Raw genomic sequence first — 127,216 nt, 5'->3', positions numbered from 1 at the left:
GCCGCATTTGTCTCTCTATTGGCGATGTTTTTACGCACCACACCTGGCAACCATTTGAGGCTGAGTCGACCTAGTGGAGGCCCAGGACCGGTTCAGATAATCGTCACTGGTGTTGGCCGTGAGCGGGAATCGAACCCGTGTCACCGGGTTCATAGCGCAGCACGCTAACCGCTAGACTACCGCTCCCAACACCACAATTACACACCCAGTCACTCACACACTCACTCGCCCAAGCACTCACCCACGAATGCACCCACTCACTCATCCACTCCACCACTCACCTACTCTCGCACACACTTCAGAATCAGAAGTTTACTTCCCTGACGAGAGCCCACTGCGCTACGAGCCGGCCGGCAGATGTGTCGTCGTTGGCTTGGCCCTCCCCAACTCTCTGCCCACCACGAGAGACCCGGGCAACCAAAATAACAAGAAGATGCATTTTTTTCTTTATCGAATTCGATATTTTTTTTAAAAACTCAACATTTAAAGAGCTGCCACAATGAATTTAAATATGAGAGGTGTATATATATTCTTGTTTTTATTTTTTTATTTTTTTATTTTTATTATTATTTCCCTTCTACGTGATGACTTTACCGAAAGAACCAAGAAGATGAATCCATGCAGTCACGAAAGCTTTAAATAGAAAAGTAGGATAAAGTTCGATTGGCCCACGTTTTGGAGCAGCGAGGTGGCCTTGTAGCAGTGCTTGCCACTTCGTTTCTGCGGTTCCACGACTGCAGGTGCTGCCACCGCCACTGCTCTGTCTACTGCACAGTCGACGTTCACCATCCTCGGACGAGTGTCACTTTACAAATTCCAAAAATGACACCGCAAATTTATACTATTTTTTATTTACTAAGTAAATTCCATCTCAGATGCCACGATGACATTAAAGCAAGTTGGTACATTGGGGGAATTACCCGGACATGGAATTACAAGACATCATGAGATATCTACAACGACACAAACTCTTTAGAATTTTACCAGGTAAGGCTCACTGTGCTGTGTGGCTTTTTTTCAGAAGCAACCTGGCTACCACCATGGCGAGATGTTATCTCAATTGTGCAGCTGCAATCATAGCCTGCTGCTGTCAGATTCCTGCACCAGTTTAAGCTTGCAGATGAGACTCATTCTGGTCTCTCCAGTTCTCGACAGGTTAAAATTTGATTGCCTATTCATGTACCCACCTATATTCTTAGTTTTTTTTCGGTAAAGTCACGTAGGTATTACTGAAAGTAATAATATAAATAAAATAAAATAATAAAATAATTTAACATTTTCTTTTATTTCTATAATATAAATAAAATAAAATAATAAAATAATTTCACATGTTATTTTATTTCTATAATATAAATAAAATAAAATAATAAAATAATTTTTTATTTTATTTTATTTCTATTACTACTTTTGGTAATTTTATTTTTTACCTACGTGACTTTACCGAAAAAACCTAAGAGTATGAATCCTTGCAGTCACGAAAGCTTCAAATCTAGAATGTACCCACCTATTGGCGATCAGAAATAAATCAAGGGGGTTACCGAGGCAGAGTTGATGAGGGAGGTTCTAACATCATCCACACCTAGTTTACACAACAAAGGCTCATTCCTAACAGCGTGCTTCAGCCGCACCGAACCTCACAAAAATAATATTCAGGGCCTACCTTGGCTCCTCCCACCCTCAACCAATATATATACAAGGACTGTTTCTTGGAATTTCTCTCACTTGATACAGCTATCGTGCTGTGACGGTTCCACCTGAATACGGAAGCTTGTGTTGCCTCCGAAACGTCGTGATTTTTATTTTATTTAAAAAAATTTACCTACTTGACTTTACCGAAAAAAACCTAATAATATGAGGTTCTAACAATATATTAGGCAGGTGACAGGTGAAGTTGCCTGAATAGTTCCAGATATTATGGGTATAGAGGCTACGAGAAGCCACCAATATCGACTGACGTAGACACCCACACGTGCAGAGACCCATAGAACAGAACGAGTCTCCAAGACCCACTCAGAGGAACCCGTAGACTTGTAGAGACCCTTTAAACTGGTACAAACTGACACCTTTATACAAGGCATCATGTTTGCAATAACCGCAACACAAGCAGTCAAAATATATCATTATCATCATCAGACATTGTTTCTTTTTGTTTGCATTTTGACTGCTTGTGTTGCGGTTATTGCAAACATGATGCCTTGTATAAAGGTGTCAGTTTGTACCAGTTTAAAGGGTAAAAACCTATTACTATATTTTGCCACTGGTAAAGGAAGTCTCAGTGTAAATGCTTACCCCGAGCTCTCAATACTCTGATGGTGCATTGTCTTTGAGTTGTACGCCTTTTGGCGTCATCTGGTCCAACACCAATGGAGACTAGGCTCTAAGGAAAGCTGTCTCGGGTGTGGACCAATCAACTTCAACGACAGTGCATATCATTACCATTATCAGAGTTGTTTATTTTTGTTTGCATTTTGACTGCTTGTGTTGCGGTTATTGCAAACATGATGCCTTGTATTAAGGTGTCAGTTTGTACCAGTTTAAAGGGTAAAAACCTACTACTATATTTTGCCACTGGTAAAGGAGGTCTCATAGTGTAAATGCTTACCCCGAGCTCTCAATGCTCTGATAGTAAAATAATAAAAATAAAACATAATAAAACAATTCTCACGACGTTTCGGCTACAACGCAAGCAGCCGTCTTCAGGTGAAGAATGAGACACTGCCAAGCTAGGAGCTTATATATAAGCTGAGTTGAAGGTGGAAGAAGAAGAGAGCCTTAACAAAAGAATGTGCATATCAAGAGGAATTTAGCATATTCATGGGAAATGCGTAGGAGGTGGGCGGGGGGGTTTCAAAGTCATATTATGCCCATGCATTATGCAGGATCAGCAGCACCAAAGGGAGGGGTGGTAGCATTAACAAAGGGAGGGCATGGTAATAGTATGTAGAAGCAATGAAACATGTGAATGGGAAAACGGTGGCAGGAGATCCGCAGCGGAGCAAATAATGCATTCCCTGTGGAGAACACAAGATACACAGTTAATGCCAGTGAGTGGACTGCGGTCTGAAAGTCACCATAAACGTGAACAACAATCAGTTAAGATCCGAAGTGGTTTATTACGTCCTTCCAATGATTGCTGAGCCAGAAACCATCTTCTCGGTTGAAATTGTCTTTGTGCTTGTATATGTGGATCGCCTCATGAACGAATCTCCATTGGTAGCCAGATGGCTTGCAGAGAACCTCTGTCTTGGAGAAGTCAATGTCATGAGAACCCACTGAATTGTAACAGACAGAGGTTCTCTGCAAGCCATCTGGCTACCATGAGAGATTCGTTCATGAGGCGATCCACATATACAAACACAGAGACAATTTCAACCGAGAAGGTGGATTCTGGCTCAGCAATCATTGGAAGGACGTAATAAACCACTTCGGATCTTAACTGATTGTTGTTCACGTTTATGGTGACTTTCAGACCGCAGTCCACTCACTGGCATTAACTGTGTATCTTGTGTTCTCCACAGGGAATGCATTATTTGCTCCGCTGCGGATCTCCTGCCACCGTTTTCCCATTCACATGTTTCATTGCTTCTACATACTATTAACATGCCCTCCCTTTGTTAATGCTACCCCCCCCTCCCTTTGGTGCTGCTGATTCTGCATAATGCATGGGCATAATATGACTTTGAAACCCCCCCGCCCACCTCCTACGCATTTCCCATGAATATGCTAAATTCCTCTTGATATGCACATTCTTTTGTTAAGGCTCTCTTCTTCTTCCACCTCCAACTCAGCTTATATATAAGCTCCTAGCTTGGCAGTGTCTCATTCTTCACCTGAAGACGGCTGCTTGCGTTGTAGCCGAAACGTCGTGAGAATTGTTTTATTATGCTTTATTTTTATTATTTTATTACTTCCCTTCTACGTGACTTTACCGAAAGAACCAAGAAGATGAATCCCTGCAGTCACGAAAGCTTTAAATCGAGACAGTGCATATCATTACCATTATCAGAGTTGTTTATTTTTGTTTGCATTTTGATTGCTTGTGTTGCGGTTATTGCAAACATGATGCATCGTATAAAGGTGTCAGTTTGTACCAGTTTAAAGGGTAAAAACCTACTACTATATTTTGCCACTGGTAAAGGAGGTCTCATAATGTAAATGCTTACCCCGAGCTCTCAATACTCTGATAGTGCGCTTTCTTTGAGTTGTACGCCTTTTGGCGTCATCTGGCCCAACACCAATGGAGACTAGGCTCTAAGGAAAGCTGTCTCGGGTGTGGACCAATCAACTTCAAGGATAGTGCATATCATTACCATTATCAGAGTAGTTTATTTTTGTTTGCATTTTGATTGCTTGTGTTGCGGTTATTGCAAACATGATGCCTTGTATAAAGGTATCAGTTTGTACCAGTTTAAAGGCTAAAAACCTATTACTATATTTTGCCACTGGTAAAGGAGGTCATAGTGATTGTAGAGACCCATTAACGAACACTGCAATGGAGCAGCAGCGCATGCTGGGAGCAATGAGTTATTGGAGTGGAATGAACAGGCTCAAGGCAAGGGTGGTTGGCTTCACTCGGACAGTTCGCTGTGTTGCTCAGAGAGACGCTTGACCATGACCTTTCTCTTATAGCGACGATAAAGAAGGAAGTTAAAATACTTTTAAAAAATGCATTGTCGTTATTGACATTATGAGGCACTGCCTGGAATGTGAACCTGCATCATATGTGCACAAACACAATGCACACGGCTACTGTACACACATGTTGGGATTTTACTTTAATTAACGTAATATATCAAAGGAAAGTACTCTTTAAAAAAGAACGACATGAAAAGAAAAAAAAACACTTCTAGAAATGCGTTTTTTATTGTTGATATTCACAGAAATCAAAGAGGCTCAGCTGCGAACGCTCAATCGTGAGATGAGTATCGAGAGATAGACTCATCCTTCCACACCTGAGTTCACAAGTCGGTGTCGATGGTAAGACAGAGCAATGGATTGGGTGCCACAGTGGGGAGATGTTATCTCCCTCGCCTGGTGTAAAGCAGGACCTGGGTTCTATCTGACGCTTGCTGTATATTTGGAGTTTGCGTCTCTCTCGGCTTGGTCGCGTGGATTTTTCTCCGGATCCTCCGGTTTTTCCCTTCACATTTGGAATCAACATCACGTGTTTAAGAGTACATATTCTTAGGCTTTTTAGGTAAAGTCACGTAGGTAAAAAATTAAAATTAATAAAAGTAAAATAAAATACAAATAAAAATCACGACGTTTCGGAGGCAACACAAGCTTCCGTCTTCAAATCTAGAATGTTTAAGAGTACTTGGCGACAATACATTTCCACGTGATAAGCCACTTCATTGTGCTACAATTTGTGCCAGGTTGCTTCTGCAAAAGAGCTACATAGCTGAGTGAGTTTTACCTGGTCAAATAAAAGTAGTTGGTGTAGTTGTAGATATCTCATGATGTTCTGTAACTCCATCTCAGTGTAATTACCCCCAACGTGACGGGTTACTTGAATGTTATTGTGGCATCCGATATGGAATTTGCCTCTAGACTCCTGTGACCCATCCTGGAATTTCGATTTAAAGCTTTCGTGACTGCAGGGATTCATCTTCTTGGTTCTTTCGGTAAAGTCATCACGTAGAAGGGAAATAATAAAATAATAATAAAAAAAACATTATAAAATACAATTCTCACGACGTTTCGGCCACAACTCAAGCAGCCGTCCTCAGGTGAAGAACAGGTCTGTCGGAAAGACAGCGTCTGAATGAGCATTTTCCTTGCAGCGTGAATCTCTCACCAACTCTACCTGCCTCCGTCACCCACTGCTGGGGATGTCACCGTCTCTCAACTTTACCGAGACTGGCGATCCCCGTGCCACTCAATCACAGCCCCACCCACTGCTTATTTCACCTGCGTTGTTGTTTCACATTCACACGCACGGTTATTGAACGCGCATAACGTCACCACGCCGCTTGGTGGCGTCACCACGCCGCTTGGTGGCGTCACCACGCCGCTTGGTGGCGTCACCACGCCGCTTGGTGGCGTCACCACGCCGCTTGGTGGCGTCACCACGCCGCTTGGTGGCGTCACCACGCCGCTTGGTGGCGTCACCACGCCGCTTGGTGACGTCACCATTGCTATCCATTTCCCCCACTCACATTAACCCATTTGTGCTGTCATTGTAACGCCATTAATGAGTGAATGGAGTCTTGGTCTCTTCGTCTGGCAGTGCGGCCGCTCTGTGCTAGATAACGGCCCACGGAAGTGGACTTCACAGAGGCACCTCTGAGACACCTTCAACAAAGTGGAGACCTCTGGTCCACCGGCACAGTAGACGCAGCAGTTTTGCCATCCACTCTCCATGGGAGAAGAATGTTCGTTGCACAAAAGCCAACTGGTGTTGGGTTTTTTTAACTTCACAGAAATGGAATTTAGTCAAGTTAAGTGCCGAAATTCAATGTGACGGGTATTTTCTGTGCAGTCATTCGTGACTGTACTGTAGATTTAGCTTCAGATTTACAAACTATTGTTATATTAGAGTATGAAATGGCATCGCGAACACTAAACTCATACAGATGGTAAACATTATTTAACAAAAAAATAGTTCAATCACGTGAATAAGTATTATTGTACTCACGAGTGCATTCTCCTGCTCCTACAAGGCGGCGGTGGGAGGCGAGGCTGGAGGAGCTGACCACTGCCTCCCAGTCCCAGATCTTAGCGATGCCCTCAGTCAACATTTCTGTGATGAGGATTATTTTACTGGTAGGAACCTTCTGGTTACACCAGCCCACAGGGGATTATTGTGTCCGTCCGTTGTGCATCCAAAAATGGGAGGGGTGGGGCTGGGTGGAGAGGGGAGGGTGGGGAGGGGCTGGGTGGAGGGTGGGAGGGGTGGGGCTGGGTGGGGAGGGGCTGGGTGGGGAGAGTGGGGCTGGGTGGGAGGGGTGGGGCTGGGTGGGGAGGGGCTGGGTGGGGAGGGAGGGGCTGGGTGGAGAGGAGAGGTGGGTGGGGAGGGGCTGGGTGGGAAGGGTGGGGAGGGGCTGGGTGGGGAGAGTGGGGCTGGGAGGGGAGGGGCTGGGTGGGGAGGGTGGGGCTGGGTGGTTGGTGGGAGGGGTGGGGCTGGGTGGGGAGGGGCTGGTCACCCCGTGGTGCCCTTATAAAACTCAACGTTTAACCTACTCACGCCGGCTTGTGCCCGCCCTCACAGTTGGCCATATTTGCGGAATACACCACGCCGCCGTTGACCCTGGTGGCCATTGACCGAGCAACCCAACGTGCCTACCAGCTCCCTCCGCAGGAATGTGTTAGGTGGAGCCTGAGAATCGATCATGGTCTTGTGACTAACCTGGCTAAACGCACCCTGATAACATTGAGAGAAAAACATATAAATGATCGATAAAAAAAATGGGGTTTGATGTAACAAGGTAATTGTACATTTACGTGCTTAATTTGTTTCTTTATTTACCTTTAAAAAAATCCTGCCCATGTCTCGCACCCTCAGGGGATGCGCGCACCCGAGGTTAAGAACCACTGTAATAACGGGTCGTGGTGACTGCTTTTCTATATTGTTACTTTTATTCTTCAGAGTCTGGTGCCGTCTGTGTCGCGACTTTTTTTCTGGCCTGGACTTTTTTGCAGCTGTTTTAGACTTATTTCAGGGTGCTAATTCCAAATCTGGTCTCAGATTTGCTCTATCACATCTCATTTTATGCTATCGGCATACCCCATTTTCATTGATTTTACCTGATTCCAAAGAACACAGGATGAGATGTTACTATCCTTTGTGCAAGCACTTCCAAGAGTTCATGAACAGTGAGCCTGGTGAAATTTGGATTGCAAGTTGTTGCGAGTCAGTGACTACTTTATTGTTAAAATATGGTGCTGTATTTTTAGGATAGTGTGTTCATAATATCATTTTATGTAGATATCCACATTTATTTAATATTTTTCTTCTGCAGTTTTTATTTAAATGCAATGTTTGATATCTCAAAAACCTGATGTGATAGAAAAAAAAACTGATGCCAGATTTGGAATCAGCACCCCAAAATTACCTTAAAACCGTTTGAATACCTTATGCCAGAAAAAATATGTTGGCCAGTGTATTTGACGCCATAGCTCTTAATGAGGCGGCCAATAGGAGATGAGTAGGCCGTGAACAGCACAAGGCCGAGGTCAGAATCGTGAGAGCCTCTCCATGGGAGCTCGGTTTCCGCAGACAAAGACTCCCCGCTTTGACCGAGAAACTCCGGCAGCCTGAGCAGTCGGACGTCATCTACCGTGGGGCTGGACCGCTGATAATGAAGTGACATTCCGGGAGGCCAATGAAGGGAGGAGAGTGGCTAACAGTGTCCATGGTCTTCTTTGTTCTTTCGGTAAAGTCACGTGGAAGGGAAGTAATAAAATAATAAAAATAAAACATAATAAAATAATTCTCACGACGTTTCGGCCACAATGCAAGCAGCCGTCCTCAGGTGAAAACCAGGTCTGTCGAGGCGACAGCGTCTGAATGAAACAGCACCATGCTTGGAGCTTATATTTAAGCTGGGTTGGAAGGGGGGGAAAGGGCGCCTTATTATGTTTTATTTTTATTATTTTATTACTTCCCTTCTACGTGACTTTACCGAAAGAACAAAGAAGACGAATCCCTGCAGTCACGAAAGCTTTAAATCGAAACATATTGTATTCATCGCGAGAAATCAATTTTCGTTCATTTTAACGTTCAAGTGGTCACATCCGCTCGTTATCCAAGTGGATTGTCTTCGGTTTGGCTGCGCGTTGAAGAACGCACAGTAGAAGTAACTTTTGTATTTCGTAATGAACGCCTGTAAATGGCCACTTTAGCACCTGGAGAATGCTTGAGAGACGTGATGGTCAACACGCAGCCCAACCCAGACAACCACACGTGGAGTATTTGATGGGGCTTAGTACACCTCATTCACACAGTAGACGATAACAAAAAACATCTGGAAATTCAGGGACATCTGAAAAATGTCAGGCAGACTTCAAAGAATATCAGCAAAGATGCATGCTGAACTTACTATATCTGTGTTTTTAGGCAGTCTAGATTACTTTTGAGACGATAGACCGTACCCTTTTTGTCCCCAAAAAGCCTGAAACATGTTACGTGAATCGGTTGCTTTTGTTAAAAGTGCACAATGGAATGATAACTCGTACTTCAACTATTCGCATTGTCGCTGTTCAAGAGATAAGGCGCTCATGTTTGGAATGCTGCTGAGCGTTGAGCCAGTGTTTGCCTAATCATTCCACTTCTAGTTAGTCTCAACGCAAAACAAACTTCTTATTTAACTTATAGATGTAGATGTTTTATTTAGTGGCACTGCGTTGGCAGTTGTCCAGAAGCAAAGAAAACAAACTCGCAACACATTCGTCAACAATTGCCAGATGATAGAAAATGCGTAACTGGTGATGTTTCAGGCAATGGCGCTTCTTGACAGCATATACATGATGGGTATAAGAAAATGGCAATTGCTATAAACGTCGCGTATTTTGTGTATAGACGCATTTCTTTATATGGCAGTGTTATTGATGTGTTGAGATGTTTTAAAAAACGATAAAGATTTTAATTCGTAAAGCACGGCGCATTGGCAGTAGAACACGCGCACAGACTGAAGAGGCTTCACCACCATCTTGATTAGCATCACTCGGTGGAGCCCACCTGTGTGGAAGCCTTTTGAGGGGGGGGTGGGGTTGGATCACAAATTATTGTGAAACTCAAAAATAGCGGAGGGTGCAAAGTAGCCAGATGTCGTGATTTTTATTTTATTTTACTTTTATAATTTTTTTTAACCTACGTGACTTTACCGAAAAACCTAAGAATATGAATCCTTGCAGTCACGAAAGCTTCAAATCTAGAATTAGCCAGATGTTGTACATGAAGCGGGTTCATTAAACCTTCTGTGTGGCCCTCTATGTGCCTTGCCTCTGTCAATCAGTTACTTTTCGGTTGTTACAGTGAAGGAAAAAAGTATTTGATCCCCTGCTGATTTTGTACAAAATCCATCCTGAGATGTGTGCAAACCTGGTGACAAACTACAAGAAACGTCTGACCTCTGTGATTTCCAACAAGGGTTTTGCCACCAAGTACTAAGTCATGTTTTGCAGAGGGGTCAAATACTTATTTCCCTCATTAAAATGCAAATCAATTTATAACATTTTTGACATGCGTTTTTCTGGATTTTGTTGTTGTTATTCTGTCTTTCACTGTTCAAATAAACCTACCATTAAAATTATAGACTGATCATTTCTTTGTCAGTGGGCAAACGTACAAAATCAGCAGGGGATCAAATACTGTTTCCCTCACTGTAGGTTGGACACCGTTGTAAATTTATGACGGAAGAGCACAACAATCCAATGTTTTACTGCAATTTGTACCTCTGTATAAAGATCCCACGTCTACCACCAACCCGTACTGGCTGGCGTGAAGTATTGGCAAACAACCCCCAGGATCCGCACGGCCTGTGGATATTATAAATTATTTATTCTGAATTACTGCGTACGTTGTAATGGGTGGCTCGTAGATTAATAGCTCCGTCCATAGCAAAAATATCCAAATTTACCCATCTCTTTCAACAACTTACCCCTTTTTACTCCACCAGCGAAAGCCTTCATTATTTATCATTCATAAACTTACTCTTTGGTTCTTTCGGTAAAGTCACGTAGGTGTAATGAGTGGTCTCCGACACGGTAAGTAACTGTGAGTGTACACCATTGGAACCAATCAACTTCAAGGACAGTGCACATTATCAGAGTTGTGTTTTTCGTTTGCATTATGACTGCAGGCATTGTGGACTATGCAAACATGTCTCCTTGTAAAAAGGTGTCAGTTTTGTTGCCAGATAGAAGGGTAAAAAAACAATTATAACTGTGAGTTGTTCATTCAATAAAAGCTCGGTACAGCCACGTGTCTCTGTCTCTTCCTCTTTGCGGCCGTCCACTCGTGTGGCTACGCTGCCCAGTGCCACGTGGCGCCCACCCGCTCTCCAACGCACTGCTGGCTGACGGTGCACTAGGGAGCGGCTGATGGTGCTGGAGGACGAGCCGCCACGTGGTGGATGGAGATGGCGGGGCAGCAGTGGCATGGCTCCTCTTCAGTTCTTCAGCACCAACCCTTTGCGTTGCTCGGGGTCCCGCTTATATCCCCCTATCCGGGACTAAGCCCTGCCTCTGGCCACACCCCTCCTGGAATCTTCCCGAACATTCCAGAGGCTACCCTGGTGGAACTGTCTCTCACCTTTCACCTAGATGTAAACCCCACTATGGATAAGCATGGACTGTAGAATTAATATATATGCCCCCTGATAATCCAGGCAATGGCGCTCTCATTACATCACCCCCCTTGTGTAAAAAAATGTAGCCGTCCTGGCTAAGGAAGGGCAACACAACAGAGCGCCATCAGCCCCGTGACCCAAACACAACTGGAAAGAGAAATATAACGGAATGTTGGACCCCCCCCAACGCAACACACCACAGCGGACAGAACACGCAACCCGAATCCAAGAACGGCTTTAAAAAATCGCGACGATTTAGAGCGTGTCCGCATAGCCGGTCCATCCGCTAATGGTGAAACAGGAAGATCGGCTGGTGAAGGTAGTGGCCCCCGCAGATGGGCACGGGGAATTGGCGATGTCCTCTGGACCCACCGTCACCTTCAGGGGCGCTGTGGATGGCAAAGGAACAGGCTGCGGAAGATCACCCCTAACAGGGGTGACAGGTCTGTTGGCCACGTCAGGCACCGGGATTCCGGGATTTGGAGATGACGATGGCGGCACAGGAGCAACAAACGGTTTCAACCGCGATGGGTGGACAAACCAGCGTTGGCGACCGTGACGAACACGAACACACTGAGGCCGCAAAACCTCCACAATCGTCACAGGGCCCTGCCATGGCTTGTGAAGTTTAGCAGAGGTGCCCATAGGCACCTGTGGGCAATGAAGCCACGCTTCATCTCCAACCTACCATGGCATGTCCATTTCGACCGCCGTGCACAATGCTCATTCCGAGCTTGAGTCTTGGAGGTATTCACCCTGGCAGCCTCATGCGCCTCCAAGACCCGCCGAAGGGATTGTTGAATGTAATCGGGAAGAGTCGATTTAAGAGGTCCAACTGGGGAGCCCAATTGGACATCCACTAGCGGCGTGCTTTCCCTTCCATACACAAGGAAAAATGGGGAATATCCCATAGAAGCGTGAGGCGCCATCCAGTAGGCACAGAGGACGCTGGGTATCTGGAGATCCCAGTCGGCCTGTCGCTCATTGACTGTCTGGCACAATATAGCGGACAAGGTACGATTTAACCGCTCCACCATACCATCAGTCTGAGGGTGGTAGGGGGACGTAAAAATCTTCCTGGTCCCCAAAGCAGCACACACCTCCCACAACAGTTTAGATGAAAAATTTCAACCCTGATCGGTGAGCAACTTTTCTGGCGCCCCCTTATCCATGATATAGCCGTTCACAAAGGCATCAAGAATGGATACAGCAGATTGATAGGGCAGGGGCCACGCCACAGGCCAACGGGAGAAATATTCAACCCCGACGAGGAGATATTTATTCCCACGAGGCGTGGCAGGGAACGGTCCTAACACATCCAACGCGACCAATTCATTGACACGCGTGACGGAAATTGATTGCAAGGGCGGAACATAACGCTGCCGGGGTGACTTGTGTTGTGCACACTCGGTGCACGACCGAAGCGCCCTAGTGACATCGGATGTCATGCCTGGCCAATAATAATAAGCAAAGTTTTCTGAACGCCGAGATGGAAAAGTTGTTCACAATGCAAGGTGCGGATCAGCCCCGCACGGAGGGAATTTGGCACATCCTCAGATCGCTGTCTCCCCATGGCTGGGGAGACAGCTTTGCGGATTGTACGGTCAGAATATCAATTTATCCTGAGGGCTTGGTGTACGTGCTCCCACTCACTTGTTAGGTGATGCTGGTCGGAGATCCAATGGGCCCTATGGTGTAGTGTTTTGATGAGGGAATTCTTCTGGGCTGGATGGTGGTGGGAGTCAGGCTTTAGATAGGCATCCGTGTGGGTGGCTTTCCCAACGAGCTATCAGGTCTCTTCTCGATCAAAACATCCAGGAATGGTAGCTTGCCATTCTTTTCCACTTCCATGGATAATTTGATAAATGGGTGTATGGAATTGATGTGGTTGAGAAATTAATTCTAGATTTGAAGCTTTCGTGACTGCAAGGATTCATACTCTTAGGTTTTGTCGGTAAAGTCACGTAGGTAAAAATAAATAGTAAAATAAAAAAATAGAAATATGTTTATTATTTTATTTCTATTATTATTATTTCTATTATGTTTATTTTATTATTTATTTTTACCTACGTGACTTTATCGAAAAAACCTAAGAGTTGAGAAATTGGTTCAGTGCTGTCAGGCCTCGTGGCCAGATGACGAACGTGTCATCTCCGTATCTCTTCCACAAGGAAGGACGTAGGGTGGATATCTGGATGGCATCTGTCTCAAATTTCTCTATGAAAACATTCGCTACCACTGGCGATAATGGAAAACCCATTGGGGTACCCTCAATTTGTTTGTAGAATGTACCATTCCAGGTGAAGTAAGTGTTGGTAAGGCAGTGCCTTAATTCAGTCCCTGTTGGATCAAGTTTTCAATGATTACAATGGTATCAGGTACAGGTACCTTGGTGAACAGGGAGACTACATCTAAACTGACAAGTAAATCATCTGGAGACAGTGAGATGTCCTTGATTAGATAAACCAAGTGAGCTGAGTTAAGTAAAGCTGAGGTGGTCTTGGCCGTGAAAGGAAGCAGAGTTTCAGACAGAAATCGGGCCAGTTTGTAGGTGGGTGAGTTAATGGTGGAGACGATAGGACGGAGCGGGGTACCTTCTTTGAGGATCTTTGGAAGGCCATAAAATCTGGGTGGTCTAGCAGCCAAAGGTTTCAGAGAGCGCTGCTTGGTCAAATCGATAAGATAAGTCGAATTAGTGATGATATTGTTGGTTTTTTTACCTAGGCGGTTGGTGGGATCTCTGTTGATTTTGGTGTTGTTGCTATTATTAAGAAGGTCCTGAATGTTGTTGTTCTAAGTGGTTTAGTCCATGATGACAGTGGCATTGACCTTGTCGGCTGAGAGGATGACTATGTCATCTCTGTTTTTTTATTGAGAGAGTTCAAAACGCTTGTCCTTGCTGATGTTGCTAATGGGTTTCTTAATGTTTTTTGAGGATAGCAGCGATTTCAGATCTAGCGACGTCTGCCGGGATGTGTCCCAAGCCTTTGAGGGCTACGTCGACTTGGGCAATGATATCATCCACTGGGATGTGTTTAGGGGTGACTGCGAAATTCAACCCTTTAGCTAGTACCGATTTTAGGCTGTCAGAAATTGGGATGTTACTGATTGATGACAATCTTGTTAACATCTCACTTTTTAGCATGTGGCAGAGGTCGCAACCGGGTACCCGATACCCGTACCCTACCCGATACCCGGCTACCCGTACCCGCCCGGGTATGGGTACGGGTAGCCGTTTGCGACCCTAATGCGGCTGGGTACGGGTAGGCCGTGAGTCACTGGTGAGTAGCCGTTTGTCATTCATTTCGGGTAGGGTACGGGTAGGGTACGGGTAAGGAATCAACACCCGTTTGCGACCTCTGGCATGTGGCTCTGGCTTCTTTTTTGACAGGAGGTTGAATTTAGCAATCAAGTTAACTTTACATTTGGTTGACATTGAAGTAGCTGAAACAACTGTCATGTTATCTACATGGTCCCAATCAGATGTGGATATTTTATCTGTTAATTCTAAGTGTGATTGTAAGATAATCTTGTCTAAATTATCAAGTTCAAATCGGAGCAATCTTATTCTCTCTGAGATTAGAGCTCGGCTGGCCATAAAACACATTCCTGCGGAGGGAGCTGGTAGGAACGTTGGGTTGCTTAGTCAATGGCCAGGGTCAACGGTGGCGTGGTGTATTCCACAAATATGCCCGACTGCGAGGGCGGGCACAAGCCGGCGTGAGTAGGTTTATCGTTGAGTTTTATAAGGGCACCACAGGGTGACCAGCCCCTCCCCACCCAGCCCAAACCCCTCCCACCCCCCACCCAGCCCCTCCCCACCCTCCCCTCTCCATCCAGCCCCTCCCCACCCAGCCCCTCTCCACCCAGCCCCACCCCTCCCATTTTTGGATGCACGACGGACGGACGGACACAATAATCCCCTGTGGGCTGTGTAACCAGGAGGTTCCTATCAGTACAAGATCCGTTTACAGTCAGGAGAAGTGACAGCAGCAGATGTGAGTGTAAAGACGATCGGTATTACCTTGGTGTCGCGGCATCTCTTCAGAAAGGTGAGATACTCGATCAGGTGAGCATTAATTCTAGATTTGAAGCTTTCGTGACTGCAAGGATTCATATTCTTAGGTTTTTTCGGTAAAGTCACGGAGGTAAAACATTAAAATTAATAAAAGTAAAACACAGCTGTCGGGCTGTGACGGTTCCGCCTGAAGACGGAAGCTTGTGTTGCTTCCGAAACGTCGTGATTTTTATTTTATTTTATTAATTTTAATGTTTTACCTACGTGACTTTACCGAAAAAACCTAAGAACAGGTGAGCATTCTTGTCTCGCAGTCTGCCTCCCCCCCCCCCTTCTCTCTCCCTCCCTACTGCCGAGGCCTATATAACCTCGTGCCACGGAAGATCTCTCGCCTACTTCAGCAGTTTTTTTTCTTGCTGTGGTTGTCCCACCTGATGATGATTGCTTGTGTTGCGATCTAAATGTCGTGATCTATTATTTTCTACCTACGTGACTTTACCAAAAGAACCAAAGAGTATGGATTCCTGCAGTCACGAAAGCTTTAAATCAGGGCTGCTGCAACCGCAATTCCCCTTCTCTGGCAGAAACCCCATTCCATGTCACTACACATGAACAGGACAGGTAACGTGTTATGATTTATCACCATCGTCATATACCATCACCCATCATCACCACCACCACCACACCACCGATCATCATCACCACCGATCATCATCACAACCCATCATAATCACCAACCACCATCATTACAACCCATCACCATCATCACACACCATCACCCATCATTAAATACCACCACTCAGCCACCATAACCAGCACCCATCATCATCACCACCGATCACCCATCATCATCACCACCCAGACATCCACCCTACGTCCTTCCTTGTGGAAGAGATATTTGGATGGCACTTTCGTTATTTGGCCACATGGTCTGCCAGCATTGAACCAATTTCTCAACCACATTAATTCCATACACCCATCCATCAAATTCACCATGGAAGTGGAGGATGGCAAGCTACCATTCCTGGATGTTTTTTGTGATAAGAGACCTGATAGGTCCTTGGGACACTCTGTCTACAGGAAAGCCACCCACACAGATTCCTATCTGAAACCTGATTCCCACCACCATCCGGCACAGAAGAATTTTCTCATCAAAACACTACACCATAGGGCCCACTGAATTTCTGACCAACACCACCTAGCCAGTGAAGTGGAACACGTACACCAGGCCCTTAAGATGAATGGGTACTCGGACCGCATTATTTGCAAAGTTGTTTCTCCAACCATGGAGAAACAACCCCCTGAGATGCCGATCAAAACCATCATGTTACCATACATAGCAGGCGTTACCAAAACAATTTCCAAAATCTTAAACAAACACAAGATCCATGTCCGATTCAGTACAGTACACAAAATCCGTGATCTAATCCCATCTGTGAAGGATGTCATTCATGACATGCAATATCCTGGAGTCTACAAACTAAGTTGCACCTGTGGTGATTGTTACATTGGGGAAACGAAACGTCATGTCTCGGACCGTGTTCGCAAGCACAAGGCAGATCTGAAACAAGGCAGAACTAATACCTCTGCCGTGGCTGACCATTGCTATAACGCTGTGGGCTCTCATGATATTGTTTTTTCCGAGACCAAGGTGCTCTACAAACTTTCGGGCTACTATCAAAGGTTTTGTTCATGAAGCCATCCAGATCCATAAACAGAACTTCAACCGGGAAAATGAATACAGATTGAGCAATCATTGGAAGGATGTTATTAACCAGGTAAAACCATAATTGCTTTTGGCCTGCTTTCATATCCGCATCTCCAGTTTCCTAACCCTCCCACTCCCAGCCCCGCCCACTTCCCCACCCCACCCAGGCATTTTTTGCCGTGCTTGTGTCCTCCACTCCCCCTATCCCACACTCCCACCCTCCCTGTCTCTCCTCCCTGGCTCCCTACCCTCCCACTCCCAGCCCCGCCCACTTCACCTCCCCACCCCATCATGTTTTGCCGTGCGTGTGTCTTACTTGTAGCCTCCACTCCCCCTACCCCACACCCCCACCCTCCCTGTCTCTCCTCCCTTGCTCCCCCCCCCCATCTCTTGCCGATATGGCCTCTTGTTGCAGCAGCTCTTTTGCCCACTTCAGCAATTGTTTCTTGCTGTTGGTTGTCCCAACTGATGACGGATGCTTGTGTTGCGCCCGAAACGTCGTGATTTAATATAATTTATTTTATACCTACGTGACTTTACCGAAAGAACCAAAGAGTATGTATCTCTGCAGTCACGAAAACTTCAAATCTAGATTCGAGATGACATAATAATCCTCTCGGCCGACAAGGGCAATGCTACTGTCATCATGGATAACACCACATACGACAAAATCCAGGACCTTCTTAATGATGGCAGTTATACCAAAATCAACAAAGATCCTACTAACAGCCTGACTACAAAAACCAACAATATCATTACCAGTTCGACTTCTCTAATCAAACCAGTCAAACGGCTCTCCCTAAAACCTTCTGCTACTAGACCACCCAGATTCTATGGTCTTCCTAAGATCCATAAAGAAGGTACTCCACTTCGGCCCATCGTTTCCACTATCAACTCACCTACCTACAAACTGGCCCGTTTTCTGTCCGATACCTTGCTTCCATTCACTGACAAGACTACCTCAGCAGTACATAACTCAGCTCACTTGGTCTCTCTAATCAAGGGCATTTCACTGTCCCCAGATGATTTTCACGTCAGCTTTGATGTAGTTTCTCTGCCCACCAAGGTTCCTGTGCCTGACACTTTAGCAATAATTGAAGATTTAGTCCAACATGGACTGAATCTTGATGTTCCTACTCTGGTTAGGCACTGCCTTACCAACACTTACGTCACCTGAAATGGTACTTTCTACAAACAAAATGAAGGTACCCCATGGGTTCCCCCTTATCACCAGTGATAGCGAATGTTTTCATGGAGAAATTTGAAACAGATGCCATCCAGACATCCACCCTACGCCCTTCCTTGTGGAAGAGATATGTAGATTACACTTTCGTCATTTGGCCACATGGCCTGCCAGCATTGGACCAATTTCTCAACCACATTAATTCCATACACCCATCCATCAAATTCACCATGGAAGTGGAGAAGGATGGTAAGCTACCATTCCTGGATGTTTTGTTTGATAAGAGACCTGATGGCGCATTGGGACACTGTCTACAGGAAAGCCACCCACACAGATTCCTATCTGAAACCTGATTCCCACCACCATCCGGCATAGAAGAATTCCCTCATCAAAACACTACACCATAGGGCCCACTGCATTTCTGACCAACACCACCTAGCCAGTGAACTGGAACACATACACCAGGCCCTCAAGATGAATGGGTACTCGAACCGCATTATTTGCAAAGCTGTTTCTACAACCATGGAGAAACAACCTTCTGAGACGCCGATCAAAACCATCACGTTACCATACATATGTAATAATGTTCCAGGAGACTTTGACACCGGGGTTGGAGGCACACGTATTTATTCCGTGTCGGTACAGTACAGCACTGACATACAACACTGGAGGGGGTATCGGCCCCCTCACCCGTCTAACTGGGGATACACTCTCTAGCTACACCTAGCCTACCTCTGGGTCCTCCACTAATGGGCTAGAGGAGGCTAGCTAGCCCGACACTGGTAAGTCGGGCTCACGGTACCCGGAGTCCCAGACCAGCTCTGACAAGAGCACCGGCTCTGGCTCTCGGGACCACGCCACTGGCTCGATCCTGTGCGGCCCTGATAAGGGCGGCGATCCAGGGGAGTCCAGGGCTCTATCTATGACGATCTTCCGTCTTCACTGGTTTAGCTTAACATCTCCCCCTGAGCCCTCCGGCTCATCCCCTTTTATACCAAAACCCCCCGCTCCGAGTCAGCCCCCCAGACTGCCCGATGCGGACGTCGCTGGGAGCACCTGTCCGTGCTCCGACATAGCCACGCCCACTGTGATTCTTTCCCATCTGATCCCATTGTATACAGCCCCTCCGTAACACCCCTACACATAGCAGGCGTTACCAAAAATATTTCAAAAATCTTAAACAAACATAAGATCCAGGTCTGATTCAGTACAGTACACAAAATCCGTGATCTAATCCCATCTGTGAAGGATGTCATTCATGACATGCAATATTCTGAAGTCTACAAACTAAGTTGCACCTGTGGTGGGTGTTACATTGGGGAAACGAAACGATATATCTCGGACCGTGTTCGCGAGCACAAGTCAGATCTGAAACACGGCAGAACCAAGACCATTGCTATAACGCTGTGGGCTCTCATGATATTGTTTTTTCCGAGACCAAGGTGCTCTGCAAACCTTCGGGCTACTTATTCTTAGGTTTTTTTCGGTAAAGTCACGTAGGTAAAACATTTAAATTAATATTAATAAAAGTAAAATAAAAATAAAATAAAAATCACGACGTTTCGGAGGCAACACAAGCTTCCGTCTTCAGGTGGAACCGTCACAGCACGATTGCTGTACTTGAAACATTACCGAAAAAACCTAAGAATATAAATCCTTGCAGTCACGAAAGCTTCAAATCTAGAACTTCGGGCTACTATCAAAGGTTTGTTCGTGAAGCCATCCAGATATATAAACATAGGCATAACTTCAACCGAGAAGATGGATACAAATTGAGCAATCATTGGAAGGATGTCATTAACCAAGTAAAACCTTAACTGCTTTAAGGTGTTGCCTTCATATCCGCATCTCTAGTTTCTTCAGCCTCCTAGTCCCGCTCACTTTTGCCTTGCTCGTTTGCTAATCCCTCTAGTAGCACTCCATTCCCCCTACCCCACACCCCCCTCTCTATCTCTCCTCCCTGGCTCCTCCCCCCTCTCTTACCGACATAGCCTGTCACAGCAGTCCCTTTGTCCACTTCAGAAATTATTTCTTGCTGTGGTTGTCCCACCTGATGCCGGACACTTGTGTTGTGCCAGAAACGTCGTGATTTAATTTAGTTGTTTTCATTCTATTTATATATTTTTTATTTTTTACCTACGTGACTTTACCAAAAAAACCAAAGAGTATGGATCCTGCAGTCACGAAAACTTCAAATCTAGAATTTAATTTATTGTATTTTATACCTACGTGACTTTACCGAAAGTAACCATTAAGGGTTAATTGCACGGATCAATGAGTCGGACATTTCCAGTACTGGAATGAAAATTCCTAGCATAAGAGTTTGCATATTAGAGTGTTTTGTTTTTAGATATTAAAGTTGCTTAACGCAGAAGAGTCTGAATGTCCCTTCCTAAGTTAATGCGTAATAAGCATAATTATAAGAACTGTATCCTGTGGTGAGATCTGAATTTTGAGACCTGACATAAACACACTAAAACATCATCAGTAAAAGTTCAAGCGAGAATCACTGTATTATATTCTTTAGGTCTTTCGGTAAAGTCACGCTGATAGGTTCAAAGAAAATAACAAAAACCTATCAACGTGACTTCACCGGAAGATCCAAAGAATATGAATTCCTGCAGATTCCTGCAGTCACGAAAGCTTTAAGTCAATCAATGTATTATCACGATTGGTAATACACCAGGAGACAATGCAGCAGAGCCTAATTCACATAATTACATACACTTGCATAACTTCATACAATTGTAATAAAGGACTCCGTCACACGATGTTGGTCTCCGTTGGTCCTTTATTGATGTTCTTCTCCTCCTCACCCCGCTGGCCTCCTCCTCGGCCCAGCGTCGTCTCTCCTTGCGCCCCGCGCACTCTGCAGCTACCCTGCTGCTCCGCCCTGCAGCCACACTGCTGCTCCGCTCTGCAGCCACACTGCTGCTCCGCTCTGCAGCCACACTGCTGCTCCGCTCTGCAGCCACACTGCTGCTCCGCTTTGCAGCCACACTGCTGCTCCGCTCTGCAGCCACACTGCTGCTCCGCTCTGCAGCCACACTGCTGCTCCGCTAGCCCTGCAGCTACTCTGCTGCCTGTGCAACCTCGCACCCTCTGCTAGCCCTCCGCTAGCTCTGCAGCTACTCTGCTGCTCCGTGCAACCTCGCACGCCCTGTGCGCCCCGCGCAGCTGGCGCCGTCTGGCGAGCCCTATCAGCCTCGCGACTGAGGGCACGGCGGCCACCCAACGTGGTCTCCCTCTTCACTCCCTCGACTGCTCCAGATGTCTTCCGGTCTCCTTCCTATAACCTCTCCCCCACGTGACCTTGACTCCTCCCTCGCGGATCGTCACATCTGGCCTGCCCATTTACGCTCGCATTACATGATCCCCCCCCTAAAGAAAAATCCAGCCGTTCTCGGCTAAAACAGGACAAAATAATGCGAGCGAAGGCATCACAATCAGGAGTCACCCCAGACACAACGGAGATTATAACAACAACAACACAAGTAACGAAAGGGGAGGGATCAGGATCCGGAACAGAACACCGGCCCGTCCTCCGCACGACAACAACAAGAATAAGAATGGAACAATGCACAACAACGGCAACCGACACGCAAGAACGGTCGACGCGCATAACCCAGGAATGTGGTGTCTTAGAGCGTGTCCGTGTTGCTGTTCCATCCGCTCGGCTCAAGTCCAACGTCAGAGAGCAACTGGTAGAGCAGGAGTGACGAACGGGCGCTCAATTCCTCCTTCAAGTCCACATCCGGTTAGCACACCAGGTAACACCCAGTGTGGCAGGCGCCGAAGATCTGTGACGAGAAGGAGAATCCAACCCCCTGAGGCACAACGCAACAACGCACATCCGCATGTCGTACACGACAGCCACCCGGCCCCAGGGTAGTGGAGATGATGTAAATCCGGCCTGCTAAAGAAAAACCACAATAAATACCCAAAAATAGACGCGATGGATGCCCCAGTATTTACATTTTAACAAAAATATTATTTACACGTGACAACAACAACAACAACAAAAAATAATTTCCTGCTCTTGCCCACCAGCAGTCCTCCCTTGAGGAACAGCACAGACATCTCACGTACACAGCATGTACCCACTGTCACTCTCAACAAAGCCCCCAGCCGCATACCCTCGTGTGGAGAGAGCGCCGGGAGTGAGAGATCACGGGGCGGCGCGGCGTGAGTGGTGAGGCGCGCTGACACTGTGGGAAAACAGGATCGTAGCCAGCGCCCAGTGATTGGTCAAATGGGATGGGTGCTCTCAGCGATGTCCGCAGGAGGTGTATAAAGGGTGACGCGCGAGAGCACTCGGGGTTGTTGTTAACCAGTTGAAGATCGAAGACGGAGTGAAGAGGTAGTGCCCTGAGACCCCTAGTCCCGCTGTCCTTGTTGGGACCGGGGCCCTGTGTGGCTCGGAGGCGAGACTGTGGGACCCGTGGTCCGACGCCCATGTGGGTCGGGACTGTGGGACCCAGAGTCGAGAGGGACACCCCGGCTGGGTGTGTTCCGAGATGCTACGGGGCGTAAGAGCCCGTGTTGGTGTAGCCAGGAGAACCGTGTGGGGTAGGCTGGTGTTAGCCACCCGTGTAGCTAAGTGGGTGTTAGTCACCCGAGTAGCTCAGTGGGTGTTAGTCACCCGTGTAGCTAAGTGGGTGTTAGTCACCCGAGTAGCTCAGTGGGTGTTAGTCACCCGAGTAGCTAAGTGGGTGTTAGTCACCCGAGTAACTAAGTGGGTGTTAGTCACCCGAGTAACCAAGTGGGTTTTAGTCACCCGAGTAACCAAGTGGGTGTTAGTCACCCGAGTAACCAAGTGGGTGTTAGTCACCCGAGTAACCAAGTGGGTGTTAGTCACCCGAGTAACTACAGTGGGTGTTAGTCACCTGTGTAACGAAGTTGGTGAAATAAAGAGTGTGCTACCCGTGAAGTCGTCTCCCGCCGAGTTACTACATTACAACTGGCGTCAGAAGTAAACCTGTCTTCAAGAAGAATGGATACTAGGAAGACTACCCGTACCCACGAGCGAGATCGGGAAGACGACGGCGTACCGGAGACACCAACCTCGGGAGGATAGGACGAGGAGTTGCCGCCGATGCAGCACTTCGCGGCGATGGCCGACGCTCCGCTCGCCTCCGACACCAGCCTACAGGACGCACACTCCCGCCTGGCGGAGTTGCTGCTCGCCGCCGCTGCAGTTTTGGCGGAGATCTCCGTTCCAGCGGACGGAGGGACGGCTGTGGGGTTGGAGGAGGCGGCGCGGCTGGAGGGATCCCGCCAGAAGGCGCTTCGCGCCAAAAGTTTTGAAGTTGGCGCCGTTTTTGAGGGTCCGCCATTAATTGGCGGGAAGCGCGGACACCACGTGGGCGGAGAGCTCCACTTGGAGTGGCCCGCGTCATCGGCGCGCGCCGGAGCCCTCCATTATGCGCCTGCAGACGGAGCCGACATTTTCTACAACCACAGCGGCGCGCGGGAAAATCGTTTCGACGACGACGACGACCGGGTCCTCCAGCAACGATTGCCCTCGCTGTCGGCGTTCAAGGCAGACGGGGGCGACTGGGGAGCCTTCCAACGAAGGTTCCTCGCACATCAAGAAATGTCGGGGTGGTCCGACACCACTGCCCTGCGCGCGCTGCCAGCGATGCTCGACGACGACGCGCTTGCGGCCTTCACATCGGCCCCTAGGTCGTCCCGCTCAACGCTCCAGGCCGCGCTACACCTAATGGCTAAAGTGTTCGGGCCGCCCTCGACCTGTCGCCACCAGTTCTACGATCGGCGAAAGGTGGTTGGAGAAACAACGCTCGCCTATCGCACGGCGCTGCTCGCCCTGGCGGACGCAGCTTTTCCCCGCATGGACAAGGAGGGGAAGGACGCCATGGTGACGGAGCAGCTGTTGGCGTTGGCTCACGGCTTGGGAGTCCCCATCAATACGGCGGACGAAATGGACATCTGCTCCCTGGGGATTGCCACGAGTATTCACGCATACGAGGTCCTCAAGCGCAAGCCAACGGTCATCTGCGCATCGGCGGGGAACGGGGCAGTGGCTGCCACGGTCGCCGAGCCTCAGCCTGCTGCAGCTCGGGAGGAGGCCTTCACTGTATCGAGACCGGGGGAGTGGAGAACGGGAGGTCGTTCGCCCACATGTTCATCCCGCAAGCTGGAGCAACCGAAACCTACGACGTCCCTCGTCGTCTGCTACAACTGCGGCCTTCAGGGTCACGTCGCAGCCGGGTGCCGGGCTCCGCGTCAACGCGCCACGGGACCACGTCCGGACGACGACCGGGGCCACAAGTCATCACAACTAAACCCGGCAAGTCGCGGCACCTCACGCGCTCGGTCCCCATACACGGCACGTTCGGGTCGCCGCTTGGCGGTGCGGGGACCGCATAAGGGTACCGGGGGTTCGGTTCGGCGAGGGGGGTTCGTACACGGCCCTGGAGGAAGTCGAATGGTCCGAATTGGCCCACAGGATGGTGGCTGCGTCGGCCGGGTCGTCCGTGGTAACGGGGTTTATTGACGGGGTTGAGGTCCGGGTGCTTGTGGACACGGGTGCGTCGGCCACTATCATTTCGGACCTTATTTATAACATTCTTCCCGTCCAATGTCGACCCCTTCTGCCGGTGGACGTACCATTTTACGCGGCGAACGGGGGATTCCTGGGAATCATCGGCCAGATTCGGGCGACTATTTGCATTGGCGATATCAAATTGGCGGGTCCTATTTTTGTATCATCATCGCTGGCCGTTCCTTGTTTACTAGGTACGGACTTTCTGTCCAAAATGCCCATCAAAATTCTCATAGATCAAGCCTGCATTGAGCTTCCATCGGGACGGCGGGTTGCGTTTTTGACGAGCCCTACTAAAATACGCACGGTTTGTGCGACGGTGCAGGCGCTGGCAACCCAGAACTCAGACTGTACGGGTGCCCCCGGGATCGCAAATGTTGGTACCCCTTCGGTTGAGAAAACCCCTCGGGGTGAATGCGGGGGCACAGGGAGTTCTGTTGGGGCCGTCTAACAGAGCCAAAGGGGGCCTCGACTTAGCGGTAGCTCAGACCATGGTGAGGGGGGACAGTGAGCCGTTCGTTATGGTCCTGAATACGGGGTCGCGGCCGGACGTAATTACACAGGGTACGGTGCTGGCTCACACCGCGCCGCTACCCGTCGAGGAACAGCTCGTTGCTCACGCGGGATTGAGTGCCGATACGCATCCTCAAAGTAAGGAGGGGACAGAGTGGGTGGACTCGTTGTGTGCCGGGTCTAGTAACCTGTCCAGTGTGCAGTTGGAAGCATTGAGGGGCTTGCTACTCGAATTTGCTGACGTGTTTAGCAGTCACAAGTACGATATTGGCTGCACAGACCTGTTGCGCCACCACATAGCTACGGGGGACGCGGCTCCTATTCCACAGAATCCCTTCCGGCTCAGCCCAGCCGAGAAGGACCATGTGCAGTCGGCGGTTAATGACATGTTGGCGGCCGACATCATTTCGCCCTCCTCCAGTCCGTGGGGTGCTCCTATCGTCCTAGTTAAAAAACAGGACGGGTCCTTGCGGTTCTGTGTCGATTTCCGCCGCCTAAACAAAATCTCTATGGCCGATGCGTATCCGCTCCCCAGGATGGATGAGTCGCTGGATGCCTTGGCGGGAGCACAGTTTTTTTCGAAGCTCGATCTGCTGTCGGGATTTTGGCAATTGCCCCTCGATAACGAATCAAAACCTAAAACCGCTTTCCGGACGCCGGGAGGCCTATTTGAATTCAACCGATTGCCCATGGGCTTACATTCCGCTCCCGCCACATTCCAGAGGCTCATGGAATTGGTTTTGTCGGGCCTCCAATGGGACACCTGTTTGATCTACCTCGATGATATCATCGTTTTCAGCCGGACTTTTGAGGAGCACCTCCAGCGTCTGAGAGCGGTGTTCCTCAGGATGCGTTCCGCTAAGCTTAAATTTAAACCGGCTAAATGTTTTCTGCTTCGGGAATCGGTCAGGTACTTGGGCCATATCGTTAGTCGTTCAGGGATCTCGACAGACCCTGCTAAGACGCACTGCGTCAGCTCATGGCCAACGCCAACCTCGGTCACTGAAGTCCGCAGCTTCATAGGATTCGCCTCCTATTACCGTCGTTTTGTCAAGCAGTTTGCCACCATAGCCAGGCCCCTGCACGCTTTGCCGGCTAAAGGTGTGCGGTTTCACTGGGGGCCGGAAGAGGAGGCTGCGTTCTGCTCCCTTCGTGACGCCTTGGTGCAGGCTCCCCCCTTGTGTTACCCCGATTTCACGCAACCGTTCTTACTCGACACGAATGCCAGTAACACGGGTATCGGGGGAGTGCTCTCACAGGTGGTCGGGGGGGTTGAACGGGTGGTCGCCTACGGTAGCAGGGTTCTGTCCCCTGCGGAACAACGCTACTGTGTGACACGTCGTGAATTGCTGGCGATTGTGTTTTTTATACAGCAATTCAGGCCGTATCTTTACGGCCGTCATTTTACAGTTCGTACGGACCATGCGGCTCTCCAGTACGCTATGCGGGTGGCGCAGCCATCCGGCCAATTGTCCCGTTGGTTGGAGGTCCTTCAGGACTACAATTCACGACGATTTACCGCAAGGGATTGCGCCACTCAAACGCGGATGCCTTGTCGCGGTTGCCGCCGCGCACGGAATGCGATTGTCTGCTGGGATCGGCGCGGTGTAAACCCCCTGTCGCCGTCCCCGCGGAAGTTGTGCTCACCGCCACTGATACTACGGGGGTCGACGCTCCCACGGGGAGGGACTCGCTGTTAGCGTTGCCTCTCATCGAGTGGGGCCGTCTCCAAATGGCCGACAGCTCCCTACTCACGCTACGTCGGAAGGTTGACGCTCCCGAGGGGGGGGAAGCGCGGGTCGGTTCCTGGGTGTGCAGACAGGGCCTCTTGATGAAGTGGGACAACATGTCCCGGCGTCACGCGCTCGTTGTGCCATTTGCTATGCGGGGTAGGGTCGTTTTGGCTGCTCATGAGCGACTCATGCATTTGGGGTTTCACAAAACGCTCGCCCTAATCCAGCGAGACTATTATTGGCCGGGGATGGGCAACGACGTGGCGAACATTCTTAAGGGATGTGTAAGGTGCGCCCAAAGGAAGCCGCCACCGGTAGCGGCTAATCCACCGCTGCAATCCATTCAGGTTTCGCGCACAAACGAATTGGTTGCGTTAGACATCTTGGGGCCCTTTCCCGCTACACCTAGGGGAAATAAGTTCCTACTGGTTGGCATAGAGTACTTCACCCGCTGGCCCATGGCATGGCCACTCGCCAACCAGTCGGCTGGGGCAGTGGCGGACGCCTTTGTCCAAGGTTATGTTTTGGACAAGGGCGCCCCTGAACGCTTGCTGACGGACCAAGGGAAGAATTTTTCGAGCGTTTTGTTGCGCGAGGTGTGCGACCTGTTGGGTACAAAGAAAGTGCGTACCTCCCCGTACCACCCGCAGACTGACGGAATGGTTGAACGTCTGAACAGGACGATTACGTCTATGCTGTGCCAACAGGTCTGCGACGATCAGGTTGATTGGGACTTACAGGTACCGGGGGTGCTCGCGGCCTATCGAATGGCCCCTCATGCGGCGACGGGTTTTCCCCATTTTTTCGTATGTATGGGCGGGAGGCCGATCCGGCCATGGACGTCCAACTGGGGATTTCCCAGCCACGTGCAAAATCAAAATTGGCAGACCACATCAAGTTTAATATCGCCAAATTGGCTGAAGCGCGAGAGGCTGCGAGATTGAATTCGCAGTCTCGGCAGATCGCGAACGAGAGATTGCATGGACGGAGGGTGCATACGCACGATTGGAAACCAGGCGATAAGGCCTGGCTGCATTGTCCACATGCACCGTTGGCTACGTCCCCCAAATTGTTGAGACCATGGAGGGGACCGGTGGAAATTGTGCGGGTTGCACGACCCCAGAGTATACAGATTAAATGGGAAAAACGCCGTTGGTACGTGCACCCCTCCCGTCTGAAACCCTACGCGGCACCGCGTGACCCCGTTTTGTGCCGTAACGACCGAGCGTGTGATGTGACCGTCGACTCGGGGAGGGATGTGTTGCAGGCTGATCCTCACGTGTCTCCACCTGACCCACCCCCAGGTGTCTCGGGCCTGACGGCGGTTGACCGTCGGGAACCGGAACCCCGCGGCACGCGCGGATCCCCGATGCCTGGCCCGGGCCTTCCTGAACTGCCGGCACCACCGGACGGTCAACCGCGTCTGGTGCCATACGACGGACCGGCAAGGCAGACTCGGGCTAGGACACAACACTTTTCATGAGAAGAAAGAAAAAAAAAAATTTAATAAAATTTTTAAACCCGGGCTCACCGCCGTGTTCCCCCTCTGCCGGGGTAATGTCCCGTTCAAGGGACGCTCGGGAAGAATGGGACGCTGCACGAGTCAGAAGAAAGAAAAAAAATATTTTTTTTGGCATACACATTTATTGTTGTCACTCGCCGGATTGTACATATTGTTCTGTTGTTGTGGTGGCATTGCTGGTTTTTGCGGATGGTGGTGTTCGTGTTGTGTCATGTTGTTATGTTGTTGTTGTGTTACGGGGCACACATGGGAGGGGGTGTTGTATATTTTTATAGCAGCCGGGTCGGCTGCGAGCTATGTGGTAGGGGGTGATGTAGTGGTGGTGTTGACGTGCGCCGACAGTGATGGATCACGGGGCGGCACGGTGTGCGGGGTTGGGCACGCGTTGTGGGCGTGGTGTGGATGCGCGCGCCGGGAGTGAGAGATCACGGGGCGGCGCGGCGTGAGTGGTGAGGCGCGCTGACACTGTGGGAAAACAGGATCGTAGCCAGCGCCCAGTGATTGGTCAAATGGGATGGGTGCTCTCAGCGACGTCCGCAGGAGGTGTATAAAGGGTGACGCACGAGAGCACTCGGGGTTGTTGTTAACCAGTTGAAGATCGAAGACGGAGTGAAGAGGTAGTGCCCTGAGACCCCTAGTCCCGCTGTCCTTGTTGGGACCGGGGCCCTGTGTGGCTCGGAGGCGAGACTGTGGGACCCGTGGTCCGACGCCCATGTGGGTCGGGACTGTGGGACCCAGAGTCGAGAGGGACACCCCGGCTGGGTGTGTTCCGAGATGCTACGGGGCGTAAGAGCCCGTATTGGTGTAGCCAGGAGAACCGTGTGGGGTAGGCTGGTGTTAGCCACCCGTGTAGCTAAGTGGGTGTTAGTCACCCGAGTAGCTCAGTGGGTGTTAGTCACCCGTGTAGCTAAGTGGGTGTTAGTCACCCGAGTAGCTCAGTGGGTGTTAGTCACCCGAGTAGCTAAGTGGGTGTTAGTCACCCGAGTAACTAAGTGGGTGTTAGTCACCCGAGTAACCAAGTGGGTGTTAGTCACCCGAGTAACCAAGTGGGTGTTAGTCACCCGAGTAACCAAGTGGGTGTTAGTCACCCGAGTAACCAAGTGGGTGTTAGTCACCCGAGTAACCAAGTGGGTGTTAGTCATCCGAGTAACTACAGTGGGTGTTAGTCACCTGTGTAACGAAGTTGGTGAAATAAAGAGTGTGCTACCCGTGAAGTCGTCTCCCGCCGAGTTACTACATTACACATTCAATAACGCCATAACCCAGAGCGGAACAAGTCCGCGGCCCTTCCCGCTGGAGGACCCGCAAAGAGAATCCCTGCTCCATGCTAGCCAGGTCACCCCGATCGCTGGCACGTAACGGAACCTCTACTCCAGAATCCCGTGAGCCCCCGGCACACCAGGTTCAGTCTGCCACCGCACAACTGAACCACGACTCCCCGAGCCATATGAGCACACGGCCCATTAATTTGAGACATACCACGGAGCGTCTCGCCTCCGGACTGTCAGGTCAGCCATCAGCCATAGGCCGATGTGACCACAACTCGTGCATCACCCACTCAACAATGACAGGCATATACAGATTAAATATTTGCCCCACCGAGGTTTTTCCCGCGTGCTCAAAATGGCGGCCCCCTGCGCAAAGCGCATCGTCGCAACCCCGCGCGCGCTCAAAATGGCGGCCCAACATGCGACCCCCGTCGCCAGTTTTCCCCGTGCGTGCACCCCAGCTGCCCTTTGCTGGGGCAAAACACACATTCCCCGTCACGTTTTAACAACCCCCCAATGATAGGACACACAGCAGCAGCTCGCTGCGCACAGCAGTCGTATCGGGGGAATTTTTACCCATATTTTACCAAAACACATTGCTTACACACACCAACTCGCAAAGCAACCCCTGGCCGCATGCAATCAACAGAATGAGCGGCGCCACTTGGTGGAAATTTACGGCCCCATCACCCTTAACAGCAGAGCCACCAACAACGGCGTCATCCCGCGCCCTCATCGCGCGCCCTATCTCTCAACAAGCGCAATTACCTATGAACACACACGCAATCTCGTGTGCATAAACACCCATACAACCAAATGTTGGGGTCCCCCCCGAATTTTTACCAATTTCCAAACAGGTACGCACAATTAATAACAATCCCGAACCCAAAGGTCAAGCAATGCACCGCACTCCGTATTCGTACAGAACAGTGTAAACAGCACATGCAGTCAGCATATCGCGATCACAAGCGTACATTTATGCACAATAGCAAGCAGAGCTGCAGACAGACACACCATTAACACAATCGTACCATACAGCAACCAAAAAAAATGTTCTCTCTTTTGCAATTAACCACATCGCACATGGCACCTTGCAGCAACAACACACCAAAAAAAAATATTCTTTTTCAATTAAGCACGTCGCACACGGCAACCCACGAGATGGTACAGCGCGGGATACCCGACGCACCCGAATTAATAATTAACTTCGCCGTCAAGATAACATCTCCTTGCCGCAACGCACACACACTATTTGACACTGAGCAAACAAGCAGATAGCGCGTCCATCGTTAACACACACACACAGCCCGAACCGTGCTCCGCACGCTCGAGACATGACAACAATCGCCCCCCCGGCACACGCTAGATGGGTGAGGTGTGTGTTAGGGCCGAGTGCACATCGTTACGACTCGCCCGGGGCTGCAGCGAGCAGAGGACGGCAGGGTGGTAACTTGAGACGCCTCGCAGAACTCGAACGGTGACTTGACTGCTCCGGTGTCTCACACACGAACCAGGACGGGAGAGCTCCCACCCCAGCAGCAGCAGCGTCGGCGTCCTCTCCTTGCGGCTCCTCCCCGCAAAACAGCAGCTCAACAGCAGGCTGCACACCACGCGGCGCCTCCAGATGGCAGCGCACGGCCGCCTATCTGCCGCGATGTTGAAGATGGCGGCGTCTTCCTGCCGCGGCGACGACAAGATGGCGGCTTCCCGCCATTCCTCCCCGACCACACCCAAGATGGCGGCACCCTGCCGCGTGTTGGAGAGGGCGGGAAGCGTGGGCCAGGCCCCAATGGCGGACGGCTCAGCCCCACTCGGAGGCTCACCGCTTTCAGGCCCGCCGTGTGGCCGATCCGGCCTCGTCGCTGGCGCCACCAAGGTGACAAAATCCAGCAGAACGGCCCGCAGCGATTCAAGTTGGACCGCCACGAGGCCGCTGGAGGACGTGCGCCGGCGGCCGTTTCTTCGTCGTCAGAAGACGTGACAAGTGGATTACACTTTTTCAAGTTCTCGGCCCTCTTCCTCGATGTTATTTTGCCTTGAAAAAGTCCACTGACACCAATGTAATAAAGGACTCCGTCACACAATGTTGGTCTCCGTTGGTCCTTTATTGATGTTCTTCTCCTCCTCACCCCGCTGGCCTCCTCCTCGGCCCAGCGTCGTCTCTCCTTGCGCCCCGCGCACTCTGCAGCTACCCTGCTGCTCCGCTCTGCAGCCACACTGCTGCTCCGCTCTGCAGCCACACTGCTGCTCCGCTCTGCAGCCACACTGCTGCTCCGCTCTGCAGCCACACTGCTGCTCCGCTCTGCAGCCACACTGATGCTCCGCTCTGCAGCCACACTGCTGCTCCGCTAGCCCTGCAGCTACTCTGCTGCCTGTGCAACCTCGCACCCTTTGCTAGCCCTCCGCTAGCTCTGCAGCTACTCTGCTGCTCCGTGCAACCTCGCACGCCCTGTGCGCCCCACGCACTCCACTCTCTCTGCACCCCGCTGGCTGACGCCGTCTGGCGAGCCCTATCAGCCTCGCGGCTGAGGGCACGTCGGCCACCCAACGTGGTCTCCCTCTTCACTCCCTCGACTGCTCCAGATGTCTTCCGGTCTCCTTCCTATAACCTCTCCCCCACGTGACCCTGACTCCTCCCTCTCCCACGTGACCCTGACTCCTCCCTCGCGGATCGTCACATCCGGCCTGCCCATTTACGCTCGCATTACATAATTACACCTTCATATTATTATCACGATTGCTAATACCCCGAGATATAGCATAAATACATAATTAGCATAATTTTAAAACATTACGCATTTTCAGTTTTCATTACATTTTTATTATTTTTCAAGACCTAATATATACAACACTTGGGAGCTTATTGGCTCTTGCTCCTGGTTAATCATCTACCCAACCCACAGGTCCACAAATACTGGTCGCTCTTACTCTGCAGGTTGAACCCAGGAATTGAGTGTTCGACTTCACGTTCTTTTCATTAAAGGCCTGTGACAAAGGTAAATCTATTGGAGCTTCATTGTCCCAAGTTTACACATCTACCGGGTCTCCATTTGACTTTGTATTGCCTAAGAAGTCCACCCACATCTCCACTTCCACAAACTGCTGGGAGTTGCCTCCCTTTGTCTCAAAGTAAGAAATCTCCTCCTGCTTCACGTTGCCTCCATCGATGTGAAGGTCCAGTTTCGGAGTTGAATCTTCATCTTCACATTTTACCATCACTTCTTCGCTCTTCACCATCACTTCACATTTCATCTTAATTTCTTCGCTCTTCATCACTTCTTCACATTTCACCTTGATACCTTTAAAAGTGTCCAAGTTGGGATTTAGTTCTGGTTGCATGAGGGATGGGCTGATTGCAGCACTTTGACTTTCACAAGCCGATCTTCTGATGATTGTATGTCCTCTGGTGTCTTTTAAGATTAGATGACTGTGCAAATGCGTTCCTGCACAGAGTGCACCTGAAGGATTTCTCTCCTGTGTGTGTTCTCTGGTGGCAATTAAGACCTGATGGACATGCAAATGCCTTCTCACAGACAGTGCACTTGAAAGGTTTCTCTTCCGTGTGTGTTCTCTGGTGTTGTTTAAAATTTGATGAGCCTGCAAACGCCTTCCCGCACAAAGTGCACCTGAAGGGTTTCTCCCCCGTGTGTGTTCTCTGGTGTGATACAAGATTAGATGACTGTGAAAACGCCTTCCCACACACACTGCACTTGAAGGGTTTATCTCCTGTGTGTATTCTCTGATGTATTTGAAGACCTGATGACCATGCAAATGCCTTGTCACACAGAGTGCACCTGAAGAGTTTATCTTCTGTGTGAGTTCTCTGGTGCTGTGTAAAATGGCCAGGACGATCCGTGCTGTATGCACACTGGTCGCATTGGTGCCTTTTTGTACCGAGCTGTGCTGAGCGCCTTTGCTCCATCAGACAATTCTGCAGAGGAAGCGTCAGCTGCAGACAGAAAAAAGAGAATATCCACACCATCTACGTAAGTATCGAGGCACAGAGGAATACATATATATACAGTTACACATGACTTACACGTCTATACTTATTCATATGTTCATGATATAGTGAAAATATTCCAAAATTCATCACAGGGGCTGTTATGACAAACAATGAGAGGGCAAATGGTCATAAATATGCCTGGAAGCCCTAGTATCTTCAAAATGAATGTTAACCCAAAACTCCAAGCACACAATTTCGGTTGTCTGGTTAGAAAATGAATATTTATAAAAGCTAAATTCAGCTAACAAAGCAAAGTGTGTTGAAAATAATACTATTTGTATTATGCATAAATGCATAAATTAATGTTTAATCACAATTTAAAGGTGTGAAGCCAGGCTCCGATTTCCTTGAATGCTGGGATGACCAGATCTAACTTCAGCTGCATATGTGCTGTGTTAACTTCCCGTTTCCATTCTTATGAAAAGTTCCAGAGGAAAACTAAAATAAACTATTGTTTTGATTTAACCTCCGTGTTCAAAAGAATTAATACACTTTACTGCAAATACAAACTTTACACTGTCACACACTGGCATGGTAAAAAGATGGTGGTGTGTCCAGAACCATGCCTGGCCACCTTCATCTGCTCAGTATTAATGCTTTTCTCACTTCACCAATTAATTAATTGAGGATCAATCAACATAACCGAGACCCACAATAAGTTACGTTTTAATTTATCAATTACGTTTGTTGTCAGAGATAATCAAACTCTAATTATTGATTTCATAATCTTCCTATATATAGAAGTCTCCGTGCGCTCGCGGTTGCGGGGGATTTGGCTCTCGGACGGTGGGGTTTAAGACCGAAATAATTTGCCAGGCGGCACGCCCTAAGCCCCATGGTGGGAATATGCTATTCCGTTTTCACATCTGTAAACTTTAAAGTAGTTTAATTAACACATTTGTGCCGTTTCATTATTCATTATTTACTTATTGCACGATATCGACCGTACCAAGTGACGCCAATTGCATGGAGGGGGCGGACCCTGCCAAGTGATGCGCGTTTGCTCCAGCTCACGGGGGACATTTTCTTTCACGCGTTTTACAGTCAACACATAGACACATCACGTTGCGGATATTTCTTCACAGTGTCATGTCCTCTTCGCCCCCCCCCCCCCCTCCAACACGATGTGTCCAGATTATACTACAGACTCCGTAGATAATAATATTATACTGCTTACATAGCATTATTCTTGCACGGGCAGGGGATGCTGGGGAGGGGGGGTAGCGGCCCAGCCCCTAGCCTGGCAACGTGCCAACTCCGCTACCTCGCCAATGTAGGCCAGGACGGGGGCTGCGCATGACACAAGGCCTCAACACGCCTATGGTAAGTACAAATTTCCTTGCTTTTTACACTAATAACTCAAGTCCATTGTTTACTATTGTTAAACACATTAGTTGACAAACATTACTATAATAATGTTTGTGTGCAGATAAGAACTCACGTTGATTGCTTAGTATTATCAAACAAATACGTTGGAAGATATTACAATAATAATGTTTGTGTGCACAAAACTCTTCATTTTAGGTTGCTAAATTTTCCCTTTTTTTGCTGCACTTTTATGACGCTGCGACGGTCTGCCAGTCTGTGATGTGGCAATGTACGTCCATGTGTATGTGTGTGTCAGTCCATATGTGTGTGTGTTAGTCCACATATGTGTGTAAGTCTATACATGTGTGTGTCACTCGATGTGTGTGTGTAAGTCAATGTGTTTGTGTGAGTCCATATGTGTGTGTGTTCATCCATGTCTGTGTATCTCAAATAGAAGTCTGTTTGTCACATGTGTATGTGTGTAGGGCTGTGTGTGTCAGTCTATCTGTGTGTCTAAGTCCATGTGTGTGTGTCTTAGTCCATATGTGTGTGAGTAAGTACATATGTGTGTTTACGTCAATGTGTGTGTGAGTCCACGTATGTCTGTGTGAGTCGCTGTATGTGTGTACGTCCATGTGTGTGTAACTCCATGTGTGTGTATCTCAAGTGGATGTCTATGTGTGTGTGAGCCCATATGTGTGTGTGTGTCTGAGTCCATGAGCGTGTGTTAGTTGCTGTATGCATGCCTCCATGTTAGTCAGTGTAAGTCCATTTCTTTGCGTGTCTGTAGGCCCATGTGTGCGTCTTAGTCCATGTGTGTGCTTTATTGACCTGCTCAAGGCCTATGATACCATCAGTAGGCCTGGCCTATGGGATGTTCTCCGTGCTTTTCGAGTCTCTCACCCACTGCTCACCATCCTTAAGGACCTTCATGATGGTGAGCGGCCACGCATCAAACTACGTGGCCGTGAGTCAGAGACATTCCCTGTACACCTTGGGGTGCAACAGGGATATCCTCTGGCTCCCACGTTATTTACATATATTTGGACCACGTCGTTCGTGAAGCCTTCAATGGCTGTACCGCTAGAATTTTCATCTGGTACAGATACAATGGGAGGCTGATCGATGCCCGGGTGCGGTCAAGGGATGGCTCCCTATTGCTCAACCACGTTATGTATGCCGATCTGCTAATTGTTGCTCACTCGGAGGAGGAGTTCAAGGTGCTGTTGCTGAACCTCGAGCTTGCCACCAAGAGGTGGGGCCTTACCATCAGCCCCACCAAAACTAAGCACCTGCCTGGGTATTTTCTACCATCGGACACTCCACCCCCACAACTTCAAATTGGTGATGGGCCAGTTGTGGAGACAGTGGAGAGTTTCCCATATCTTGCCAGTGTGCTAATGACCGGCTCTGGTTTAACAGCAGAGGTCTCACTCCGAATCAGTCGAGCCACATTATCTTTTCATTGGTTGCGTGACACTGTGTGGAAGCTACCTGGTCTCTCACTCGCAACGAAGCTTCAGGTCTTCTCGGCCACGGTCATTCCCTCCCTTCTCTACGCTTGCGCCCCCCTAATGGAACATCTTCGCCGGTTACACACATTTACACAGGGTTCCACACCACCCTGCCAACCTGCCATCCATGCAGTGGTTGTGCATCCAACGCGTCGGAATCTGTATATTTGTTGTTGTTAATTCCCCGTTTTCTATGCGGATCCCGAGGGGGGCTAGGTGTGCTGCGGGTCGTTTGTTCACGTGTCATTGCTTCACCTTTTTGTTGATCGATGCTTGTATATAGTGTAAAGTTGTACAGGTTGGTTATGGTATTAATGGTTGCTTTCTTGTTCTCTTTTCTTTTCCTGTTGAGGCTCGCGTATTTTTTTTCTCTCTCTCCCTTTCGTTAATTTAAACTTTCTAATTATTGACAGCCGGGACGGCTGGAGGCTACGTAGAGGGGGGTAATGTAGTGACATAAGAAGGGAGGGGCTGCTGGGGGCTCTGGGTTCCCAGGCGAGTCCAGACGCTTAAGCCTCTGGGCGCCAGGCGCTGGGTTCCCAGGGGGTCCAGACGCTTAAGCCTCTGGGCGCCAGGCGTTGGGTTCCCAGGCGCTTAAGCCTTTTTGGCGCCGCCAACGGGGGGGGTGGGCTGTGTGTGCTCTGTGGGATGTCTGGTGGCGCACACGGCCCCACCCCTCGTTGGACTAGGCATAAAAAGGGGAGCTCCCTAGACGATCGGGCTCAGTTGTAACTCAAGACCCAAGACCCACGACCAGCCATCTGAAGACCCTGGGACGCTGTGAGAGCGAGTGGTGGGACTCTGGAACTCCCGACTCTACGACCTTGTGAGGGCGAGTCCAGAGCGTAGCCAGAGTAGAGTATCTAGGCTGTGTACCTAGGCTGTGTACCTAGGCTGTAACAGAGTAAAAGGAGTGTTGGAGAGTCAGGACTGTTGGAGAGTCGGACTGTTGGAGTGTTGTATTGTAATAAAGAAGTTACCTCTACAATTGTCTCCGGAACCCGTTACATTTGGTGCTTGTAGAGGTAACTTCTTTATTACAATACAACACCCCAACAGTCCTGATACTCTGTTACAGCCTAGGTACACAGCCTAGGTACACAGCCTAGATACTCTACTCTGGCTACGCTCTGGAACTCGCCTCAGAAGGTCGTCGAGTCGGGAGTTCCAGAGTCCCACAACTGGCTCTCACAGCATCCCAGGGTCTTCAGATGGCTGGTCGTGGGTCTTGGGTCTTGAGTTACAACTGGGCCCTGATCGTCCAGGGAGCTCTCCTTTTATGCCTGGTCCAACGAGGGGTGGGGCCGTGTGCGCCACCAGACATCCCACAGAGAACACACAGCCCCCCCCCCCCCCGTTGGCGGCGCCAAGAGGCTTAAGCGTCTGGCCCGCCTGAGAACCCACCGCCTGGTGCCAAGAGGCTTAAGCGCCTGGCCCACCCAGGTCCCAGAGCCCCCAGCAGCCCCTCCCTTCTTATGTCACTACACATGTAAGCAATGTGGGATATCGATGTACACAGATATGAACAAGATCAGCAGACGAGACGTCTTTCATACTCATTGGTTCTTTCGGTAAAGTCACGTAGGTAGAAAAAATAAAATAAATCGCGACGTTTCGATCACAACAAGCGGTCGTCCTCAGGCGAAAACATCTAGACATTTTCGCGGCAGAAGTCACGTGAGCTACGGCACGTGACATACATAAGGTGCCCCCCCCCCCCCCCCACTGTGACTTGCCCCGCTCAGCTGAGCATTGTTTTAATGCGGTGGGCTCACGCGAAATTGATTTCTGTAAGACAAAGGTACTTTGAAACCCACTGGCTATACTCTTATATAAGCACACAACTTCATCTACCTATGACGAACGCTGCACTTTCCGTCGTTTTCATGCAGGGGGCGCTGCAAACATACGCACCCCCTGTATGAACGATGGAGGCGCAGGGACAGACGTTCGATCATGTTGGAATCGATCTACGGATGGCGGTCTTCTCGCACAGCCAGCTCTGTGCCGCCTTATTTCGATCCCGCAATCCCGAAAAGGTGAAACTCCGCATGGAACCAAATCCCCGGCAAGGCCATCTACTTAACGACGAAAGGAAATTTACACGAAATGTCGTTTTCAATTAAGTCTACCAGATGTAAAATGATATAAGCTTTTAATGAAGAAATACAATTATCTAATTCAAAACATAATACAATTCAACATTGTTTCATTTTCAAACTTTAAAACGGACCATCAGGAGCTTGCGTGGATGCGTCGTTCGTGCGCAGTTTTTTTTCATGACTTTCCTGGCCCAAGGCCGTAAATGGTTCTGAGGGGCTTGCTTCAACCCATGGTTGTGAACATTCAGACGTTAATCAGCAAGGATAATTTCTAGTCCTAGTTCGACAAAATCTACGTCAACACGTAATACAAAATTATAATTCGTGTTGTAGAGAATGTACCTCCTATTCGTGTAACTTTTGAGTGGTATGCCTTGTAACTGATGAATGATCCGAATGCGCTCCCTATTTCAAAGACAATGAGTTGCTCCAAAGGGAGATGCTTCCTGAAAACACAAAAGTACCCTTTGACCTGTATCACAAAAACAACGGGTCTCACCAGAGTGATCTGTCCAGGTTACTTCCAAAACACACACTTTGTCCTAACATCACTTAATCAATGTTTAACCCTTATAGACAAAATGTTACATGTACACACACAATCATACAAGTATTAATTCTAAATTATTGAGTCATTTTAACAAAATTTAATTACTGCACCTAATTATGCTGCATCAGGTTACATCGTATTAACAATAAGTTATTTTAAAAAATACGCACCGTCTGCTTAAGTGTATGTACATCTTCTTGGTTCTTTCGGTAAAGTCATGTAGAAGGGAAAATAATAAAAATAAAACATAATAAAATAATTCTCACAAAGTTTCGGCTACAACGCAAGCAGCCGTCCTTAGGTGAAGAATGAAACACCACCAAGCTTGGAGCGAATATTTAAGCTGGGTTGGCGGGGGAAGAAGAGCGCCTTGACAAAATAATTTGCATATCAAGAGGAATTTAGCATATTTATGGTAAATGCGTAGGAGGTGGGCGGGGGGTTTCAAAGTCATATTATGCCCGTGCATTATGCAGGATTAGCAGCATCAAAGGGAGGGGACGGGGTAGAATTAACAAAGGGAAGGAATGTTAAATTCCTCTTGATATGCAAATTAATTTGTCAAGGCGCCCTTCTTCCCCCTCCAACCCAGCTTAAATATACGCTCCAAGCTTGGTGGTGTTTCATTCTTCACCTGAGGACGGCTGCTTGCGTTGTAGCCGAAACGTCGTGAGAATTATTTTATTATGCTGTATTTTTATTATTTTATTATTTCCCTTCTACGTGACTTTACCGAAAGAACCAAGAAGATGAATCCCTGCAGTCACGAAAGTTTTAAATCGAAGTGAATGTACAACATAATAGTGTAATTCAAAACGAGTAGGCCATTGCATTCTGACGTCTGGGTCAAAATTGATCAAATACTAAAACATTACCGACAAACTCCACAACTAAGATGCCACATCAACCACCGTCCCCTACTGACAGGCTCTTGTCCACATGCAGGCCGGTGCAGGGCCACCTCCTTGTGCCACACAGGGGCAGCTGCTACTTGGGGATGCTCTTCGAGTGTTTGAGACAAAATACGATACAAAACTCCAAGTTGCTGAGGCAAATAAGCAAGCACCATGTAAATGCAATTATTATTACATATCGAATGCTTGGGAGCTTATTGGCTCTCACTCCTGGTTAGAGATCTACGCAACCCACAGGTCCACAAAGACTGGCCGCTCTTGCCCTGCAGGTTGAACCTAGGAATTGAGCGTTCAACTTCACATTCTTGTCATTAAAGGCCTGTGACAAAGGTGCGTCTATTGGAGCGACATCATCTCAAGCTACACATCTACCGGGTCTCCATTTGACTTTGTATTGTTTCAGAGGAAGTCCACCCACACCTCAACTTCCACAAACTGCTGGGAGTTTCCTTGCTCTGCCTCACAGTCAGAATTCTCCTTCTGCTTCACGTTGCCTCTATCGATGTGAAGGTGTGATTTTAGAGTTGAATCTTCATCTTCACATTTTACCTTCACTTCTTCGCTCTTGACCATCACTTCTTCACATTTCACCTTCACCTCTTCATATTTCACCTTGATACCTTTAAAAGTGTCTAAGCTGGGATTTTCTTCCGGTTCTTGTTTAATGAGGGATGGGCTCATTGAGGCACTTTGACTTTCACAAGTCGATTTCAGACTCCACTCCTTCTGGATCTTCTGATGCTTGTGTGTTCTCTGGTGTGCATGAAGATTTGATGAAAGTGCAAATGTCTTCCCGCAAGGAGTGCACCTGAAGGGGTTCTCTCCCGTGTGTGTTCTCTGGTGTGCTACAAGAGTAGATGACTGTGCAAACGCCTTCCCACAAACACTGCATTTGAAGGGTTTCTCTCCCGTGTGTGTTCTTTGGTGTGCTACAAGAGGAGATGAAAGTGCAAACGCCCTCCCACAAACACTTCACTTGAAGGGTTTCTCTCCTGTGTGTGTTCTCTGGTGGTCTACAAGAGTAGATGAGCGTGCAAACCCCTTCCCACACACACTGCACTTGAAGGGTTTCTTTGCCGTGTGTATTATCTGGTGTTTTGCAAGAGTAGATGACTGTGCAAACGCCTTCCCACACACACTGCACTTGAGAGGTTTCTCTCCTGTGTGTGTTCTCTGGTGTTCTACAAGAGTAGTTGACTGTCCAAACGCCTTCCCACACACACTGCATTTGAAGGGTTTCTCTCCTGTGTGCGTTCTCTGGTGTGCTACAAGAGAAAATGAATGTGCAAATGCCTTCCCACACACACTGCACTTGAAGGGTTTCTCTCCCGTGTGTGTTCTCTGGTGCATTGCAAGAGTAGATGAAAGTGCAAACGCCTTCTCACACACTGCACTTGAAGGGTTTGTCTCCTGTGCGAGTTCTCTGGTGCCGTGTCAAATTTCCAGTACGATCCATGCTGTATGCACCCAGCCGCGCAGAGTGCCTTTGCTCCATTAGACTAATTCTGCAGAGGAAGTGACAGCTGCAGACAGAAAAAAAATATCAACACCATCTACACGTCAGTATCGATACACAGAGGAATGCATATTTACACAGACAAACGTCTATACCTATTAATATATTCATGATATAGTGAAAAAGTGTCCCAAATTCATCACACGGGCTGTTATGGCACACAATGAGAAGGCAAATGGTCACAAACATGCCTAGAAGCCCTCGTATCTTCAAAATGAATGTTAACTCAATACTCCGAGCACACAAAACGGCTGTCTGGCTACAAAATTAATATTTATGAAAGCTAAATTCAGCTGACAAAGCAAAGGCTGTTGAAAATAATACTATTTGTTTTGATTTAAAGCTTTCGTGACTGCAGGGATTCATATTATTGGTTCTTTCGGTAAAGTCACGTAGAAGGGAAACAATAAAATAATCAAAAAAATAAAACAATAAAATTCTCACGATGTTTCAACTGCAACACAAGCAATCTTTATCAGGTGTGGAAAAAAACACACCTGATGATGATTGCTTGTTTTGAAGTCGAAACGTTGTGATAATTTAATTGTTTTATATTTTTTATTACTTTATTGTTTCCCTTCTACGTGACTTTACCGAAAGAACCAAGAATATGAATACTATTTGTGTTATGCAGAAATCAATAAATTAATGTTGAATTGCAACTTAGAGGTGTGAAGCCAGGCACAGATGTCCTTGACTGCTGGGATGAACAGTTCTGACTTCAGCTGCACATGTGCTGTGATATCATCTTGACTCCATTCTTACAAATGTTTCCAGAGGAAAACAAAAATAAACTACCGTTTTGATATAACCTCCATGCTCAATAGCGTTAATAGACTTTACTGCAAATAAAAACTTGACACTGTCACACACTCAGAGGCGGAGCCAGGATTTTCAGGTGGGGGGGGGGGGCAACCCCTTCAGCAATGAAAAATAATAGGAGTTGTTAGTAAGTAAGGAGTTGTTATTAAGTAAGGACTTGTCCCTTGCTTTTTATTCGACGCGTGTGATCGGCATTGCGCTCGCTGAAGGTGTTTGCCTTCAGGGAAGTCGTGTACTGTATAAGCAACTGCGCACAATTCTGTGAGTCGCTTGTAACTGCTTTGCCGTTACTTATTGCCAGTTATGGACTCGGACTATTGTCCTCTCAACAGAGTCTCTGGCACGTAATAATATGCCACACGGTGGCAGTGGTGGTCGCAAAATGTCGATTTATCTATATAAAAGGGAAATGTGTGGATACATGTGAAGTACCGTTGATGACTCTTGGACACCGTTGGTGAGGCACACGTATTTATTCCGTACAAGTAGTCACAACTGTGGACATACAATACTAGAGGGGGTATCGGCCCCCTCACCCGGCTAGCTGGGAATACACTGCTAGCTATCTCTGACCTACCTCCTAGTCCTCCACTAACGGGCTAGGGGAGGCTGTCTGGCCCGACACTGGTAAGTCGGGCTACGGTACCCGGAGTCCCAGAGCATTAGCTCTGGTTCTCGGGACCACGCCGCTGGCTCGGTCCTGCGCGGCCCTGACAAGGGCGGCGTCCCAGGGGAGTCCAGGGCTCTAGCTAGACGATCTTCGGTCTTCACTGGTTTAGCTTTAACATTCTGCCCCGAGCCCTCTGACACATCCCCCTTTATACTCCACCCCCGCTGAGGGGTGGGGCCCCGGGCTGCCTGGTGCGGACGTCGTTGAGAGCACCCCCCCCGTGCACTCACGTAGCCCCGCCCACTGTGTTTGTTTCCCATAAGCTGCCATGCATAACGGCTCTCTCTCTAACACCCCTACATCACCCCCCCCCCACATAGCTTGCAGCCGTCCCGGCTGCCAACATACAAAATAAACGACAATAAAAGCGCATTTACCCCCTGACCGCGCGTGTGCCTCACTATTTTTCAACATAACGCGAAGAGAACAACAACAAGAACCAGAAAACCCCGAAGGGAAAACAACCCGACGCACCCCCCCCCCCGAATAAATACGAATTCCGTAAAAGCAACGTATATACAAATCACAAGGAACCCCCAACACACACACAACACAACACAATGTGCCAGGAGCACACCACCGACGCAGCGCACAATAACCATACACGTGAAAATAAAAAAATAAAAAATAAATTTCTTCTTTTTGTGCATCACAAGAGTCTGCGCATTCTTGCGCGCGTCCTTGCCGCAGGCCCGTCACACGGGGCAACCCCGGATGGCGGACCATCCGGTGGCAGCTGTCCATTTCGAAGTGAGTCTGCGCTTGATGTCGCGAGACCCTCGGCATCCCCCGTAGGGGTTGTTGGGCGGGAGCCCGTCATTCCTGGTGCACCTGGGGGCGGGACAGCCGGCAACACGTCAGGCGAGAGCAGCAGAGACGGACCCTTTGAGTCGGCCGACCCCCCACATGTTTGGCCACGCGTGTGTGGAGTGGGGCCTCGCACTGCAACGAAGGGTTTCAGCCTAGAGGGGTGCACAAACCACCGGCGCTTCCCCCATTTGATGCGAACGCACTGAGGCCGCAAAACCTCGACCACCTCGACGGGGCCCCGCCACGGCTGCACCAGTTTTGAGGAGGTCGCGAGTGGTACCTGGGGACAGTGCAGCCATGCCCTGTCCCCCGGCTTCCACTGTAGCACGTGCGCGCGACCCAGTCTGAGGCGCTCATTCGCTTTCTGACGCCTGTCGGAATTTAGCATGGCAGCATCCCGTGCCTCAGTCAATTTCGCAAGGTTAAATTTAACATGGTCGGCCAATTTAGTTTTTCCCAGCGGCGCGGTGATCTGCAGCTGTGCCCGAACAGGTGGGTCAGGTTCGCGGCCATACATGAGGAAGAAGGGTGAAAATCCCGTCGCAGCATGGGGGGCCAATCTGTATGCTGCCAGGACCCCTTGAATTTGCAAGTCCCAATCGGTCTGTGAGTCCGAAACCTGCTACGACAACATAGACGTGATGGTTCGATGCAGACGCTCGACCATCCCGTCAGTTTGCGGGTGATAGGGAGAGGTACGAATTTTTTTCGTTCCCAGGAGCTCACAGACCTGTTGGAGGAGTTTGCCGGAAAAAAATTTTCCCTGGTCGGTCAGCAGCCGCTCCGGAGCACCTTTGTCCATGACGTAACCTTGGACAAAGGCCTCCACGATGGCTGCTGCCGACTGGTTGGCCAGGGGCCAGGCCATAGGCCAGCGCGTAAAGTATTCCACCCCTGTCAACAAATATCTATTGCCCCTAGGGGTGGCGGGAAATGGCCCCAGAATATCCAGCGCGACAAGTTCGTTCACTCTGGAGACTCTGATAGACTGCAAAGGCGGGTTTGACTCCCGTGCTGGTGGTTTTCGCTGCGCACACCGAGGGCATGATGCCAACAGATCTGCGACATCCCTCGTCATGCCTGGCCAAAAAAAATCAAGCTGGAGCAAGGCGAGGGTCTTTTGGGTACCCAGGTGGAGGAGGCGCTCATGAGCAGCCCACACCACCCTACCCCGTAACCCAGAAGGGACCACCAGCCGGTGTCGATGGGATTTCCCGTCCCAATGCATCAGCAACCCCGCGTGCATTTCCCATGCGTCGGCATCACCCGTCCCCCGCCCCGCCTCCCCGGCGCGACGACGCGACGCGAGGAGGGAGGTATCCTCCATCTGGAGGCGCCCCCATTCATTAACAGGCAAACCCAGCAGGGAATCTTTTCCCTGTTGTGCGATAGAATTTGGAAGCAATGTTTCATCATCGGCGGCGGCCGCCAGGACCGGAACCGGCATGTCCCCTGCTGGCTTGCAACGTCCCGACCCCAGGAGGCATGCACATTCGGAGGTGGTTGGCATGCGCGACAGAGCGTCCGCGTTGGTGTGGCGAACGCCCTTACGGTAGGTGGTTTCGAAATCAAAATTCCGGGAGGATCTCCAAACATCGGGACAATTGTCCCGATGGCTGTTGAACTCGCAGGGCGTACTGCAGTGCCGCATGATCTGTGCGGACGGTGAAATGCCGACCGTACAGATATGGGCGATACTGTTGGATGAAATAGACAATTGCCAACAGTTCCCTACGGGTGACACAATATCTTTGCTCCGCTGGAGACAACACCCGACTGCCGTACGCAACCACCCGTTCCACGCCGTCAACCACCTGGGAAAGCACGCCCCCAATACCCGTGTTGCTCGCATCGGTGTCGAGCAAAAATGGTTCCGAAAAATCGGGGTAAATCAAGGGAGGAGCTTTTACCAGGGCGTCCCGAAGGGAGCAGAAAGCAGCCTCCTCCTCCTGACCCCAGTGGAACCGAACCCCTTTTGATGTTAAAGCGTGTAGGGGTTTGGCAATCGTCGCAAAATCAGCGACGAACCGTCGGTAATACGACGCGAAGCCAATGAAACTCCTGACCTCTCCCACCGAGGTGGGAGTCGGCCAGGAGCTTACACACTGCGTTTTGGCAGGATCGGTAGCAATACCTGAGCGCCCCACGATGTGCCCCAAATAACGCACCGAATCGCATAACAAATGACATTTTTGGGGTTTGAATTTCAAATTAGCAGCCCGCATCTTTAGGAAAACCGCCCGCAACCTCTGGAGATGTTCGTCAAAAGTTTTACTAAAGACGATAACGTCATCCAAATAAATCAGGCACGACTCCCATTGCAATCCAGCCAAAACCAATTCCATCAAACGCTGGAAAGTTGCCAGCGCTGAGTGTAAGCCCATCGGCAACCGGTTGAATTGGAACAGGCCGTGCGGTGTACGGAAAGCAGTTTTAGGCTTTGAATCATCGTCCAGAGGAAGCTGCCAGAATCCCGAAAGTAAATCCAGTGTGGAGAAGAATCGCGCTCCCGCCAAGGCGTCCAGCGATTCGTCCATCCGTGGGAGCGGGTATGCGTCGGCAACCGAAATTTTGTTAAGGCGCCGAAAATCAACGCAAAACCGCAACGAGCCATCCTGCTTTTTAACCAGGACGATCGGCGCTCCCCAAGGGCTGGTGGAAGGAGAAATGATGTCGGCGGCTAACATGTCATCAATAGCCGATTTGACATGGTCCTTTTCGGCGGGACTTAACCGAAACGGATTCTGGTGTATTGGCGCGCTGTCACCCGTGTCAATATGGTGACGCAGCAGATGAGTGCAACCCAAATCGTATTTGTCCCGACTGAAAACGTCGGAAAATTCCCGCAGTAGCGTTCTAAGCTGTTGGCGCTCTGAATTTGACAGGTCCGTCGATCCCGCACAAAGCGCATCGAGCCACCCTCCATCGCTGTCCGAATGTGGGTGCGGCCGGGGAGCAGTGCCGACGTGATTCGCAACAGGTTCCTCGCAGGGCACCGGCGTCGCGTGAGCAAGCACCGTCCCTTGAGGAACTACCACTGTCTGCGACCCCACATTGAGGACCGCGATGAAAGGGTCCCCGTCCCCTCTTACGACGGTCTGGGCCGGAATCAAATGAGGTCCACTAACCCCGGCCCTAGATGGTCCCAGCAGAATTCCCTGGTCCCCAATGCCCTCAGCGAAGGGCCGACGAAGTTTTAGAGGCACCAACATTTGAGCTCCCGGCGGCACACGAACTGTTTTAACGACGAACGCTGGTACTGTTACGAACGCCGTCCGAGCCGCAGTAGGGGAAGGCAGGAACGCCATGCGTCGTCCCGACGGGAGCTCAATGCATCCCTGGTCTATTAAAATACGAATCGGCATTTTGCCCAAGAAGTCCGTCCCCAGCAGGCACGGAACCGCCAGCGAGGAGGAAACAAAAATCGGGCCCGACAATTTGATATCCCCAATACAAATTTGCGCTCGAATCTGTCCAATGATGCCAAGAGAGCCCCCGTTAGCAGCATAGAATGGGACGTTAACCGGCAGTAAAGGACGGCTCTGGACAGGTAGAATATTGTAAATGAGTTCGGAAATGATGGTCGCCGATGCCCCCGTATCGACCAGGATGCGTACCTCCACCCCGTCAATGTGTCCCACCACGGCCGACGACCCCGACGACGCGGCCACAACGCGATGGGCCAACACGGACCACTGCCTGGGTTCGATTTGAGTCCCCATAGTGGTGCGTGTTGGCCCGTCGCAGCGCAATGTCGGCCCCCCGTTCGTTGCGGTGTGCGAGTGTGTGACGAGTGTGTGCTTGGGCCAAACATGAGGGGTGCCGCGACTCGCCGGATTATGTTGATGGAGCTTGGGAGGAGGAGGGCCGGCGTCCTGTCGAGGCGTCGTCCCACGCTGCTGAGGAGAGCGGCACCCCGAGGCGACATGGCCCCGGACGCCGCAGTTGAAGCAACGCGGGAGCGCCGGCGGCGATAACGGACGGTCGAAGCGGCTCGACCCATCCCGGCCCGACCGTGCTCCCGTCCCCTGCTGCCGTCGACGGTCGACGGCGTAAACCTCCTCCGCCGGGAGGGTGGCTGCAGCCACCGCACGCCCGGCCGCTGCCCTGCTGGCTTTCCGACGCTGTGACAGCAGGTTGGCGTGGAGGAGCCGCGCAGCCTGGAGGGAACTCATCTCCGTGTCCTCCTGTGCAACGACGGCGATGTCCAGGTCGTCTGCCAGCAGGAGGATTTTTTCTGTGACCATGGCGTCCACGCCGTCGTCGTCCATTCGAGGGAAGGCCGTCTTCGCCAGTGCCAGGAGACTCGTCCTGTACGCCAGGGGCGACTCCTTTGCACCCCGCTGGCGATCGTAAAACTGCTGCCTGCATTCCGCTGAAGGTCCGTAGACCCCGGCCAGCAACTGCAGCGCCATCTGTAGCATGGAGCGCTTCTCCCTCGGCGCAGATGTCAGGGCGGCGAGTGTATCGCTGTCGAGGAGCGCCGGCAGCGCGCAGAGAGCCTCAGCATCCGACCACCGTGCATTTCTTGGTGGGCGAGGAAGCGTCGCTGGAAGCAGCCCCAGTCGCCCTCCGCGCCAACAAACTCTTTGAGCGGAGGCAGCCGTTGGTGCAGCGCAGCGGTCGCCATGGAAGCTCGCAGGCTGCTGTCCCCGTAACTCGGCTGCGCTTCGGCGCGAACGGCAGATGGTATTGCCTGTCGCAGCCATGATGACGCTCCCTCCGCTGGCGGTGACGCGGCAGCCCCAGCGAGAGCGATGTTGGACCCGAGGTTCAGGCCGGCCACGCCCTCAGCAGCTGCTGCGGCGATGGCGGGAGATTCAAAGTTTGAATCCGTTGAGATGGCGGGAAGGCGCATCGGACGTCGGTTCTCCTCGCCCCGTGGTGGTCCACCAGCCCCCAGCCGCGTGATGTGTTCGAGTGTGGCGGCAGCGGCGTAAAGCAGCTCCGCCAGCCTCGCGTGAGCCAGCCTCAGCCCTTCTGATGGCGGCTCCTCTTCATCCTGATGCCCCGGTAAGAATGTGTCCGGCCCCGGCTGCACGATGTCTTGTTGAGCCGTCTCGGGCTCGACAATTTCAGCGGTGTCCTCCACCTGCGGTACTCCGGCTCGAGCTGTCCGGCGCGTGTCCATGTTCGTAGTTGTTCTGACACCAGATGAAGTACCGTTGATGACTCTTGGACACCGTTGGTGAGGCACACGTATTTATTCCGTACAAGTAGTCACAACTGTGGACATACAATACTAGAGGGGGTATCGGCCCCCTCACCCGGCTAGCTGGGAATACACTGCTAGCTATCTCTGACCTACCTCCTAGTCCTCCACTAACGGGCTAGGGGAGGCTGTCTGGCCTGACACTGGTAAGTCGGGCTACGGTACCCGGAGTCCCAGAGCACTAGCTCTGGTTCTCGGGACCACGCCGCTGGCTCGGTCCTGCGCGGCCCTGACAAGGGCGGCGTCCCAGGGGAGTCCAGGGCTCTAGCTAGACGATCTTCGGTCTTCACTGGTTTAGCTTTAACATTCTGCCCCGAGCCCTCTGACACATCCCCCTTTATACTCCACCCCCGCTGAAGGGTGGGGCCCCGGGCTGCCTGGTGCGGACGTCGTTGAGAGCACCCCCCCCGTGCACTCACGTAGCCCCGCCCACTGTGTTTGTTTCCCATAAGCTGCCATGCATAACGGCTCTCTCTCTAACACCCCTACACATGTGTCTGTCTAGTCACTAAAACTTCAAATATAGACTTTTGTATTTTGGCGGGGGGGGGGGGGGATGACCATGAAGTGTGTGGCGTCAACCCGCAACACACCTGATTTAAGCGCTCTGCAATACGTAGAGCTGTTAACAGCGTGCCGGGAGATTTTAGGTGGCGCTTCGCTCCTGGCCAATGAAGCCATTGGCTTCTCGGAGTTTCAATACATACCTGTGCGAAGAACGGGTACAACAGCTATCTTAAATATAAAGCAGTAAATACATCTGTTTGTTTGTGTGAAGCAGCAAAACTTTACAATGCTGAGCTCTGGCGTCACAACTTATGCTGTCTGGAATTTCTAAGTGAATGCGACTATTTTAGGCTCGCCACGTCATTCCCGTCCTGAGTGGCCAAAATCGACCTTACGTAGAAGTGGGTTGAGGTTGAATTTCCTGGAGTGAAAACATCCGATTTAGGTAAATTGATTTATTTCGACTTTTTTCTTTCTTGCAAGCATAATTTTTCGTCAGGGTTTTTCAGTGAAATAAGGGAATATGAAATTAATCCAAGACAAGAATCCAAGTCCCGGGCGAAGCTGGGTAGTGAAGCTAGTCTTATATATGAAAAGTCTCCGCGCGCTCGCGCTTGCGGGGGATTTGGCTCTCGGACGGTGACCTTCACGTAGAAAAAAATTTGACGAGCGACACGCCCTAAGTCCCGCGGTGGGAATAGGCTATTCCGTTTTCCCATCCGTAAACGTTAAAGTAGTTTAATTAACACATTTGTGCCGTTTCTATTATTCATTATTTACTTATTGCACGACATCGACCGTACCAACTGACGCCAATTGCATGGGGGGGCGGACCCTACCAAGTGCTGCGCGTTCGCTCCAGCTCACGGGGGACATTTCCTTTTAGCCGTTTTACAGGCAATACATGCACACATAACGCTGCGGATATTTATTCACAGTGTCATGTCCTCTTGCCCCCCCCAACACGATGCGTCAAGTTTATACTGCAGACTCCGTAGATCATATTTCAGTGCTTGCATACCATTATTCTTGCACGCCCGGGGGATGCTGGGGGGAGGGGTAGTGGCCCAGCCCCTAGCCTGGCAATGTGCCAACTCTGCTGCCTCGCCAATGTAGGCCAGGATGGGGGCTACGCATGGCACAAGGCCTCAACATGGCTATGGTAAGTACAAAGTTCATTGCTTCTTACGCTAACAACTCAAGTCCATTGTTTACTATTGTTAAACACATTAGTTGACAAACATTACTATAATAATGTTTGTGTGCAGATAAGAACTCACGTTGATTGCTTATTATTATTATTTAAACAATACGTTGCCAGATATTGTGTGCAGATAACAACTCAGGTTCATTGTTTACCATTATGAAACAAGTTGACATGTTACAATAATTATGTTTGTGTACACAAAACTCTTTTTGGATTTTTAGGTTGCTCATTTTTCCCTTTTTTGCTGTCTTTTATGACGCTGCCATGGTCTACTGCCAGTCTGTGATTTGATTATTTCTTCAATAAATTTATATTGTTTCCATCGCTCACGTCACGCTATTTCCTCATACGTAGTACTGCCATACTGATAGCTGTGCCATCATCGGGGATTGCTGTGCCCGTCGATGTGTGTGTCTTTGAGTCCATATGTGTGTGCGTGTAGAGCCATGCGTGTCTTTAACTCCATGTGTGTGTCTGTCTTTTTCTAACGGACAACGCCCCATGTGTGTGTGTATGTCAAAGTGGTTATGTGTGTGTGTCAGTCCAAGTGTGCGTGTCAGTCCATTTGTGTGCATATCAGTCGCTGTGTGTGTGTGTGTGTGTAAGTCCATGTGTGTGCGTCTTAGTCCATATGTGTGTAAGTACATGTGTGTTTACGTCAATGTGATGCATCAGCCAGTCGTCTCAGTCAGTCGACCTGTGCCATCTGGGTCTGCCCCGTGACCTCCTGCCAGCGGGCGTTCGACACTTTACGTGGCCTCAAGGTGCACATAGCCTGGCACAAGCGTTGCAAGCGTTGCGGTGATGTCACCGCCACTTACTGGCGAATGGCGGTTGATGTTTTTCAGTCTATGTATGTATGTGTGAGTCGATATGTGCGTGTAACTCTATGTGTATGTGTCAGTCGATTTGTGTGTGTAACTACATGTGTGTGTGTCTGCCTTTTTGGCCCGGGCAACGCTGGGTACTCACCGCTCGTGTCAATATAAATGTACGTGTCTGTATTCATTATGGTATTCATTACAATACAAATGAATGCTTATTTATTCTAATTGTAAGGTTTATTAACTACGTTAATTTAGTGTTAATGAGTTTGAATGTGATTTAGGGCCTAGTCCGTTAGTGCTTTGACTAAAGCACTTTGACTAAAGCACTCAGCTTTTGTATTGTCTTTTTGTTAATTTGTGTACATTTGTGTAATTTGTGTACTGCAATCTCTCATTTACTTGATACAGCTGTCGTGGCTGTGACGGTACCACCTGAAGACGGAAGCTTCTGTTGCCTCCGAAACGTCGTGATTTTTATTTTTATTTTATTTTACTTTTTAATGTTTTTACCTACGTGACTTTACCGAAAAAACCTAAGAATAATACATTTATGCACTTTAAAATATAAATGTACGTGTCTATATTTATTGTAATACAAATACAAGGATATTTATTCAAATGTTGGGTTTATTTTATTTGTTTATTGAGTTAAAAATGACACCGGTCACACTTTTTCTGGCATAAGGTATTCGAACGGTTTTAAGGTTATTTTGGGGTGCTGATTCCAAATCTGGCATCAGTTTTCAGGTTTTTGATATATCAAATATTGCATTTTCAATAAAAACAGCAAATGTATGCTCATATACGAATAGCTAAACAGACATCCATACAATAATAATGAAACAAACATTTAATGAGCCGTAGCACAAAGTTGTGAGAGTGACTGTGTGATGCCGCCGCCACGAAGCCGTTCAACAGGCGCCCTAGCTACGACCTCGCCACCACCAAGCGACGGAGCCAACCCCGCGTCCCCCTCACCTCACCTCACATGAACACACCCGCACGCATTTCCCTCCCCCATAGAGCTCCGAGGGGAAGTCACCTGGCCGACCGGTTTTAATCCGAGAAACCCTTATCGGGATAACTTTTCACGGTTTCCGGTGACGAGGGAATTGAACGACCTCCCCCGATGCTACTTCGCGGTGCTGCGACCGGCATTAAGATTGCAAGGTCGCAGCGAGGGGCCATTCGGCCACCGTGGGTGAAACGCACCACACACACCCCACACACGCAAGTATCGACGGGGCAAGAAGAGGGGCATAAGCATTGTGATAGAGGAGCATAGTTGGAGTGAGCGCCGCGCATAAGCATTGTGATGGAGGAGCATCATTAGAAAACACGCAGTGCATCTGAGTTGCATTACCAAGGCACCCTGCACGGGCAGGGGAGGGACGGCGTGATTAGCATGACCGCAGGGGCTCTTGCGCGTAGTCGCTGATGATTGGGATAATTATGCTTGAGCGCGCAGGCACCATTGTTAGGGAAGTTAAAGGATGGAGCTGAAAGTATGAATAATCGGGAGAGCGGAGGCACGCGCGGAGTCCATACACAAGTTCCCACGGCGAGCCTTTGTGATGGACGCCGCCGCATAATGTGCATAACTCAGGCACCCTGCATAAGAAAGCGATTGAACGGCACATGCCCCACAAATGGCAGGAGGGGGAGCGAAGAGTGCGTGGGAAGGGGGGGGGGGGTGCCTGAGTCCGGGAATTAAGATAAAAGGGAGCGTAGCGAGGTAGAGCGTTCTGACTTCACTTCAAGAGGCCCGCGTTCAAGACGGCTCCCAGCTCTGCCCTCCGGACGTCCGCGAGACGTGTCCAGACGAGCATAGAGGAAAATCCACAGGACGCCGAATATGACGAACCGTGAGTAGCAAGGTGAAAGGGTATCGTAAGCCGATAAATAGGTAATAGGTCAAGGGGTAGTAGGATAGGCCAGCCTCGTCGATACGTACTGATTTAACAACAAGTCCCAGGTAGCAGACAATGAATCATTAATAGCTGATCGTGGCCTCGTGTGATCTCGTTGAGAAGTGTGTCGCGTGTGGAGCTGTGTGTGGGTGTGGAGAGGGTGTCGCGTGTGGAGCCGTGTGTGGGTTACAGGTGCGCGATTAGGAAAGGGAGGTATCGTGGTAGCGTGAAGGGGGGCATAATACTACTCGGTAACTAACCATGCCTACTACGCGGACCCGCGGTGGAGGGGAATCCTCGAGCGACGGCTCCCACCCCATGGGTGAAGAACCCAGCAGCGGTTCGCCTAGCAGCGGGGGGGGCGAGTAATGATGTTAGCCTGGCCGTTAGCATTATCGAGGGAGGGATCTCGGGGGCCAGCGACCCCGACAAAGTGGTGTCAGAAACGGGACGATCCCCCGCACCCCCAAGGGAAAGAGGCCCCCCAACCCAGATTAAAATCAAATGCACATTTACGGGCAAAGGAATTCCATCAGGGAAATCGTTTGCCCGCAGCATCAGGGGGGCTAAAAAGGTTAATGGGTGGTCAGATGAGGAGGCGTTGCAGCAGTTAGAGCTACATTTAGATGGGCGGGCAGCTGACTTTGTGGAAGCTTTGCCCGCAAGCGCACAAACTCAGTGGAAATAATGAATGTGCCAACTCGAACGGCGCTTCGGCACCTATGACGAAGAGGAGGCGCAGGCGGCATTAGAGGTGTAATGCGGGCGTAAGCGACCTTCCGGATGTGACGTCACGGGGGGTGGAGTCATGTGACGTGGGTGGAAGGTTCGGGTCCTTAAGCGGGTAAACCGGAAGGGGAAGGCAGTCGGGGTGTGAGCGGAAAAGAGTGAGGCCACGCGGGCGAGTGTGGAGAGGGGGGGGCGCCGACGGCCATCGGGAGCCAACCCCGAAGATAAGAGGAAGCTGCGGAGTGGTGTGCAGCTGCAGAGGAGACAGCCAGAAGGGCTGCGTGTTAGAGGCAGCGGTGTGGCTGCCAGGAGGAGCTGCGGAGAGAGAGAGAGGGCTGCGTGTTAGAGGCAGCGGTGTGGCTGCCAGGAGGAGCTGCGGAGAGAGAGAGAGACAGCAAGAGGCTGTCAGAGCTGCGGAGGGAGAGGAGTTGCAGCGAGTACAGCCAAGGGGGGCTGTGTGAGAGAAACAGCAGCGGAGCTGCTGTTGTGGATCGGGCCGACATTGGAGTCAGCACCGTGGAGAAGCTACAGAGTAAAGACAGCCGTGTGGGTGTACAGCACGAACCGAATAAAGGACACTGAGCCAGACATCGTGGTCCAGTCGTTTATTACACTGGTGTCGGAAGTGCAACGGCATGTCGAAACAAGTGAGGAAGAAAGTTAATCCGGCGCCTGCATCGGCTTCTTCGTCCGACGACGACGAACTCCCTCCAACCACGGATCCTGTTGGGGTGGTGGAGGAGAGCCCGGCTGAGGCGACCACGGGAACGGGAGTGGAGGATGTTGGCGCGGTGGCGGGTCCGTCGACATCATCAGACGCGGATCAACGATGGCAAGCGATGGCGGTACAACTGGAGGCACTTAAGGACGTCCTGGCGCATCTATGCCATCTCGTCGCGCCAGGGACGATGGATGATGCAAGTGGTGCTCCGCGGGCCGCCACGTTGCCTGTCCTGCCGCCGCCATTGCCCACGCGGCAAGAGGCCGCCATTTTGCGCGCTCCGTGGCGCCAAACCGCCATCTTGGCCACGCCGCGGGCCGACGCCATTTTGAATTTGCCATCACAACCACCACCATTGGAAGACGGCGGGAAGAGGAGTCGGAGTCGCCACCTTACAACGGTTAAAGAATTTTCCGTCGGTGGGGACTGGAGCGCGTTCGCCTGCCGCTTCTTGGCGGCGGTACGCACAGCAAGATGGACCGATGCGGAGGCTTTGGAGGTGTTGCCGACTCTCCTGGACGACGAATCTGTCCGATTCTTCCGTTCCATAACGACCGATAAGAAGGCAACTTTATGTGGTGTTTTTCAAGAAATGGCCGATGCTTATGAGCCACCAGATGATGCGCATCGGCGATTCGCTCAACGACAACGAGCACCAGAGGAGTCGCCCGTGGCGTTCAGGGGTGCGGTGCTGGAACTGGCCATGGCAGCTTATCCTGAGACGCCACAGGACCTGCTCGAGCCTCTCATATTAGGGAAAATGTTGGAGCTGTCTCGGGATCTAGGGATCCCCATGCCTGTGTGTGGGCATGAGAAGCTAACTTCCCGGACGGCTGCTAAGTGTCTCGATGCGCAATTCAACCTCCGTCGCTGGAAACAAGTGACGGCGTGGACGGGGGGGCCCGTCAAAGAAGGGGATGCGCTGGGTTGGAACCCTGCGCAGGCTGTCTATGTTCCGGATGACCGGGGCCCTCAACAACTGACGGCCGCCTCCGCTCCATGGACGGGACGCGGCGGGCCGAGACCGCGCGCGGCGCTACCAGAACGGGGCCGTCAGGAGGCGAGGCCTGCGCTTCGGCGCAACGACGCCGAATGTTTCCGCTGCGGGCGTAGGGGCCACTACGCCAGAGACTGCTGGGCCCGCTTCCCGGCTCCGCCGCAGCAGGAGGCCTCGGCACCGGTCAAGTCGGCTAAAGATCCTCCGAAACAGACAGGCCGGCCGTGACATTGCGGGGGACGAGGGGCCCTGCTCGGAGGACGCCTGCCGGGTCTGCGGGACCTTCGAGCCCTGCAGCCCTTCCGACCCAGCTGCGGGCACGGTCACAGGACAAGCCCAAGACTAACTCTTTAGGGACACGGGACGGCGATGGACTTCCAGCTGCGACAGGGGGATTACCCCCTGTCATTCCTCGACTTTCATCGCGTTCCCGTTCTGCGAGTGGGCCGCCGACCGTCCGGGACGGGCCGGCGACCCGCACACGTTCCAAATCGCTTACGTTTCGTTGATTGTTGTTGTCTTGTTATTTTTTCTTACAGTTGTATTTATTGCATGCTTTTTGTACGTTCGTTGATGTTAATTGCGTTGTTGTTGTTGTTCTTGCTGTTACATTGTATGCTTAGTGTCCTTTAGGGGGGGAAGCTCGGTTCGCCGCATTACGATTTGCTATTGGTCAGCCGAGGTCGGCTGGGATTTTTCTACGGGGGAGGGTGGTGTAATGCGGGCGTAAGCGACCTTCCGGATGTGACGTCACGGGGGGTGGAGTCATGTGACGTGGGTGGAAGGTTCGGGTCCTTAAGCGGGTAAACCGGAAGGGGAAGGCAGTCGGGGTGTGAGCGGAAAAGAGTGAGGCCACGCGGGCGAGTGTGGAGAGGGGGGGCGCCGACGGCCATCGGGAGCCAACCCCGAAGATAAGAGGAAGCTGCGGAGTGGTGTGCAGCTGCAGAGGAGACAGCCAGAAGGGCTGCGTGTTAGAGGCAGCGGTGTGGCTGCCAGGAGGAGCTGCGGAGAGAGAGAGAGGGCTGCGTGTTAGAGGCAGCGGTGTGGCTGCCAGGAGGAGCTGCGGAGAGAGAGAGAGACAGCAAGAGGCTGTCAGAGCTGCGGAGGGAGAGGAGTTGCAGCGAGTACAGCCAAGGGGGGCTGTGTGAGAGAAACAGCAGCGGAGCTGCTGTTGTGGATCGGGCCGACATTGGAGTCAGCACCGTGGAGAAGCTACAGAGTAAAGACAGCCGTGTGGGTGTACAGCACGAACCGAATAAAGGACACTGAGCCAGACATCGTGGTCCAGTCGTTTATTACAGAGGCATGCCGCCACCAACCCGGCGAGGATCTGCGAGATTACGCTGAGGACGTACGCACGCTGACCCAGCTCGCGTACCCGGAGTACGAGGCAAAAATAATTGAGGGCCTCGCCGCCGGTAAAATCCAGCGATATTTGGCACGCACCCCGTGGTGGCAGCCAAATGTAGACGGTGCACGCCTCTCCTTTTACACCCTCGTCGAGCGCGCGCGCAAATGCGAGAAACTCTCGGGTGAGCGCGCACAGCCTCGAGGGAGGGGACGAGAGTGCGCCGTAGCGAGCCTACTCTCCGACGAGGAGGAAGAGCTCTCCATCGCAGTAAAGGGACGGGCAAGGGAGCCCCAGAGACCCAGCGAGACAACCCCGGGGTGGGTAGCCGGGTTACAGACCGGCATTGGAGATATTGCTGGCCGGGTAGACCAAATGGACGGTAAGCTAACCCAAGTACGCGAGGAAACGAGTAAAAATATGACCAAACTGCAATCCTCCGTTGAGACCATCCGATCCTAAATGGGGGACCTGCGCGCCACGGTAGGAGGGTTATCTGGAAGGGTAGCCCGACTAGAGGCGGAGGGTGGACAGCGGCGTAATGGGGGGGGAGTGGGCAGGGGGCCGACTACGGAGCCGGCCCCCCCCCTCCCCGGACATGTTATATGTGCGATCGCCGAGGGCATCTAATGAGAGACTGTCCTGAACTCACCCGGGCTAGGCAGACGCGGAGGTTAAACTCCAATGCCCCCTAGAGCGTGGACCAACTAGGGGTGCAATCGATGCGGTCCCGATACAAATAGACGATAATGAGAATAATGGCGAGCGAGTGATCTCCACACAGGTCCCAGCAACAACGCCCACAGAAACGGTGACTCCTGGCGACTGGCTACGGGAGCTGGTGGCGGGGATCACGGGAGCCACGTCGCTGGTGGAAGGGGAGGTAAATTGAATGCGTACCCGAATCCTGCTGGACACGGGGGCGGTGGCCTCGCTCGTGAGCGCAGCGCACTGCCGCGCGATTGGGGTCGACGTGCGTCACCTACAGGCCCCGGACCGCGCGCTGCGCACGGCGAGCGGGGCCGGAATGGGGTTTCTGGGGAGAGCCACCCTAGAGGTCCGCATAGGCAGCCAGGTGTGCACCTAGGAGTTCTACGTGTCGAGTGCGTTGTGTCACGAGTGTATTGCAAGTACCGACCTCCTAGAACAGCTGGGACTCAACGTGCAACCCCGCCAGCGATGCGCCACCATGGAGAGCAACGGCGAGCGGATACTGTTCCTGGGACGAGAACCGACGCGCCCCCGCTTCACACCTGTGGCCGCTATCCTGGCGACGGCAGTCACCATCGGGCCGCTCACCGAGATGCTGGTGCCGGTAGCAACATCCCCCACCGACCCCGCGCTCCGACCATCAGGGGAGGTAATGCTAACTCCTCACCCGGAGTTAGCAAAACGGTATGGGGTCGTGGGATCTGTCACGTTGGTAAACGCAGATGGGGACCGATTGTTTATGCAGATGTTTAACCCTCACAATACCCCAGTGATGCTGCGACGGCGCACCCCGATCGCCACCGTACACCCCCTGCACGCACGCCACTCTGACAAATCGGTGTTCGCACTCTGGGCTGAGGACCCCGGTCGTCCTGAGGAGGACCAGGACCTGGCCTGGCGAGTTGGCCCGACTCCCCGAGCCGAGGTCGTCCCCCTGCTCGACGCATTACATGCACCATGGGCGGATTTACCTAAGGGAGAGGCCGATCGGCTGCGCGAGTTACTGCAGGAGTATGCCAACGTGTTCAGTGAACACGACTCGGACGTGGGTCGGACCGACCTTGTTAAGCACCAAATTGACACCGGTGCAGCCCGACCCATCAAACTCCCTGCGTACCGAGTGGGCGCACCCAAACGCATCCAGATCAAAGAGGCGGTTGGGGACATGCTTCGCGATAACATAATTCAGCCCTCGGCGAGCACCTGGTCAGCCCCGGTGGTACTAGTAACGAAAAAGGATGGGTCAACCCGGTTCTGCGTCGATTACCGTAAACTGAACGCAATCACGCTCGGCGACACCTTCCCCATACCCCGCATCGACGACACTTTTGACAGCCTCGCCGGAGCGCGATATTTTTCCACCCTCGATCTCGCGTCCGGGTACTGGCAGGTGGAGATGGCGGAGGAGGATCGGCCAAAAACCGCATTCACCACCCCGATGGGACTATTCGAGTTGAGTACTCCCGTTTGGACTCACCAATGCGCCCGCGACGTTCCAGCGGCTGATGGAGTTGGTGATGCGGGGCTTGCAATGGGAAGAGTGCCTGATTTACTTGGATGACGTGATCGTGTTCAGTAGATCTTTGTCTGAGCACTGGTCCAGGTTACGAGAGGTGTTTCAGCGACTGCAAGCGGCTCATCTCAAGCTCAAGACACGTAAGTGTTACATCACACAATGCGAGGTGGGGTACCTCGGGCATCGCGTCAGCGAGGCAGGCGTGCGCACCGATCCGGAGAAGGTACGCGCCGTAGTGGAGTGGCCACGGCCAAGGAATCTGACGGAGATCAGATCATTTTTGGGGCTCGCCACCTATTATTGTCGATTTGTAAAGGGATTCAGCGATATTGCACGCCCCCTCACCCAACTCACCTCCCCTAAGCACTCCAATCAGTGGATGGGGGCCTGCCAGACGGCCTTCACCACTCTCAAAGACCACCTCACCCACGCCCCCACCCTCGCTTTCCCCGATTTTACCACCGATTTTATTTTGGACACTGACGCCTGCAGCAGCGGGCTGGGCGTGGTGTTGTCACAGGTACAGGATGGGACGGAACGAGTCATCGCGTACGCCAGCCGGACCTTGAGTGGGGCCGAGCTGAACTATTGCGTGACCCGCCAAGAGTTATACGCCGTGATTTTCGCATGTAAGCAGTTCCGGCCGTATTTGTACGGCAGGAAATGTCGCGTACGCACTGACCATTATGCTCTGCAGTTTCTTCTTACATTCAAGTAGCCGCGGGAGCAGATGGCCCGGTGGCTGGCGCAGTTGCAGGAGTACAACCTGCAAATCGAGTATCGGGCTGGCTGGACGCATGCAAACGCGGACGCCTTGTCGAGGCGGCCCACGGTGTACGCCGAGACAAGGGCGGAGGAGGCCTGCCCGTGTTTCACGGGGGGACGCTGCCGGCAGGCAACGGACCCCCGAGAGGCCGCGGCCACTGACCCCCCCCCCCAGCGAGAGAGAGTGCAGTGTGCGCCACAGAGACCCTCACAGGTGGCACCGAGGATCCCGTCGACGGCCCGGCAAGCGCGGGACCCACGGCTCGGGACCCGGCGGATCACCCCGCCCCGATCGGACTGATCCAGGAGGACGTCGGCTGCGCCTTCCCGGGCCTGAACGAAGAGCAGCTGAGACAGACCCAGCAGCGGGATCCGGATCTGGCGGCGGTGGAGGCGGCACTACAGGAGAAAAAGAGCGCCCTACCAGGACCCTGGAGCGGTTTGTATGGCCGGTTGTGTGTGCAGAACGGGGTGGTACGGGAGTTAACCGAGGCCGGCCAGCCGGGGTGCATCTGTGTCCCTGCCCAGGTGCGACCCCAGCTGCTACGGCTGGTGCATGACCACCCACTCGGGGGCCACGATGGGGAACGACGCACTCGAGAGACCCTGCGTCGCCAGTATCTCTGGCCCAAATTGGCACAAGACGTGGCCGCCTGGGTACAGGGCTGCCGCGCCTGTCAGCAGTGCGGGCCGCAGCCGGCACGATATCAGGTACCCCTAAGGCCGTTCCGCGTCAGCCGCACGAACCAGCTGGTCGGGATCGACCTACAGGGGCCATTCCCGCGGTCCCATCGAGGCAACCGGTATATCCTAGTCGCAGTAGAGTATTTCACCCGCTACCCCGTGGCAGTGGCCATCCCTGATAAAACGGCCCTGGTGGTGGCCCGGGCATTCGTGGAGCATTACGTACTTAAGCACGGGATCCCAGAACGAGTCCTCACCTTACCCTACATTGCTGGGGTCACAAAAAAGATCTCCAAAATCCTGAATAAACACAAGATTCAGGTCCGATTCAACACAGTACATAAAATCAGTGATCTGGTCCCGTCTGTAAAAGACGTGGTTCCAGACATACAGTACCCTGGCGTCTACAAACTAAGTTGCCTCTGTGGTAGCAGTTACATTGGAGAAACCAAATGACATGTCTCGGACCGCATCCGTGAACATAAAGCAGACCTGAAACACGGTAGGACAAACACCTCAGCCGTGGCAGATCACTGTTACAATTCAGTGGGCTCACATGACATTGACTTCTCCAAGACAGAGGTTCTCTGCAAGCCATCTGGCTACCATGAGAGATTCGTTCATGAGGCGATCCACATATACAACCACAGAGACAATTTCAACCGAGAAGATGGATTCTGGCTCAGCAATCATTGGAAGGACATAATAAACCATTTCGGATCTTAACTGATTGTTGTTCACGTTTATGGTGACTTTCAGACCGCAGTCCACTCACTGGCATTAACTGTGCATCTTGTGTTCTCCACAGGTAATGCATTATTTGCTCCGCTGCGGGTCTCCTGCCACCGTTCTCCCATTCACATGTTTCATTGCTTCTACATACTATTACCATGCCCTCCCTTTGTTAATGCTACCCCACCCCTCCCTTTGGTGCTGCTGATCCTGCATAATTCATGGGCATAATATGACTTTGAAACCCCCCTGCCCACCTCCTACGCATTTCCCATGAATATGCTAAATTCCTCTTGATATGCACATTCTTTTGTTAAGGCGTTCATCTTCCACCTCCAACTTAGCTTATATATAAGCTCCTAGCTTGGCAGTGTCTCATTCTTCACCTGAAGACAGCTGCTTGCGTTGTAGCCGAAACGTCGTGAGAATTATTTCATTATGTTTTATTTTTATTATTTTATTACCTCCCTTCTACGTGACTTTACCGAAAAAAACCAAGAACAGGGTAGCGAGTTCGAGGCCGAGCTGTTCCAGGCACTGTGCCGGGAATTCGGAATCCAGAAGGACCGAACCACAGCGTACCACCCCCAAGCGAACGGTATGGTAGAGCGCATGAATCAGACCCTAGCGGGGAAACTCAAACGTATGGTGGCCGCAAATCAACGGGATTGGGACGAACACCTCCCCTACGCCTTTTCGCCTACGCCACCACCGTACACACGTCGACGGGACAAACCCAGTTTTTAATGATGTTCGGCCGTGAGTCTCGTTTACCCGCAGATCTGCTATTCGGCGTTGCTTCCCCCCAGCCGGAGGAGGGAAGCCGCCCCGTGGAACACCTGATGGAGACCCTGCGAGAAGCCCGAGGTCGAGTATACCCGCAAGGGGAAGCCGCGCATCGGCGGCAGGAACAGGGCGCCTGACCCCGCATGGAACCCCCCTTATTCCTGACAGGCGCTAAGGTATGGCTACACACCCCTCGTGTCGGGGCCGGGCAGGTGGGGAAACTGACGACCTACTGGCGAGGACCCTGGACTGTGGTGCGGCAGATCTCCCCCTGGACGGTACTAATCTATGGCGGGGAGAGGGGTCGGGAGACGGTGGTCAACGTCCGCCGCTTAAAACCATGGAAAGCGGCCCCAGCGAGAGAGAACCCCGTCACCCAAAGGTCCCGAAACCCCGGGGTACCCGCACCCCCCGTGGTTGGGGGCCTCGCACCATACATGGGCCCCGCCGGGGCCCCAACCCCGAAACGCCCCGATCCAGTCAGGAGACGGCGCGGATGACGGCCCCTAAACCCTTCTGCTTCTGAGTTTGTACCCCAGCCCGCAGGTACCGAGGGACAGGGAGAGCCGCTGGAGTGGAGGAGGAGGCCGCCGCAGGAGCTACCGAGGACGGAGCCACCCGCCCCGAGACCAGCCACGAGGTCCGGACGGATCCCCCGGACCCCGCAGCGTTTCCTCATGGGCGCGGCCCAAGCAAGGTGCTCCAGTCAACCCGAGACGGGGACCAGCACCTCGGGGGGCTATGTGATGCCGCCGCCACGAAGCCGTTCAACAGGCGCCCTAGCTACGACCTCGCCACCACCAAGTGACGGAGCCAACCCCGCGTCCTCCTCACCTCACATGAACACACCCGCACGCATTTCCCCCCCCCCATAGAGCTCTGAGGGGAAGTCACCTGGCCTTCTTCTTCTTCCTAGCGTTGTTCCCGCTGTGGCGCAGGGTCCGCTTTTCGGCATTGTCTTCTCCATTTGGCTCGGTCCAGGGCATCTTCAGGGGATGCGTTGACCGTCTTCATGTCTTCCTTTATTCGATCCATCCATCACTTCTTCGGACGTCCGCGTGGACGGCGGCCCTCTGGCTCAACACGCACGGCAGTCTTGGCCACTGATGACTCCTCACTTCGCATCAGATGGCCGTACCACCGAAGCCTTGCCTCAAGCATCTTGTCCGCAATGGGGGCCACACCAAGTCGCTTCCGAACGTCTTCGTTCCTGACACGATCCCATCGAGTGAGCCCGAGGCTCCATCTGAGCATCCTCATCTCCATGGTGTGGAGAGCTTGTTCGTGTACAGTTGTGGCTGGCCAGCACTCGGATCCATAGAGTGCCACCGGTCGGACGATGGTCTTGTATATTTTTCCCTTCAGCCTATCCGGCATTTTCCGATCACAGAGGACTCCGGTGACTTGCCTCCATTTCATCCACGCCGCATTGACTCGTGACCTCACATCAGTCGTGATGCTACCATCTGAGCTGATGCAGGAACCCAGGTACTTAAAGTCCGTCACTTTCTTCAGATCTTCTCCGTCAATGCTGATGGTGCCGTCGGTTTGGGGGCCACACTCCATATACTCCGTCTTTTTGATGTTGAACCTCATCCCGTTTTCGTCCAAACGTTTCTTTCACCTGGCCGACCGGTTTTAATCCGAGAAACCCTTATCGGGATAACTTTTCACGGTTTCCGGTGACCAGGGAATTGGACGACCTCCCCCGATGCTACTTCGCGGCGCTGCGACCGGCATTAAGATTGCAAGGTCGCAGCGAGGGGCCATTCGGCCACCGCGGGTGAAACGCACCACACACACCCCACACACGCAGGTATCGACGGGGCAAGAAGAGGGGCATAAGCATTGTGATGGAGGAGCATAGTTGGAGTGAGCGCCGCGCATAAGCATTGTGATGGAGGAGCATCATTAGAAAACACGCAGCGCATCTGAGTTGCATAACCAAGGCACCCCGCACAGGCAGGGGAGGGACGGCGTGATTAGCATGACCGCAGGGGCTCTTGCGCATAGTCGCTGATAATTGGGATAATTATGCTTGAGCGCGTAGGCACCATTGTTAAGGAAGTTAAAGGATGGAGCTGAAAGCATGAATAATCGGGATAGCGGAGGCACGCGGGGAGTCCGTACACAAGTTCCCACGGTGAGCCTTTGTGATGGACGCCGCCGCATAATGTGCATAACTCAGGCACCCTGCATAAGAAAGCGATTGAACGGCGCATGCCACACACATGGCAGGAGGGGGAGCGAAGAGTACGTGGGAAGGAGGGGGGGGGGGGCCTGAGTCCGGGAATTAAGATAAAAGGGAGCGTAGCGAGGTAGAGCGTTCTGACTTCACTTCAAGAGGCCCGCGTTCAAGACAGCTCCCAGCTCTGCCCTCCGGACGTCCGCGAGACGTGTCCAGACGAGCATAGAGGAAAAGTCACAGGACGCCGAATACGATGAACTGTGAGTAGCAAGGTGTAATAGGTCAAGGGGTAGTAGGATAGGCCAGCCTCGCCGATACGTACTGATTTAACAACAAGTCCCAGGTAGCAGACAATAAATCATTAATAGCTGATCGTGGCCTCGTGTGATCTTGTTGAGAGGTGTGTCGCGTGTGGAGCTGTGTGTGGGTGTGGAGAGGGTGTCGCGTGTGGAGCCGTGTGTGGGTTACAGGTGCGCGATTAGGAAAGGGAGGTATCGTGGTAGCGTGAAGGGGGGCATAATACTACTCGGTAACTAACCATGCCTACTACGCGGACCCGCGGTGGAGGGGAATCCTCGAGCGACGTCTCACACCCCACGGGTGAGGAACCCAGCAGCGGTTCGCCTAGCAGCGGGGGGGGCGAGTAATAATGTTAGCCTGGCCGTTAGCATTATCGAGGGAGGGATCTCGGGGGCCAGCGACCCCGACAACTGCATATCAATGTGAGTGAATGCATATTACCATGTAAAAATTGAATTGTGAAGATAATAAAAATATGTACAAAAAGGTCATTCACAATAGTGATGTTACATCTGCATAAACGACCTCTTCTTTGATGATCTCCGATGTACAGCTTGTGGAATGTCTCTCATCAAGGACCAGCAGTAATCTGCCATCATGTTTGAGTCCCATCGGCCTTGGTAACGTTCTTCCATAACTTTAATGTCCTGATGAAAGCGTTCACCTTGCTCTTCGCTCACGTGACACATTTTCTCTGGAAACTGGGCCAAGTGACTATGTAAGTAGTGAACCTTGATGCTCATTCTGCATCCAAGTGCTTGGAAACTCAAGAGCAGCTCCTCCACAATCTCGCGATAGTTGTCCGCTTTCCTGTTCTCAAGGAAATTCCGCACCACATCAGATAATGCATTCCAAACTCTAGCCTCTGCCGCAGTCATTGTTATAACAAAGTGTGGATCCCTGATGAGTGTTCTTATTTGAGGGCCATCAAATATTCCTGCCTTTTCTTCTCGGAACTAAGACTTGAAAAGGTTGAACATATATAGCTGAAGCAGTCTCCAGTGTGATCAAGAGCTTTGACGAATTGCTTCATTAACCCAAGTTTTATGTGCAATGGGGGAAATACATTTTTTTTCCTATCAACCAGAGGCTCATTCTTGATGTTCTTGTCACCAGGCGTCAAACTCATTCTTGGTGGCCAGTTCTTTTTAACCCAGTGTTCTAATGTAGCCCTACTGTCTCAGTAGCACAGGAAACAAGGGTATTTGGTGTGACCTCCTTGCTGAGCCAGCAGAAAATTAACCATTTTCAAATCAACACAAATTAGCCATCCATGAACATGGTATTCCAATCTATCCAGAACAATCTTGATGTTGGCATACTCTTCATTCATTTTTACAGTGTCCTATTGGGATTGAACCATATATATTTCTGTTGTGAAGTAACACACATTTCAAACTCCTTTTACTACTGTCAATAAAAAGTCTCCATTCACTTGAATCATATGCGGGCAGTCCCATATTGAGAAGAAGCCATTCTATATCATTACAATAAACAAGTTGACCATCTGAATGGAAGTACTGCTTCTCTGTTACGATTAAAGGGGACAGTAGTGCCAGGTCTGAGTAGTCCTTTCTCTTGTAGCCTGGAAGCCAACAATTCAGCAGACAAATACAAATATCTTACAAGATCATTAAATTCAGGCTGACTAAACAGATACATTTTATCACAATCTGCATCAGATGGCGTATATTCGATCTGAGCATCATCATCATCATCTGTAGAAGCAGGTAAACTGAGGGATTCAACATCAAACTCTGGTAGCTCAGTAAATACAGGTACAGGTATTTCCTCAGTGCTCAACTGGTCGTCTGGCAGATGGGATATCTGGGTATTGTAAGTGTTATTATTTGTTTCTTTCGGTTAAGTCACGTCTAAAGATAAAATAATAAATTAAATTAAATAATAGAATACGACGTTTCGATTGCAACACAAGCAATCATCATCAGGTATAATGAAATAGCGACATAAAATCTAACCAGAAAACTATAGACAGACATATTAGCAGACAGATATCACCAAGATACATAGCGAGAGCAACACAGGTAACAGAGAGGGGTGATCGTCTCTGTGTGGTGGCCTTAAATAGACAGAGGGGGGGGGGCGGAGGCAGAGAGAGGGAGGAGGGTTAGAGAAAAAATTAGCATATCAATGAGTGGTCAACAGACGTGGTGCTGCGAATGCGATGGCACGGCAAGCAAGCCTAAAAATCAGGAGAAGGACACACTAAAATTAAATAACCTAGTAAAATATCGAAATGTAATGTAATACAACACAGAGGGTCGGTCAACACACAATTAACGCATAGCCTGGTTGATTACGTATTTCAAAGATTGCTAAGTTAGAATTTAAGTGTGAACAATCTAAAGAGAGGACACAGGCAGAGAAAACAAGTCGCCAGAGAGAGAGAAAAAAGATAAGCTTAAAACTTCCCCGTAGAAGTGGTTCAATCTTAATTTTAGAACTTTCGTGACTGCAGGAATTATTATTTGTTTCTTTCGGTTAAGTCACGTCTAAAGATAAAATAATAAATTAAATTAAATAATAGAATACGACGTTTCGATTGCAACACAAGCAATCATCATCAGGTATAATGAAATAGCGACATAAAATCTAACCAGAAAACTATAGACAGACATATTAGCAGACAGATATCACCAAGATACATAGCGAGAGCAACACAGGTAACAGAGAGGGGTGATCGTCTCTGTGTGGTGGCCTTAAATAGACAGAGGGGGGCGGAGGCAGAGAGAGGGAGGAGGGTTAGAGAAAAAATTAGCATATCAATGAGTGGTCAACAGACGTGGTGCTGCGAATGCGATGGCACGGCAAGCAAGCCTAAAAATCAGGAGAAGGACACACTAAAATTAAATAACCTAGTAAAATATCGAAATGTAATGTAATACAACACAGAGGGTCGGTCAACACACAATTAACGCATAGCCTGGTTGATTACGTATTTCAAAGATTGCTAAGTTAGAATTTAAGTGTGAACAATCTAAAGAGAGGACACAGGCAGAGAAAACAAGTCGCCAGAGAGAGAGAAAAAAGATAAGCTTAAAACTTCCCCGTAGAAGTGGTTCAATCTTAATTTTAGAACTTTCGTGACTGCAGGAATTATTATTTGTTTCTTTCGGTTAAGTCACGTCTAAAGATAAAATAATAAATTAAATTAAATAATAGAATACGACGTTTCGATTGCAACACAAGCAATCATCATCAGGTATAATGAAATAGCGACATAAAATCTAACCAGAAAACTATAGACAGACATATTAGCAGACAGATATCACCAAGATACATAGCGAGAGCAACACAGGTAACAGAGAGGGGTGATCGTCTCTGTGTGGTGGCCTTAAATAGACAGAGGGGGGGGGGCGGAGGCAGAGAGAGGGAGGAGGGTTAGAGAAAAAATTAGCATATCAATGAGTGGTCAACAGACGTGGTGCTGCGAATGCGATGGCACGGCAAGCAAGCCTAAAAATCAGGAGAAGGACACACTAAAATTAAATAACCTAGTAAAATATCGAAATGTAATGTAATACAACACAGAGGGTCGGTCAACACACAATTAACGCATAGCCTGGTTGATTACGTATTTCAAAGATTGCTAAGTTAGAATTTAAGTGTGAACAATCTAAAGAGAGGACACAGGCAGAGAAAACAAGTCGCCAGAGAGAGAGAAAAAAGATAAGCTTAAAACTTCCCCGTAGAAGTGGTTCAATCTTAATTTTAGAACTTTCGTGACTGCAGGAATTATTATTTGTTTCTTTCGGTTAAGTCACGTCTAAAGATAAAATAATAAATTAAATTAAATAATAGAATACGACGTTTCGATTGCAACACAAGCAATCATCATCAGGTATAATGAAATAGCGACATAAAATCTAACCAGAAAACTATAGACAGACATATTAGCAGACAGATATCACCAAGATACATAGCGAGAGCAACACAGGTAACAGAGAGGGGTGATCGTCTCTGTGTGGTGGCCTTAAATAGACAGAGGGGGGGGGGCGGAGGCAGAGAGAGGGAGGAGGGTTAGAGAAAAAATTAGCATATCAATGAGTGGTCAACAGACGTGGTGCTGCGAATGCGATGGCACGGCAAGCAAGCCTAAAAATCAGGAGAAGGACACACTAAAATTAAATAACCTAGTAAAATATCGAAATGTAATGTAATACAACACAGAGGGTCGGTCAACACACATTTAACGCATAGCCTGGTTGATTACGTATTTCAAAGATTGCTAAGTTAGAATTTAAGTGTGAACAATCTAAAGAGAGGACACAGGCAGAGAAAACAAGTCGCCAGAGAGAGAGAAAAAAGATAAGCTTAAAACTTCCCCGTAGAAGTGGTTCAATCTTAATTTTAGAACTTTCGTGACTGCAGGAATTATTATTTGTTTCTTTCGGTTAAGACGTGACTAATATGTCTGTCTATAGTTTTCTGGTTAGATTTTATGTCGCTATTTCATTATACCTGATGATGATTGCTTGTGTTGCAATCGAAACGTCGTATTCTATTATTTAATTTAATTTATTATTTTATCTTTAGACGTGACTTAACCGAAAGAAACAAATAATAATTCCTGCAGTCACGAAAGTTCTAAAATTAAGATTGAACCACTTCTACGGGGAAGTTTTAAGCTTATCTTTTTTCTCTCTCTCTGGCGACTTGTTTTCTCTGCCTGTGTCCTCTCTTTAGATTGTTCACACTTAAATTCTAACTTAGCAATCTTTGAAATACGTAATCAACCAGGCTATGCGTTAATTGTGTGTTGACCGACCCTCTGTGTTGTATTACATTACATTTCGATATTTTACTAGGTTATTTAATTTTAGTGTGTCCTTCTCCTGATTTTTAGGCTTGCTTGCCGTGCCATCGCATTCGCAGCACCACGTCTGTTGACCACTCATTGATATGCTATTTTTTTCTCTAACCCTCCTCCCTCTCTCTGCCTCCGCCCCCCCCCCCCTCTGTCTATTTAAGGCCACCACACAGAGACGATCACCCCTCTCTGTTACCTGTGTTGCTCTCGCTATGTATCTTGGTGATATCTGTCTGCTAATATGTCTGTCTATAGTTTTCTGGTTAGATTTTATGTCGCTATTTCATTATACCTGATGATGATTGCTTGTGTTGCAATCGAAACGTCGTATTCTATTATTTAATTTAATATATTATTTTATCTTTAGACGTGACTTAACCGAAAGAAACAAATAATAATTCCTGCAGTCACGAAAGTTCTAAAATTAAGATTGAACCACTTCTACGGGGAAGTTTTAAGCTTATCTTTTTTCTCTCTCTCTGGCGACTTGTTTTCTCTGCCTGTGTCCTCTCTTTAGATTGTTCACACTTAAATTCTAACTTAGCAATCTTTGAAATACGTAATCAACCAGGCTATGCGTTAATTGTGTGTTGACCGACCCTCTGTGTTGTATTACATTACATTTCGATATTTTACTAGGTTATTTAATTTTAGTGTGTCCTTCTCCTGATTTTTAGGCTTGCTTGCCGTGCCATCGCATTCGCAGCACCACGTCTGTTGACCACTCATTGATATGCTATTTTTTTCTCTAACCCTCCTCCCTCTCTCTGCCTCCGCCCCCCCCCCCCCTCTGTCTATTTAAGGCCACCACACAGAGACGATCACCCCTCTCTGTTACCTGTGTTGCTCTCGCTATGTATCTTGGTGATATCTGTCTGCTAATATGTCTGTCTATAGTTTTCTGGTTAGATTTTATGTCGCTATTTCATTATACCTGATGATGATTGCTTGTGTTGCAATCGAAACGTCGTATTCTATTATTTAATTTAATTTATTATTTTATCTTTAGACGTGACTTAACCGAAAGAAACAAATAATAATTCCTGCAGTCACGAAAGTTCTAAAATTAAGATTGAACCACTTCTACGGGGAAGTTTTAAGCTTATCTTTTTTCTCTCTCTCTGGCGACTTGTTTTCTCTGCCTGTGTCCTCTCTTTAGATTGTTCACACTTAAATTCTAACTTAGCAATCTTTGAAATACGTAATCAACCAGGCTATGCGTTAATTGTGTGTTGACCGACCCTCTGTGTTGTATTACATTACATTTCGATATTTTACTAGGTTATTTAATTTTAGTGTGTCCTTCTCCTGATTTTTAGGCTTGCTTGCCGTGCCATCGCATTCGCAGCACCACGTCTGTTGACCACTCATTGATATGCTAATTTTTTCTCTAACCCTCCTCCCTCTCTCTGCCCCCCCCCCCCCCTCTGTCTATTTAAGGCCACCACACAGAGACGATCACCCCTCTCTGTTACCTGTGTTGCTCTCGCTATGTATCTTGGTGATATCTGTCTGCTAATATGTCTGTCTATAGTTTTCTGGTTAGATTTTATGTCGCTATTTCATTATACCTGATGATGATTGCTTGTGTTGCAATCGAAACGTCGTATTCTATTATTTAATTTAATTTATTATTTTATCTTTAGACGTGACTTAACCGAAAGAAACAAATAATAATTCCTGCAGTCACGAAAGTTCTAAAATTAAGATTGAACCACTTCTACGGGGAAGTTTTAAGCTTATCTTTTTTCTCTCTCTCTGGCGACTTGTTTTCTCTGCCTGTGTCCTCTCTTTAGATTGTTCACACTTAAATTCTAACTTAGCAATCTTTGAAATACGTAATCAACCAGGCTATGCGTTAATTGTGTGTTGACCGACCCTCTGTGTTGTATTACATTACATTTCGATATTTTACTAGGTTATTTAATTTTAGTGTGTCCTTCTCCTGATTTTTAGGCTTGCTTGCCGTGCCATCGCATTCGCAGCACCACGTCTGTTGACCACTCATTGATATGCTAATTTTTTCTCTAACCCTCCTCCCTCTCTCTGCCTCCGCCCCCCCCCCCCTCTGTCTATTTAAGGCCACCACACAGAGACGATCACCCCTCTCTGTTACCTGTGTTGCTCTCGCTATGTATCTTGGTGATATCTGTCTGCTAATATGTCTGTCTATAGTTTTCTGGTTAGATTTTATGTCGCTATTTCATTATACCTGATGATGATTGCTTGTGTTGCAATCGAAACGTCGTATTCTATTATTTAATTTAATTTATTATTTTATCTTTAGACGTGACTTAACCGAAAGAAACAAATAATAATTCCTGCAGTCACGAAAGTTCTAAAGTTAAGATTGAACCACTTCTACGGGGAAGTTTTAAGCTTATCTTTTTTCTCTCTCTCTGGCGACTTGTTTTCTCTGCCTGTGTCCTCTCTTTAGATTGTTCACACTTAAATTCTAACTTAGCAATCTTTGAAATACGTAATCAACCAGGCTATGCGTTAATTGTGTGTTGACCGACCCTCTGTGTTGTATTACATTTCGATATTTTACTAGGTTATTTAATTTTAGTGTGTCCTTCTCCTGATTTTTAGGCTTGCTTGCCGTGCCATCGCATTCGCAGCACCACGTCTGTTGACCACTCATTGATATGCTAATTTTTTCTCTAACCCTCCTCCCTCTCTCTGCCTCCGCCCCCCCTCTGTCTATTTAAGGCCACCACACAGAGACGATCACCCCTCTCTGTTACCTGTGTTGCTCTCGCTATGTATCTTGGTGATATCTGTCTGCTAATATGTCTGTCTATAGTTTTCTGGTTAGATTTTATGTCGCTATTTCATTATACCTGATGATGATTGCTTGTGTTGCAATCGAAACGTCGTATTCTATTATTTAATTTAATTTATTATTTTATCTTTAGACGTGACTTAACCGAAAGAAACAAATAATAATTCCTGCAGTCACGAAAGTTCTAAAATTAAGATTGTAAGTGTTGTTTGTTTTTCTTAATGAAACATTTTACATTCACAAGGCAGGAGTAGCAGTTATCCAAATGGTTTGTAGGTTCTCTCCAAACCATTGGCACACCAAACTTCAGCTTAGCATTCTTTCCTTTAGACCATGATCGCAAAGTTTCAACACAGGTTTTACACACTTTGTGAGGAGCCCAATTTTTGTCTTGGTCTCCAAGTCGTACTTTAAAGTAGGCAAGATAAACCTTCTTGACAAAGGTATTGATGTTGCGCCTTTGATCCTGAAAAGTGAAGCTGCCAGAGATGTAGCAGAAGATATCTGGGCCATTACTGCATTTCCTTCTTTCGGATATTGTAGCCATTGTTAGATCACGCCCTGCAGAAGAAAAATATTAAATAAATGTGGATATCTACATAAAATGATATTATAAACACACTATCCTAAAAATACAGCACCATATTTTTACACTAAAGCAGTCACTAACTCGCAACAACTTGAAATCATAAGTGACAGAGCTAATTTCTGGTAAAATCAATAAAAATGGGGTATGCCGATAGCATAATATAACCCGTAAAAACAAAGTTTTTCACTATAAAACCTTTATATGCGTGGCGGCTAGCGTCCTCTCGTCCTCTGGCTTGAGATGGCTGCCACCTATGGGTCAGATGATTGCATTGCACCATTAAGCAATTGGTGATTACATATATTTTTGTCCTAAAGAGTGTAAAATTTTGGGAAAATTTTTTCACGAACATTAATTGTCACACACAACGAGTCTGTGTGGAAAATGTCAGCTCGATTGGATCACGGGAAGTGGGTTAAAAAACGACCGAAAGATTTGCACGGTCCTAAGCAAGCAAGCGAACTTAATATAAAGGATTTCAAAATGAAATGTGATAGAGCAAATCTAAGATCAGATTTGGAATCAGCACCCTGAAATTAGTCTAAAACAGCTAGTTCGCCAGCGCATTGTCTAAAGCCCGAGGCTACAAGCTTTTCGTATTGTGTATTTATTATCATTTACGGTTTATGAATGAATATGAGGAAGCCACTGGGCAGATTGAAAACTATTTTCTCTAGAACAGTTTGTTTGCGTGCTTAGTTTGTTGTCCTTCCCCCGCACCTCCGATTATCGCGGTCAGCTGTGTACGGTGCGAAAGAAGTTCAACGTAGGTTTGTGAGCTGCTCACACGAGGCGGCCTGGTGACACCCAGGACGGGTCGTAGGCAGGACTCCCAGGACGTAACAAAAAGCGCAGATATTCAACTCAACACTCACAAACACCCACACACAAATGGTGACAACCGCAATTTGCCGCTAGGTGGCGGTGACGTCACCACGACGCTTGTGCCAGGCTATGTGCACGACCCAGGTGCCACGGGTTGACTTGCACACAACCACACTCAGACGAAGACCCACATTTAGCCTTAACGTGCTGTTCCCGAGCAGTATAAATGGGGTCCGGCATGGCACAGGAGGAGGTGTGGGTAGAACCAGGCCCGGCCGCCTTTGTCACCCGAAGTCACAGGGAGCAGCACCCAGGGCCATGCGGACCGCCGTGGTCGTGGTGGTGAGGAGTGACGCGTCGCTCATGCTCGTGTGAAGTGCACGGAGAGTCTGTGGCGGAGTGCTTGAGCAGACCGAGAGAACCAAGGCAGGACTACGACGCCATGGCAGAGGTGAAGGAAGGCTGGCTCTACAAGCGTGCTGCAAGCTTATGACTCGGGCGATGAAAAATCAGGCACACAGGCCCGCAGAGGGAACTGCAGACCACGCTCCGCTCGCTGTCCTCCAAGCTCGAGGATATGAGCACATGCAACGACCTGATCGGCAAGCACGGAGCCGCCCTCCAGCGCTCACTCAACGACCTGGAAAACCTTCAGCTGCCGCCCGAGTGCAGCGAGAAGCTCAAGGCCATAAATGAGCGCGCCAACCTCTTCTGCGTCACCTCCAATGCTGTGACCAATAGTGCACACGGGTGAGAAGCCGTGCATGTGTGGCGAGTGTGGCAAGACGTTTCTCGCGCTCGGCCTACAAGTATATATATTTTTCGCTCATGTGTTAAACTGTGTGTACCCCTGATATTTTAAAGATGGCAATTCTCCTGCTGTATATTCTACTGCTGTCCCTCCCGGCCATATCTAGTGCCACACTCAACTCTACAAACGGCTACCCTCGTTACTTCGCATCCATACTTGTTGCTCAATTTGCCACTACACCTGCTAATTAAACAGCTTATAGACAATTCTACACTCCATCATTGAATCCTTTTCAACCCTATCTTTGTCCCATTACTTCACCAGCACTCCTTCCAAACTTCATTCTGCTCTTAAGAATATCACCACCTGCGAGCTGCTGATATTCATCCAAGGTTCGCCGCTCTTCATCCTTTCACAGAAAATACCTGTGCAAACTATTAATTCTACTTTTCTTATTTCTGGGTGGTATTGCGCTTCATCCTGGCCCAAATGTAAAGAAATCGTATAATTATGTAGATTTTTCTGGCAGAAAAGGTGTTGGTGTTCTACACGTCAACATCAGAGGGCTTGTGATTAAATTAAGTCAACTAAAATTAGAAGTGGCAAGCCTGGACCCGGACATTTTTTGCCTAACAGAAACATTTCTCACTCCTGCTGTAAATGACTTGCAGATTACGATTGACAACTACAACCTTTTTGAGCTTGACCGAGGATCTAAAGGAGGTGGAATTGCCATCTATGTTTATAATACTATTGCATGTTCACCAGCTCACTCCTTGTTTTAAAAAATTGTATTGAAGGTCTTGTTCTCAGAATAACTCTCCCAAATAATCAACAGATATTGGTAGTGTGCTGCTATAGACCGCCTAGTGGGAAGGATGTTGAAGCTGCGTCTGCACTGAGAGAGCTTCTTGGGGGCCTCCCTAAAGGTGAAATCGTTTTAGTAGGTGATCTAAATTGGAATTGGCTAAAATTGCCGGCCGTGGCCACAAATTTTGCAGATAGATTTAACCTGTTTCAATGAATAAATGTCCCCACAAGACCCAACCTAAAAAATCAGGGACAGTCATGTCTGCTTGACGTCCTATTGACAAATGCCCCTCACAATTTCGCACTGACTTGTGTTCTGGATAATAACCTTAGTGATCACTCCTTCATATTTGGGGTGAGATCATCAGCCAGACCCAAAGCCCCCCCCCTAAATTGGTTGAGAAGCACTCCATGAGATACTTGAGCATTCAGGCATTTACTTTGATGTGCTTCACTTGGATCAGGGGTCGGCAACCTACGGCTCCGGAGCCGCATGCGGCTCTTTACGGGCTGCTTCTTGACGATATGTACGTATGTACATAGATGCATTGCGGCTCTTGAAATACTGAATTTTGTACCGAATTGTAAAGAAATGGCTCTTCTTGTTATTTTGGTTGCCGACCCCTGACTTGGATATTGACAAGGTCTCTGAAATCCCTAACCTGACTACGGCTTGGGAGACCTTCAGGTACACGTTTCTCCAAATTCTTGACAAACATGCTCCGTTGGTTAGATTTAAAACTAAAGGCAACCGCCCACCATGGTTTGATCCTTTGATTACTAAGCTCATGAAAACTAGGGACAAGGCTTGGGCACTTGCCCCAACATTCTGTCCAGGCTATACGGGGGATCTTTGTCTTTGTGTGTTCGGAGCAAGTTTGAGTGGCGTGTAGCCATGGGAGTTAAACGGGTGCGTGCCGCTACAGTCATTGACTATGGTTGGACAGACGCTGATAGACAAGACACACACAGACAGACAAGACAGGCGGACAGACACAGACAAGAGGAACACAGAGACAGAGAAAGATAGAGACGACAGAGACAGAGAGAGACACACAGAGGCGGACAGAGATGTTGAATCGAACACACTTAACTCGCTCCATGGAAAGAGTTTCCTCGATCTTTGCCCATCCCCGGAAGTCGTTCTAGTTTATATTTATTTCAGTGTGGCGTGTACATGTAAGCAATGTGGGATATCGATGTACACAGATATGAACAAGATCAGCAGACGAGACGTCTTTCATACTCATTGGTTCTTTCGGTAAAGTCACGTAGGTAGAAAAAATAAAATAAATCGCGACGTTTCGATCACAACAAGCGGTCGTCCTCAGGCGAAAACATCTAGACATTTTCGCGGCAGAAGTCACGTGAGCTACGGCACGTGACATATATAAGGTGCCCCCCCCCCCACTGTGACTTGCCCCGCTCAGCTGAGCATTGTTTTAATGTGGTGGGCTCACGCGAAATTGATTTCTGTAAGACAAAGGTACTTTGAAACCCACTGGCTATACTCTTATATAAGCACACAACTTCATCTACCTATGACGAACGCTGCACTTTCCGTCGTTTTCATGCAGGGGGCGCTGCAAACATACGCACCCCCTGTATGAACGACGGAGGCGCAGGGACAGACGTTCGATCATGTTGGAATCGATCTACGGACGGCGGTCTTCTCGCACAGCCAGCTCTGTGCCGCCTTATTTCGATCCCGCAATCCCGAAAAGGTGAAACTCCGCATGGAACCAAATCCCCGGCAAGGCCATCTACTTAACGACGAAAGGAAATTTACACGAAATGTCGTTTTCAATTAAGTCTACCAGATGTAAAATGATATAAGCTTTTAATGAAGAAATACAATTATCTAATTCAAAACATAATACAATTCAACATTGTTTCATTTTCAAACTTTAAAACGGACCATCAGGAGCTTGCGTGGATGCGTCGTTCGTGCACAGTTTTTTTTCATGACTTTCCTGGCCCAAGGCCGTAAATGGTTCTGAGGGGCTTGCTTCAACCCATGGTTGTGAACATTCAGACGTTAATCAGCAAGGATAATTTCTAGTCCTAGTTCGACAAAATCTACGTCAACACGTAATACAAAATTATAATTCGTGTTGTAGAGAATGTACCTCCTATTCGTGTAACTTTTGAGTGGTATGCCTTGTAACTGATGAATGATCCGAATGCGCTCCCTATTTCAAAGACAATGAGTTGCTCCAAAGGGAGATGCTTCCTGAAAACACAAAAGTACCCTTTGACCTGTATCACAAAAACAACGGGTCTCACCAGAGTGATCTGTCCAGGTTAATTCCAAAACACACACTTTGTCCTAACATTACTTAATCAATGTTTAACCCTTATAGACAGAATGTTACATGTACACACACAATCATACAAGTATTAAATCTAAATTATTGAGTCATTTTAACCAAATTTAATTACTGCACCTAATTATGCTGCATCAGGTTACATCGTATTAACAATAAATTATTTAAAAAAATCCGCATCGTCTGCTTAAGTGTATGTACATCTTCTTGGTTCTTTCGGTAAAGTCACGTAGAAGGGAAAATAATAAAAATAAAACATAATAAAATAATTCTCACAAAGTTTCGGCTACAACGCAAGCAGCCGTCCTCAGGTGAAGAATGAAACACCACCAAGCTTGGAGCGAATATTTAAGCTGGGTTGGCGGGGGAAGAAGAGCGCCTTGACAAAATAATTTGCATATCAAGAGGAATTTAGCATATTTATGGGAAATGCGTAGGAGGTGGGCGGGGGGTTTCAAAGTCATATTATGCCAGTGCATTATGCAGGATTAGCAGCATCAAAGGGAGGGGACAGGGGGTAGAATTAACAAAGGGAAGGAATGTTAAATTCCTCTTGATATGCAAATTAATTTGTCAAGGCGCTCTTCTTCCCCCTCCAACCCAGCTTAAATATACGCTCCAAGCTTGGTGGTGTTTCATTCTTCACCTGAGGACGGCTGCTTGCGTTGTAGCCGAAACGTCGTGAGAATTATCTTATTATGTTGTATCTTTATTATTTTATTATTTCCCTTCTACGTGACTTTACCGAAAGAACCAAGAAGATGAATCCCTGCAGTCACGAAAGCTTTAAATCGAAGTGAATGTACAACATAATAGTGTAATTCAAAACGAGTAGGCCATTGCATTCTGACGTCTGGGTCAAAATGTATCGAATTCTAAAACATTACCGACAAACTCCACAACTAAGATGCCACATCAACCACCGCCCCCTACTGACAGGCTCTTGTCCACATGCAGGCCGGTGCAGGGCCACCTCCTTGTGCCACACAGGGGCAGCTGCTACTTGGGGATGCTCTTCGAGTGTTTGAGACAAGATACGATACAAAACTCCAAGTTGCTGAGGCAATTAAGCAAGCACCATGTAAATGCAATTATGATTACATATCGAATGCTTGGGAGCTTATTGGCTCTCACTCCTGGTTAGAGATCTACGCAACCCACAGGTCCACAAAGACTGGCCGCTCTTGCCCTGCAGGTTGAACCTAGGAATTGAGCGTTCAACTTCACATTCTTGTCATTAAAGGCCTGTGACAAAGGTGCGTCTATTGGAGCGACATCATCTCAAGCTACACATTTACCGGGTCTCCATTTGACTTTGTATTGTTTCAGAGGAAGTCCACCCACACCTCAACTTCCACAAACTGCTGGGAGTTGCCTCGCTCTGCCTCACAGTCAGAATTCTCCTCCTGCTTCACGTTGCCTCTATCGATGTGAAGGTCTGATTTTGGAGTTGAATCTTCATCTTCACATTTTACCTTCACTTCTTCGCTCTTGACCATCACTTCTTCACATTTCACCTTCACCTCTTCATATTTCACCTTGATACCTTTAAAAGTGTCTAAGCTGGGATTTTCTTCCGGTTCTTGTTTAATGAGGGATGGGCTCATTGCGGCACTTTGACTTTCACAAGCCGATTTCAGACTCCACTCCTTCTGGATCTTCTGATGCTTGTGTGTTCTCTGGTGTGCATGAAGATTTGATGAAAGTGCAAATGTCTTCCCGCAAGGAGTGCACCTGAAGGGTTTCTCTCCCGTGTGTGTTCTTTGGTGTGCTACAAGAGGAGATGAAAGTGCAAACGCCCTCCCACAAACACTGCACTTGAAGGGTTTCTCTCCTGTGTGTGTTCTCTGGTGGTCTACAAGAGTAGATGAGCGTGCAAACCCCTTCCCACACACACTGCACTTGAAGGGTTTCTTTGCTGTGTGTATTATCTGGTGTTGTGCAAGAGTAGATGACTGTGCAAACGCCTTCCCACACACACTGCACTTGAGAGGTTTCTCTCCTGTGTGTGTTCTCTGGTGTTCTACAAGAGTAGTTGACTGTGCAAACGCCTTCCCACACACACTGCATTTGAAGGGTTTCTCTCCTGTGTGCGTTCTCTGGTGTGCTACAAGAGAAAATGAATGTGCAAATGCCTTCCCACACACACTGCACTTGAAGGGTTTCTCTCCCGTGTGTGTTCTCTGGTGTATTGCAAGAATAGATGACTGTGCAAACGCCTTCCCACACACACTGCACTTGAAGGGTTTCTCTCCCGTGTGTGTTCTCTGGTGTATTACAAGACAAGATGAACGTGCAAATGCCTTCCCACACACACTGCATTTGAAGGGTTTCTCTCCCGTGTGTGTTCTCTGGTGTGCTACAAGATGAGATGAAAGTGCAAACGCCTTCTCACACACACTGCACTTGAAGGGTTTCTCTCCTGTGCGAGTTCTCTGGTGCCGTGTCAAATTTCCAGTACGATCCATGCTGTATGCACCGAGCCGGGCAGAGTGCCTTTGCTCCATTAGACTAATTCTGCAGAGGAAGTGACAGCTGCAGACAGAAAAAAAATATCAACACCATCTACACGTCAGTATCGATACACAAAGGAATGCATATTTACACGGACAATTGTCTATACCTATTAATATATTCATGATATAGTGAAAAAGTGTCCCAAATTCATCACACGGGCTGTTATGGCACACAATGAGAAGGTAAATGGTCACAAACATGCCTAGAAGCCCTCGTATCTTCAAAATGAATGTTAACCCAATACTCCGTGCACACAAAACGGCTGTCTGGCTACAAAAGTAATATTTATGAAAGCTAAATTCAGCTGACAAAGCAAAGGCTGTTGAAAATAATACTATTTGTTTTGATTTAAAGCTTTCGTGACTGCAGGGATTCATATTCTTGGTTCTTTCGGTAAAGTCACGTAGAAGGGAAACAATAAAATAATAAAAAATATTTTTTTAAAAATTCTCACGATGTTTCAACTGCAACACAAGCAATCTTTATCAGGTGTGGAAAAAAACACACCTGATGATGATTGCTTGTTTTGAAGTCGAAACGTCGTGATAATTTAATTGTTTTATATTTTTTATTACTTTATTGTTTCCCTTCTACGTGACTTTACCGAAAGAACCAAGAATATGAATACTATTTGTGTTATGCAGAAATCAATACATTAATGTTGAATTGCAACTTAGAGGTGTGAAGCCAGGCACAGATGTCCTTGAATGCTGGGATAAACAGTTCTGACTTCAGCTGCACATGTGCTGTGATATCATCCTGACTCCATTCTTACAAATGTTTCCAGAGGAAAACAAAAATAAACTACCGTTTTGATATAACCTCCATGCTCAATAGAGTTAATAGACTTTACTGCAAATACAAACTTGACACTGTCACACACTCAGAGGCGGAGCCAGGATTTTCAGGTGGGGGGGGGGGCAACCCCTTCAGCAATGAAAAATAATAGGAGTTGTTAGTAAGTAAGGAGTTGTTATTAAGTAAGGACTTGTCCCTTGCTTTTTATTCGACGCGTGTGATCGGAATTGCGCTCGCTGAAGGTGTTTGCCTTCAGGGAAGTCGTGTACTGTATAAGCAACCGCGCACAATTCTGTGAGTCGCTTGTAACTGCTTTGCCGTTACTTATTGCCAGTTATGGACTCGGACTGTTGTCCTCTCAACAGAGTCTCTGGCACGTAATAATATGCCACACGGTGGCAATGGGGGTCGCAAAATGTCGATTTATCTATATAAAAGGGAAATGTGTGGATATGTGTGTCTGTCTAGTCACTAAAACTTCAAATCTAGATATAAAATAGACTTTTGTATTTTGGCGGGGAGGGGGGGGGGGGAATGACCATGAAGTGTGTGGCGTCAACCCGCAACACACCTGATTTATATATATATTCTTAGGTTTTTTCGGTAAAGTCACGTAGGTCACGTAGGTAAAACATTCAAATTAATGAAAGTAAAATAAAATAAAAATCACGACGTTTCGGAGGCAACACAAGTCTCCGTCATCAGGTGGGACCGTCACAGCCAGATTTGCTGCATCAAGTGAGGCAATGATTCAAGATGTAATCCCTTAAAAGCAAGTTGAGGGGGGAGGAGAGGGGGGCGGAGCTCATCAGAATGTGGTAGCCAATGAATGGAACGTATCGGGAGGGAGGGGGGCGGGGCTCAAAGACGGCACGACGTGTCACGTAGAACGCCTCGGGAGGGGGAGGGGGGGCAGGGCCAAAAGAATGCACGACGTGGTACACGTCGACGGCGTGGACGTGGTTGTGCGCAAGCAACTACTGCTGCACACGCCAACGCATTGGACAGAGAGGGGGGAGGGGAGGCCAAACGAGAGTGCGGTGCAAGTGTACGTGGACATGTGTGTGTACAAGCACCTGTTGATACACATGATAGAGAAGAACGAAAATGCCCATGTTTACACCAGTGCTGGCTGAACAATGAAGAGAGTACTGTTAAAGACTGGAGATGTTAACACTCGGTAAAGTAAAGTAAAATAGTGCCTGTCAGATAAGATGGTCCAAAAATGTGTAATTAAGTCTTTTTTGCGTGGTTGATAACATCTTTCCAATGATTACTAAGTTTGTACCCATCATCACGGTTGAAATTATGTCTGTGTTTGTATATTTGTATGGCTTCATGTACAAACCTTTGATGGTAGCCAGGAGGTTTGCAGAGAACCTTGGTCTCGGAAAAGACAATTTCATGAGAGCCCACCGAGTTGTAGCAATGATCGGCAACGGCCGAAGAATCAGTTCTGCAGTGTTTCAGATCTGACTTGTGCTCGCGGACACGATCAGAAACATGACGTTTCGTTTCTCCAATGTAGCAATCACCACAAATGCAACTCAATTTGTAGACTCCAAGATACTGTAAGTCAGGAACGACATCCTTCACAGATGGGATCAGATCACGGATTTTATGTTTGTTTAGAATTTTGGAGATCTTTTTGGTCACGCCTGCTATGGGCTCTGAGGCATTTCTGACCAACACCACCTGACCGGTGAATTAAGACATGTACATCGGGCCCTCAGGATGAACGAATACTCTGACCGCAATATCCGCCAAGCTGTTTCTCCCACCACACAGAAACAGCCACATGAAATTCCGACCAAAACTATCACGTTACCATACATAGCAGGCGTGACCAAAATATCTCCAAAATTCTAAACAAACATAAGATCCAAGTCCGATTCAGTACGGTGCATAAAATCCGTGATCTGATCCCATCTGTGAAGGATGTCGTTCCTGACTTACAGTATCCTGGAGTCTACAAATTGAGTTGCATTTGTGGTGATTGCTACATTGGAGAAACGAAACGTCATGTTTCTGATCGTGTCCGCGAGCACAAGTCAGATCTGAAACACGGCAGAACTGATTCTTCGGCCGTTGCCGATCATTGCTACAACTCGGTGGGCTCTCATGAAATTGTCTTTTCCGAGACCAAGGTTCTCTGCAAACCTCCTGGCTACCATCAAAGGTTTGTACACGAAGCCATACAAATATACAAACACAGACATAATTTCCACCGTGATGATGGGTACAAACTTAGTAATCATTGGAAAGATGTTATCAACCACGCAAAAAAAAAAAGACTTAATTACACATTTTTGGACCATCTTATCTGACAGGCACTATTTTACTTTACTTTACCGAGTGTTAACATCTCCAGTCTTTAACAGTACTCTCTTCATTGTTCAGCCAGCACTGGTATAAACATGGGCATTTTCGTTCTTCTCTATCATGTGTATCAACAGGTGCTTGTACACACACATGTCCACGTACACTTGCACCACACTCTCGTTTGGCCTCCCCTCCCCCCCCTCTCTGTCCAATGCGTTGGCGTGTGCAGCAGTAGTTGCTTGCGCACAACCACGTCCACGCCGTCGACGTGTACCACGTCGTGCATTCTTTTGGCCCTGCCCCCCCTCCCCCTCCCGAGGCGTTCTACGTGACACGTCGTGCCGTCTTTGAGCCCCGCCCCCCTCCCTCCCGATACGTTCCATTCATTGGCTACCACATTCTTATGAGCTCCGCCCCCCTCTCCTCCCCCCTCAACTTGCTTTGAAGGGATTACATCTTGAATCATTGCCTCACTTGATGCAGCAAATCTGGCTGTGACGGTCCCACCTGATGACGGAGACTTGTGTTGCCTCCGAAACGTCGAGATTTTTATTTTATTTTACTTTCATTAATTTTAATGTTTTACCTACGTGACTTTACCGAAAAAACCTAAGAATATGAATCCTTGCAGTCACGAAAGCTTCAAATCTATAACTAACCTATATAATTCATTTTTTGTCTGTCTGTCCGTCTGCGTACGCTCCCTACCGGAGGATATAGCTCTCGGACAGTGGGGTTCGCCGAGATTAAATTTTGCAGGTGGGCACGCCCCCGGCCCCGCGGTAAACTTAGGCATTTCCGATTTTTAGTCTCTAAACTTTAAATCGGACCGATTATCGATTTAGTGCGATTTCTCTTCATTAAGTTATTTGATTCTTTATTTATTTATTTGATATTGCCGGCCGGCGCGGACCACGGCGGTTGCCCCTGGCAACGGGTAGCAACGCCTTCGCTGCGGGGTGGACGCCATTTTTAATTCCCGCTAAAAATATGCGCACGCATTAACACGCGACTCTGAGGTAAATTCATCAAAGTTTCACGTCCTCTTCACTCCCCCCCCCCACCCCAATGTGCGCAATTACTATTATAGGGTCGGTAGATAATAAAATTATAGCAATTAGACAGTATTATTGTAGCGCGGGGGGGGGGGGGGTAACGGTCCCAGTACCCAGCATCAGCCGGGTGGGCAATCTAGGCGAGGCCGGAGGCTCTGCACGGTACTAGGCCTCGACACGCAACTCTGTCAGGCGACGACTTTGTGGTATAAACTCGATATACCCAGCATTGCCCGGGGGAAAAATACATTTAAAATCTTCTGAAAACTTTAAAACATAACATACCAATGAAAATACAACTCTGTAATTAAATATGAAAACCTCCTACGCGCCAGGAATCGATTCTTTGAATCGCGCAAAGGAATCATCGAAGGTTGTAGATTCCTTTAGAATCGCCCTATTCCTGCCACGTTTGCTTAACATTTCCCACACACACATTCACACATTTAGCTTTTACATTTAACATACAAAACGTCAGCATGTACTGCTGTCATCATAGGTAAAAATATATACACCTTCACCACTCTCCCTCACCACTCTCCCTCACTCACCATCACCACTCACCATCAACACTCACTATCACTCACCACTCACTATCACTGACCACTCACACTCACCCTCACCACTTACCCTCACAACTCACCCTCACCACTATTCCTCACTACTTACCCTCACCACTCTCCCTCACCAATCACCAATCACCCTCAAGCATACTTGGCGACACGTAAGTAAGTTTTTAAAACGGGAATAGGGTGAGTGGTGGTGGTGAGGGTGAGTGTTGAGGGTGAGTGGTGAGTGGTTAGGGTGAGTAGTGAGGATGAGTGGTGAGCGTGACTGGTGAGGGTGAGTGGTGGGGGAGAGTGGTGAGGGAGAGTGGTGAGGGAGAGTGGTGATTGGTGAGGGTGAGTGGTGAGGGTGAGTGGTGAGGGTGAGTGGTGAGGGTGAGTGGTAAGAGTGAGTGGTGAGGGTGAGTGGTGATTGTTGAGGGTGTGATTGGTGAGAATGAGTGGTGAGGGTGAGTGGCGGTTGTGAGTGGTGATTAGTGAGGGGTGAGTGGTGAGGGTGAGCGTGAGTGGTGAGGGTGAGTGGTGAGGGTGAGCAGTGAGGGTGAGCAGTGAGGGTGAGTGGTGATTGGTGAGGGTGTGATTGGTGAGGATGAGTGGTGGGTGGTCAGGGTGAGAGTGAGTGGTGAGCGGTGAGGGTGAGTGTTGAGGGTGAGTGGTGAGTAGTGAGGGTGAGTGGTGAGTAGTGAGGGTGAGTGGTGAGCGTGACTGGTTAGTGGTGAGGGAGAGTGGTGAGGGAGAGTGGTGAGGGAGAGTGGTGAGGGAGAGTGGTGAGGGTGAATGGTGAGGGTGAGTGGTGAGCGTGAATGGTGAGGGTGAGTGGTGAGGGTGAGTAGTGAGTGGTGAGTAGTGAGTGGTGAGGGTGAGTGGTGAGGGTGAGTGGTGATTGGTGAGGGTGAGTGGTGAGGGTGAGTGGTGATTGGTGAGGATAAGTGGTGAGGGTGAGTAGTGAGGGTGAGTGGTTGTTGTGAGGGTGAGTGGTGAGGGTGAGTGGTAAGAGTGAGTGGTGAGGGTGAGTGGCAGTTGTGAGTGGTGATTAGTGAGGGGTGAGTGGTGAGGGTGAGAGGTGAGGGCGAGTGGTGAGGGTGAGCAGTGAGGGTGAGTGGTGATTGGTGAGGGTGTGATTGGTGAGGATGAGTGGTGAGTGGTCAGGGTGAGTGGTCAGGGTGAGTGGTGAGGGTGAGTGTTGAGGGTGAGTGGTGAGTAGTGATGGTGAGTGGTGAGCATGACTGGTGAGTGGTGAGGGAGAGTGGTGAGGGAGAGTGGTGAGGGAGAGTGGTGAGGGTGAATGATGAGGGTGAGTGGTGAGTGGTGAGGGTGAGTGGCAAGTGGTGAGGGTGAGTGGTGATTGGTGAGGGTGTGATTGGTGAGGATGAGTGGTGAGTGGTCAGGGTGAGTGGTCAGGGTGAGTGGTGAGGGTGAGTGTTGAGGGTGAGTGGTGAGTAGTGATGGTGAGTGGTGAGCATGACTGGTGAGTGGTGAGGGAGAGTGGTGAGGGAGAGTGGTGAGGGAGAGTGGTGAGGGTGAGTAGTGAGGGTGAGTGGTTGTTGTGAGGGTGAGTGGTGAGGGTGAGTGGTAAGAGTGAGTGGTGAGGGTGAGTGGCGGTTGTGAATGGTGATTAGTGAGGGGTGAGTGGTGAGGGTGAGGTTGAGTGGTGAGGGGAGGTTGAGTGGTGAGTGGTGAGGGTGAGCAGTGAGGGTGAGTGGTAATTGGTGAGGGTGTGATTGGTGAGGATGAGTGGTGAGTGGTGAGGGTGAGTAGTGAGGGTGAGTGGTGAGCGGTGAGGTTGAGTGGTTGTTATGAGGGTGAGTGGTGAGAGTGAGTGGTGAGGGTGAGTGGTGAGCGTGAGTGGTGAGGGTGAGTGGTGATTGTTGAGGGTGAGTGGTGAGAGTGAGTGGTGAGGGTGAGTGGTGAGCATGAGTGGTGAGGGTGAGTGGTGATTGTTGAGGGTGTGATTGGTGAGGATGAGTGGTGAGTAGTGAGGGTGAGTGGTGAGGGTGAGTGGTGAGGGTGAGTGTTGAGTGGTGAGGGTGAGTGGCGGTTATGAGTGGTGATTAGTGAGGGGTGATTAGTGAGGGGTGAGTGGTGAGGGTGAGCGGTGAGTGGTGAGGGTGAGCAGTGCCGGTGAGTGGTGATTGGTGAGGGTGTGATTGGTGAGGATGAGTGGTCAGGGTGAGTGGTGAGCGGTGAGGGTGAGTGGTTGTTGTGAGGGTGAGTGGTGAGAGTGAGTGGTTGTTGTGAGGGTGAGTGGTGAGGGTGAGTGGTAAGAGTGAGTGGTGAGGGTGAGTGGCAGTTGTGAGTGGTGATTAGTGAGGGGTGAGTGGTGAGGGTGAGAGGTGAGGGCGAGTGGTGAGGGTGAGCAGTGAGGGTGAGTGGTGATTGGTGAGGGTGTGATTGGTGAGGATGAGTGGTGAGTGGTCAGGGTGAGTGGTCAGGGTGAGTGGTGAGGGTGAGTGTTGAGGGTGAGTGGTGAGTAGTGATGGTGAGTGGTGAGCATGACTGGTGAGTGGTGAGGGAGAGTGGTGAGGGAGAGTGGTGAGGGAGAGTGGTGAGGGTGAATGGTGAGGGTGAGTGGTGAGTGGTGAGGGTGAGTGGCAAGTGGTGAGGGTGAGTGGTGATTGGTGAGGGTGTGATTGGTGAGGATGAGTGGTGAGTGGTCAGGGTGAGTGGTCAGGGTGAGTGGTGAGGGTGAGTGTTGAGGGTGAGTGGTGAGTAGTGATGGTGAGTGGTGAGCATGACTGGTGAGTGGTGAGGGAGAGTGGTGAGGGAGAGTGGTGAGGGAGAGTGGTGAGGGTGAGTAGTGAGGGTGAGTGGTTGTTGTGAGGGTGAGTGGTGAGGGTGAGTGGTAAGAGTGAGTGGTGAGGGTGAGTGGCGGTTGTGAGTGGTGATTAGTGAGGGGTGAGTGGTGAGGGTGAGGTTGAGTGGTGAGGGGAGGTTGAGTGGTGAGTGGTGAGGGTGAGCAGTGAGGGTGAGTGGTAATTGGTGAGGGTGTGATTGGTGAGGATGAGTGGTGAGTGGTGAGGGTGAGTAGTGAGGGTGAGTGGTGAGCGGTGAGGTTGAGTGGTTGTTATGAGGGTGAGTGGTGAGAGTGAGTGGTGAGGGTGAGTGGTGAGCGTGAGTGGTGAGGGTGAGTGGTGATTGTTGAGGGTGAGTGGTGAGAGTGAGTGGTGAGGGTGAGTGGTGAGCGTGAGTGGTGAGGGTGAGTGGTGATTGTTGAGGGTGTGATTGGTGAGGATGAGTGGTGAGTAGTGAGGGTGAGTGGTGAGGGTGAGTGGTGAGGGTGAGTGTTGAGTGGTGAGGGTGAGTGGCGGTTATGAGTGGTGATTAGTGAGGGGTGATTAGTGAGGGGTGAGTGGTGAGGGTGAGCGGTGAGTGGTGAGGGTGAGCAGTGCCGGTGAGTGGTGATTGGTGAGGGTGTGATTGGTGAGGATGAGTGGTCAGGGTGAGTGGTGAGCGGTGAGGGTGAGTGGTTGTTGTGAGGGTGAGTGGTGAGGGTGAGTGGTTGTTGTGAGGGTGAGTGGTGAGGGTGAGTGGTAAGAGTGAGTGGTGAGGGTGAGTGGCAGTTGTGAGTGGTGATTAGTGAGGGGTGAGTGGTGAGGGTGAGAGGTGAGGGCGAGTGGTGAGGGTGAGCAGTGAGGGTGAGTGGTGATTGGTGAGGGTGTGATTGGTGAGGATGAGTGGTGAGTGGTCAGGGTGAGTGGTCAGGGTGAGTGGTGAGGGTGAGTGTTGAGGGTGAGTGGTGAGTAGTGATGGTGAGTGGTGAGCATGACTGGTGAGTGGTGAGGGAGAGTGGTGAGGGAGAGTGGTGAGGGAGAGTGGTGAGGGTGAATGGTGAGGGTGAGTGGTGAGTGGTGAGGGTGAGTGGCAAGTGGTGAGGGTGAGTGGTGATTGGTGAGGGTGTGATTGGTGAGGATGAGTGGTGAGTGGTCAGGGTGAGTGCTCAGGGTGAGTGGTGAGGGTGAGTGTTGAGGGTGAGTGGTGAGTAGTGATGGTGAGTGGTGAGCATGACTGGTGAGTGGTGAGGGAGAGTGGTGAGGGAGATTGGTGAGGGAGAGTGGTGAGGGTGAGTAGTGAGGGTGAGTGGTTGTTGTGAGGGTGAGTGGTGAGGGTGAGTGGTAAGAGTGAGTGGTGAGGGTGAGTGGCGGTTGTGAGTGGTGATTAGTGAGGGGTGAGTGGTGAGGGTGAGGTTGAGTGGTGAGGGGAGGTTGAGTGGTGAGTGGTGAGGGTGAGCAGTGAGGGTGAGTGGTAATTGGTGAGGGTGTGATTGGTGAGGATGAGTGGTGAGTGGTGAGGGTGAGTAGTGAGGGTGAGTGGTGAGCGGTGAGGTTGAGTGGTTGTTATGAGGGTGAGTGGTGAGAGTGAGTGGTGAGGGTGAGTGGTGAGCATGAGTGGTGAGGGTGAGTGGTGATTGTTGAGGGTGAGTGGTGAGAGTGAGTGGTGAGGGTGAGTGGTGAGCGTGAGTGGTGAGGATGAGTGGTGATTGTTGAGGGTGTGATTGGTGAGGATGAGTGGTGAGTAGTGAGGGTGAGTAGTGAGGGTGAGTGGTGAGGGTGAGTGGTGAGGGTGAGTGTTGAGTGGTGAGGGTGAGTGGCGGTTATCAGTGGTGATTAGTGAGGGGTGATTAGTGAGGGGTGAGTGGTGAGGGTGAGAGGTGAGGGCGAGTGGTGAGGGTGAGCAGTGAGGGTGAGTGGTGATTGGTGAGGGTGTGATTGGTGAGGATGAGTGGTGAGTGGTCAGGGTGAGTGGTCAGGGTGAGTGGTGAGGGTGAGTGGTGAGGGTGAGTGTTGAGTGGTGAGGGTGAGTGGCGGTTATGAGTGGTGATTAGTGAGGGGTGATTAGTGAGGGGTGAGTGGTGAGGGTGAGCGGTGAGTGGTGAGGGTGAGCAGTGCCGGTGAGTGGTGATTGGTGAGGGTGTGATTGGTGAGGATGAGTGGTCAGGGTGAGTGGTGAGCGGTGAGGGTGAATGGTTGTTGTGAGGGTGAGTGGTGAGGGTGAGTGGTTGTTGTGAGGGTGAGTGGTGAGGGTGAGTGGTAAGAGTGAGTGGTGAGGGTGAGTGGCAGTTGTGAGTGGTGATTAGTGAGGGGTGAGTGGTGAGGGTGAGAGGTGAGGGCGAGTGGTGAGGGTGAGCAGTGAGGGTGAGTGGTGATTGGTGAGGGTGTGATTGGTGAGGATGAGTGGTGAGTGGTCAGGGTGAGTGGTCAGGGTGAGTGGTGAGGGTGAGTGTTGAGGGTGAGTGGTGAGTAGTGATGGTGAGTGGTGAGCATGACTGGTGAGTGGTGAGGGAGAGTGGTGAGGGAGAGTGGTGAGGGAGAGTGGTGAGGGTGAATGGTGAGGGTGAGTGGTGAGTGGTGAGGGTGAGTGGCAAGTGGTGAGGGTGAGTGGTGATTGGTGAGGGTGTGATTGGTGAGGATGAGTGGTGAGTGGTCAGGGTGAGTGCTCAGGGTGAGTGGTGAGGGTGAGTGTTGAGGGTGAGTGGTGAGTAGTGATGGTGAGTGGTGAGCATGACTGGTGAGTGGTGAGGGAGAGTGGTGAGGGAGAGTGGTGAGGGAGAGTGGTGAGGGTGAGTAGTGAGGGTGAGTGGTTGTTGTGAGGGTGAGTGGTGAGGGTGAGTGGTAAGAGTGAGTGGTGAGGGTGAGTGGCGGTTGTGAGTGGTGATTAGTGAGGGGTGAGTGGTGAGGGTGAGGTTGAGTGGTGAGGGGAGGTTGAGTGGTGAGTGGTGAGGGTGAGCAGTGAGGGTGAGTGGTAATTGGTGAGGGTGTGATTGGTGAGGATGAGTGGTGAGTGGTGAGGGTGAGTAGTGAGGGTGAGTGGTGAGCGGTGAGGTTGAGTGGTTGTTATGAGGGTGAGTGGTGAGAGTGAGTGGTGAGGGTGAGTGGTGAGCATGAGTGGTGAGGGTGAGTGGTGATTGTTGAGGGTGAGTGGTGAGAGTGAGTGGTGAGGGTGAGTGGTGAGCGTGAGTGGTGAGGGTGAGTGGTGAGGGTGAGTGGTGATTGTTGAGGGTGTGATTGGTGAGGATGAGTGGTGAGTAGTGAGGGTGAGTAGTGAGGGTGAGTGGTGAGGGTGAGTGGTGAGGGTGAGTGTTGAGTGGTGAGGGTGAGTGGCGGTTATCAGTGGTGATTAGTGAGGGGTGATTAGTGAGGGGTGAGTGGTGAGGGTGAGAGGTGAGGGCGAGTGGTGAGGGTGAGCAGTGAGGGTGAGTGGTGATTGGTGAGGGTGTGATTGGTGAGGATGAGTGGTGAGTGGTCAGGGTGAGTGGTCAGGGTGAGTGGTGAGGGTGAGTGTTGAGGGTGAGTGGTGAGTAGTGATGGTGAGTGGTGAGCATGACTGGTGAGTGGTGAGGGAGGGTGGTGAGGGAGAGTGGTGAGGGAGAGTGGTGAGGGTGAATGATGAGGGTGAGTGGTGAGTGGTGAGGGTGAGTGGCAAGTGGTGAGGGTGAGTGGTGATTGGTGAGGGTGTGATTGGTGAGGATGAGTGGTGAGTGGTCAGGGTGAGTGGTCAGGGTGAGTGGTGAGGGTGAGTGTTGAGGGTGAGTGGTGAGTAGTGATGGTGAGTGGTGAGCATGACTGGTGAGTGGTGAGGGAGAGTGGTGAGGGAGAGTGGTGAGGGAGAGTGGTGAGGGTGAGTAGTGAGGGTGAGTGGTTGTTGTGAGGGTGAGTGGTGAGGGTGAGTGGTAAGAGTGAGTGGTGAGGGTGAGTGGCGGTTGTGAGTGGTGATTAGTGAGGGGTGAGGGTGAGGTTGAGTGGTGAGGGGAGGTTGAGTGGTGAGTGGTGAGGGTGAGCAGTGAGGGTGAGTGGTAATTGGTGAGGGTGTGATTGGTGAGGATGAGTGGTGAGTGGTGAGGGTGAGTAGTGAGGGTGAGTGGTGAGCGGTGAGGTTGAGTGGTTGTTATGAGGGTGAGTGGTGAGAGTGAGTGGTGAGGGTGAGTGGTGAGCATGAGTGGTGAGGGTGAGTGGTGATTGTTGAGGGTGAGTGGTGAGAGTGAGTGGTGAGGGTGAGTGGTGAGCGTGAGTGGTGAGGGTGAGTGGTGAGGGTGAGTGGTGATTGTTGAGGGTGTGATTGGTGAGGATGAGTGGTGAGTAGTGAGGGTGAGTAGTGAGGGTGAGTGGTGAGGGTGAGTGGTGAGGGTGAGTGTTGAGTGGTGAGGGTGAGTGGCGGTTATCAGTGGTGATTAGTGAGGGGTGATTAGTGAGGGGTGAGTGGTGAGGGTGAGAGGTGAGGGCGAGTGGTGAGGGTGAGCAGTGAGGGTGAGTGGTGATTGGTGAGGGTGTGATTGGTGAGGATGAGTGGTGAGTGGTCAGGGTGAGTGGTCAGGGTGAGTGTTGAGGGTGAGTGGTGAGTAGTGATGGTGAGTGGTGAGCATGACTGGTGAGTGGTGAGGGAGGGTGGTGAGGGAGAGTGGTGAGGGAGAGTGGTGAGGGTGAATGATGAGGGTGAGTGGTGAGTGGTGAGGGTGAGTGGCAAGTGGTGAGGGTGAGTGGTGATTGGTGAGGGTGTGATTGGTGAGGATGAGTGGTGAGTGGTCAGGGTGAGTGGTCAGGGTGAGTGGTGAGGGTGAGTGTTGAGGGTGAGTGGTGAGTAGTGATGGTGAGTGGTGAGCATGACTGGTGAGTGGTGAGGGAGAGTGGTGAGGGAGAGTGGTGAGGGAGAGTGGTGAGGGTGAGTAGTGAGGGTGAGTGGTTGTTGTGAGGGTGAGTGGTGAGGGTGAGTGGTAAGAGTGAGTGGTGAGGGTGAGTGGCGGTTGTGAGTGGTGATTAGTGAGGGGTGAGGGTGAGGTTGAGTGGTGAGGGGAGGTTGAGTGGTGAGTGGTGAGGGTGAGCAGTGAGGGTGAGTGGTAATTGGTGAGGGTGTGATTGGTGAGGATGAGTGGTGAGTGGTGAGGGTGAGTAGTGAGGGTGAGTGGTGAGCGGTGAGGTTGAGTGGTTGTTATGAGGGTGAGTGGTGAGAGTGAGTGGTGAGGGTGAGTGGTGAGCGTGAGTGGTGAGGGTGAGTGGTGATTGTTGAGGGTGAGTGGTGAGAGTGAGTGGTGAGGGTGAGTGGTGAGCGTGAGTGGTGAGGGTGAGTGGTGATTGTTGAGGGTGTGATTGGTGAGGATGAGTGGTGAGTAGTGAGGGTGAGTAGTGAGGGTGAGTGGTGAGGGTGAGTGTTGAGTGGTGAGGGTGAGTGGCGGTTATGAGTGGTGATTAGTGAGGGGTGATTAGTGAGGAGTGAGTGGTGAGGGTGAGCGGTGAGTGGTGAGGGTGAGCAGTGCGGGTGAGTGGTGATTGGTGAGGGTGTGATTGGTTAGGATGAGTGGTGAGTGGTCAGGGTGAGTGGTGAGCGGTGAGGGTGAGTGGTTGTTGTGAGGGTGAGGGTGAGTGGCGGTTGTGAGTGGTGATGGGTGAGTGGCGAGGGGTGAGTGGTGAGCGTGAGTGGTGAGGGTGAGTGGTGAGGGTGAGTGCTGAGTGGTGAGTGCTGAGTGCTGAGGGTGAGTGGTGAGAGAGTGGTTAGTTTTGAGGGTGAGTGGTGAGGTTGAGTGGTGAGGGTTAGTGGAGAGTGGTGAGTGGTGATTGGTGAGTGGTGATTGGTGAGGATGAATGGTGAGTAGTGAGGGTGAGGTTGTGTGGTGAGGGTGAGTGGTGGTTGTGACGGTGAGTGGTGAGGGTGAGTGGTGAGGGAAAGTGGTGAGGGAGAGTGGTGAGGGTTAGTGGTGAGGGTTAGTGGTGAGGGTGAGTGGTGAGGGAGATTGGTGAGTGGTGAGTTGTGAGGGTGAATGGTGAAGTGAGTGGGAGTGGTGAGTGGTGAGGATGAGTGGTAAGGGTGAGTTGTGAGTGGTGAATGGTGAGGGTGAATGATGAGTACAGTCAATATGCACTGCTGTAATCATAGCAGGTACCACCACCACAGAATGTACTGCTGTCATCATAGCAGGTACCACCACAGTATGTACTGCTGTCGTCATAGCAGGTGCCACCACACTCGGTATGTACTGCTGTTATCATACCAGGTACCACCACCACAATATGTACTCCTCTCATCATAGCAGATACCACCACAGCAGTATGCACTGCTGTAATCATAGCAGGTTCCACCACAATATGCACTGCTGTCATCATAACAGGTACCAACACAGCAGTATGCACTGCTGTAGTGATAGCAGGTACGACCTCAGTCGGTATACACTGCTGTAGTGATAGTAGATACTGCTATCGAGTTGGTAGATACCGCTATAGTAAATACTAAAACAGTCAGTATATACCGCTACAGTCAGTCAATACTGCTACAGTCAGTATATACTACTATACTGTCAGTACGTACTACCACGGTGAGTAGCTACTAGAGTCAGTAGATACTATTATAGAGTGAGTAGATACTGCTATAGATTTTGTAGTTACTACTATAGTCAGTGGATACAACTATAGAGTCAGCAGATACTATACAGTTAGTCGTTACGAGTATATAGTCGGTAGATACTACTGTAGGCCCAGTAAATACTACTATGGTCAGTAGTTATTACAGTCACTAAATACTACTACACAGTCAGTAGCTACTACTGGCTCAGTAGATACTACGGTACAGTCAGTAGATACTACTACAGAGTCAATAGATACCACTTCCTCTGTTGTTTGTAAGGTGTTGTTAGTATATATACCTACGAGGGGTAAAGATATTTTTTGAGGGGGGGGGGGGAGACCACAATTTTCGGAAACCTTTTGACATCAACTATTTACCCCACACTTTCTACAACTTTTTGGACTTGTGAAAGCCTCTTATATATTTGTTGGTGGAGAAATGTACAAACAGCCCACCGGGCTTTGACAATACCTTAGTATCTGTGTATATATATGTAAGGTTTTTAAGAAATATATTTTTCACCCGGGCAAAAACGGGTACTTCCGCTAGTCTTAAATATAAAGCAGTAAATACATCTGTTTGTTTGTGTGAAGCAGCAAAAACTCTACAATGCTGAGCTCTGGCGTCACAACTTATCCTGTCTGGAATTTCTAAGTGAATGCGACTATTTTAGGCTCGCCACGTCATTCCCTTCCTGAGTGGCCAAAATCGACCTTACGTAGAAGTGGGTTGAGGTTGAATTTCCTGGAGTGAAAACATCCAATTTAGGTAAATTGATTTGTTTCGACTTTTTTCTTTCTTGCAAGGATAATTTTTCTTCAAGGTTTTTCAGTAAAATAAGGGAATATGAAATTAATCCAAGACAAGAATCCAAGTCCCGGGCGAAGCTGGGTAGTGAAGCTAGTCTTATATATAAAAAGTCTCCACGCGCTCACGCTTGCGGGGGATTTGGCTCTCGGACGGTGGCCTTCACGTAGAAAAAAATTTGCCGAGCGACACGCCCTAAGTCCCGCGGTGGGAATAGGCTATTCCGTTTTCCCATCCGTAAACGTTAAAGTAGTTTAATTAACACATTTGTGCCGTTTCTATAATTCATTATTTACTTATTGCACGACATCGACCGTACCAACTGACGCCAATTGCGTGGTGGGGCGGACCCTACCAAGTGCTGCGCGTTCGCTCCAGCTCACGGGGGACATTTCCTTTTACGCGTTTTACAGGCAATACATACACACATAACGCTGCGGATATTTATTCAGTGTCATGTCCTCTTGCCCCCCCCAACACGATGCGTCCAGTTTATACTGCAGACTCCGTAGATCATATTTCAGTGCTTGCATACCATTATTCTTGCACGCCCGGGGGATGCTGGGGGGAGGGGTAGTGGACCAGCCCCTAGCCTGCCAATGTGCCAACTCTGCTGCCTCGCCAATGTAGGCCAGGACGGGGGCTACGCATGGCACAAGGCCTCAACATGGCTGTGGTAAGTACAAAGTCCATTGCTTCTTACACTAACAACTCAAGTCCATTGTTTACTATTGTTAAACACATTAGTTGACAAACATTACTATAATAATGTTTGTGTGCAGATAAGAACTCACGTTGATTGCTTATTATTATTTAAACAATACGTTGCCAGATATTGTGTGCAGATAACAACTCAGGTTCATTGTTTACCATTATGAAACAAGTTGACATGTTACAATAATTATGTTTGTGTACACAAAACTCTTTTTGGATTTTTAGGTTGCTCATTTTTCCCTTTTTTGCTGTCTTTTATGACGCTGCCACGGTCTACTGCCAGTCTGTGATTTGATTATTTCTTCAATAAATTTATATTGTTTCCATCGCTCACGTCACGCTATTTCCTCATACGTAGTACTGCCATACTGATAGCTGTGCCATCATCTGGGATTGCTGTGCCCGTCGATGTGTGTGTCTTTGAGTCCATATGTGTGTGCGTGTAGAGCCATGCGTGTCTTTAACTCCATGTGTGTGTCTGTCTTTTTCTAACGGACAACGCCCCATGTGTGTGTGTATGTCAAAGTGGTTATGTGTGTGTGTCAGTCCAAGTGTGCGCGTATCAGTCGCTGTGTGTGTGTGTGTGTAAGTCCATGTGTGTGCGTCTTAGTCCATATGTGTGTAAGTACATGTGTGTTTACGTCAATGTGTGTGTGAGTCCACGTATTGCTGTGTGAGTCGGTGTGTGTGTGAGTCGCTGTATGTGTGTACATCCATATATGTGTGTGTATCTTAAGTGCATGTCTATGTGTGTGTGAGTCCATATGTGTGTCTGTAAGTCGATGTGTTTGTGTGAGTCGATATGTGTGTCTCAGTCCATGTGCGTGTTAGTCGGTGTAACTCCATTTCTTTGCGTGTCTGTAGGTCCATGTGTGCATCTTAGTCCATGCGTGTGCTTTATTGACCTGCTCAAGGCCTATGATACCATCAGTAGGCCTGGCCTCTGGGTTGCTCTTTGTGCTTTCCGAGTCCCTGACCCACTAATCACCATCCTTAAGGACCTTCATGTCGAGCCGCCCCACATCTAAATACGTGGCCGTGAGTCAGAGCCATTCCCTTTCCACCTTGGGGTGCAACAGGGATGTCCTCTGGCTACCACATTATTTTACATATATTTGGACCACGTAGTTCGTCAAGCCTTCAATGCCTGTACCGGAAGAATTCCCATCTGCTACAGAAACAATGGGAGGCTGATCGATGCCCGGGTGCGGTCAAGGGATGGCACTCTATTGTTCAACCACGTTATGTATGCCGATGATCTGCTAATTGCAACTCACTCGGAGGAGGAGTTCGAGGTGCTGCTGCTGAACCTGGAGCTTGCCACCAAGAGGTGGGGGCCTTACCATCAGCCCCACCAAAACTAAGCACCTGCCTGGCTATTTTGTACCATTGGACACTCCACCCCCACAACTCCCAATTGGTGATGGGGCAGTTGTGGAGACAGTGGAGAATTTCCCATACCTTGCCAGTGTGCTAATGACCGGCTCCGGTTTAACAGCAAAGGTCTCACTCCGAATCAGTCGAGCTGCATTATCTTTTCATTGGCTGCGTAACACTGTGTGGAAGCTACCTGGTCTATCATTCCGTACGAAGCTTCAGGTCTTCTCGGCCACGGTCATTCCTTCCCTTCTCGATGCTTGCGAAACTTGGACCCCCTAATGGAACATCTTCACCGATTATAAACATTTCGGATGGCCTGCCTACGATCCATCCTGGGTTTAACCAGGCTGCATTGTGTGAGGAGCTCACAAATCCTTGAAAGATGTGGACAAAGTCCCATCGGTGACCTCCAGCAGGCTAGGCTGCGTTGGCCGAGTCATGTAGCCCGCATGGCCAGCCACCGCATTCCTAAACAGCTTTTGTTCGACCGGATCGAGGGGGCTAAACGGGCGCGGCACGGGCTGGAGAAGACATGGAGTGATCTGGTACAGGATGACTTGGAGCTGAGTCCACTTGCGGATGACTGGTACCAACGGTGTCAAGATCGCCCTCTGGAGCAGGCTCCTGAAGGACGCTACTGGGCAGTTGGAATCAGTCACCCTCCAACAACAACGGAGGGCGGAGGAGTGACGCTCACAACAACGAGCGGAGCGCCGGGTAGCTAAAGCACAGAAAGTTGCGACAGTAGGGGCCACAGGTGGTGCATCAGCCAGTCGTCTCAGTCAGTCGATCTGTGCCATCTGGGTTTGCCCCCTGACCTCCTGCCAGCGGGCGTTCGACACTTCATGCACATAGCCTGGCACAAGCATTGTCGTGACGTCACCGCCACTGAGTGGTGAATGGCGGTTTTTGTTCAGTCTATGTATGTATGTGTGAGTCGATTTGTGCGTGTAACTACATGTGTCTGCCTTTTTCGCCCGGGCAACGCCGGGTACTAACCGCTAGTACAATGATAATACTATGTAACACAATTTTTGTTCCTACGTACAAAGTGTTATTTTTTTTATTGCTTATGCCTAAAAAGTATAGAAAATCGCTATTATTCCCCACAAACTTTGCTTTTGTGACCAGGACTTCATGTGAACGAAAAGACACAAATTTATCATTGAAAATAGGTAAATTTCAAAATATCACTGTCCTCGTCACAAAAGCAAAGTTTGTGGGGAATAATAGCATTTCCTGTACTTTTGAGGTATATGCAATTAGGAAATAACACTACCCAGGAACAAAAATGTTTTTTTGTTACAGTGTAATAACTACGCCACCGCTCCCCACATAAATAAACTGTTACAGATGTAGTGACATTGCGGGATGTCACTGTGTAGTGCCGGCTCTAGAGAGGCACGGCGTGCGGTGTAACGACATCGCGGATACCATTATGGTGAGTGTAGTACTGGCCCTAGAGAGGCTTGGTGAGCGCTGATTGATATCGCCGGATGGCACCACGCTTGGCGTGTAGTGCCGGCCCTACAGGATAGGGTGTGGGAGTGCCAGCCGTAGGAATGAGGTTACTAAAGGCCATGGTACTCTTGTTGACCTAGAGGACACGTGACCAGTTAAGTCTACAAAGGGGCCCAAAGTGGGGGCTAGGGGTGGTCACGTGGTCGGGGTCCAGATCCTGCTCGAGGATTCTGAAAGGTGGTCGTGGCCAAGGGCGGAGCCAGCCACACCACAAAAAATATAAGCCGGGTCCCCCAGAGGAACCGGCGTTGTTGTTCAACCTGAAGAAACGTTCGTCTACGTTCCACCAAGTCTACAACATGTGGAACTGGACCCGAGCTGTGGTCCCGGTCCGTAGTAGCTCGTTACGTTGTAATTAGTGCAGTTAGCCTGGTGGTCACCACAACAGGTTGTTATTCTGTTAAGGGGCAGTTACCCCGTGTGTTGGTGTTAAATAAATGTGTTGCCTCCAAGTGTACGTCTGCGACTCAGTTGAACTCACTACACATACATTTCACATGAATACCATGTAAGTGTGGATCACTTGTCAGCAGGTCATTGGAATGATCCAGGTGTCAAGGGATGAATGACTGAGATGTTTAACAGATGCACCAGCTGTGCTTCACACTGTCTTGCTGCATTTTAGGCACCCGGCGTTCCACCCATTCATGTGAGCGTTGCTCCTCCGATCTCACTGTTGTTGCAGAGCAAATATCTCCAACTGCCCCGCAGCATATATCACAGGCCTCCTCTACAGAGGCTGATCATGACACTCTTGGTACCAGTCATCAGCAGGTGTGACCAACTTCACATCCTCCAATCTCTTCTCAAGCCAATGCCATGCGTGTTTAGCTCGTAACACCTGGACTAACAGAAGATGATTGAGCATGCTGTCTGTTTATGCGGGATTCATGACCCAACCAATGCAGCTTGGCCTCCCAAAGAAACTCGCTGATTATGTTCTGTAATGATATTTTAGGGATCTGTAAGGTTCTAATACAATCTTGTTTGGTTCAATAGAGGGGATCATAGGCTGGCCAGTCTTAATTATAAGCCAGAACAGACGGTCCTTTAAGTAAGTTAATATTTTGCATCCACAGAGAAAGGAGTAATATCTGTGGCCAAGAAGACTCACAGCTTTGTTCGTTCGTTTATTTCTAAATTTTCTTGTCTTGGTGAGGGTTGTAGCGGCAGCACATTTAGTAGGGCAGTCCAGACTTCCCTTTCCCTGGCGACAGACTCTGGATCTTCCTGGGGAATTCCCAGGCATTCCCAAATCAGCCAAGCGACATTCCCACCAGCATGTACTTGCCTGGGCCCCGGGGACTTCCCTCAGTGGGACGTGCCCGATAGAGTTCCAGGGGCAGTCAATTGGGGGGACTCGTTACAGATATTGTATATTGATATCACTCGTGGAATGAGGCCTGGTGGCTCGGTGACCCACGTAACCCATTTGGACCCAGCCTGGAATGGCTACGTGGCACCGTCCTGTGCGCCCACCATCCACAGTACGACAAGTGAGAGGCGGGTGCGATGCCAGTATGGCAGGGAGAGGGATGGTCTCAGACAGACTAGACCTTGGTGATGGACACTCACAGCTTTGTATGGCACAAAAGTCCAGGCAGCTTCCACACAGTGTTACAGTCTAATGAAAGAATGCTGCTAGACAAATTTAAAGTGAGACTTTGGCTGCCAAACCAGAGCTGGTCGTGAACACATTAACCAGGCATGGGAGCTCCTCCACCACATGTAGAACTGCCTGATTACTCTTTGGTTCTTTCAGTTAAGTCACGTCTAAAGATTAAATAATAAATTAAATAATAGCATATTACGACGTTTTGATTGCAACACAAGCAATCATCATCAGGCATAAAAAAAATAGCAACAAAAATCTAACTAGAAAACTATAGACAGACATACAAGCAGACAGACATCACAAGGACACACAGAGAGAGAACACATATCGGCACAAAGAGAGAGGTCGTTTCTGTGATGGGGCCTTAAATATAGAGAGGGGGGCGGGGGCGGAGACAGGGAGGGGGCAGAGAAAAAATTAGCATGTCAATGAGTGGACGACAACGTGATGCTGCAAGTAAGATGACGACGCGGCACGACACGCAAGCTTGAAAATCAGGAGAAAGACACACTAAAATTAAATAACCTAGTAAAATATCGAAATGTAATGTAATGCAACACAGAGAGTCGGTAAACACACAATTAACGCATAGCCCCGTTGATTATGTATTTCAAAGATTGCTAAGTTAGAATTTAAGTGTGAAAATTCCAAAGAGAGGACCCAGGCAGAGAGAACAGACAGCGGTAAGCAAGATGACGACGTGGTACGGTACGCAAGCTCCAAATATAAGATTGCACCACTTCTACGGGGAAGTTTTAAGCTTATCTTTTTTCTCTCTCTCTGGCTATTTGTTCTCTCTGCCTGTGTCCTCTCTTTGGAATTTTCACACTTAAATTCGAACTTAGCAATCTTTGAAAAACGTAATCAACCGGGCTATGCGTTAATTGTGTGTTGACCGACTCTGTGTTGCATTACATTACATTTCGATATTTTACTAGGTTATTTAATTTTAGTGTGTCTTTCTCCTGATTTTCAAGCTTGCGTGCCGTGCCGCGTCGTCATCTTACTTGCAGCATCACGTTGTCGTCCACTCATTGATATGCTAATTTTTCTCTGCCCCCTCCCCTCTCTCCGCCCTCGCCCCCCTCTCTATATTTAAGGCCCCGTCACAGAAACGACCTCTCTCTTTGTGCCGATATGTGTTCTCTCTCTGTGTGTCGTTGTGATGTCTGTCTGCTTGTATGTCTGTCTATAGTTTTCTAGTTAGATTTTTGTTGCTCTTTCTTTTATGCCTGATGATGATTGCTTGTGTTGCAATCGAAACGTCGTAATATGCTATTATTTAATTTATTATTTTATCTTTAGACGTGACTTAACCGAAAGAACCAAAGAATAATTCCTGCAGTCACGAAAGCTCCAAAATTAAGATTGCCTGATTACTCATGGAGAGTTGAGCAGGTACAGTGTTGTATGACATGAAATTCCCAGGCAGGTGATTTATTTTGGTGGAACATACGCAAGGCCACCTTTCATGATGGAATTATCCAGGCACAGAACAAGATTATCTAACCCCATCTCATTAAGTAGCCATTTCTAGATCATCAGCAGATATAACATGGTTGACCAAGGAACGATCCCTTAACTATAACCAGGCATTGATGCGCGTATCATTTTAACCGTAACCAATGCTATTTATTTCTATGGCCATTGAGAGCTTCTCAAACGACATAATTATTTAAGATGCTCTGTAATGTAATGCATGGGGCTAGAGTGAAATTTTGTCACAAGCCAAGTTGAACAGGAAATGATTCCGACTCCTGGTCACGCAGCTTTAGACGGGATTTCCCAAAATCATAAAAATCATCAAAGAATGTGAGTAGAGGCAGAGACGTAAAAAACAAAGAACCCAAAGCCCCAAGCCTCTATATGGTACTATATGCCTTAATTACATCAATAAAGCAGAGATATAGTTTCTGCTGAAAATCGGCACTCCTCAGCCCCTTGAATATAGAGGTTACGATCTGGGAAAGTGCCTCGCAAAGCCAAAAGTGCGATATTCAATACTTAAGCCTTACCTAAATAATGGCATGAGGTAAAAGGAAAATAAAAAAACTAAACAATTAAAATGAACATTGAGAAACCATACACAAGACAAAATATGGGAAAAATCTATATAAATAAAGCAAACTTTGTGCATATGAACTTTTTTTGGGAACCAAATTGTGCCAACAACACCAGATGGCAAAAATCCAACATTGTCCATCCTGAAGCTCTCCAAGGGCAACGTATTTAAAAGCTGTCCTCATGAAACAAACAAGCCCCGCTATTGTATAACACAACCACAAAACCGTGACAATATACACATTTACAGCTTTCTTTGGCAGAATTAAATTATTCTAATAAATCCAGCATGGCAAGACATTACTTTTAAAGTTTGATTACCGAGACCTGAGCTAAGCCGGGAAAGTTAGTTATTACTGGATACTATACTTCCGATAAAGTTTGTGCCTGAGTGGGGAGCGGTAGTGCAACGGTTAGCGTGCTGCGCTATTAACCCAACGAGCCGATTTCTATTCCCACAGAGCCAAGCCACAACATGTGGCTGTCGTCTGATGAAGCTGGTTGGAAATAGTTTCAAAACGTTGTACTCAGATTGTAAATGTTGTGGCTTGGCTCTTCAACACACCGATGTGCTGTACTAGTACACTACACTATACACTACTATACACCAGAGGTGGGACAAAGTCATTGTTATGCAAGTCCAAGTCGAGTCGCAAGTCATCAAATTCATGACTCGAGTCTGACTCGAGTCCAAGTCACATGACTCGAGTCCACATCTCATAGGTGGGACAAAGTCATTGTTATGCAAGTCCAAGTCGAGTCGCAAGTCATAAAATTCATGACTCGAGTCTGACTCGAGTCCAAGTCACATGACTCGAGTCCACACCTCTGCTATACACTACACACTACTAAACACTACACTATACACTACAGTATTATACACTACACACTAGTGCTGTACTAGTGACGCATTGGCCACGTTCTGTTTACGTGACAAACCTCTTACTAATTGGCTGTGTCGGGTGGTGGCGGGGTTAACGGCACATTATTTACGCGATCTAACACAAACAAACCTGTATTATGGCTGTATATTTGGAGTTTGCGTGTCCCTCTCTCTCCGTGGTCGCGTGGATTCTCCTCTGGATCCTGCGGTTTTCCCCTGCACATTTAGAGTCAACATCACCACGCGTTTAGAGTATTTGACCAATAAACATTTCCACACGTTAAATTTCGATTTAAAGCTTTCGTGACTGCAGGGATTCATCTTCTTGGTTCTTTCGGTAAAGTCACGTAGAAGGGAAGTAATAAAATAATCAAAATAAAACATTATAAAATAATTCTCACGACGTTTCGACCACAACCAGGTCTGTCGACACCTGGTTTTCACCTGAGGACGGCTGCTTGCGTTGTGGCCGAAACGTCGTGAGAATTATTTTCTTAGGTTTTATTTTTATTATTTTATTACTTCCCTTCTACGTGACTTTACCGAAAGAACCAAGACGATTTCCACACGTTGATAAGCCCACTGTGTTGTGGGCAGGTCGCTTCTGAAAACGAGCGGTGTAGCTCAAGTGGCCTATGCCTGGTAAAATAAAAAAAAAACGTAGAAATATTGAAAGTAAAAACAAAGTTTCAAAGTAGTGAGCCAGGTGAAGACAAATTCAACTTAAGCAGAGAATTAAAGCAAATGCAATCATGCGAGGGCAGGAGACAAGGCCCCGCATGGCTAGGCCCCGCTTTGTAATGTTCCAACCTGGACATCGATTCCGTACTCGCTGCTACTCAATTGATATCCCTACGAGGGAGAAGGAGCGAGGCTCTACCTGGGTTCACAACAACAACCACCACCACCACAACAACAACCACCACGATGTAAACTTCTCACCACGGATCTCAGTGAGCGAACGTACGCGAAGCAGAAGCGACCTGGTAACTCGTGACGTCATGCGGCAGCAGGTGACATGACGTCACTTGCGGGGTTCACACAATCCCCTCCGCCAACGAGCAGCAGGGTAACTGAATACAGTATATTATAGTAATAGGTTTTTACCCTTTAAACTGGTACAAAACTGACACCTTTATACAAGGCATCATGTTTGCAATAACCACAACACAAGTAGTCAAAAATGCAAACAAAAAAAGCAACTCTGATAATGATAATATGCACTGTCCTTGAAGTTGATTGGTCCACACCCGAGACGGCTTTCTCTGATACTGCACTGTGTTTGAGTAGTACGCCTTCTGGTGTCATCTGGTTCTATGGCTCCCTCTCTTGAACAGAGACCCATTGGGTGCGTGAGCTCAACAATAACGTGAACATTGTGTGTGGACACTGTTTGTTGGCGCAGTCGGGGGCACAGGTGGTGCATTGGTCAGTAATCTCAGTCAGTCGACCCATGACACCTGGATCTGCCCCGTGCACATAGCCTGGCACAAGCGCCGTGGTGACGTCACCGCCACTTAGTGGCGAATGGCGGTTGTTGTTACTTTGTGTGTATACACTGTGCGTGTACAGACTGTTTGTATACTGTGTGGGTAAACTGTGTGTACGCTATGTACATGGTGTGTGTAGACATTGTGTGTACACTGCGTGTGTACAGTGTGTGGGTGGTCCGAATCAGTCGGGCGGCATTATCTTCTCATCGGCTGCGCTATGCTGTGTGGAAGCTACCTGGTCTGTCGCTCCGCAAGAAGCTTCGGTTCTTCGCGGCCAGTTTTGCCCTCCCTTCTGTAGGCATGTGAAACGTGGACCCCTCTAAATGGAACATCTGCGCCAGTTCGAAACATTGAGGCCGTCATGCCAACACTCAGATTGAGGGAAGCCAAGTGGTCGCACATTCTCTATTTATTGCAGAGGTTCAAGGTTCAAATCCGACAGGCACGTCTGGCTACTCCAGTAACATTAAACAAAATATGCACCGTCTGCTTAACAGTGGATGTAAAACATACGATTGTGTAATTCAAAACGCATAGGTCGTTGCATGTTGGTGTCATGGTCAATATTTGGGCAATTCCAAAGATTATCCAGAAATTACATAACGGAGATTACACATCAATCATCACCCCCTACTGACAGACTCATGCCCACATGCAGGCGACAGCAGGGTCACCTTATGACACAGAGGCAGCTGCCACTTTAAGCTGCTCTTCGAGTGTCTGTGATGAGATATGAAACAACTGAGTTGCTAAGCCAATTAAGCAAGCAGCATATCAATGCAAATATGAATATAACAGTGGAATACTTGGGAGCTTATTGGCTCTTGCTCCTGATTATTCATCTACCCAAACCACAGGTCACAAATACTCGCCACTCTTACTCTGCAGGTTGAACTCAGGAATTTGAGTGGTCGAATTCACATTCTTTTCATTAAAGGCCAATGACAAAGGTGAATCTATTGGAGCTTTATTAAGCTTACACATCTACCGGGTCTCCATTTTAATTTGTATTGTCTAGGAAGTCCACCCACACCTCCACTTCCACAAACTGCTGGGAGTTGCCTCGCTCTGCCTCACAGTCAGAATTCTCCTCCTGCTTCACGTTGCCTCCATCGATGTGAAGGTACGATTTTGGAGTTGAATCTTCATCTTCACAGTTTACCGTCACTTTTTCGCTCTTCACCATCACTTCACATTTCACCTTCACTTCTTCGCTCTTCATCATTTCTTCACATTTCACCTTCGCCTCTTCACATTTCACCTTGATACCTTTAAAAGTGTCCAAGCTGGGATTCACTTCTGGTTTCATGAGGGATGGGCTCATTGCAGCACTTTGACTTTCACAAGCCGATTTCAGACTCCATTTCTTGGGGATCTTCTGATGATTGTGTGTCCTCTGGTGTCTTTTAAGATTTGATGACTGTGCAAACGCCTTCCCACACAGAGTGCAACTGAAGGGTTTCTCTCCCGTGTGTGTTCTCTGGTGATTTTTAAGAGCAGATGAATGTGAAAATGCCTTCCCGCACACAGTGCACTTGAAGGGTTTCTCTCCCATGTGTGTTCTCTGGTGTAATTTAAGATATGGTGATTGTGCAAACGCCTTCCCACACAGAGTGCAACTGAAGGGTTTCTCTCCCATGTGTGTTCTCTGGTGTGCTTGAAGATGTGATGATTGTGCAAACGCCTTCCCACACAAAGTGCAACTGAAGGGTTTCTCTCCCGTGTGAGTTCTCTGGTGTATTTTAAGATGTTGTGAATGTGCAAACGCCTTCCCACACACAGTGCAACTGAAGGGTTTTTCTCCTGTGTGTGTTCTCTGATGTAATACAAGAGAAGATGACCGTGAAAACGCCTTCCCACACAGTCTGCACTTGAGGGGTTTATCTCCTGTGTGTGTTCTCCGGTGATTTTTAAGAGCAGATGAATGTGAAAATGCCTTCCCGCACACAGTGCACTTGAAGGGTTTCTCTCCCGTGTGTGTTCTCTGGTGTAATTTAAGATATGGTGATTGTGCAAACGCCTTCCCACACAGAGTGCAACTGAAGGGTTTCTCTCCCATGTGTGTTCTCTGGTGTGCTTGAAGATGTGATGATTGTGCAAATGCCTTCCCACACAAAGTGCAACTGAAGGGTTTCTCTCCCGTGTGAGTTCTCTGGTGTATTTTAAGATGTTGTGAATGTGCAAACGCCTTCTCACACAGAGTGCAACTGAAGGGTTTTTCTCCTGTGTGTATTATCCGGTGTTTTTTAAGAGTAGATTTACGTGAAAATGCCTTCCCACACACACTGCACTTGAAGGGTTTATCTCCCGTGTGTGTTCTCTGGTGTGATACAAGACCAGATGACTGTGAAAACGCCTTCCCACACAGACTGCACCTGAAGAGTTTCTCTCCGGTGTGTGGTCTCTGGTGTATTTTAAGATGTTGTGAATGTGCAAACGCCTTCTCACACAGAGTGCAACTGAAGGGTTTCTCTCCCGTGTGAGTTATCTGATGTAATACAAGAGCAGATGACTGTGAAAACGCCTTCCCGCACAGACTGCACTTCAAGGGTTTCTCTCCTGCGTGAATTCTCTGGTGCTGTATCAGATGTTTAACATGATCCGTGTTGTATGCACACTGGTTGCATTGTTGCCTTTTTGCACCGAGCTGTGCTGAGTGCCTTTGCTCCATCAGACCAATTCTGCAGAGGAAGTGCCAGAGGAAGCATCAACTGCAGACAGAAAAAAATAATATCCAGACCATCTACGTCAGTATCGAGGCACAAAGGAATGCATATATACACAGTCACACATGACTTGCACGTCTATACTCATTCATATATTCATGATAGAGTGAAAAAGATTCCCAAATTCATCACACGGGTACACAATGAGAAGGCAAATGGTCAGCCTGGAAGCCCTAGTATCTTCAAAATGAATGTTAACCTAAAACTCCAAGTACGCAATTTCGGTTGTCTGGCTACAAAAGGAATATTTATGAAAGCAAAATTCAGCTAACATAGCAAAGGGTGTTGAAAATAATACTATTTGTATTATGCAGAAAGGCATAAATTAATGTTCAATCACAACTTAAAGGTGTGAAGCCAGGCTCAGATTTCCTTGAATGCTGGGATGAAGAGAACTAACTTCAGCTGCATATGTGCAGTGTTAATTTCCTGTTTCCATTCTCATAAAAAGTTCCAGAGGAAAACAAAAATAAACTATTGTTTTGATTTAACCTCCGTGTTCAATCGAATTAATAACTTGACACTGTAACACACACTGGCATGGTAAAAAGGTGGTATGTTCAGAACCATGCCTGGCCACCTTCATATGCTACGTATTAATGCTTCCCCACAATGAGTTAAGTTTTCACGAATCAATCACGTTTGTTGTCGGCGATAATCAAACTTTAATTGTGGTAACACTATGTAACACAATTTTTGTTCCTGGGTACTAAGTATTATTTTTTATTGCTTATTTCTAAGAGTCTAGAAAATGGCTATTATTCCCCACAAACTTTGCTTTTGTGACCATAATTTTACGTTAACGAAAATAACAAATTCACCTGTTTTCTCATTGAAAAGAGGTACATTTCTAAATATCACTGTCCTGGTCACAAGAGCAAAGTTTGTGGAGAATAGCCAATTTTTGTACTTTAGAGGCAAAAGAAATTAGGAAATAACACATACTACCCAGGAACAAAACATTTTTTTTGTTACACAGTGGAATAACTGCGCCACCGCTCCCCACATAGATAAACTTTTACATACACATATATTTCTCATGAATGCCATGTAAGTGTGGATCACTTGTCAGCAGGTCATGGGAATGATCCAGGTGTCAAGGGATGACTGACTGAGATGATTAACAGATGCACCAGCTGTGCTTCCTGCTGTCTTGCTGCATATCAGGCACCCAGCGTTCCACCCATTCATGTGAGCGTTGCTACTCTTACCTCATTGTTGTTGCAGAGCAAATACCTCCAACTGCCCTGCAGCATACGTCACGGGCCTCTTCCAGAGGCAGGTCTGATCAACTCCACAACCTCCAATCTCTTCTCTAGCCAAAGCCATGCCCGTTTAACCCGTAACATCTGGACTAACAGAAGATGATTGTGCATGCTGTCTGTTAATGCGGAATTCATGACCCAACCAATGCAGCCTCGCCAGCCAAAGTTTCAGATTATATTCTGTACTGATATTTTAGGGCTCTGTAAGGTTATAATACAATCTTGTTTGGTTCAATAGAGGGGATCATAGGGAGGCCAGCCTTAATAAAAAGCCAGAACATACAGTCCTTAAAATAAGTTAATATTTTGCATCTACAGAGAAAGGAGTAACATCTGTGGCCAAGAAGACTCACAGCTTTATTCCTTCATTTCTAAATCCTCGTGTCTTGGTGAGGTTTGTGGTGGAACCACATTCAGTAGGGCAGTCCAGACCTCCCTTTCCCTGGCGACAGACGAGCTCTTCCTGGGGAATTCCCAGGCGTTCCCAAACCCAGCCAAGCGACGTATTCCCACCAGAATGTCCTGGGCCAGGCCCCAGGGACGTCCCCCAGTGGGACGTGCCTGGTAGAGTTCCAGGGACATTCTATTGGGGGGCCTCATTACAGATATTATATATTGATATCACTCATGGAACAATGCCTGGTGGCTAGGTGACCCACGTAACCCATTTGGGCTCAACCTGGAATGGCTCCGTGGCACCGTCCTGTGCGCCCACCATCCACAGGACGAAGGGTGAGAGGCGGGTGCGATGCCAATATGACAGGGAGAGGGGATGATCTCAGACAGACTAGACCTTGGCGATGGACACTCACAGCTTTGTATGGAGCAAAAGTCCAGGCAGCTTTCACACAGTGTTACAGTCTAATGAAAGAATGCTGCTAGACAAATTTAAAGTGAGACTTTGGCTGCCAAACCAGAGCTGGTCGTGAACACATTAACCAGGTATGGGAGCTCCTCCATTACTTGTAGAACTGCCTGATTACTCATGGAGAGTTGAGCAGGTACAGTGTTGTATGACATGAAATTCCCAGGCAGGTGATTTATTTTGGTGGAACATACGCAAGGTCACCTTTCATGATGGATTTATCCTGGCACAGAACGAGATTATCTAACCCGATCTCATTGAGTCGCCATTTCCAGATCATCAGCAGATATAACATGGTTGACCAGGGAACGATCCCTTAACTATAACCAGGCATCGATGCGCGTATCATTTTAACTGTAACGAATGCAATTATTTATATGGCTATTGTGAGCTTCTCAAACTACATAATTAATGAAGATGCTATGTAATGTAATGCATGGGGGCAGAGTGAATTTCTGTCACAAGCCAAATTGAACAGCAAATGGCTCCAACTCCTGGTCACGCAGCTTTAGACGGGCTTGCCCAAAATCATAAAAATCGTCAATGAATGTGAGCAGAGGCAGAGACATAATAAACAAAGAACAACCCAAAGCCCCAAGCCTCGATATGGTACGATAGACCTTAATTACATAAAAAAGCAGAGACATTACTCTTAATGTTTGATTACTGAGACCTGAGCTAAGCCGGGTAACTTAGTTATTGCTGGATAAATACTATACTTCCGATGAAGTTTGTGCGTGAGTGGGGAGCAGTAGTGCAACGGTTAGCGTGCTGCGCTATGAACCCAGCGAGCCGATTTCTATTCCCACAGAGCCAAGCCACAACATTTGGCTGTCGTCTGATGAAGCTGGTTGGAATTAGTGTCAAAACGTTGTACTCAGATTGTAAATGTTGTGGCTTGGCTCTCCAACACACCGATATGCTGTACTAGTACACTACACTATACACCACTATACACTACACTATACACTACACATTACTACATACTACACACTAGTGCTGTACTAGTGATGCATTGGCCATGTTCTGTTTACGTGACAAACCTCTTACTAAATGGCTGTCGGGTGGTGGCGGGGTTAACGACATCGATTCACGCGATCAATCCCAAACAAACCTGTATTATGGCTGTATATTTGGAGTTTGCGTGTCCCTCTCTCTCCGTGGTCGCTTAGATTCTCCTCCGAATCCTGCGGTTTTCCCTGCACATTTAGAGTCAACATCACCACGCGTTTAGAGTATTTTACCGATAAACATTTCCACACGTTGATAAGCCCCCATGTGTTGTGGGCAGGTCGCTTCTGAAAAAGAGCGGTGTAGCTCAAGTGGGCTATGCCTGGTAAAATAAAAAAAACGTAAAAATATTTAAAAGAAAAAAAGTTTCAAAGTAGTGAGCCAGGTGAAGACAAATTAAACTTAAGCAGAGAATTAAAGCAAATGCAATCAGGCGAGGGCAGGAGGCAAGGCCCCGCATGGCTAGGCCCCGCGTTGTAATGTTCCAACCTGGACATCGATTCCATACTCGCTGCTACTCAATTGATATCCCTACGAGGGAGAAGGAGCGAGGCTCTACCTGGGTTCACAACAACAACCACAACAACAATCACCACAACAACAACAACAACGACCACCACGATGTAAACTTCTCACCTCGGATCTCAGTGAGCGTGCGCGGAGCAGCAGCTACCTGGGAACTCGTGACGTCATGCGGCAGCAGGAGGTGACATGACGTCACTAGCGGGGTTTACACAATCTCTCCCCCAAGGAGCAGCATGGTAACTGAATATATTATGTTAACGAGAAGGGCCCATGTCAGGTGATGGTGCTTGGCTGCTATCCCTGTCCCAAATAAACATTGTACTGGAACGGAAAGTCGGCAGACGTGACGTCACGCTCAAAATCACGTTGGAGGGGGTAAATACCTCGGTGACATGACGTCACTAGTGGGGACACCTCCCCCTCGCGCATCACGCCAAGTTAATGAGTGGTGACGTCAGAGAGCGAGATCAGGATTAGAGTTTAAGTTTATACTGGTAGGAACGAACTGGACCAGACCACCAATAGATTAATGTGTCCGTCCGTCCGTCTGTCCGACAAGATGGCCGCCCGCTCCCCCTGCGATCTGTGAACTAAACAAGATGGCCGTCGCTTCCAGCGCCTCACGGCGAAACTTTAAACTTCGCTTCAAATTTACTTTACTGAAACGCAGCACGTTTTTTTAACAGAGACAAGATACATTTATATTAACACAGACACGAGATACATTTAATCGCCTTATTTGCGAGGCCTACTGCAGAAAAGGCATCGCGAGGCCTACTGCAGGGAAGGCTTCGCGAGGCCTACTGCAGGGAAGGCTTTGCGAGGCCTACTGCAGAGAATGCTTCGCGAGGCCTACTGTGGAAGGCTTCGCGAGGCCTAGTGCCGCAGGCTTCGCGAGGCCTAGTGCGGCAGGCTTCGCGAGGCCTACTGCAGAAAAGGCATCGCGAGGACTACTGCAGAGAAGGCTTCGCGAGGCCTACTGCAGGGAAGGCTTCGCGAGGCCTACTGCAGAGAAGGCTTCGCGAGGCCTAGTGCAGAAGGCTTCGCTAGGTCTACTGCAGAGAAGGCTTTGCGAGGCCTACTGCAGAAAAGGCATCGCGAGGCCTACTGCAGAGAAGGCTTCGCGAGGCCTACTGCAGGGAAGGCTTCGCGAGGCCTACTGCAGGGAAGGCATCGCGAGGCCTACTGCAGAGAAGGCTTCGCGAGGCCTACTGCAGAGAAGGCTTCGCGAGGCCTAGTGCAGGAGGCTTCGCGAGGCCTAGTGCAGCAGGCTTCGCGAGGCCTAGTGCGGCAGGCTTCGCGAGGCCTAGTGCGGGAGGCTTAGCGAGGCCTAGTGCAGAAGGATTCGCGAGGCCTAGTGTGGCAGGCTTCGCGAGGCCTACTGCAGAGAAGGCATCGCGAGGCCTACTGCAGAGAAGGCTTCGCGAGGCCTACTGCAGAGAAGGCTTCGCGAGGCCTAGTGCAGGAGGCTTCGCGAGGCCTAGTGCAGCAGGCTTCGCGAGGCCTAGTGCGGCAGGCTTCGCGAGGCCTAGTGCGGGAGGCTTAGCGAGGCCTAGTGTGGGAGGCTTCGCGAGGCCTGGTGCAGAAGGTGGTGGTGGGGGGTGGTGGTGGGGTTGGGTGGTGGTGGGGGGTGGTGGGGGGGTGGTGAGGGCTGGTGGGAGGGGTGGTGTTGAGGGTGGTGTTGGGGGGGGGGGGCTGTCAACTGCGCGCGAAAATCGCTGCGTTTTTTCGTCACGGCGTCGTCGATTTGATGGCGTCGCTGAGATAAAAGCGCCTCCTTGCTGAAGTCGGTCGCCGAGAAGTCTGCAAACGACCACTTCGCCCCCAAGTAGTTGAAGACGGGGGACAGTCGACACAGCGGCGTCCACACGACTCCTCGGCCACCCACGATCACCACGATCACCACACGCCGCCCTCACCACTTAAGCAGGGCGCGTTGCTAAGGAGCGGGGTAGAGGGCGGGGACTTGGAGCCTCTGGCGTGCATCGCTCCTCCCGGTTACTAATTATTATTCCTACCAGCCCACCCCGCAGGGTCCTGTTTTAGATTCCATTTCTATGGCTCCCTCTCTTGAACAGAGACCCCTTGGGTGAGTGAGCTCAACAACAACGTGAACATTACTGTGTGCGTGAACATTGTGTGTACACTTTGTTGGCGCAGTCGGGGGCACAGGTGGTGCATTGGCCAGTCATCTGTCAGTCGACCCATGACACCTGGATCTGCCCCATGCACATAGCCTGGCAAAAGCGCCGTGGTGACGTCACCGCCACTTAGTGGCGATTGTTGTTACTGTGTGTATACACTGTGCGTGTACAGACTGTATACTGTGGGTAAACTGTGTGTACGCTGTGTACATGGTGTGTGTAGACCTTGTGGGAACACTGCGTGTGTACAGTGTGTGGGTGGTCCGAATCAGTCGGGCGGCATTATCTTTTCATCGGCTGCGCTATGCTGTGTGGAAGCTACCTGGTCTGTCGCTCCGCATGAAGCTTCGGTTCTTCTCGGCCAGTTTTGCCCTCCCTTCTGTAGGCATGTGAAACGTGGACCCCTCTAAATGGAACATCTGCGCCAGTTAGAAACATTCAGGCTGTCATGCCTACACTCAGATTGAGGGAAGCCATGTGGTAGCACATTCTCTATTTATTGCAGAGGTTCAAGTTTCCAATCTGGCTACTCCAGTAACATTAAACAAAATATGCACCGTCTGCTTAACAGTGGATGTAAAACATACGATTGTCATTCAAAACGCATAGGTCATTGCATGTTGGTGTAATGGTCAATATTTGGGCAATTTCAAACATGATCCAGAAATTACATAATGAAGATTACACATCAATCATCACCCCCTACTGACAGACTCATGCCCACATGCAGGTGACAGCAGTGTCACCTTATGACAGAGGCAGCTGCCACTTGAAGGTGCTCTTCGAACGTTTGTGATGAGATATGAAACTGAGTTGCTGAGGCAATTAAGCAAGCACCATATCAATGCAAATATAAATATAACAGTGGAATACTTGGAAGCTTATTGGCTCTTGTTCCTGATTATTCATCTACCCAACCCACAGGTCAACAAATACTCGCCGCTCTTACTCTGCAGGTTGAACCCAGGAATTCAGTGTTCAAATTCACGTTCTTTTCATTAAAGGCCTGTGACAAAGGTGCATCTATTGGAGCTTCATTGTCTCAAGCCTACCCATCTACCGGGTCTCCATTTGACTTTGTATTGTCTAAGAAGTCCACCCACACCTCCACTTCCACAAACTGCTGGGAGTTGCCAAGCTCTGCCTCGCAGTCAGAATTCTCCTCCTGCTTCACGTTGCCTCCATCGATGTGAAGGTACGATTTTGGAGTTGAATCTTCATCTTCACAGTTTACCATCACTTTTTCGCTTTTCACCATCACTTTCTCACATTTCACCTTCACTTCTTCGCTCTTCATCATTTCTTCACATTTCACCTTCGCCTCTTCACATTTCACCTTGATACCTTTAAAAGTGTCCAAGCTGGGATTCACTTCTGGTTTCATGAGGGATGGGCTCATTGCAGCACTTTGACTTTCACAAGCCGATTTCAGACTCAATTTCTTGGGGATCTTCTGATGATTGTGTGTCCTCTCGTGTCTTTTAAGAATTGATGACTGTGCAAACGCCTTCCCACACAGAGTGCAACTGAAGGGTTTCTCTCCCGTGTGTGTTCTCTGGTGTCTATGAAGACCTGACCACTGTGCAAATGCCTTGTCACACACAGTGCACTTGTAGGGTTTCTCTCCCGTGTGTGTTCTCTGGTGTAATTTAAGATGTTGTGAATGTGCAAACGCCTTCCCACACACAGTGCACTTGAAGGTTTTCTCTCCCGTGTGTGTTCTCTGGTGTAATTTAAGATGTTGTGAATGTGCAAACGCCTTCCCACACACAGTGCACTTGAAGGGTTTCTCTCCTGTGTGAGTTCTCTGATGAAATCCAAGAGCAGATGAATGTGAAAACGCCTTCCCGCACAGACTGCACTTGAAGGGTTTTTCTCCTGTGTGTGTTCTCCGGTGTTGTTTAAGAGTAGATGAATCTGAAAATGCCTTCCCACACACACTGCACTTGAAGGGTTTATCTCCCGTGTGTGTTCTCCGGTGGTTCCTTAGAACTGATGGATATGAAAATGCCTTCTCACACAGAGTGCAACTGAAGGGTTTCTTTCCCGTGTGTGTTCTCTGGTGTCTATGAAGACCTGATGACTGTGCAAATGCCTTGTCACACACAGTGCACTTGAAGGGTTTCTCTCCAGTGTGTGTTCTCTGGTGTAATTTAAGATATGGTGATTGTGCAAACGCCTTCCCACACAGAGTGCAACTGAAGGGTTTCTCTCCCGTGTGTGTTCTCTGGTGTATTTTAAAATGTTGTGAATGTGCAAACGCATTCCCACACAAAGTGCAACTGAAGGGTTTCTCTCTCGTGTGAGTTCTCTGATGTAATACAAGAACAGATAGCTGTGAAAACGCCTTCCCGCACAGACTGCACTTGAAGGGTTTTTCTCCTGTGTGTGTTATCCGGTGTTTTTTAAGAGCAGATTTATCTGAAAATGCCTTCCCACACACAGTGCACTTGAAGGGTTTCTCTCCTGTGTGTGTTCTCTGGTGTATTTTAAGATGTTGTGAACGTGCAAACGCCTTCCCACACAGAGTGCAACTGAAGGGTTTCTCTCCCGTGTGTGTTCTCTGATGTAATACAAGAGCAGATGACCGTGAAAACGCCTTCGCGCACAGACTGCACTTGAAGGGTTTTTCTCCTGTGTGTGTTCTCTGGTGGTTCCTTAAAACTGATGGATATGAAAATGCCTTGTCACACACAGTGCACTTGAAGGGTTTCTCTCCTGTGTGAGTTCTCTGGTGCTGTGTTAAATGTCCAACACGATCCGTGCTGTATGCACGCTGGTCGCGTTGTTGCCTTTTTGTACCGAGCTGCGCTGAGTGCCTTTGCTCCATCAAACCAATTTTGCAGAGGAAGCGTCAGCTGCAGAGAGAAAAAAGAGAATATCCACACCATCTACGTCAGTATTGAGGCACAAAGGAATGCATATATACAGTCACACATGACTTGCATGTCTATACTCATTCACATATTCATGATAATATGAAAAAGATTCCCAAATTCATCACACGGGCACACAATTAGAGGGCAAATGGTCAACCTGGAAGCCCTAGTATCTTCAAAATGAATGTTAACCTAAAACTCCAAGCACACAATTTCGGTTGTCTGGCTACAAAAGGAATATTTATGAAAGAAAAATGCAGCTAACACAGCAAAGGGTGTTGAAAATAATACTATTTTTATTATGCAGAAATGCATAAATTAATGTTCAATCGCTAACTTAGAGGCATGAAGCCAGGCTCAGATTTCCTTGAATGCTGGGATGAACAGATCTAACTTCAGCTGCATATGTGCAGTGTTAATTTCCTATTTCCATTCTCCTAAAAATTTTCAGAAGAAAAAAAGTATATACAGTGATACCTCGGTTCACGAACGCTTCGGTTCACGAACAACTCGGTTCACGAACAGAAAATTTCATAAAAATATGCTCCGGTTCACGAACTCCGCTTCGGTTCACGAACAGGAGCCGCGGCCATTTTTATGCTAATTCCAGGCTGTCACATGGTCGTGACTTCCTGTAGGAAGATCGTGGAGAGAAGCAGAGACACAGAAAGAAGTACTGTGAGTACTGTGAAGACACTTTCAGTGACTTTATGATTTTTGGTGTGCTTGTAGCACATACAGTACTGCACTACTGTACTGTACAATACTGTACTTACTGTATTGTACAGTTCACCCGTAAGAGTGCTTACTGTCTCCCACCCGCCTTCCACCTGCCTTCCTCCATGCCAGAAGTCATCTCAAGCAAGGTTAGTGTTCTCTCTTTATACATTACTATACTGTACAGTACTACAGTAATGTGTATTGTCATTTGTTTCGTATTTTTGTGCTTCAAAAACCAAAAAAAAAGGTCAGAACGGATTAACCGGATTTACATTGAACCCTATGGGAAAATGTGCCTCGGCTCACGACCAATTCAGTTCACAACCAGAGTCAGTTCACGAATTAAGTTCGTGAACCGAGGTATCACTGTACTATTGTTTTGATTTAACCTCCGTGTTCAATCGAGTTAATATACTTTACTGCAAATACAAACTTGACACTGTAACACACACTGGCATGGAAAAAAGGTGGTGGTGTGTTCAGAACCATGCCTGGCCACCTTCATATGCTCAGTATTAATGCTTCCCCACAATAAGTTAAGTTTTCACGAATCAATCACGTTTGTTGTCGGAGATAATCAAACTTTAATTGTGATAACACTATGTAACACAATTTTTGTTCTTGGGTACTAAGTGTTATTTTTTTATTGCTTATGCCTAAGAGTCTAGAAATTGGCTATTATTCCCCACAAATTTTGCTTTTGTGACCAGAATTGTACGTGAACGAAAATAACAAATTCACCAGTTTTTTCATTGAAAAGAGGTAAATTTCTAAATATCACTGTCCTGGTCACAAAAGCAAAGTTTGTGGGGAATAGCCATTTTTTGTACTTAAGAGGCAAAAGCAATTAGGAAATAACACATACTACCCAGGAACAAGACATTGTTTTTGTTACACAGTGGAAAAACTGCGCCACCGCTCCCCACATAGATAAACTCTTACATACACATATATTTCACATGAATGCCATGTAAGTGTGGATCACTTGTCAGCATGTCATGGGAATGATCCAGGTGTCAAGGGATGACTGACTGAGATGATTAACAGACGCACCAGCTGTTTTTCCTGCTGTCTTGCTGCATTTGAGGCACCCAGCGTTCCACCCATTCATGTGATCGTTGCTACTCCAACCTCATTGTTGTTGCAGAGCAAATACCTCCAACTCCCCTGCAGCATACGTCACGGGCCTCTTCGAGAGGCCGATCTTGACAGCAGGTCTGATCAACTCCACATCCTCCAATCTCTTCTCTAGCCAATGCCATGCCCGTTTAGCCCGTAACATCTGGACTAACAGAATATGATTGTGCATGCTGTCTGTTTATGCGGAATTCATGACCCAACCAATGCAGCCTCCCCTGCCAAAGTCTCAGATTATATTCTGTACTGATATTTTAGGGCTCTGTAAGGTTATAATACAATCTTGTTTGGTTCAATAGAGGGGATCATAGCCTGGCCAGTCTTAATTATAAGCCAGAACAGACGGTCCTTTAAATAAGTTAATATTTTGCATCTACAGAGAAAGGAGTAATATCTGTGGCCAAGAAGACTCGCAGCTTTGTTCGTTTATTTCTAAATCTTCTTGTCTTGGTGAGGGTTGTAGCGGCAGCACATTCAGTAGGGCAGTCCAGACCTCCCTTTCCCTTGCGACAGCCTCTGGATCTTCCTGGGGAATTCCCAGGCGTTCCCAAGCCAGCCAAGCGACATTCCCACCAGCATGTCCTGGCCCGGGCTCCGGGGACTTCCCTCAGTGGGACGTGCCGGATAGAGTTCCAGGGGCAGTCTATTGGGGGGCCTCGTTACAGATATTGTATATTGATATCAGTCGTGGAATGAGGCCTGGTGGCTCGGTGACCCACGTAACCCATTTGGACCCAGCCTGGAATGGCTACGTGGCACCGTCCTGTGCGCCCACCATCCACAGTACGAAGAGTGAGAGGCGGGTGCGTTGCCAGTATGGCAGGGAGAGGGATGGTCTCAGACAGACTAGACCTTGGTGATGGACACTCACAGCTTTGTATAGCGCAAAAGTCCAGGCAGCTTCCACACAGTGTTACACAGTCTAATGAAAGAATGCTGCTAGACAAATTTAAAGTGAGACTTTGGCTGCCAAACCAGAGCTGGTCGTGAACACATTAACCAGGCATGGGAGCTCCTCCACCACATGTAGAACTGCCTGATTACTCTTTGGTTCTTTCGGTTAAGTCACGTCTAAAGATAAAATAATAATAAAATAATAAAAATAAAACATAATAAAATTATTCTCACGACGTTTCGGCCACAACGCAAGCAGCCGTCCTCAGGTCAAAACCAGGTCCGTCGAGGCGACAGAGTCTGAATGAAACAGCACACGAGCTTGGAGCATATATATAATCTATATAAATAAAGCAAACTTTGTGCATATGAACGTTTTTTTGGGAACCAAATTGTGCCAACACCACCAGATGGCAAAAATCCAACATTGTCCATCCTGAAGCTCTCCAAGGGCAACGTATTTAAAAGCTGTCCTCATGAAACAAACAAGCCCCGCTATTGTATAACACAACCACAAACCCGTGACAATATACACATTTACAGCTTTCTTTGGCAGAATTAAATTATTCTAATAAAGCCAGCATGGCAAGACATTACTTTTAATGTTTGATTACCGAGACCTGAGCTAAGCCGGAAAACTTAGTTATTACTGGATACTATACTTCCGATAAAGTTTGTGCGTGAGTGGGGAGCGGTAGTGCAACGGTTAGCGTGCTGCGCTATTAACCCAACGAGCCGATTTCTATTCCCACAGAGCCAAGCCACAACATGTGGCTGTCGTCTGATGAAGCTGGTTGGAAATAGTTTCAAAACATTGTACGCAGATTGTAAATGTTGTGGCTTGGCTCTTCAACACACCGATGTGCTGTACTAGTACACTACACTATACAATACACACTACTATACACTACAGTATTATACACTACACACTAGTGCTGTACTAGTGACGCATTGGCCACGTTCTGTTTACGTGACAAACCCCTTATTAATTGGATGTATCGGGTGGTAGCGGGGTGAACGACACATTTATTTATTTACGCGATCAATCCCAAACAAACCTGTATTATGGCTGTATATTTGGAGTTTGCGTGTCCCTCTCTCTCCGTGGTCGCGTGGATTTTCCTCCGGATCCTGCGGTTTTCCCTGCACATTTAGAGTCAACATCACCACGCGTTTAGAGTATTTGACCGATAAACATTTCCACACGTTGATAAGCCCACTGCGTTGTGGGCAGGTCGCGTCTGAAAAAGAGCGGTGTAGCTCAAGTGGGCTATGCCTGGTAAAATAAAAAAAAACGTAGAAATATTTAAAGTAAAACAAAGTTTCAAAGTAGTGAGCCAGGTGAAGACAAATTAAACTTAAGCAGAGAAATAAAGCAAATGCAATCAGGCGAGGGCAGGAGGCAAGTCTCCGCATGGCTAGGCCCTGCGTTGTAATGTTTCAATCTGGACAACGATTCCATACTCGCTGCTCCTCAATTGATATCCCTACGAGGGAGAAGGAGCGAGGCTCTAACTGGGTTCACAACAACCACCACAACAATCACCACAACAACAACGACCACCACGATGTAAACTTCTCACCTCGGATCTCAGTGAGCGAGCGTGCACGAAGCATAAGCGACCTGATAACTCGTGACGTCATGCGGCAGCAGGTGACATGACGTCACTTGCGGGGTTCACACAATCCCCTCCCCCAACGAGCAGCAGGGCAACTGAATACAGTATATTATAGTAATAGGTTTTTACCCTTTTAAACTGGTACAAAACTGACACCTTTATACAAGGCATCATGTTTGTAATAACCACAACACAAGTAGTCAAAAATGCAAACAAAAAAAGCAACTCTGATAATGATAATATGCACCGTCCTTGAAGTTGATTGGTCCACACCCGAGACGGCTTTCTGTGATACTGCAGTGTTTGAGTAGTACGCCTTCTGGTGTCATCTGGTTCTATGGCTCCCTCTTTTGAACAGAGACCCATTGGGTGCGTGAGCTCAACAACAACGTGAACATTGTGTGTGGACACTGTTTGTTGGCGCAATCGGGGGCACAGGTGGTGCATTGGCCAGTCATCTAAGTCAGTCGACCCATAACACCTGGATGTGCCCCGTGCACATAGCCTGGCACAAGCGCCGTGGTGACGTCACCGCCACTTAGCGGCGAATGGCGGTTGTTGTTACTGTGTGTATATGTAGTGGTGGTGTTGACGTGCGCCGACTGTGACAGTGATGGATCACGGGGCGGCGCGGGGTGCCGGGTTGGGCACGCGTTGTGGGCGTGGTGTGGACGCGTGCGCCGGGAGTGACAGATGACGGGGCGGCGCGGCGTGGGTGGTGAGGCACGATGAGATGTGGGAAAAGAGGATCGTAGCCAGCGCCGAGTGATTGGTCGAATAAGATGGGTGCTCGCAGCGACGTCCGCAGGTGGGGTATAAAGGGGGACGCGCGAGAGCACTCGGGGAGAGTTACCCAGTTGAAGACCCGAAGACGGAGCTGAAGACCTAGTGCCCCGAGACCCCTAGTCCCGCCGTCCTTGTGGGGACCGGGGCCCTGTGTGGCTCGGAGGCGAGGCTGTGGGACCCGGGGTCCGACGCCCACGTGGGTCGGGCTGGGGACCCACAGTCAAGACGGATACCCCGGGCAGGGAGTGTCCCGAGTAGCTCAGTGGCGTTAGTCGCCGAGTAGCTAAGTGGGTGTTGGTCACCCGAGTAGCTCAGTGGCGTTAGTCGCCGAGTAGCTAAGTGGGTGTTGGTCACCCGAGTAGCTCAGTGGCGTTAGTCGCCGAGTAGCTAAGTGGGTGTTTGTCACCCGAGATACTAAGTGGGTGTTTGTCACCCGAGATACTAAGTGGGTGTTTGTCACCCGAGATACAAAGTAGGTGTTAGTCACCTGTGAACGAGTTTGGTAAAATAAAGAGTGTGTTACCCGTGAAGTCGTCTCCCGCCGAGTTACTACATTACAACTGGCGTCAAAAGTAAACCTGTCTTCAAGAAGTATGGACACGAGGAAGACTACCCGTACCCACGAGCGAGGTCGGGGCGACGACGGCGTACCGGGGACACCAACCTCGGGAGGAGAGGACGAGGAGTTGCCGCCGATGCAGCACTTCGCGGTGATGGCCGACGCTCCGCTTGCCTCCGACACCAGCCTCCAAGACGCGCACTCCCGGTTGGCGGAGTTGCTACTCGCCGCCGCCGCTGTCTTGGCTGACATCTCCGTTCCGGCGAGCGGGAAAACGGCTGCGGGGTTGGTGGAGGAAGCGACGTTGGAGGAATCCCGCCAAAAGGCGCTTCGCGCCAAAAGTCTGAAAGTTGCCGCCGTTTTTGGGGGGCCGCCATCGATTGGCGGGAAACACGGACGCCACGTGGCCGGACACCTCCGCTCAGCGCAGCCCACGTCATCAGCGCGCGCCGGAGCTCTCCATTTTGCGCCTGACAACCGAGCCGACATTTTACACAACTACAGCGGAGCGCGGGAAAATCTCTCCGACGTCGACGACGATCGGGTCCTCCAGCAAAGATTGCCCGCGCTGTCGGCGTTCAAGGCGGATGGGGGCGACTGGGGAGCCTTCCAACGAAGGTTCCTCGCTCATCAGGAGATGTCGGGGTGGTCCGACACCACTGCCCTGCGTGCGTTGCCAGCGATGCTTGACGACGACGCGCTTGCAGCCTTCACATCTGCTGCAAGGTCGTCCCGCTCTACGCTCCAGGACGCACTACACCTGATGGCGAAGGTGTTCGGACCGCCCTCCACGTGTCGCCACCAGTTCTACGATCGGCGGAAGGTGGCTGGAGAAACGACGCTCGCCTATCGCACGGCACTGCTCGCCTTGGCGGACGCAGCTTTTCCCCGCATGGATAAGGAGGGGAAGGACGCCATGGTGACGGAGCAGCTGCTGGCGTTGGCCCACGAGTTGGGGGTCCCCATCAATGTGGCGGACGAGATGGATATCTGCTCCCTGGCGATCGCCACGAGCATTCACGCGTACGAGGTCCTCAAACGCAAGCCGGGGGTCGTCTGCAAATGGGCGGGGAACGCGGCACTGGCCGCCACGATCGCCGAACCTCGGCCAGCTGCGGATCAGGAGCAGGCCTTCGCTACATCGCGTCCGGGGGAGTGGAGAACGGGAGGTCGTTCGCCCACACGTTCACCCCGCAAGCTGGAGCAACCGAAACCTACGACGTCCGTCGTCTGCTACAACTGCGGCCTTCGGGGTCACGTCGCAGCCGGGTGCCGGGCCCCGCGTCAGCGCGCCACAGGACCACGTCGGGACGACGACCAGGGCCACAAGTCATCCCAACAAAACCCGGCAAGTCGCGGCACCTCACACGTTCGGTCCACAAACACGGCACATTCGGGTCGCCGCTTGGCGGTGGGGGGTTCGCGGCTGGGTGCCGGGGGTTCACTTCGGCGAGGGGGGTCCGTACGCGGCCCGCAAGCAGTCGAGTGGTCCGAATTGGCCCACAGGATCGTGGCTGCGTCGGCCGGGTCGTCCGTGGTAACGGGGTTTATTGACGGGGTTGAGGTCCGGGTGCTGGTGGACACGGGTGCGTCGGCCACCATCATCTCGGACCTTATTTATAACATTCTTCCCGTCCAAAGTAGACCCCTTCTGCCAGTAGACGTGCCATTTTATGCGGCGAATGGGGGATCCCTGGGGATCATCGGCCAGATTCGGGCGACTATTTGCATTGGTGACATCAAATTGGCGGGCCCTATTTTTGTATCATCATCGCTGGCCGTTCCCTGTTTGCTAGGTACGGACTTTTTGTCCAAAATGCCCATCAAAATTCTTATAGATCAGGCCTGCATAGAGCTTCCGTCAGGTCGGCGGGTTGCGTTCTTGACGAGCCCTACCAAAATGCGCACGGTTTGTGCGACGGTGCAGGCGCTGGCAACTCACACTGTACGGGTGCCCCCGGGATCGCAAATGTTAGTACCCCTTCGGTTGAGGAAGCCACTCGAGGTGGGTGCGGAGGCACAGGGGGTGCTGTTGGGGCCGTCTAACAGGGCCAGAAGGGGCCTCGACTTAGCGGTTGCTCAAACCATGGTGAGAGGGGACAGTGAGCCGTTCGTAATGGTCCTGAATACGGGGTCGCGGCCGGCCGTAATTGCGCAGGGAACGGTGCTGGCTCACGCCGCGCCGCTACCCGTTGAGGAACGGCTCGTGGCTCAAGCAGATTTCACTGTCAAGTCGCATCCTCCAAGTGATGAGGGGACTGAGTGGTTGGACTCGTTGTGTGCCGGTTCTGCTAACTTGTCCGAGGTGCAATTGGGAGCATTGAGGGGTTTGCTACTCGAGTTTGCTGACGTGTTCAGCAAACATAAGTACGATATCGGCTGCACTGACCTGTTGCGCCACCACATAGCTACAGGGGACGCGGCCCCTATTCGTCAGAATCCCTTCCGGCTCAGCCCAGCCGAGAAGGAGCATGTGCAATCGGCGGTTAATGATATGTTGGCGGCCGATATCATTTCGCCCTCTTCTAGTCCGTGGGGTGCTCCTATTGTCCTAGTAAAAAAACAGGACGGGTCCTTGCGGTTTTGTGTCGATTTCCGCCGCTTAAACAAAATCTCGATGGCGGATGCGTATCCGCTCCCCAGGATGGATGAGTCGCTGGATGCCTTGGCGGGAGCACAGTTTTTTTCCATACTCGATCTGCTTTCTGGATTTTGGCAATTGCCACTCGATAACGAGTCTAAACCTAAAACTGCTTTCCGGACACCTGGTGGCCTATTTGAATTCAACCGTTTGCCCATGGGCTTACATTCCGCTCCCGCCACGTTCCAGAGACTCATGGAATTGGTTTTGTCGGGCCTCCAATGGGATACCTGTTTGATTTATCTCGACGATATCATCGTCTTTAGTCGGACTTTTGAGGAGCACCTCCAGCGACTGAGAGCGGTGTTCCTCAGGATGCGTTCCGCTAAGCTTAAATTTAAACCGGCTAAATGTTTTCTGCTTCAGGAATCGGTCAGGTATTTGGGCCATATCGTGAGTCGTTCAGGGATCTCGACGGACCCTGCTAAGACGCATTGCGTCAGCTCATGGCCAACGCCAACCTCGGTCACGGAGGTTCGCAGTTTCATTGGTTTCGCCTCTTATTACCGTCGTTTTGTCAAGCAATTTGCCACCATAGCCAGGCCCCTGCACGCTTTGACGGCTAAGGGTGTGCGGTTTCACTGGGGGGCGGAAGAGGAGGCTGCGTTCTGCTCCCTTCGTGACGCCTTGGTGCAGGCTCCCCCCTTGTGTTACCCCGATTTCACACAACCGTTTTTGCCTGACACAGATGCCAGCAACACGGGTATCGGGGGGGTGCTCTCACAGGTGGTCGGGGGGGTTGAACGGGTGGTCGCCTACGGTAGTAGAGTTCTTTCCCCCGCCGAACAACGCTATTGCGTAACTCGTCGTGAATTGTTAGCGATTGTGGTTTTTACACAGCAATTCAGGCCGTATCTTTACGGCCGTCATTTTACGGTCCGTACGGACCATGCGGCTCTACAATACGCTATGCGCGTGGCACAGCCATCGGGCCAATTGTCCCGATGGTTGGAGGTCCTTCAGGACTACCAATTCACGACGATTTACCGCAAGGGATTGCGACACTCAAATGCGGACGCCTTGTCGCGGTTGCCTCCGTGCACGGACTGCACATGTTTGTTGGGATCGGCGCGGTGCAAACCCCCGGTCGCCGGCACCCCGGGAGTTGCGCTCGCCGCCACTGACACCCCGGGAGTCGACGCCCCCACGGGGAGGGATTCGCTGTTGTCGTTGCCCCTCATTGAGTGGGGCCGTCTCCAAATGTCCGACAGCTCCCTACTTACGCTACGTCGGAAAGTTGGCGCTCCCGAGGTAGGGGAGGCGCGGGTCGGTTCCTGGGTGTGCAGACAGGGCCTTTTGATGAAGTGGGACAACATGTCCCGGCGTCACGTGCTCGTTGTGCCTGTTGCTATGCGGGGTAGGGTCGTTCTGGCAGCTCATGAACGGCTCATGCATCTGGGTTTTCACAAAACGCTCGCCCTAATCCAGCGAGACTATTATTGGCCGGGGATGGGTAACGACGTGGCGAATATTCTTAAGGGATGCGTAGGGTGCGCCAAAAGGAAACCGCCACCATTGGCAGCTAATCCACCGCTGCAATCCATTCAAGTTTCGCGTATAAACGAATTGGTTGCGTTGGACATCTTGGGGCCCTTTCCTGCTACACCAAGGGGAAATAGGTTCCTGCTGGTTGGCGTGGAATACTTCACCCGATGGCCTATGGCATGGCCGCTCGCCAACCAGTCGGCTGCGGCGGTGGCGGACGCCTTTGTCCAGGGTTATGTTTTGGACAAGGGCGCCCCCGAACGCTTGCTGACGGATCAAGGAAAGAATTTTTCGAGCGTTTTGTTGCGCGAGGTGTGCGACCTGTTGGGTACAAAGAAAGTGCGTACTTCCCCCTACCACCCGCAGACTGACGGGATGGTTGAGCGTCTGAACAGGACGATTACGTCTATGTTGTGCCAACAGGTCTGCGACGATCAGGTTGATTGGGACTTACAGGTGCCGGGGGTACTCGCGGCCTATCGAATGGCCCCTCATGCGGCGACGGGGTTTTCCCCATTTTTTCTTATGTATGGGCGGGAGGCCGATCCGGCCATGGACGTCCAACTGGGGATTTCCCAGCCACGTGCAAAATCTAAATTGGCAGACCACATCAAATTTAATATCGCCAAATTGACTGAAGCGCGGGAGGCGGCGAGGTTGAATTCGCGGTCGCGGCAAATTGCGAACGAGAGATTGCATGGGCGGAGGGTGCATACGCATGATTGGAAACCAGGCGATAAGGCCTGGCTGCATTGTCCACATGCACCGTTGGCTACGTCCCCCAAGTTGTTGAGACCTTGGAGGGGACCGGTGGAAATTGTGCGGGTTGC

The 127,216-nt window shown here is 49.4% G+C and overlaps 1 protein-coding gene across 3 annotated transcripts; it reads right to left on the bottom strand.

The window, feature by feature from the left end:
- Positions 1 to 38,767: 38,767 nt before the first annotated feature.
- On the bottom strand, positions 38,768 to 120,984 carry LOC144737551 (uncharacterized). 3 transcript variants are annotated; one of them, XM_078620297.1, is made up of 7 exons: positions 111,634 to 112,453; positions 111,101 to 111,185; positions 104,580 to 107,811; positions 103,768 to 103,853; positions 77,874 to 80,606; positions 41,581 to 41,718; positions 38,768 to 39,177 (listed from the first exon to the last, which is right to left on the bottom strand). In XM_078620297.1, exon 3 carries the CDS (start codon positions 107,799 to 107,801, stop codon positions 106,131 to 106,133), a length of 1,671 nt encoding a protein of 556 aa, XP_078476423.1. In that variant the 5' UTR covers positions 107,802 to 107,811; positions 111,101 to 111,185; positions 111,634 to 112,453; the 3' UTR covers positions 38,768 to 39,177; positions 41,581 to 41,718; positions 77,874 to 80,606; positions 103,768 to 103,853; positions 104,580 to 106,130. The 3 variants fall into 3 exon arrangements, with proteins under 3 accessions (XP_078476423.1, XP_078476422.1, XP_078476421.1); XM_078620296.1 differs by having other exon boundaries at positions 104,580 to 107,841; positions 111,634 to 112,451; XM_078620295.1 differs by lacking the exons at positions 38,768 to 39,177; positions 41,581 to 41,718; positions 77,874 to 80,606; ... (2 more) ...; positions 111,101 to 111,185; positions 111,634 to 112,453 and adding exons at positions 114,145 to 116,524; positions 117,023 to 117,177; positions 120,355 to 120,439; positions 120,880 to 120,984.
- Between the last annotated feature and the right edge of the window lie 6,232 nt (positions 120,985 to 127,216).

Source organism: Lampetra planeri, chromosome 71 (genome assembly GCF_965212315.1).
Source record: "Lampetra planeri chromosome 71, kcLamPlan1.2.h2, whole genome shotgun sequence".
Classification (NCBI taxonomy): domain Eukaryota; kingdom Metazoa; phylum Chordata; class Hyperoartia; order Petromyzontiformes; family Petromyzontidae; genus Lampetra; species Lampetra planeri.
The sequence above is the reverse complement of the archived record's forward strand: the minus strand, read 5'-3'. Positions and strand labels throughout refer to the sequence as shown.

Bases quoted from the DNA above. Each gene is read 5' to 3' on its own strand.
- LOC144737551 (XM_078620295.1), bottom strand. From the start codon at position 116,496: ATGGAGCAAAGGCACTCAGCGCAGCTCGGTACAAAAAGGCAACAACGC.